We start from the raw sequence: 144,179 nt of genomic DNA, 5'->3' as shown, positions 1-144,179 counted from the left end.
TTAATGTTTTGAGGTTGGATGATCCTTTGTCAGAGGAAAGAACACTTCCACGTGAGTGAGTCCAGAGCTAGGGGACACTTTTCCGAACTGAGTTGAGGAATTTTCTTTCTCTGAGGGCGATGTGACTTTGGGTCTCTGCCTCCGAAGGTCATAGAAATGGGGCCACTGAATATTTTTAAGGCAGAGGGAGAAAGATTCTTGTTAAGCAAGGGAAAGAAAGGCTATCAGGAGTAGATGGGAATGTAGAATTCGAAACACAGTTTAACCATGATCATACTGAGTAGTGGAGCAGGCTTGAGCGGCTTAAAAATCTAATTCTGCTCCTGTTTTGAATGTCAAACTCTTCTTCCATCCTCCCTGTGTAGCTGAGCTACCTGACTCCATAAGACTTGACTCCATAAGACCACAAGATATAGGAGCAGAATTAGGCGATTTGGCCCATCAAGTCTGCTCTGTCATTTAATCATGGCTGATATGATTCTCATTCTCATTCTCCTGCCTTCTCCCTGTAACCCTTACTCCGGCTGCACTCCTCTGAAGAACCATCCATCCTCACCAGTATTCAAAATGGAAAACCAGTCAGATGGACTCCTGCACGACCTACCTGGTCCTCTTAGACTGTCTGGCAGTCACCCATTCGCTCTCTGCCTGTACTTCCTTAATCTGCGATGTGATCACCTCCCTAAACATGTTACCCACAGAATTCTCAGTAGCCATCGCTTGAGTTCTGACACCTGAAGCTCAAGTTTCTGCAGTTCATAATACTTCCTGCACATATGGTTGTCTAGGCCACAGGAAGCATCCACAACATCCCACATGTTACAGGATCAGCATTCCACAAGGCCAAGCTGCCCTGCTATGCCTTAACTTTACAGACTATTTATTATAAAGCTTGTTTATGCACTAATTTATTTATTTATTTTTCAGTTAAATTTGTGAAAAAAATCGGAGGTTTTTTTTCAAAACAGGAAGTAGGCCCAGCAGCAGCCTGGGAAGGTTTTGGAGGGTTTAAAAGTAGGCCGCACCTTTGAGCAGGCAGCGTCGTTAGCGGGCAGCAGAGTGAGCAGGGGGCAGAGTGTGAGCTGAAGGGCTTTGGCTCAAAATGGGCTTCGGCGAGAACAGGCAGAGGCGAGAGTAGGTTTTTTTTTCTTTTTCAGAAAGTTTATTCCTATATTTCCCCAGAGTAAAAAAAAAATATGCCAGGCAAGATGTTGGAATGCTCCTCTTGCAGGATGTGGGAGATCAGGGAGACCTCCGGTATCCCTATCGACAGCACCTGCAAAAGATGCATTCAGCTGCAGCTGCTAGCAAAGCGTGTTAGGGAACTGGAGAAGGAGCTTGATGACCTCCATCTAATTTGGGAGAATGAGAAGTATATAGACAGTAGCTTTAGGGAGATAGTTACACCTAAGCAGCAGAGCACAGGAAATTGGGTTACTGTAAGGAGAGGAAATGGCAGTGTGAAAGGACAGGCAGAGCAGTGTTCCCCTGTGGCCATACTCCTCCACAACAGGCATACTGAATTGGATACTGTTGTGGGAGATGCTTTACCTGGGACAAGCTGCAACAGCCAGAACTCTGATACGGAGTCTGGTTCTACAGCGCAAAAGGGTGGGATGAAGAAGAGGAGAGCAGTAGTGATAGGGGACTCGATGGTCAGAGGTACAGACTGGAGGTTCTGTGGTCGGGACAGAGACTCCCGCATGGTTTGTTGCCTCCCAGGTGCCAAGGTCAGCGATGTCTCTGATCGCATGCACAGCGTTCTAAAGTGGGAAGGTGATCAGCCAGATGTCGTGGTACACGTCGGTACCAATGACGTGGGAAGGAAGAGTGAGGAGGTCCTAAAGAGTGAGTACAAAGAGCTTGGAAGGAAGTTAAAAAGCAGGACCCCGAGGGTAGTAATCTCAGGATTGCTACCTGAGCCACATGCCAGTGAGGGCAGGAATAGGATGCTTGGGCGGACGAACACGTGGCTGAGGAACTGGTGCAGGGGGCAGGGTTTCCAATTCTTGGATCATTGGGACCTCTTCTGGGGCAGGTGGGACCTGTACAAGAGAGACGGGTTACACCTAAACTACAAGGGGACCAATATACTTGCAGGGAGATTTGCTAGTGTTTTTGGGGAGCGTTTAAACTAGATTTGCAGGGGGATGGGAACCAGAGTGCCAGAGCAGATAGTGGAGCAGGGGTAAAAAGACAGGTTAGTTCAAGCAAAATCACAAATGGAAGGGTAGAGTGTGGTGGAAATAATTTTTTGAGGTGTGTCTATTTCAATGCCAGGAGTATTGTGGGGGAGGCAGATGAGCTGAAGGCGTGGATAGACACATGGAAATATGACATTATAGCCATTAGTGAAACTTGGCTACAGGAGGGGCAGGACTGGCAGCTCAATGTTCCAGGGTTCCAATGTTTCAGGCGGGATAAAGGCAGAGGGATAAAAGGTGGGGGGGTGGCATTGTTGGTCAGGGAAAATGTTACAGCGGTACTCAGGCAGGATAGATTAGGGAGCTTGTCTACAGAGGCCCTATGGATGGAGCTGAGAAACAGGAAAGGTATGACCACATTAATGGGCTTGTATTATAGACCACCCAATAGTCAGCGAGAATTGGAGGAGCAAATCAGCGGAGAGATAGCTGACAACTGCAAGAAACACAAAGTTGTGATAGTAGGGGATTTTAATTTTCCACATATAGATTGGGACTCGCATACTGTTAAAGGTTTAGACGGGGTAGAGTTTGTAAAATGTGTTCAGGAGAATTTTCTACATCAGTATATAGAGGTGCCAACTAGAGGAAGAGAGAGTTGTATGAAATGTACAGGCAGCAAGGAACACATCAGATGCTCGAGGAGTATAAAAAGTGCAAGAAACTACTTAAGAGGGAAATCAGGAGGGCTAAAAGAAGACACGAGGTTGCTTTGGCAGACAGAGTGAAGGAAAATCCAAAGAGCTTCTATAGGTATGTTAGGAGCAAAAGGATAGTGAGGGATAAAATTGGTCCTCTTGAAGACCAGAGTGGTAGACTGTGTATGGAACCAAAAGAGATGGGGGAGATACTAAATGGTTTTTTTGCATCCGTATTTACTGAGGAAACGGGCATGGAGTCTACGGAAATAGGGCAAATGGTAGGGAGGCCATGGAAACTTTACAGATTAAAGGGGAGGAGGTGCTCGCTGTCTTGAAGCAAATCAGAGTGGATAAATCCCCAGGACCGGACAGGGTATTCCCACGGACCTTGAGGGAAGCTAGTGTTGAACTTGCAGGGGCCCTGGCAGACATATTTAAAATGTCAGTATTCACGGGGGAGGTGCCGGATGATTGGAGGGTGGCTCATGTTGTTCCGTTGTTTAATAAAGGTTCCAAAAGAAATCCGGGAAATTATCGGCCAGTAAGTTTGACGTCGGTGGTGGGCAAGTTATTGGAAGGTGTGATAAGGGATAGGATCTACAAATATTTGGATAGACAGGGACCTATTAGGGAGAGTCAACATGGCTTTGTGCGTGGTAGGTCATGTTTGACCAATCTATTAGAGTTTTTCGAGGAGGTTACCAGGAAAGTGGATGAAGGGAAGGCGGTGGATGTTGTCTACCTGGATTTCAGCAAGGCCTTTGACAAGGTCCCTCATGGGAGGTTAGTTAGGAAGGTTCAGTCGCTAGGTATACATGGGGAGGTAGTAAATTGGATAAGACACTGGCTCAATGGAAGAAGCCAGAGAGTGGTTGTGGAGGATTGCTTCTCTGAGTGGAGGCCTGTGACTAGTGGTGTGCCGCAGGGATCGGTGTTGGGTCCATTGTTGTTTGTCATCTATATCAATGGATGATAATGTGGTAAATTGGATCAGCAAGTTTGCTGATGATACAAAGATTGGAGGTGTAGTGGACAGTGAGGAAGGTTTTCAAAGCTTGCAGAGGGATTTGGACCAACTAGAAAAATGGGCTGAAAAATGGCAAATGGAATTTAACGCAGACAAGTGTGAGATATTGCACTTTGGAAGGACAAACCAAAGAAGAACGTACAGGGTAAATGGTAGGACTCTGAAGAGTGCAGTTGAACAGAGGGATCTGGGAATACAGGTACAGAATTCCCTAAAAGTGACGTCACAGGTGGATAGGGTCGTAAAGAGTGCCTTTGGTACATTGGCCTTTATAAATCGGAGTATCGAGTATAAAAGTTGGAGTGTTATGGTAAGGTTATATAAGGCATTGGTGAGGCCGAATTTGGAGTATTGTGTACAGTTTTGGTCACCTAGTTACAGGAAGGATGTAAATAAGATTGAAAGAGTGCAGAGAAGGTCCACAAGGATGTTGCCGGGACTTGAGAAGCTGAGTTACAGAGAGAGATTGAATAGGTTGGGACTTTATTCCCTGGAGCGTAGAAGATTGAGGGGAGATTTGATAGAGGTGTATAAGATTTTGATGGGTATAGATAGAGTGAATGCAAGCAGGCTTTTTCCGCTGAGGCTAGGGGAGAAAAAAACCAGAGGGCATGGGTTAAGGGTGAAAGGAGAAAAGTTTAAAGGGAATATTAGGGGGGGCTTCTTCACGCAGAGAGTGGTGGGAGTGTGGAATGAGCTGCCGGATAAAGTGGTAAATGCGGGGTCACTTTTAACATTTAAGAAAAACTTGGACGGGTTCATGGATGAGAGAGGTGTGGAGGGATATGGTCCAAGTGCAGGTCAGTGGGACTAGGCATAAAATGGTTCGGCACAGACAAGAAGGGCCAAAAGGCCTGTTTCTGAGCTGTAATTTTCTATGGTTCTATGGTTCTAAACCTGGAAACTAGAAACCTAGACCCTATTACTTTACCACAGCTATAAACCTTACTAGTACTAATAAAACCTTACAATTACTGCTAAATTACCCAAGTTTTGAAAAGTAAATGAGTAAAATACTTACCAAGCAATCAATTACCTGTTTCCCTGTAACATCACTTTGAATATTTTTCAGAACATGGCAGGTCCACAGACTGAGCCTACCACCTCTTTTGAACTGGTCTGCCCCACTCTTTGAAATTCAATGTTAAGGTAGCTATTAAAGTGAACAGCACCTCTTTCCTCACTTCACTCAATTTCCTCACTTGCCAAATTCACAAGTTCACATTCCGACAAGCTGCACTCAGACTTCAGCTGCTTTCTTCATGATTGCTAACTTCAAGTACTTAGCAAGACCACCTTTATTTATATTCGCCCAAACTCCACAGACATGACACAGTACTACTGGCTAAAGAACCTAGTTCAAAATAGCTACCTAATTAACTAACTGCATCTGCCTCCCCTGTAGGGAGCTTGTTTATCCTTGCCTAATTTACAAAGTAAATTCTAGTTAACTTGTAAATGCAGACTAGACTATATTCCCTCACTCACCAAATTCCCAAGTTCACTCTCTGTGAATAGCTGCACTCAGTGACCATAGAATCTCATATAATTCCTACAGTGCAGAAGGAGGCCATTCAGCCCATCGAGTCTGTACCGATCACAATCCCACCCAGGCCCTATTCCCGTAACCCCCTGATATTTACCCCGCTAATCCCCCGACACTAGGGCATGGCCACTAGACCACATAGGACACTAGAGCATGGCCAATCAACCTAACCCGCACATCTTTGGACTGTGGGAGGAAACCAGAGCACCCAAAGGAAATCCACACAGACACGGGGAGAATGTGTAAACACCACACAGACCCGAGGCCAGAATTGAACCCGGGTCCCTGGCGCTGTGTGGCAGCAGTGCTAGCCATTGTGCCACCATACCGACCAGCTGCTGTCTTTGTGCTTTCTCAAAGGACCTGGCATCATGAAGGGGGTAGGGTTACTGACAGCCAAACCCCTGGCCTTGCTGCTGATCTCCATACCCCATAACCCCGCTTCGTGAACATTGTCCCGCCATTGCTCCTGTGCCTATGTTCATCGGCAATCCTAGGCCTCAGGTCGATTATTACTGGCAGCAGCCATCACCTCTCCAGTGACACTACTGAGCAATGAAGAGCTACCAGACTGATCGGCCCACAGCTCTTGGCAGGCAGTACTTCCGCTCCCCCCAGGTTCCTTCAACTCAGGGAAGGCCCACATTGCTGCCTAGTTAAGTGCTTGGTAGCAATTGTTTCAGTGGACCTTCATGAAAAGGGGCAATGTGGGGCTCCTGATGGCAGATGTTGCCAGAGACCCATCACCTCCATTAAATACCACTCAGAGGAACTATGACCTGGAAATCCAGAACAAGAGGATATTAGAACTGGGCCATTGAAGAGTGAATTGAGAAAGAACGTTTATCACAAAAAGGTAATGAAAATCTTGAACTTGTTCCATCAAAAGGCTATGGATGCTGAGGTTGACTGAATTTTTTAAGAACAAAGAACAGTACAGGAACAGGCCCTTTGGCTCTCCAAGCCGGCGCCGATCATGATGCCTGCCTAAACTAAAACCGTATGCACTTACAGAGTCCATATCCTTCCATTCCCATCTTATTCATGTATTTGTCTAGATGCACCTTAAATGTCGCTATCGTACCTGCTCCCACCACCTCCCCGAGCAGCGCGTTCCAGATATTCACCAACCTTTGTGCACCTTAAACCTATGTTCTCTAGTACTTGATTTTTCTACCCTAGGAAAGAGCATCTGACTATCCACTCTGTCTATGCCACGCAAGAGATTAATAGTTTTCCAGGTAAAAGTATCAAGAAACATGGATCAAGGAATTTTTAAAAAAATTCATTCGTGGGATATTGCTAGCTGGCCAGCATTTATTGCCCATTCCTAGTTACTCTTGTTCAAAGGACAGTTGAGAGTCAACCACATTGCTGTAGCTCTGGAGTTACATGTAGGCCCAATTAGGTAAGAATGGCAGATTTCCTTCCCTAAAGGACATTAATGAACCAGGTGTGTTTTTCCCAACAATCGACAATGGTTTCATGGTCATCTTTTCTTAATTCTTAATTGATTCTTAATTCCAGACATTTTTTAATGCATTCAAATCCGGGTTCCCAGAACATTAGCTGAGTTTCTGCATTAATAATCTAGAGATAATGTCACTAGGCCTCCCCCGGTCACAGGTGGACTAATGAAGTCAAGGTACAGATCAACCTTACTCCAATACAACAGCAAAACAAGCTCAAGGGACCAAATGGAACACTCCCATTCCTAATTGTGGTCTGCACTTGTCCGTGAAGTTTGTTGTACGGTCAACATGCTATGGCTCCTGTTGCAGTTGATTGATTTTATTTTATTTTTTTGTGAAATAGGAAACAGTGTCCACCAAAAGCTAATGCATTTATTAACTAAAATACATTTGCAAGGATGGTTTGGGGATGTGTTGTGTGGGAAGAAATGTCTTGTTTATTCTTAATCCGAATTTGAAGAGAATGCAAATCAAGCCTTGCATGATTTCTTCTTTGAGCAGGTTCCAGAGTGCAAAAGCAAACCCTTTTTAAATATCTGCTTCTCCATAGTATATAAGCTGACTGTATTTTCATGATTTTGATTATTGCTCAATGTACTTGGGTTAGAATTGTTGAGTGTGCCTGACTGCATTGGTGACCCCAAATGTCATCTATCATCAGCCACCATTATGGATATTGGCAGGAAAAATACACACACTCCAAAATAGAATCATCTCTCAAAACTCCTGAGTGGATTTTATAGCCCTTGAGATTGTGTTCCAGCAAAATGTTTCACCAAATGAGAGTGCTGATTGGTGAATTAAGTGTAACACCCATTGCCACATTTTTCCTATCGTTGATTAGAAAAAGCACCAAGAATGTTGTTGTGAGATATAACCATCTGGAACATACTGCCTGGAAGAGTGGTGGAGGCAATGCAATAGTAATTTTCAAAAAGGATACATACTTGAAAAGGTATTTATTTAGGCCAAAGGGAAAGAGGAGGAGAGTGGGAGTAACCCGATAGCTCTTTTGAAGTACCAGCACCTGCATGATGGGCCTAATGATTTCTTTCTGTGCTGTATGATGCTATGGTTGTTAACATTCGTGGTTATTTCCATAACTTCTAATGAGAAGCTGTTAGTGCAACATGCATCATGCAAGAGATATTTATCATGTCAGATTGGTAAAAGCTGCAAATACCATGCTGACTGGGAGAAAACAGATTGTTTTGACCCTTGTGCATGAGAAGAATTTATACTACCAGATTGATTCAAAGATTGATGAACTCCTTCAAAAACAGGACGTGGCCAGTATGTGTTAGTCTAGTGATAACTGCGGCCAGCGCCTGACTACATTATTTTTATACTTTGGTTTTTTTGATTCAATGAAGAATTAGCAACAAATATAGATTAAAAGATGCATCATAAACAAGGATGGAGGTGACAATTTAACTTACACGGTTCTTGCCTGAATGAAAAGGCATGTGATAAGTCCTTTATTTCTTTACAACAACTGCTTCCATTTATATGTAGCCATTAAATGGTAAAACTTACCAAGAGGTCTAATCAGAAAAATATTCACACAAGCCAAATAACGAGACATCAGAGCTGGTTGTCAAAACTCAATCAAAAAGGTAGCTTTTAAAGACTGTCTTAAAGGAGGAGACACAGTAAGAAGTTTAACAACACCAGGTTAAAGTCCAACCTGTTGGACTTTAACCTGGTGTTGTTAAACTTCTTACTGTGTTTACCCCAGTCCAACGCCGGCATCTCCACATCATTAAAGGAGGAGAGCCTGAGAGATTGAGGGAGGGAATTCCAGAGTTCAGGGAGCTGAAGGCAGGGTTGCCATTGGTATAATAAAATAAATCGCGGGTGTATAAAAGGCCAGAGTTGGAGGGGCAAAACCAGAGAGGGATTTGAACATGAGGACAATTTTTTTCTGATTAGGCCTCTGTGACACACTTGGGAAGTTTAATGGCTGCATATAAATACAAGTAGTTGTTGTAAAGAAATAAAGGACTTATCAAATGCTTTTTCATTCAGGCAAGAACCCTGTAAGTTAAAATCTTGAATATCGCTGAAAAGAGACACATGTTGCCAAATGACGAACAAAAGGATGCCAAATTTCAAACAATCACAACAAATTATACAACAGAAGAATCTCAATACTTTTAATGATAGCAGTGCCTCTTTAAAACCAGAGGAATGGCGGGATATTTCCAAGTCAGATTCGTGTGTGGCGTGGAGGGGAACTTTCAGGTGGTGGTTTTCCTGTGCAGCTGCTACCCCTGTCCTTTGAAGTAATAGAGGTCACAGGTTTGGAAGGTGTTGTCAAAAATAAATAGTGGGATGCAGGCCTCTATAAAGCTCAGGATCCCATTATTTTTTAAATAGCCGAATCAACTGAGTTACTGCAGTACATCCCGTAGGTGCATGCTGCTGCTGCTGTGTGTCAGTGGTGGAGGTTGTGAATGTTTAAGGTGATGAATGGATTGCTTTGTCTTGGATGGAGTCCAGCTTCTTGAGTGTTGATGGAGCTGGATAAATACTTGTAAAGGAAACATTTGAGGTCCACAGAGAAAGAGTGGAGAAGTGGAACTAATTGGAGAACTCTTACAACGCGTTGGCACAGACACAATCGCTGAAATTCTACTGCCCCGCCCGCCACAGAATTGGAGCGGGTGATGGGTGGGCAATGGAAATGTCCATTGACCGTGGGCAGGAATTTCCGTTCTCGCTCAATGAGCAGAATTTTCCCATCCCGCCCATCATGGGAATCGTAGCGGGCGGGACAGGACCATGTAGAGGTCTCTTGACCTCGGGAGGGATTTTCCGGTCCTGGAGCGAATGCGGCCAGAAAATCCCACCCAGGGGGTTAAATGACTTCCTTCTGTGGGTATCATTCCATGAATCTGTTATGTAGTTCTTTGTTTGAAAAATGCCTACCTTCAGAGGGTCATGTCATCAAAAAACCAGAAACAGTAAAGGTCCCAAATGCTGTCAGGATCCCCGTAAAAAACACGTGGTACCCCAAGGTGTCACATTCTTTGCCTTCATTTGACTCCATTTTTCTGATCCTGCTCTCCTGTTTTTAAAAACTTGCTCCCTACCCTACAACAACTTGTAATCCTGGTGCTTCACATTCCCACTCAAAGGGAGCATACATCAGAGACTTGGCATCTGTAGTTCAATTCCAGTCTGCATGATACCATAACAAACTGGTGCACAGGAATTACTGAAGTTACGCTATGGTGCCTAGGAACTGGACATGTGCAGGAATTGGAGACCAGTTAGGAAATGCAATGGAATGTGAAACTGAAGTGTCTCAGGAAATAGAGGTAGTTTTAAGTAATTTACATTTGTAATTGTGGATATTAGAAATAAGGTACAGCTTTAAGTAAGCTTTAAGTTTCTGTTTTGTATTTGAAAGGGTCAATAACTTCAGTTTGATTTAGATGCCTGCATTATATTGAGGGTTTACGACATTAAAGCGAACAAAGTTTAACGAAAAAAACTAGGCTGTTGTTTAGCAACCAGTGTTCATACTGAGACAACCAGAGCTTTTGAGTTAGTTGTTGTAATGTCCTAATTCTGTTAAGATTATGGGTTTTATACAAAAAGAAAAAAGATGGCTTGCACATGCAGATTCAAACTAACAACAACAGGGTTTATGCTAAGAGCTCTACCCTTTCCAGAGTACAAACTGAAATTAAAACAGCAACCTGTGCAGCGCCTTAATGACATCACTATCAAATCATGTGATCAGCTCTTAAAACAATCTTGCAACCAGTTAAATATATAATATCCCTCCCCCTTTACTTCTGTGGTAATGACAACAAATTATCTCATACATAGGATCAATAATACTCTAGACACAGTACTATGAGCCTTAATCATTATATACAGTCAATAAGAAAGTCGATCAGGAGGACATTTATTCCTCGTTGGTTGTATACGACGTTCTGGAGTTTGGTTGTCCTTGACCCTAGAAGCTTGATTTGGAACTTCAGTAGATGCTTTTTCTCTTGGAACCAATTCTGTTTCATACTCACGTGGTATAGTAGCAAAGGCACAATCATCAGGCGACACAGGTTCAGCTAAGACCTCTGCAGTAGTATTCACAACACTAGGGATTAAAGAAGTTAGTACTTCTGGAGATGATTCGGAGAAATCATTTTGAGATGACAACAGTTGGTCAGTATGACCAGCAAACCAGTTCATTTTTAGTTTGAACCGTGTATGAAATTGACCCTGTTTTGGCTAAAACTATGGCTGGTACCCATTTCTCACTAATACTTGACCTCTTTGTTGAAATAAGTGTTGTTTTGCCCTCATGTCTCTTCTAGAAACTTGCAATAGTTGTTAATGCTCTACTATCTCTGAAGTTTCTGGAGGTAATAACAAATCAAACGTAGTTCTCAGCTTTCTCTTTAAGAGTAGTACTGCAGGTGAACTTTGGGTAGTTGCATGAGTAGTGTTTCTATGTCAAAAAGCTATTCACACAAAGTGATGATGAATCTCGCTCATTTGAAGCTTTGAAAGAATGTTTCAAGGATTGTACAAATGTTTCAGCTAATCCATTGGTTGATGGATGATAAGATATTGATTTTAAATGCTGAATGCAATTTATGTTGAGATAATCCTCAAACTCTTGTGAAGTAATTTGTGAACCATTATTGCTAACAATCTGTTCCGGTTTACCAAATCTTGCAAAAATTTCATCAAGGCTTTTCAATGGTAGCAGATCTCATGATAACAACTTCTGGCCATTTTGAGTGTGCAGCAATTATAACAAAGAACATGTAAACCTCAAATGGAGCAAAATCTGCATGCAATCATTGCCAAGGCATTTTAGATCATTCCCAAGGGTGCAAGGGAGACACCCTGTGCATTTCTTATTTGTGCACAGGATTGACACTGTCCCATTTTTTCTTCAATCTGAGCATCCAGACTTCATCCAGACTATACCTGGATGTCCTTCATGTAGTTGTTCAAGAACTCTTTCATGCAGACTAAGAGGAATGATCACTTGGATTCTCCACCATATACATTCACCTTAGACAGTCAACTCAAGCTTTCTTGATATGTATAGTTTCAAATCAGGATACGGACAATGTATTCCAGCTTTCGTTCCTTTCAATACCATATTCATCACTTTCCCCAACACGGGATCATTTCTGGTATGTTTCTGAACCCAAGAACCTGTTACAGGCAAATGATCTACTAGGTGCTTTATGTAGGCCTTTACTATCAATAACATGAGCCAAATACTGGACTGACGTCTGGGAAAAGTCACACTTTTCTTTCTTAAAATGCAGACCATGTGCTTGAAGACCTTCCAGTGTTGCTTCTAAATTATTCAAGTGTTCTGGTTCACTGGACCCTGTAAATAGAATACCATCAAGGTAACATTGTACTCCAGAGGGATCATTTAAAATCTGATCCATCGATCTTTGGAATATGGCTGGTGTGGATGTTATTCCAAAAGGTGATCTTTTATAACAAAAAGACCTTTATGAATAACGATAGTAAGCAATGGTTCAGATTCAGCAGCTACATTCATCTGCAAATAATGCCTGTGAAAGATCAATCTTGCTGAATTTCTGTCCACCTGATAACCCAGCAAACAAATCTTCAATTAAAGGAAGAGGATATTGATCAGCACACAGCACTGATTTATAGTTGTTTTAAAATCACCCCAAATATGAACAAAATCACCTGGTTTCATGACAGGTACAGTGGGGTTAGCCCAATCACTCATTCTAACCAGCTCTATCACACAATTTTAATAAGTCATACTAATTCTTCTTCGACCTTGGGACGAATTGCATATGGCACCGCTCTTGCTTTGAAACTTTTTGGTTGACTATTAGGCTTTATCTTGAGTTTCACTTGAACTCCCTTCATTGAGCCAAGTGCCTCTTCAAATACACTCTTGTATTTATCCAGAAGATGCTGGAGGTCTGCTTTGGCAACGACCAACCTATTGACAGTGCTCCAGTTAAGCTTTATCTCCTCCAACCATGATCTCCCAAATAGGGTTGGAAAATTACCACGGACCACATATAGAGAGCTAACTCCACTGTTTGTCCACTAAACTCTACGTTGACCATGACATAACCTTTTAATGATCTATTCCATATATGTCCTTAAAATCGCATCAGTTAGTTGCAAAGAAAAATGCTTCAGCTTTTATTTGTATGTAGTTTTAGGAATTAAAGACACAGCAGCACCAGTATCAGCCTCCATCCGAACAGACTGTTCATTTAACTTTGGAATCACCTAGAATATATGATACACCCTGTACAGATAAGATGCTCAGCTGGAACTCTTCATATTTTTGGACATTCTCTTCTTCAGTTGTAACTCTTTTCTTCGATGTTGTAAATTGTTTTTGTAGAATGCAACTTGTTCTTCTTCTTGAAGGGATTCAGATTCTTCTTCTGAATATTATTTTCAGGGGAAGCTGGTCTAGCCCAACAAACTTTTGCAATGTGACCCATTTTGCCATAATTTTTGCAATCACTATTCTTGCTCCAGTATTCACTCGTTGAATGGCCCATTTTGGCACATGTGACATGCTTGTTGCTATTTTGACTTCTTATGGGCAGTTCCCAACTTGTGCATCTTCATTCCTGCACCAAATTGTGAAGCCTCTTTAGCAGCCAGTTCCATCAACGCTGCGATTTTGACTGCTGTCTTTAAAGTCAAAGCATGTTCAGTAAGCAATCTTCTTTGGATAGATTCATTTTGGAGACCACAAACTAGACGATCTTGAAGAGTGTCTTCTAATGACTCACCAAATTCACAATATTGCGCCAGCCTTTCTAAAGTTGCCACAAACTGAGCAATGCTTTCACCTTCCACTTGATTCCTTCAATGGAACCTGAACAATTCTGTGGAACCGTTACATGGAGAGTAATGCTCTTCAAGGATCTTTGTCAAGTCATCATAAGTTTCCATTCCTGGCTTTGCGGGATCAACCAAGTTCCAGAGCAAATTGAAGGTCTTATTTCCTATGGTACTGAGAAAAGCTGGTATAAGTAACACGTCTGCAATTTTATTTGCTTGTACAAAGTACTGAAAATGCTCAGTGTAGGAATTCCATGATTCATTTTCTTCATTGAAAAGTTAGTGATTGTGGGGAGAGAAACACAGATGGATCCTAATTGACCCTCCATTTCTCTTGCCAGCACTAGTGACTCAAGATTGCTTGGTATATCTTTTAACTATCTTCCCAGTATTCTCCTTTTTATTCTGGAGATCGTTGACTTGATTATTCTTTTTTTCAAATGACCCCAGCCATATAGCAAAGCATCCCTTCTTTTCAAATATACCAGATACTGCCTGGAATCTCACCCTTCTCTGATTGGAAAAAAAACCATATTTTAAAACCACACAGAGAACTCTTTTTCTTACTTGGTCTTCCTTCTTTAATCCTGTTGTTGATTTTCCGCAGCATTCTGATATTTGAAGTGCAAGGACCCACAATGTGTTCTTTACTTCTAAAGATCTTTTCTCAATATCCTCCATGAAACAAAATCCCGATTCATCGCCAATATTCCTTTTGTAATTAACTATTTTAGGGGCTGTGGTTTGCACATGTAGATTCAAACTAACAACAAGGAGATCTAATTTCAAACTGAAACTAAAACAGCAGTCTGTGCAATACCCAAATGACATCAATATCAGATCATGTGATCAGCTCTTACCCAATCGTGCAACCAGTTAAGTATGTAACAGTTGTGAGCTGGTAACAGGAGAAGCTGGACGCAAGACAGGGGGGCTGCAGAGAGCAGATTTCCAAAAAGAACAAAAGGAAGTCTCAGGAACCAGGGAATGGGACAAAAGAGAGTTTGGGGAAGACTGTGACGTTAAAAGGAAAAAGAAATAGGAATTTGAACAAAAGATCCTGTCCAGGAATTCAAGTAGAAAGCAGAGAAAGGGCTCTGAATTAAACAGACAGCTGCAGGAACCAGATTTAAAGTCAGCTACGTGAGAAGCCAAATAGCCAAGGTGATCAAAAAGTTGTGATGTGGAAATGCCAGCTGGGACTGGGGTAAACGCAGTAAGAAGTCTCATAACACCAGGTTAAAGTCCAACAGGTTTATTTGGTAGCAAGAGCTTTCGGAGCGTTGCTCCTTCTTCAGGTGAGTGAAAGCTCATGCTACCAAATAAACCTGTTGGACTTTAACCTGGTGTTGTGAGACTTCTTATCAAAAAGTTGGTGACACTTTAATACAGCCTGTGATGCAGTGATGTTCCGTTAACATGACTGGGTATCTGAGAGATCGTGCAGAAACTTGAATGCACATGGCAATCAAGGGCAGAGGAAGACCGAAAGGAGTGATGGAGACTTGGTGAAGGCATCCATGAGAAAATATTATATGGGAGAAGATTTCAACGTGTGTTCATCGAGAGCAGAGACTGGAAGCCCTTCTGTGGAAGACAGAGTTCCAGTGAGATCAATTGCTCACAGTATGAAAAGCATCTGCGGGGAACTGATTAGAAATCCACAGAAGTTGTATTAGGTGGCATCTATCACTTGGTTCCAAAGTGTAGGGTGACTGACTATGATATACATAGATTGTGTACTTACTGAGAACATTAGAGTATAAGGTACATTTTGTAACTTGTGTGATCTTTATACATCTGAATATATACCTGTAATGATATAGTTGGGGTGAAGGAGTAAAGCATTATAATTAATCTTTTCTTGTTTAACAAATGTTTTATTCTGTGTTTCTCTCCCCACAATCACTAACTTTTAGCCCATTTTCAACCCATCTCCTTAACTTCAGGAGTTATAAAACCTCATTTAAAACATGTATATATAAACAACCCCAAAGACCTGACCAGGCACCAAGACTCACAAACAACCTAAATAAAATTGAGACCATTTTACCTTTATAAACTCAAATATATATTTATTCAGCTGCAAAACTGTGCATTGTTCATAACACCTCCTAATACCATGATGGACAGATACATCTTTGACACTTGGTGAGGGTGAAGTCAAGTTGGATGTTCCCCCTTGTTGGTTCTCTCACTGCCTACCACAGGCCCAGCCAGTCAGATATGGCCTTCAGGACTCAACCAGTTTGGAGGAAGTTCCCATTCCTACAGCTGCTCATTCAGCTCTAATCTTTTAACATTTCATTTTTTCAAGTCTGAGGGGCGATCTTACCAAAACAAATCTAAGTGCCGAATGAGTGTGAAAATGGGAGTGAATGGTACCCATGTTTTGGGCGCATTCCCAAACGCGATCTTATGGTCTGTAGAAAACAAAAGTCCCAAATGTGATTCTCGCTAGTAGGGGGAGCGGACTGAGTCTATTCACGCAGGAAGCCGGCTGCAGACTGCTGGAGCGTGTTATTGCACATATACCCCCCCCTCCCGATTGCAACCCTCTCCCCAATTGGGAACTCCCCCTATCACCGCCTCCAATTCCTCCTGGCTGATTGTCGCCCCTGTTCGCTTCCCCCTAGCCGTTTGCCACCAAGACAATCCCTGATTAAGAGTAAGCAGCTCCCCCTGCCCTGCCTCCCCTTGAGGTCCCACCCCTCCCCTTAGGTCCCATCCCTTGGCACTGCCTGGTGTCTGGTGGGCAGCGCCAAGATCCCTGTTGAGAACTGCCAGTGTCCTAGGCTGGCAGTGCCACCAAGAGGCACTGTCCATCCCTGCCCCCGACCACCTGGGGGGCTGCAATGGCCTCCAGTCCCACGGTTGAGGCCTTCACATCAGGTCCCGTTGGTGGGGACCATATGTGATCCTTGCCGGTGAAGACCTCCATCGGCATGGACATTAAGGCAAGTGAGCCTGGACGACTGTGTTCAGATTATTTATAAATAAACTTATAAATATACAAATCATGCCCTTCCCAGGTGTGAGGCTGATTATGCAGGCAGAACAAGGCTAGTAATATCGTGAGAGGGGAGAAACCGGGCGCGAACTTGGTTCTTATTGGCGATCTTACCGGCTCGCCACACTGATCGACTGGCTTGACGAATCAGTTGAGATTGCCCCCTCAGTCTTCCTAGAAAGCTGAAATCCAACCTTTGAAAACCTTAGTTTTCATTCAATTTCACAGTCCATTACCTTTAACTAGCTTTTGATTGACAGCTTAATGGTTTTTACACAACATGCTCGAGGTTTATCCATCTTTCCCTTCATGGTTGAAAGTACTCCCCATTGTTCCTACCGCAATGTGTATAAACATCCTTGTTTTGCTTGACAGCTGCAGGCAACCTTAAAGCAGCTAAATACTTTTAGTATCTCTTTTCTAACAATAGGGAGGGGGGCCTGAGGGGACCCTCTATCAGAGTCGTTGTCTGGTGGGGGCGGTCGGGTCACCTTCTGTCTGTGTGATGTGGGAAAGGTGAGGGCGGGGGAACCCATTCTCTCAGTGGTGGGAGGGGGGGGGGAGGGTCTCCCTCTGTGCTACAGGGTTGGGGGTGTGCCCTGATCAGTGGGCGGGGAAGTCAAGGGGGCCTGTGTCCGAATGCTGAGATTGAGGCGCCCTTCTGATCTCATAAATGCCAGGCTGGCCACCATGTTTCCCGTGATGCATAAATTTGCATCAGTCAGGCGGATGAATCCCACCTGGCAGGCACAGCTAATGCCAGCGGGAATCACTCTGGTTTTCCCACTGGTGTGGGCACTTTGAGCTGATACAGGTGAATCGCTCCCTAAACTTTCATTCCAGATTTATTAATTCATTGAATTTAATTCCATCTGCTGTTATGGTGGAATTTGAACTCGTGTCTCTCACATACAAGTCCAGGCCTCTGCATTGCTAGTCCAGTAATATTACCAATGTACTATTATTCCTATCAGGAGGGGCTGAGGGGAGGGGAGGGGCAATTCAACTGCTCATAAATCTAGACATGTTGTTAGACCATTAATATGCTTGTTCATATAATAATATGGCACCACCAACAACGCAAAAACTAGCAATAGTGTATTCTGGTGTTCATCAGTAGGTTGTGTCAGGTAGCATTTTGCCTGCTTAGATTTAGGTGTCATTGGATGTGTAATACTCTAGTATGTAATGAGGACACGCAATAGAGATGCTATAAGAAATGTAATTTATGTTCTTCCTTTTTTATACAGAAATAACTTTAAAATTTGCACGTGCTGACCAGAAATATCTCCACACATGTTCTTTTCCTTTTAGTGAGTAGCCTTCAAGATGAAGGCCTCACAGGATCATATAGCACAAAAGGGAGCCATTCAGCCCATCATGCCAGTGTCAGCTCTTGAAAAAGCTATTCAATTAATTACACTCCCCTTCAATTTTTTTCAACTATTTATCCTATTTTCTTTTTGAAAGCAATTATTAAATCTGCTTCCACCATCCTGTTAGGCCTTGCAACTTAAAATCTCATTTCCCCAGTCACCATGGAACACAAATCAATAGCAGTGTCAAATCATTGAGTTATCGCATATTATAACATAGAAACAGACCCATCAAGTCACTGCTGATGTGTCATCCTATAATCCATGGAGAATAATCCCAATCCCTGACTACTTCTTCACATCCTTTAATGTTCCTTTTTTCAGACTCCATAATTTATTTATTTTAAAATAAATGAGTGCACATTCTTGAATGCTAGTTTGTGGCAGAAAATTCCATATTACTGTCCTCTGTGTAAACAGATATTTTTTGCTAGCTTTCATTCAGGCACATAATAAATTAGGTGCAGAGTAAAGCTCTTTTTGTTTTGTCCGCAACAGTTGTCAGCTTTCTGATCAATAGATGGAAATTCAGCAAACCCGATCGGAAAACCGAGGGGACATCCATAATGCTGAATGTTCATCCACCTCAGGCCATGCACTGATTTCTGACACATGGGAGCAAGAAGCATGCATCACAAAAAAGGCAGGCACTTCATCTCAATTTTAAAATGTGGTTGGAGCAACTTAACTGCCTTTTTCTGACATTCATTTTTGAAAATTTTACCCCATTGGTAAAGTTGCAAACGCCAATGCACAGAATAGACAGGGCAAGCCCTTAATCCATCTCCTCGCTTGCTCCAAAAACCAATTCAAATTGAATCCAATTTATGGTCCACACAAGAGTGACATACGAGATCCAAGCTGACAAGGAAAGGATGTAACCTGATCTTGGGCTTGATCTGATGCTTGATCTTAGCCAAAAGGCCGAGAAAAATGCCATTCATAACTACTGTAAGAAGTTTAACAACACCAGGTTAAAGTCCAACAGGTTTATTTGGTAGCAAAAGCCACACAAGCTTTCGGAGCCTTAAGCCCCTTCTTCAGGTGAGTGGGAATTCTGTTCACAAACAGGGCATATGAAGACACAAACTCAATTTACATGAATAATGGTTGGTATGCGAATACTTACAACTAATCAAGTCTTTAAGATACAAACAATGTGAGTGGAGAGAGCATCAAGACAGGCTAAAGAGATGCCCTGTCTGGAGACAATACACATCTCTTTAGCCTGTCTTGATGCTCTCTCCACTCACATTGTTTGTATCTTAAAGACTTGATTAGCTGTAAGTATTCGCATTCCAACCATTATTCATGTAAATTGAGTTTGTGTCTTTATATGCCCTGTTTGTGAACAGAATTCCCACTCACCTGAGGAAGGGGCTTAAGGCTCCGAAAGCTTGTGTGGCTTTTGCTACCAAATAAACCTGTTGGACTTTAACCTGGTGTTGTTAAACTTCTTACTGTGTTTACCCCAGTCCAATGCTGGCATCTCCACATCATTCATAACTACTGCCAGAAATGGGCACGCACAAGAACGCAACTGAAGTGCACTGAGGAAACAATGTTAAGGTGGCTATTTCAATTATTTCTTGGCAGTTTTTTCTATATTATTATTATTTTTTGTTCGTTTTCCTTGCTGGCACCTATGTTCTCGTGTACCTTTCTGACAATTGTTGTGCTGCATCTTATTTTTCCACCAGCACCATTAATCTCACCACTGGGAAACTCTTTTCTAATCAATTTGGACGAAGAAGGGAGCTAATAGAAAGATTCCAGGTATGCAAGTCTGCCCGAGAGTTGTTCTGTGCCAATCTGTGACCCTAAAACATCTACATACCTCACTGTGACAGAAGTATTCATTCTTACAATGTGAGCATCTCTGGCACCCATCCCTAGTCGCCCTGATAAATGGCAGGCTTTTTTCTTGAACCTCTGGGTAGTGGATTTAATGATGTGGAGATGCCGGCGTTGGACTGGGGTAAACACAGTAAGAAGTCTCACAACACCAGGTTAAAGTCCAACAGGTTTATTTGGCCTTTTGCTACCAAATAAACCTAGTGGATTTAATACCATTGACTTGTTTGTTAGGTCATTTTAGAGCCATTTAAGATTCATCCAAGTAAAGGCGAGTAAAGACTACAGTCTTGCTTTCTTAAAAGAACATTAGTGAGCTCAGTGGATTTTCTGCCAGTTTACCTTAAAGAAACTAGTGATTTAGTTATTTGTTCTGATGGTGACATAGAAAAGCAAGCAAAGGGAAGTACTGTATAATGCCATAATGTTTAAATTTGGAAATGAAGAGCAATTCTGTACAATAGAGTTAAATATACTCTGATTCTGATGCAGTTATCAGTGTCAGCCTATAAAAACTATGCTATATCCTAGCTCAATTCTACTGCCATAAGATTAATCCTTGCTCTGCTTCATTTTAAAATGCTTGAACTTCACCACTGGCAAATTGTATACATGAAAAGGAAAAAAAATTGCTGGGTTGTGGGGAAAGGGCAGGGAGTGAATCTAATTAGAGAGCTCTTTCAAAATGTTGGTACAGGCACGATGGGCTGAATGACCTCTTTTTTGTGCTCTTTTGCCTGCCAGCCATGGAGCAATTGGTAGTATTGCTGCCTTGGAGTTAGAAGGTTGTGGGTTCCAGTCCCATTCTAGGACTCATTCGAGTGCAATACTGAGGGAGTGTTGCAGTGTTGGAGATGTCATCTTTTGGGTGAAACTGAGGCCCCATTTTCCCTCTTGGGTGTACATGAAAGATCCCATAGTACCATTTCAAAGAAGAACAGGGAAGTTATCCTTGGTGTGTGTGCTGGCCATATTTATCTCTCAATCAACATCATAAAAAAAGACTAAATGGTAATGATTATATTGCAATTTCTAGGAGTTTGCTGTGTGAAAATTGGCTACCATGTTTTTTACATTACAATCGTGATTACACTTTAAAAATACCTCATTGGTTATAAAGCCTCTGAGTTCATGAAGGGCACTACAGAAATGCAAATGTTTCTCTGGGTGGGATTTTACGGCCTGGCTCAAACAAGACTGGAAATTCCCGCCCGAGGTCAACAGACATTTCCGTTGTCAACCCCTCGCCCACTCCGATTCAGTAGCGGGAGAGGCAGTAGAGTTCTGGTGTTAGATAGAATAGATAGATAGAACAGTACAGCACAGAACAGGCCCTTCGGCCCACGATGTTGTGCCGAGCTTTATCTGAAACCAAGATCAAGCTATCCCACTCCCTATCATCCTGGTGTGCTCCATGTGCCTATCCAATAACCGCTTAAATGTTCCTAAAGTGTCTGACTCCACTATCACTGCAGGCAGTCCATTCCACACCCCAACCACTCTCTGCGTAAAGAACCTACCTCTGATATCCTTCCTGTATCTCCCACCACAAACCCTATAGTTATGCCCCCTTGTAATAGCTCCATCCACCCGAGGAAATAGTCTTTGAACGTTCACTCTATCTATCCCCTTCATCATTTTATAAACCTCTATTAAGACTCCCCTCAGCCTCCTCCGCTCCAGAGAGAACAGCCCTAGCTCCCTCAACCTTTCCTCATAAGACCTACCCTCCAAACCAGGCAGCATCCTGATTAAATCTCCTCTGCACTCTTTCCAGCGCTTCCACATCCTTCTTATAGTGAGGTGACCAGAACTGCACACAATATTCCAAATGTGGTCTCATCAATGCCCTGTACAGTTGCAGCATAACCCCACGGCTCTTAAACTCCAACCCCCTGTTAATAAAAGCTAACACACTATAGGCCTTCTTCACAGCTCTATCCACTTGAGTGGCAACCTTTAGAGATCTGTGGATATGAACCCCATGGTGTTTGTTTGTATTATTCTATCATCAAATAGAAGGAACTTGTATAGCCATAAAAACATAACCATAACCTGCAGGATATTCACTATATATTGTATTGCCTAAAACTATCTCCAAAATGAACACTGATTGTATAGGGACACACATAATTTACTTAAACTATCTGGCCATCATTCAGAAGCATCTATCTTCAGTCAGGTAGCAGATCACATATTTGCTCGTTATGTCCTTTGTCACAGGAAAAATTCTATCTACAGTAACCACAGTTATCTGTCTCTGTGGGCTATGTATAGAATAAAGTGACTGTCAGTCTTCAGTGTAATAAGTTAATGAGAAAAAAGACACCTAATCTTCCACAATTCCTATACTTTATTTAGCAGAGGAAATTATATTTTTCATTGACAAAAAGGTCCTTGACCTGAAACGGTAACTCTTTTTCTCTCAGCAGATGCTGTCTGACCTGCTGAGCCACCCTAGCATTTTCTGTTTTTTTTTCACCTACCTCAGGTATATTTATAGGAATTCTGTTATAAGCAATCAGGTGACTCCCAAACAATCAAGATTTTCACCTGAAAGAAAGACTTGAAAAATAATCAAATTTAATGGCCTGATCTTTTATGCACAAATGATCTCCACTGCCTGGGAAGGCTGGCCATTCTGATTGCAGTCTTTGCTGCAGTTATCAGATTTAGTTATTGGGCCGCTGAATGTAGGTCAGCACAACACTGTTATATCCCCTTGACTTAAGCAGTTATGCTTGCAAGCTGTACTAAATATATACTTGAACTACTTTTAGTTTCTTCTCTTATATAAACCGTGATTTCGTCAACTTTTTCACTTGTACCACTTGTTATGATCAAGCCATTTGTATTATTTTTAGAAATCATTCCTATTAAAAACTGTTGTTCATAATTTTTAATGTTTTAATCACAATTCAGGTGATAACATTAACATCCTAAGTGGTAGCACTTACATCACTGAGTCATTTGTCCTTTCCTCTTCTGTACATCTCTCCATCTTCAGGGAAAAGACTGTTATAAATTATTAGAGCAGGTAAGCAGCTGACAATCTAATACAAAGACATTCAATATTCAATACATTAGCCACAATCCCACATATGCTGTGAGTCTGTGACCCTTGCAAACATGCGTTCAGTGGCTAGCACACTCAATCCGGTTTAAGTCCCATTGGAGAGATTTGAGCGCAATAATCTAGGTTGACAATGCAATGCAGTATTGAAGGAATGCTGTACTGTCAGTGCTGCTATATTTTGGCTGAGAAGTTAAACAGGGCCCCATCTGCTTTTCAGGTGCGCATCCGAAATCCCATGGCACTATTCAAAGAACAGCAGGGGAGTTTTCCCTTAGTCCTGGCCTATATTTATCTCTCAATCAGTATCACTGAAATGGATTATCTAGTCATTATCTCATTGCTGTTTGTGGGAGCTTGCTGTGCGCAATTTGGCTGTTACATCTCCAACACTATTATAGTGATTACATTTCAAAGGTCCTTTCGGAAACAAGATGGAGGCTGATTAGTTCTCATCTTTAAAAGAGTATAGCAGGTGGACACTTTGGATAGGCCCTTTGGTTTGATATCAGTAAAGGAGAAATGCTTGAGGGAATTATTAAGGATGCAACATACAATTACTTGATAGAGAGAGACATATTAGAGACACGCAACATCGGCTGGAATTCTATAGCCCCGTGGATGCAGTATGGCAGGCAGGGAGAAGCCATAATATTAGGCACCACATCATGGGCAACCCTGCTGCCTCTCTGTCTGCCTTGGCTGCAATTTTATCAGCGATGGGGGGAATTGCTCACCCATGGGCCAATTGAGGCCGTTAAGTGGTCAATTAGTAGTAGTCGACTGGAGGTCGGTAAAGGGTATTTCTTGGGCCCCTGTGTCTATTGAAGGCCCACCCGACCAAGATCATCCCTTCCCCCTCTGTCTGTCCACTTCAGCCCCCACCCATCTCACCGGAGTCTGCCAGACTGGTCCCAGCAAAACCCCAGACTTAACTTTAAGTCTGGTTCCATTGCAGTTCATGTCCCTCTGAGATGCACTGCAATCTTATCAGTGGTCAATGACCCTGTTGGTGCTGCTGGGAACAGAGAGCTGCCAAACATTTGATTGGCAGGCAGCCCCTGGAGGCAGGACTTTCTCCCTGAATGAGGGAGGAAGTCTTGGTTCAAGACCAAGTGTTGGAGATGTAACAGCCAAATTGCGCACAGCAAGCTCCCACAAACAGCAATGAGATAATGACTAGGTAATCCATTTCAGTGATACTGATTGAGAGATAAATATAGGCCAGGACTAAGGGAAAACTCCCCTGCTGTTCTTTGAATAGTGCCATGGGATTTCGGATGTGCACCTGAAAAGCAGATGGGGCCTTGTTTAACTTCTCAGCCAAAATATAGCAGCACTGACAGTACAGCAATCCTTCAATACTGCATTGCATTGTCAACCTAGATTATTGCACTCAAATCTCTCCAATGGGACTTAAACTGGATTGAGTGTGCTAGCCACTGAACGCATGTTTGCAAGGGTCACAGACTCACAGCATATGTGGGATTGTGGCTAATGTATTGAATATTGAATGTCTTTGTATTAGATTGACTTGCAGGATGAGTCAGCCAAGCAAAGGCAGGCTCACATCTGATTTTTACAAAAGTTGCTGCAAAAAATGCTCATTAGTAAAGGTAGATACTGCAAGGAATTTTGGACTAGGATCACGTTCTGCATTAGTTTTGGTTGCCTAGGGAGCTTAGGAATTTCCTAGATTTGTTTCCCAATTTGGCCTGAGATTTTATGCCTTGTCTGTGAGATCACACGATTTTGGATGGGGTTGGCAAGACATCATAATTGGGTGGGATAAACAAGGATTACAATTTGTAATCTCAGGATGTACCAAATCACTTTACAGCCAATAATGTGGAAGCATACAAGCAATGATGGGCAGGAGATTGTTTAATCCATCCAGCTTGCTCTATAAAATTGCTACAATTATGAGGTTTGTAAGATTGTTGATTTTTGAACTATGTATGAAGGGGGTCATGTGACCTGTTCTGAGCTTAGCCTGACAGCATGCCTGAATGGTTTGATTGAAAGAGATTAAAGAGGGCAAGATTGTTTTACCGGAAAGAAGATGCAAGATGTTTACACTTGAAGAGAAAGCTGTGAGCCTCGAGTCTCAGAAAAGTGTTAAGAATGTTGGATTATAAACTGTATTGCTTTAAACTGTTCATTTTCATCAAAGATAAAAGAGAGTTGGGGTCTCAAAGATAGATCAGCACTTCCATCTGGATACAAGGCCCATGTGATTCACACTGCCATAGAGATTGGCTTTGAGAGAAAGGGTTTCTAAGATATCCATGAAAACCCACAGATAAGGTGAATTGGCTAGGATCCAGGAGAAGGAGAGCAACCAGAGGCAGCACGATGCAGGAATGTGGATGGGAGTTCATACTTGAATTGAAAAAACATGAGGGGGTGAATTTTCCCGTCCTGCACACCACGGGAATCATAGCAGGTGGGTGGATGGACCATTCAAAGGTCCGTTGACTTCAGGTGGAATTTTCTGGTTTTGGGGTGAGCGCAGCTGGAAAATCCCGCCTGAGATGTTAAAACATAGAACATAGAACAGTACAGCACAGAACAGGCCCTTCGGCTCACGGTGTTGTGCCGAGCTTTATCTGAAACCAAGATCAAGCTATCCCACTCCCTATCACCCTGGTGTGCTGCGTAAAGAACCTACCTCTGATATCCTTCCTGTATCTCCCACCACGAACCCTATAGTTATGCCCCCTTGTAATAGCTCCATCCACCCGAGGAAATAGTCTTTGAACATTCACTCTATCTATCCCCTTCATCATTTTATAAACCTCTATTAAGTCTCCCCTCAGCCTCCTCTGCTCCAGAGAGAACAGCCCTAGCTCCCTCAACCTTTCCTCATAAGACCTACCCTCCAAACCAGGCAGCATCCTGGTAAATCTCCTCTGCACTCTTTCCAGCGCTTCCACATCCTTCTTATAGTGAGGTGACCAGAACTGCACACAATATTCCAAATGTGGTCTCACCAAGGTCCTGTACAGTTGCAGCATAACCCCACGGCTCTTAAACTCCAACCCCCTGTTAATAAAAGCTAACACACTATAGGCCTTCTTCACAGCTCTATCCACTTGACTGGCAACCTTTCGAGATCTGTGGATATGGACCCCAAGATCTCTCTGTTCCTCCACAGTCTTCAGAACCCTACCTTTGACCCTGTAATCCACATTTAAATTAGTCCTACCAAAATGAATCACCTCACATTTATCAGGGTTAAGCTCCATTTGTCATTTTTCAGCCCAGCTTTGCATCCTATCTATGTCTCTTTGCAGCCTACAACAGCCCTCCACCTCATCCACTACTCCACCAATCTTGGTGTCATCAGCAAATTTACTGATCCACCCTTCAGCCCCCTCCTCTAAGTCATTAATAAAAATCACAAAGAGCAGAGGACCAAGCACTGATCCCTGTGGCACTCCACTAGCAACCTGCCTCCAATCCGAAAATTTTCCATCCACCACCACCCTCTGTCCTCGATCAGACAGCCAGTTACCTATCCAATCGGCCAACTTTCCCTCTATCCCACACCTCCTCACTTTCATCATAAGCCGACCTTGGGGGACCTTATCACATGCCTTACTAAAATCCATGTATATGACATCAACTGCCCTACCTTCATCAACACACTTAGTTACCTCCTCAAAAAATTCAATCAAATTTGTGAGGCACGACTTGCCCTTCACGAATCCGTGCTGACTATTCCGGATTAATCCGCATCTTTCTAAATGGTCGTAAATCCCATCCCTAAGGACCTTTTCCATCAATTTACCAACCACCGAAGTAAGACTAACCGGTCTATAATTACCAGGGTCATTTCTATTCCCTTTCTTAAACAGAGAACAACATTCGCCATTCTCCAGTCCTCTGGCACTATCCTCGTGGACAGCGAGGACCCAAAGATCAAAGCCAAAGGCTCTGCAATCTCATCCCTTGCCTCCCAAAGAATCATAGGATACATTTCATCAGGCCCAGGGGACTTATCGACCTTCAGTTTATTCAAAACTGCCAGGACATCCTCCCTCCGAACATCTATTTCCTCCAGCCTATTAGCCTGTAACACCTTCTCTTCCTCAAAAACATGGCCCCTCTCCTTGGTGAACACTGAAGAAAAGTATTCATTCATCACCTCGCCTATCTCTACTGACTCCATACACAAGTTCCCACTACTGTCCTTGACCGGCCCTAACCTCACCCTGGTCATTCTTTTATTCCTCACATAAGAGTAAAAAGCCTTGGGGTTTTCCTTGATCCGACCCGCCAAGGACTTCTCATGTCCCCTCCTAGCTCTCCTAAGCCCCTTTTTCAGCTCATTCCTTGCTAACTTGTATACCTCAATCGAGCCATCTGAATCTTGTTTCCTCATCCCTACATAAGCTTCCCTCTTCCTTTTCACAAGACATTCCACCTTTTTCGTGAACCATGGTTCCCTCACATGAATGAGATTTACCTAGATTGCACTAGAGGAAGAATCTCTAGGGGCAAAAAATCTCACTGTGAAAGAACAGAGAGCTGCCAAACATTTGATTAAAAATAAATTCCCTGGCTGAGAAAGAAAAATAACAAGTAAACCCTTGGGAACTAAGAGTCACCTTGGACAGGTTCTGGGAGAATTGAATGTCTACTCAAAAGAGAGTATAAAATATATCTGCGAAGTGTGTTTTTGGTTGTATTAAAATAAAAATGGTTTTGTAGTTTAAAGTATAAGTTGCCTCAAAAGGGAGTGATTACTCAATGGTGTCTTTAGTTTTTTTTATGGTAAAAGTCTTAAATTGTGAACAAAGAACAAAGAACAAAGAACAGTACAGCACAGGAAACAGGCCCTTCGGCCCTCCAAGCCTGTGCCGCTCCTTGGTCCAACTAGACCAATCGTTTGTATCCCTCCATTCCCAGGCTGCTCATGTGACTATCCAGGTAAGTCTTAAATGATGTCAGCGTGCCTGCCTCCACCACCCTACTTGGCAGCGCATTCCAGGCCCCCACCACCCTCTGTGTAAAAAACGTCCCTCTGATGTCTGAGTTATACTTCGCCCCTCTCAGCTTGAGCCCGTGACCCCTCATGATCGTCACCTCCGACCTGGGAAAAAGCTTCCCACTGTTCACCCTATCTATACCCTTCATAATCTTGTATACCTCTATTAGATCTCCCCTCATTCTCCGTCTTTCCAAGGAGAACAACCCCAGTCTACCCAATCTCTCCTCATAGCTAAGACCCTCCATACCAGGCAACATCCTGGTAAACCTTCTCTGCACTCTCTCCAATGCCTCCACGTCCTTCCGGTAGTGCGGCGACCAGAACTGGACGCAGTACTCCAAATGTGGCCTAACCAGCGTTCTATACAGCTGCATCATCAGACTCCAGCTTTTATACTCTATACCCCGTCCTATAAAGGCAAGCATACCATATGCCTTCTTCACCACCTTCTCCACCTGTGTTGCCACCTTCAAGGATTTGTGGACTTGCACACCTAGGTCCCTCTGTGTTTCTATACTCCTGATGACTCTGCCATTTATTGCATAACTCCTCCCTACATTATTTCTTCCAAAATGCATCACTTCGCATTTATCCGGATTAAATTCCATCTGCCACCTCTCCGCCCAATTTTCCAGCCTATCTATATCCTGCTGTATTGCCCGACAATGCTCTTCGCTATCCGCAATTCCAGCCATCTTTGTGTCATCCGCAAACTTGCTGATTACACCAGTTACACCTTCTTCCAAATCATTTATATATATCACAAATAGCAGAGGTCCCAGTACAGAGCCCTGCGGAACACCACTGGTCACAGACCTCCAGCCGGAAAAAGACCCTTCGACCACTACCCTCTGTCTCCTATGGCCAAGCCAGTTCTCCACCCATCGAGCCACTTCTCCTTGTATCCCATGAGCCTTAACCTTCTTAACCAACCTGCCATGTGGGACTTTGTCAAATGCCTTACTGAAATCCATATAGACGACATCCACGGCCCTTCCTTCATCAACCGTTTTTGTCACTTCCTCAAAAAACTCCACCAAATTTGTAAGGCACGACCTCCCTCTTACAAAACCATGCTGTCTGTCACTAATGAGATTGTTCCGTTCTAAATGCACATACATCCTGTCTCTAAGAATCCTCTCCAACAACTTCCCTACCACGGACGTCAAGCTCACCGGCCTATAATTTCCTGGGTTATCCCTGCTACCCTTCTTAAACAACGGGACCACATTCGCTATCCTCCAAATTTTGTTGTGTTATCCTTTTAGCTATTAACTCGAAGTTCAATTCTCTTTTTAAAAGTTATTGATTTCTATGAAGATCATAGTACCTTCCCCACCCAAAATCAGAACATCTGGGTGAGGCAGCCCCTCTCTCTAATGTGTTGAGCTGCCACAGGATCACATTTCAATTGATTTCAAATGGCAATTCTTACTAGTTAGTTAATATAAGTGAATAGGGTAAGATAGGCTTACATCGTGTAAGAAATTTAATTGTTCCATCATTGGTGGCTGTGCTTTCATCTGCCTGGGCTTTAAGATCTGGCAGTCCTTTCCTACACCTCACTGCCATGCTACCTTACTTTCCTCTTTCAAGACATTTTTAAAAACCTACTTGTCTGACCAAGCTGTTGTTCATCTCCACATATATCTGCTGATGTGGTTTCATGTCATATTTTCCTTTATAATTCCTCTGTGAAGTCCCTTGATATATCTTATTAGATTAAAGGTGTTATATAAATACAAGTTGGTGTTGTTGTTTATTTTAAATAATGGGGTTAATCTCAAAGGTAACAGCATTATCAAAGCAGATGTGCAGCCTAACACAGTAAACAGATCAGATTAATGTAATAAATTCCTTGATAATATTGTTTATGTACTGCCTCACCTAACTATCCAGAATGGAAGTTGTAGCTAGGTTTCAGTCCGAGAGAGACTAATGCTTCTGCATTGTGCTGACAGGTCACTTACAATGCAATTGGTTCTCTTTTTTTGGCTCTATCATCATGGAAATTACCAAAAATTGTTGGGCAACATAGGAACCTCTGTCATGGACTGCAGCTGGCTTGGTTAGACATGCATATGCCTCACTTGTCCAAAAGGACCCCAGTGTCCCTTCTTTCCTCACCCATATCATTCTCCTGCAGCATTCATCGTCTGAGAGATTTGGCACGAAGCCAAAGGGAATTGAGAAAGTCTTTCCCAGACTACTCCTCTTGACACCAGCAGATTTTTTGGGACCTTCTGGATGCTTTTATTGAGACTAATCCTGAAGAGCAAAAGAACTGGGAGTAGGAGCCGACCCTTCAAGCCTTTACTGCCATTCAATATGATCATGGCTGACCTTATGCCTTAAGACCAGTTTCCTGCCCACTAACCATATCCCTTGGTTCCCAGAGAGACCAAAAAAGCTGTCTATCCCAATGTTGAGTATACTATCGATGGAGCATCTACAACTCTCTCGAGTAGAGTATTGCAAAGATTCACAACACTCTGAATGAAGAAATGTTTTCTTATCTCCGTCCTAAATGATCAATTTCTTTTCACGACACTGGATTCCTGTGTTGTAGATTCCCCAGCAAAAGGAAACAACTGCTCAGTGCCCAACCTGTCAAACACATCCCGCAAAGATTTGCAGGTTAGGTTGATTGGCCATGCTAAATTGCTCAGTGTCAGGGGGATTAGTTGGGTAATACGTGGGGTTACAGAGATAGGTCCTGGATAGGATTGTTGCTAGTGCAGGCTCGATGGGCCAAATGGCTTCCTTCTACACTGTAGCGATTCTGTGATTACTATGATATTCTGATTTTCTGTACTGTAAGGTTTCTATGATTTCTATGATTTCTATGATATGATTCTAAAGCAGAGCCACAGACTTCTACACTTTTCATTGCCGAGGGCGTATAAGCATATATTAGAAGCATAACCTGGCGATCTTAATAGTCCAGGACATCAAATTTGATGGCAGCAAAGCCTGAAAGGCCCCGAGGTGGATCAGACCAGAAGAATCGCCCTCATTCTCCCCGACTGAAATTTGGCAGTGTTGTATCATTTAAACTTTGACTTCTCTAGAATGAAGCAAGATTGCCAGAATTACAAATTGTTTGCTTTAAGTTGTTGGAGATGGTGTGGGGGTGTGAGAACCATAGAAGGGGGCCATTTGGCCCATCTTGTCTATGCTGACCCAAAGACACTCAAGTGCCCTTTCTAATCCCATCTTCCTGCACATGGCCCAAAGCCCTGCAAGTTACACCACTTAAGGTGCAGATCCAGATACTTTTTAAATGGTTTAGGATCTCTGTCTCCACCACTAACTCAGGCAGCAAATTCCATCACCCTCTACGTAAAAAAGGTTTTTCTCATTTCCCCTCTAATCCTGCTGCCACTTAAATTGAATCTATGACCCCTGTTATTTGAACTCTCTGCCAAGGGAAACAGTTTTTTCCTGTCTACTCTATCTCAATCCCTCACAATTTTGTATACCTCAATCATGTCACCACTCAATCTTCTCTGTTCCAAGGAAAACAACTTCAACCTCTCCAATATCTCCTCGTAGCCACAATTCTCCAGCCCTGGCAATATTCCAGTAAATCTTCTCTGCACTCTCTCCAGGGCAATTATGTTCTTCCTGTAATGTGTTGACCAGAACTCCACACAATACTCTAGTTGTTGCCTCACCAGTTTCATCATTATATCCCTACTTTTGTATTTTTTACCTGTGCCAATGAAGGACGGCATTCCTTCTTTACAACCTTATCTACTGTACTGTGAGGGAGCTAGACTCTTGATGCCACTGTGTGATTAGCAGAAACGTGTGTGTCTGGGTACAGCTAATCTTACACTGAGGTGGAGCTGTCTAGGAGCACAAAATTCTCCATTTCATAATCTGAGTTTGAGCTGGTGAATGAAGTCTGAGTTAATGATAAGAATGAGAATCGTAATCATTCCTTTCTAATTGGAAATCTGGCCGACTCCACGTCACCCTTTCCCCAGCAAGGTTTTTGAAACTGATGATATGCTTGGAACTAGAATTTCAAATGTATGTATGTACACACAACACAGAGGACTTAGTCATATAACAGATGTCAGGAACCTATTTTGGTTTAGTCATCCATCGCCTGATCCAGATGGAGCATGCCAAGCAGTATTGGATTCAGTTCATCTCTACCAAAACGGCTCAATATCATGGATCATTCTGGAAAAAAAAGTTAACTCTAGCACCCATATTATTTTCTCCTTTACTAATCTCCTCCTTAAAACCTCTCTCTCCTGCCTCCTCACCCCATAGTGTGTCATTATCTTTCCCAGAACTCCATATTTCATTCTCCCTAATGAGCTTTCTGCTCTTGCCACAGCATTGAAATTGTCCCAGATTAAAATCACCAATGACATTCACTGTGACTCTAGACATGTTGCATTTTCCCTCCTCATTCTCCTTAACCTTACCTGCAGTCTTTGACATGGTTAACTTCATCCTTCTCCAATATTTCTCCTCCTTTGTCTAACTTAGTGAGACTGTCCTTACTTATTTACACACTTATCCAGGTACATTAAGTTACAGCACAGCAACAAGCCATTCAACCTTCCTGGTCTATGTTCCATGTAGGCCCCTTCTCGCCATCCATTCATACAAGGTTCAAAATACATGGGGGTGATTGGTGAATTTGCCCCAGAAACACCACCAGTAGCCCTCAATAAAGTAAAGACATGGGTGACAAATTCAGAAAAGGTTGCACATTATGACTCTTTTGTTCCTGGGCAGAACAACCGAGGGCGGAGGAATTGGCAAACAACATGCAGCTTGACTGGAGCAGCAAGCGAACATGGGAGACAGAATTATGAGCAGCTGATCCTCCAATTACAGATCCTGTGCCTCCCATGCTCCTGCAATGGCTGGTACTCTCCTTCCCACTCTTGCTGCTCCTCCAGGGACAAAAGCTATGATTGGAGGAGCAGCAGGGCAGGTGGAGGAGCTGGAGAATTTTTTTCATTAATTTGAGGGACATGGCTGGCCCACATTCATTTATTGCCCATCCCTAGTTGCCCTTGAACTGAGAGGCTTGCGAGGCCATTTCAGAGGGCAGTTGAGAGTCAACCACATTGCTGTCACATGTAGGCCAGACCAGGGAAGGATGGCAGATTTTCTTCCTTAAAGGATATTAGTGAACCAGATGGGTTTTTTCGACAATTGACAATGGTTTCACGGTCATCTGTAGATTCTTAATTCCAGATATTTTTATTGAATTTAAATTCCACTATCTGCTGTGGCGGGATTCGAACCTGGGTCCCCAGAACATTAGCTGAGTTTCTGGATTAAAAGTCCAGTGATAATACCACAGAACAGAATATTCAACAGAATATACAAGATAATATTACTATGTGATTGTGTCATCTAATAAATGATTTAATGAGAATGAAAGAGTAACCCTGAAAATCAAAACGTAACCCTCAATCTCAATAAAGAACCCCCCAAAAGTATTTTGACCTCAGCAATCATACCTGGAGTACCTCCAGCAATGTATCTCTTCATGTCCATTATCTCTGGAATTCTCATGGATTTATTCTTGGTGCTCTTTCCTTCCTCATCCGCATACTGCCCCTCAGTGACATCATCTGAAGACACAGCATCAGGTTCCATAGGTATGTTGTAAATAGCCAGTTCTACTTCACAACCACCTCTCTTGACCCATCTTCTGTCTCTTTGTTGTTAGTTTGCCTCTCCAGGATCCGCTCCTCAATGTGCTATATCTTCCTCCAATAAAACACTGGAAAGACTAAAGCAATTATCTGTGGAACAAAGTCTGTATATTAGCCACTGATTCCATTACCCTCCTCAGTCTCAGGTTGAAGCTAGACTGTTTGAATCTTGGCATCCAATTTTATCCAGAACTGAGCTTCCAATCCCTTATCCTACTTATCACAAAACTACCTAATTCCACCTCAGTAACACTGTCTAACTCTGTCATTGCCTCAGCCAATCTGCTGCCAAAATCTTCATTCATGCTTGTCACTTCCAGACTCGATTGTTTCCATGCTCTTTTGGCTGACCTTCTATCCGCAACACTCCTTAAACTTCAACTCATCTAAAACTGATGGTGTGTTAAAAGGTGAGTAGGAAAACTGTAGATTACAAGACAATATAGATGGGCTGGTCAGATGGGCAGAACAGTGGCATATGGAATTTAACCTTGAAAAGTGTGAGGTGCTGCATTTTAGAGGGGGAGTAACAAGGCAAGGGAATGCACAATGAATGACAGAACACTAGGAAGTACAGAGGATCAGACGTGCATGTCCAAAGATCTCTGAAGGCAGCAGGGCAGGCAGATAATGTGGTTAAGAAGGCATATGGGATACTTGCCTTTATTAGCTGAGGCACAGACTATAAGAGCAGGGTGATTATGATAGAGCTGTATGATATGTTCGCTAGGCCACAGCTAGAATACTGTGTGCAGTTCTGGTTGCCACACTGTAGGAAGTATGTGATTGCACTAGAAAGGGTATGGAGGAGATTCACCAGGTTGTTGCCTGGGCTGGAACGCTTCAGTTATAAAGAGAGACAGGATAGGCTGGGCTAGTTTTCCTTAGAGCAGAGAAGACGGGGCCGGGGGGTTGGGGGGGTGGGGGGGGGGGGGGGGGGGGGAGTGGGAAACCTGATCGTGGTGTACAAAATTATGAGGGACATAGATAGGGTAGATAGGAAGGAACCTTGTCCCTTAGTAGAGGGCATACATTTAAGATAAGGGGCATGAGATTTAGAGGGGATTTGAGAAAGATATTTTTCACCCAGAAGCTGGTGGAAATCTGGGACTCACTGCTTGAAAGGTCCAGGCAGGAACTCTCACAACATTTAAGAAGCATTTAGATGAGTACTTGAAATGCTGTAGCATACAAGGCTATGGACCAAGTGCTGGAAAATAGGATTAGGATAGGTGATTGATGGCCAGCGCAGACACAATGGGCCAAAGGCTGTAAAACTCTATGACTATCTCTTCTGCCTATATCCTAATCTGCACTGGGTACCAGATAGTCATCTCCCTGATGTGCTCACTGACCTTCACTAGTTTCCAGTGATCTGACGTCTTTGAAAATCCCTCCCTCCTTGCCTCACTACCTCTCCCTCCTCCTTTGACGCTCCTCGTATGATGTCAGTTTTTGTTTGATTATGCTTCTATGAGGCACTCTGGGCATATTTTTCACCTTAAGGGTGCTTTATAAATGCAAGCTGTTGTTGTGAATCAGGTTTCACAGGTCAATCAGTAAATAAGGTTACTGATTAAAGGAGCTGGACCATTGTCCGAAGGTCAGATTAGAAGGGCAATGAAGAGGGCTCAGTTGACCTTTTAAAGTTGCACAACTGCATTCATGATGTTAATTATAAACAGATCTTCTGCTGACTTATTCCTGAATAGTGAAGATATTGAGCCTCTCGTTGCTAAAGTTTTTGCAAGAACGAAACAAAATAACACTATTTGAGTGTTGCATTATTTAACTGTGGTCAGTTTGACTCCTGGCTCATGTTGACTCTATTACGTCCTTAACTCTGCTGCATTTATTTTCAAAGTGCAGCATATGTCTAAAAAAAGTTGAAATGAAACAATTAATCTGCAGCCACAATGACACCTGTCATTAAACTGCCACTTGGCTTTCCAACCGCTTAGTCCAACCAAAGAAATTGCAGGATCTCTTATGTGAAGTTTTGTATTTGTAATTAAATATTGCTTTCATCTCTCATGTCGTTATTATAAGCTGATAATTGTTTGAATGATTTTCTTTGTCACTGTAAGTCTGGAAATCACTTCCAACAAAAATTTAAGCAGTCTGCATCGTTGTTGCTGATGGTCAGAAATTGAGCTGCTGGATAATTGCACCCAGATCAAGGACAGTAAATGTGAGACCAGTTGTGCAGCAACGCCGATACAAAACGGCCGATCACCCAATCTTTACTTTTATGAGAATGAGAAGCAGGAGTACAGCGATTTTAAGTATAAAGTCTGACGTGTGGGTTTTTGCAAAAAAGCTGAATGATGTGGTTACCCGCAGGGTCGCCAACTTTTCAGAAGGGCGGCGCAATAGTGTAACCTCAGCTTTAAATAAAAACTGACAGCATCGAACTGTTCTAGATAGAGAGCAAAAAGATTCAACGGGCCGCTTGGTTTCACAGTCAGCAGAGACTAGCTATTGACGTCAGTGGAGGAACTGATGTTGACCAAGACCACATGTGGAGCTTATGTCCTCAGCTTCAAACAGAGGAGAAATGACAGGATGGAACAGACTGCACATAACACAAGATGCTTATCGGGAAGCAAAAAAAGCCTTCTAACATATTTCAGGTCTGTTTTGGGGATGTAAGTGTTTCCTTTGGAAATAGGATGGAATTGACATAAATTGTCCTAACGTGCAGAGCACTTGCATATCGATCCCGCAGTATATTTATAGTTCCGCGTATTTATGTTTCCAGTATATTTATCTCTCGGTGTGTGCTACTGTATTGTTCATGAAGTGTACAGTACAAAGATAATTGAAAAGTAAATTTACAATTGTATGGAAAAGTAAACATGCCGTGTGTTAGTGGCATGAATTATAAACGTATTGAAACGATTATAGGAAGATTTGTCTATATGGACACACGGTCAGAAACCGACAGCATAATCACTAAGACAATCTGGGGCTATGCTAATTTGCCCTTTCCCGACGCAGTTTATTGCACAGTACTATTTCCAGCACCATTCACAATTAACTCATTACGGCTGGATCGCGCGTGGAACTTGTAAAGGTCCAAAGAACGATATTATTCTCCCAGGATCACAAAGTGGACTTGTTCAAGTGAGACAAATTATGATTTAAAAGAAATAAATTTTTGCACGATATCTCCTCTTCTGGAGCCCTGCCGCACACGCTAGGAGCCATCCATCACGTGTGAGGTTAGAGTGAAAGCTATTCAAACCTTCCAAGAGGATGAGCGAGTCTTCTACAAACAGGGAGACTGGGGTCGGGGGGGAGGGGAGACTGGGTTTCGCTTTCCTGAATGCTCTTTATCGAGATTTGAAGTCCTGTTGTCACATCTCCAGCTGGAATCTAACCTGTGAATTAGTATCACTGCCAGCGGTGCACCTACTCCAAGCAGCATTCTCCCAAACACGTGCCTATTTTTTGATACACGAATAATGGTGTCACTAGGTTGCCCGATGTAATTAACAGCTAAAAAAAACTTCAAAGGCCTCACTCAATCGAGTTAGTACAATTAACGCAGCGAATTAATTTAGACATTGTCTAAATTGCCTAAAATAAATTGATAGTTCTAAACCGTAATATTATTATCCATGTCAATTAAACATTCTACACCCTGTTCACTGGTCGCTGGCTGCCAATTTCTTGCATATGCTTGCTTGTACCTGTTCTCTCTCCAAGTCCACCCAGGCAGATAAGAGATAGGCAGCCAGAATGACCCTTCCCACTGGTTGCCCTCATCCTGAATCTTTGAACAGTTATTCTATACCCACACAAAGGTCATTCAACTCGCTTACCTATTCCACCCTAGTGGCCAGAGATAAGAAGTGTAGAGGCTGAAATTCGGCCAATGGAGGAGCAGCCCTACTGGTCCCACCATCTGATTTCTTATTAAAAGGATGACCCTACTTAAGTAATTGGAACAGAATGTTTCAGTACATTGGGACTTCCAATAGTCCAGAATTTCATAGAATGAGATCATACTTTATATATTATTTGTTTGTACTTTCATTTTGAAAATTCTAACTTTTCATTTGGTGCTAAAAAAGACAAAAACATGCAAACTCATGAATGAGCCTAAGCTTTTGGCGCTGAAAAATGCCCAGTCTACCTCAGATTACCCTGGAACAGCAAAGTATCTGAAACATTAGAGCACCAGGTGAAACCAGCTGTTTCACGCTGCTACTATGCAGTAGCAATGTGAGTGGTATTCCCCACTAACACAATGCTGCCATCGAGCCAAAAAGACATTCTGCTTGTCATACAAATGAATAATGTGGTATTTGAATTTCAGTGCCAGTGTGATGCTGGGGGGGGGGGAGGCCATGCATCCCAAAGATTGGCGGATGGTATCAAACAGCATGTCCCTGCTGCTGTTTACAATGGGCCAAGTACAGAGCGTACTCAACCAGTTCATGCTTGCAGAATGCAAAACCATGAGCAACACTAGATCTGCTTCTGTAGTTGGACAACATTTGCTAAATAATCCTCAGTGTGCTAAAAAATTACACCGGCAATCAGTTTAAGATTGTTAGTCGGGCTTGCAGTATGGTACATTTGCATGTATTGGAGGCTACATAGATTAATATACAGGGCCCTGTTCTTTGCAGACAGAAAGAACATAGACAACATTGTGCCTATTTCAGGTAAACAAAATAAGTGATAGTCATTTGCTGGTTCATTCCTTGGGGAATTGCCTTGACCAATCAGAGTCAAGCTGCCTGGTTTAAATTTCAAATAATGCTTAGCAGTTAACTGTCAGTCACTATCAACTGTTGCATTCTCCATGGCAACGCCTTTACTAATCAGAGGCTGTTTGCCAACCAATCAGCACTCTCTTCTCATGCAGTATAAAGTTATTGTTTCCCCTGACATTGATATTCCTGTAATTGTTCCGATGAGTGCAAGCTGAAAGGTTTTAACAATATGTCTTTTTTCAGCAATATTCTATTTTTTGTGAATGCTTTGGGTATTTTTTTCTGTGGTTTACACTGGTACTTGCATTGACGGAGGAAGCAACTTGGAGTTTCACTGTTCTGTGCCATATTTCTCTGGTCAGGAGAAAGTAGAGCGCTTGTGCTTTCTGATTTATAATTGCGTGCAGAATTTTCCCTTCTATGTCTGACATGTCTTAACAGTGGAAGAGAGCTGAGAGAGGCAGTCAAATATTCCTGTCTCACCAATAGAGTTCTAACAATTCATGTTAGAATTAGTTGATCTGACAGATTTGCATGGTTTATAAATACTGAATTGGTGCAATGGGAAACTTGCATTGACTTGCAAAATGCATAGAATAACTGACCCATAAATATACAGCAAGGTTAATAGTATTCCACTGACTCCACCATTATGTGCATTTATAATTTAATCTCCCTTCCTTCAAATTTGGCAATTATCAAAATACTTCAAAGAAGAACAGGAAATTTGGGGAGAAATGACAAGTAACTGAAGACGCTACTGAAAAGCTTTGAGGGAGCTTCTGCAGATTGGGAAAAAAATGTCAAGGAAGGTTGAGGAAGAGAATTCCAGTGTGCTGGGGCATAGTGGCTCAAGGATTTATGAATAGACTAGAAGTTGGGGTACAGAGGGTGCAGAATAGATTAGAGACGGAATTGTGGGTGTATGCTAGGTCTAGATCTGGAAAAGTTAAAAGTATGTTAAAGTAAGTTAAAGTATGTAGGTCAAAGCTATGGAGGGATCTAAAATCTGTTTAGGTTTTCAAAGTTGATGCAATGGAGAGTGGTGAGACAATGGACATCAGTGAGTGCAGGGGTAATTAATGTTTGGCTGTAGTATATGTGTAGCAGAGTTCTGGATGAATTATTTCTCTACTTTGGAATTTCCTGCCCATCTTCTCTTCCCCTCCAATCTTCTCTTATACCCACTTTGGATCACTCATCTTAACCTGTATTTTCATGGCTCAGCATTAAGGGCATTATATAAATATAAGTTATTGTGAATATAGGATGGATATTGGGAGGAAAACATGTGAGAAATCAGGAGAACCCACTTCCCATAAGTTCTCTCCTGATCTTTTGCTTGGTGTCCTTCAATCTGCTTTAAAGTGAATTGGGAAATTTGCTATGTAAGAGATGCAATGACGTGCGGATGAAGCTTTCAGTAGCAGTGAAGTTGAATAGAGAAACATGCAGGTAAAATAACATGGGTGGAAGCAGATAAAGTTTTTTAAAAAAGTTTATTTATTAGTGTTGCAAGTGGGCTTACATTAACGCTGCAATAAAGTTACTGTGAAAGTCCCTGTTCGGGTACACTGAGGGAGAATTTAGCATGGCAAATGCACCAAACCAGCACGTCTTTCAGACTGTGGGAGGAAACCGCAGCACCCGGAGGAAACCCACGCATATACTGGGAGAATGTCCAGACTCCGCACAGACAGTCACCCAGGCCAGGAATGAAACCCGGGTCCCTGGCACTGTGAGGCAGCAGTGCTAACCACTGTGATGGTCTTGATGATGGACTCAAGATGAAGCTCAATTCAGGGTTGAATCAGATTCCAAGGTAGCTTCTGGCCACTTGTACACCCCTGAATCTCTTTATTCTACTACTAGTGATTATGCTTTCAGCCATCAAGGTCCTAAATCTGGAATTCCCACCCTAAACCTATCTTTTTACTTCTCTCTCCTTTGAGTGGCTCCCTAAAACATCTTTCAACAAGCTTTTGGACATTTGTTCAAATATCGGGTGAAATTTTCCCATCCTGCCCACCACTGGAATCATAGAGGGCAGGACAGAAAACTTGGCAGACCATTTAAAGGCAGATTGACCTCGGGCGGGAATTTCTGGTCTTGGGGCATGTGTGGATGGAAAATCCTGCCCAATGCTTTGCATTGCTAAGTGTCAATTTTTAAAAAACTCATTTATGTGATGTGGGCATTGCTGACTAGGCCAGCATTTATTGCCCACCCCTAGCTTATCTTGAAAAGGTGGTGGTGAGCTGCCTTCTTGAACCGTGGAAGACCTGACACCCACAGTGCTGTAAGGGAGGGAAATCCAGGATTTTAACGATAGTGAAGGAACATCAATATACTTCCAAGTCAAGATACTGAGTGATTGGAGGAGTACCTCCAGGTGTCTGCTGTCCTTGTCCTTCTAGATGGTAGTACTTGTGGGTTTTAAAAATGCTTCCTAAGGAGCCTTGGTGAGTTCCTGTATTGCATCTGGTTGATGGTACACACTGCTGCCACTCTTTGTTGGTGGTGGAGGGATTGAATGTTTGTGGAAGGGATAGCAGTGAAGTGGGCTGCTTTGTCCTGGATGGTCTTGAGCTTCTTGAATGTTGTTGGAACTGCACCCATCCAGGCAAATGAAAAGTATTCAATCGCTCTCCTGACTTGCGCTGTGTGGATGGTGGACAGGCTTTGTGGAGTCAGGAGGTGAATTACTTGCCACAGGATTTCTAGCCTTTGACCTGCTCTTGTAGCCACGGTATTTATATGGCTGGTCCAGTTCAGTTTCTGGTCAATGGTAATTCCCAGGATATTGATAGTGGGGGATTCAGTGATAGTAATGCCATTGAATGTTAAGGGACAATAGTTAGGTTCTCTCTTGCTGGAGATGGTCATTGCCTGGCACTATGGCTTAAATCTTACATGCTACCTTCAGCCCAAGCCTATATATTGTCCAGGACTTGCTGCATTTAGACACGAACTACTTCAGAATCTGAGGAATTGTAAATGGTGCTGAACATTGTGCAGTCCTCAGCAAACATCCCCACTTCTGACTTAATGATGGAAGGGAAGTCATTGATGAAGCAGCTGAAGATGGTTGGGCTAGGGTGTTGATCCAGAAAGAACTCTTCCAATGTAGAGAATAAAAATATAACAAAACTTACTCCAACTTATAAATTAAAGGTTTAATAAAGAAACTTCATTACTCCAAACTTGAGGCCTCACCCTGGGCCATTCCAAGTTCCCCACAATTCCCAACATGTTCTAATTTGTACTGAGTCAGCTGATCATCACATCATTCTGTCATTGGTTACATGGCTTTCTGGGTCAGCTGACCCTTACAGCTTGTTACCATTAGTCACATTACAACAGATCCAATGTTATCACCAGTTACATTCTAACAGAGGGTACTACATTGAGGAACTCCTGCAGTGATGTCCTGGAGCTGAGATAATTGTTTTCCAATGACTACAACCATCTTCCTTTATGCAAGGTATAGTTCCAATCATCGGAGGTTTTCCCCTGATTCCCATTGACACAAGTTTTGCTAGGGCTCCTTGATGCTACACTTGGTGAAATGCTGCCTTGATATCAGGGCTGTCACTCTCACCTCGTCTTTGGAGGTCAGCTCTTTTGTCCATGTTTGAACCAAAACTGTAATGAGGTCAGGCGCTGAGTGAACCTGGCGGAACCCAAACTGAGCATCCGTGAGCAGATTATTGCTGAGTAAGTGTTGCTTGATGGTACTGTTGACCACCCCTTCCATCACTTTATTGATGAACAAGAGTAGACATATGACGGTAATTGGCTGGGTTGGATTTGTCATGTTTCTTGCGTGCAGCACATGCTTAGCCAATTTTCCACATTGTCGAGTAGATGCCAGTGTTGTAGCTGAACGGAAACAGCTTGGTTAGGGGCACAGCAAGTTTTAGAGTACAAGTCTTCAGTACTATTGCCAGAATATTGTCAGAATCCATAGTCTTTGCAGTATCCAGTGCCATCAGCTGTTTGTAGATATCAAGTGGAGTGAATTGAATTGGCTGAAGACTGGCGTCTGTGATGCCTAGGTCCTCAGGATGAGGCCAAGATGGATCATCCATTCGGCACTTCTGGCTGAAAATCGTTGCAAAAGCTTTATCTTTTGCACTGATGTGCTGGGCTCCTCCACCATTTGAGGATGAGGATATTTGTGGAGCCTCCTCCTCCAGTGAGTTGTTGAATTGTCTACCACATTCACGGCCGTATGTGGCAGACCTGCAGTTCTTAGATCTGATCCAATGATTGTGGAATTGCATAGCTCTGTCTATTACTTGCTGTGTATGCTGTACGGCATGCAAGTCGTCCTGTGTTGTCGTCCTATGTGTTTGATAAAGCTCCTACAAAGTGTTTTGTGAGCTGCTTACCATTTTAAAGGCACTAAATAAAAGCTGTTGTTGCTGACCATTGTCAGGTTAACTCCGAACAAGCAATCAGCAGTCAGGCTTGGAAGCACACGTGTCTCCTAGGCTCTGAACAGGGCATTTGCCTATTGTCAAAAATGCTAAATATTTGTCTATACTGCATGAGTAATTTGAGTTTGTTGTGTTGATTCCACCAGCGATTTTTACTAGGATATCTGCCTTGGGCGTAGTTCCATAAAATCTTTCAGACGAGTGGTGGCCATCAATCATGACATTTTCAAAGAATCGTGACATGGCAATATATTGGTTTTATTAGGTCTGGATGTGTTTAGTTTCAAACAATGTAACCTCAGTACATTATTTTAACTGGCATTAAAATGCAAAATCAGTTCCATCTGTTTATATTTGATACGTCTCCGTTCAATTCATTGATAGAAAGGATTGCCATTCCCCAGAATAGGCACAGATTGCTGGGTCTTTTCACTGGAAAATAGTAGTCTTTGGAAAGATTTGATTAAGGTCTTTAAAATAATAGATAAAATAGAGCCTTTCACAACCTCAGGACATTCCAAAGCTTTTTACAACTAATGACATGCTTTTGTTGAAGTGTTGCCATTGTTGTAATGTTGGAAAGGCAGGATAGGATTTGCACACAGCAAAGTTCCACTGAGACATATGACCAAATACATGTCTTTTAGAAATGTTGGTTGATGGATAAATGTTGACCAAGGCACCAAGAACATAAGGATTCAAGAAATAGAAGGAGGCCTTTTTGCCCCTTGAGCCTGCTCAGTCATTCTATAAAATCATGGCTGACCTTGATTGAGGCTTTAACTCCATTTTCCTTCCTAACACCAATACTTTTTGATTCCCTTGTCAATCAAGAATCTATCTAACTCTAAGCCTTTAAAATATTCAATGTTCACTTGACCATTCTCTGGGGGCAGAGTTTCACAGACTCACTGCCCTCTGAGAACAAAGTTCTCCTAATCTCCGTCTTTAATAGGAGACCCCTTATTTTTAAACTGAGTCTCCTTGTTCTGGTTTCTTCCACAAGGGGAAACATCATTTCAGCATCCACCCTGTCAAGTCTCCTCAGGATCTTACATGTTTCATCATATCTAATATGCTCCTCCATGGATACCATAAGGGTTGTTCTGACACAAGGCCTCAGTTTAATGTCTCATTCAAATTAGGCACCACAACAGTGCAGTGCTCCCTTCCTATTGCACCAGAGTGTCAGCCCTGGAACATGTGCTCAAATCTCTGGAGTGTGACTTGAACCAATAATCTTCCAGACTATTAATGCTTGAATGATTAACAAGAAATGACTTGATCTGGGAATATTTTTCTTTTTTCAGAATGAACCAAAAGGAGAGATGAGATATTGAATAAATTAGTAATGACAATGAATCAGAATTATTCCACACAGCAAACATTATAGCTGTTTAACAGAAGAGCAGGTATAAGTATTTGCAGGGAAACAGATTGGTCAGCTGTAGGGACATGTGGGAACAGTGTTCATCCCACATGTTTTTTGTGAACACAAGAGAATTAAGAGGAGGGGTGAATCAGGTCACTACTCAAATATTTAAGTAGTTTATAAATAAAATATATATATGCAGCCTGGAGAATAGTTGATTAGACTGTGTCACTTAATCTTTGTGAACCTGTACAGTTTGATAAAATATGTTTGCATCCTCTGGCCCATTTTAATGACACTGCCATTTGATAATTGCATTAAGATTTAATTTTTGCCCTGGGATGCTAATAGTTTTTTTTTGGTCTGGAATTATTTCCTGTAACTAGAGGCAGATGCCGTGTCTTTTGCGAAGTAAATTTAAAACGGGAAGAAATCCCTTTAGCAAAAAACAACTGTTCTTTAAAGGTGGTGGTAACAAAATGAAAGGAGTAACAATTAGTGGGCGGGCTGTGATACATGAAACCTTTACTCGTCTTTCATTCCAGTCGAGCAAACTGTAAGACTTAACTGAGGAAGCACTAATCTTTTAATGCCTGTGGGTGACAGACGTGCTTCAAAGAGTCCAGTCTATGGCTGCAGACAGAACTTTGCGTCTTAATGAAACTTGACAGTTACAGCGTTTAGTGATAAGAGTGTCTGCTATATTGGCATCACAAGTGAAAAAGTGGGTCAGCGACAGCACAGAAGGGACAATAGCTTTGCCACTGTTTACTGGAATGTAGCTGTATGCTTCTTGCATTCGCATTGTTCCCCACTTGACATTTGTTTTCTCCTGTGCTCTGGATGTTGCTCAATTGCCCTTGGGAGCGCTGATCAGCCAAGGAGCGCCCAATTTTCAAATTCCTTTCCAAATTAGCACAGACTGATGATAAATGTCATAAATGATAAACACCGAGTAAAACGACAAACCACACGCAACATCTCTATGAATGATCTATGTGGAGCAAGTCACTACTTTATCCAAAAATAACTGGACCCAAACAAAAGTGGGAAGTATCTATGGAATTTGACTTTTAAAAGTTCTAAGTGCACCATTTAAAAATAAAGTTTTAGTGCGCCAGACAAGGTTCCTTCTGCATTTCAGGACAAGCAATAGAAGCACAAATTTCTCCTGATTTATACACTTGCATTTGTGCATGTTTATTTGAGTTCATAGAATAATAGAATCATACAGAGGAGAAGGAGGCCATTTGGCCCATCGAGTCAGTACCAATCACAATTCCACCCAGACCCTATTCCCATAACCCCATATATTTACCCTAGCTAGTCCCCCAACACTAAGGATAGTTTAGCTTGGCCAATCAACCTAACTCACACATCGTTGGATTTGATTTATTATTGTCAGATGCATTAGTACACAGTATTGTTTCTTGTGCGCTATACAGCCAAAACATAGCGTTCATAGAGCACATATGGGTAGCACAGTGGTTAGCACTGCTGCCTCACAACGCCAGGGACCCAGGTTTGATTCTCGGCTTGGGTCACTGTCTGTGTGGCGTTTGTAAGTTCTCCCCGTGTCTGCGCGGGTTTCATCCGGCTGCTCTGGTTTCCTCCCACAGTCCAAAAGACGTGCTGGTTAGGTGCATTGGCCATGCTAAATTCTCCCTCACTGTACCCGAACAGGCACCCAGTGAGGCGGCTAGGGGATTTTCACAGGAACTTCATTGCAGTGTTAATATGAACCTACTTGTGACACTGATAAATACACTTTAACTTTAAAAGCATAGGGGAGAAGGAAATTGTTAGACCCTCATGGATGGTTAATGATGCTGCACAGGGATGTCCAGATACTATTCAGAGAAGCAGCATATTTTGCCTGCCATGACATCGTACAAGTCCTACCGATTAAAATGCATTTTACAGTAGGCAGTGCGATAGGGAGGGGGAGGGGTGCACTGTTCAGCACCAGTTGTTGTGAACCCAAAAGAAAGGACGGGTTCCCTTGCCTGTCGCCAGTGAGGCAGTCACATTCACCGCCACTCAACAAGCCATTGAGCAGAGCCGCGGCGCGCACGCTTTTCATGAATGGAGCTGGGTGGCGGGCGGGCGCTCACGTCACAGAGAGTCGCGCGCCAGCTCGCGCTTGGGGCGGGGTGACGGCACAGGCCGCGTGCGCCGCCTCGCGCGGGAACGGGCTGTCCCACCAGCCCCGCGCCCCTCCCCCTCCCCAACCGTCACAGAGCCGGCCCACGGCGGCTGCTGCTGCTGTCAACCTCGTCCACCTCTCACTCTGGCAGCGGCTGAGGGGTGGGTGGGTGGGAGGGAGGAGAGCAACGAGCCGAGCGGGCGGAATGAACCGAGAACACTGAGCGGGACAGCACCTCCACCCACCCCTCCCTCATTACCTTTGTTGTGGGTCAGAAGGGTGTGTGAAGAGAAGGAGGCGTCGCGGACTCTTTTGTGAAGAGACGACGGTAAGAGGGGGGGAAAACCGCCGGGAGTAGTTTACTCAGCTTCGTTTGGGGAGGGGGGTGGTTGGGGGGGGGGGGGGGGTTTATTGTTGAAAAGAACCGAAAAAAAAACAATGGTGGAAAGTTTGCGCTGTCGCTCGGAAGTAAGTGAGCGAGCCTCCTCCGCCCGGGTAAACTTGTTGCTCTACGGGGTTCCAGGGTCTGTGCTTCAGGGGTCCCCCACCCTGGGAAGGGGGGCAACGCCAGCCGCGCGCGCTCTGTTGTGCGTTACTGTGGTAACCAGCGCCGGGCAGCGGTCCTTGCAAACAGGGCTGCTTACAACGCTGGACCACAGCTGGAGCTGGATGCAGGGAGAGATGGAGGGATGCAGAGATGGGACATTCAGGGAGAGATGGAGGGATGCAGAGATGGCACATTGGAAACACTGCTCCATCCTCACCCCCGCCGAAACCTGGCTATGCCTTCCCCGGGTTGTGACTGAAAGATCGCGATCGGCCACTTTTGAGTTGACGAGATGCCCAAGGCAGTTTCGATAAGACGCAAATAGCTCATTATGTTTGAAAATCTGAAATTTAAAAAAAAAAGTCTTTAAAACCTCGGGTTTGTTCACAGACACGGGAAAATTTAAGTCCGTTCAGATCCGCCACTTGTTAAACTTTTCAACTGACTTTTAAAAAAATATTTTTTTCCAGGAATAACATTTTCTCAACTCTGTAATAACTTGTTAATGCTGTGAAACTAGAGTTATTTAAAACACTTTTTATCTTTTAATGTAACTTCTCTCTGCTAAATAATCAGCTCAAAATATCTGGATAACATTTGATGGTATCCCCTTGAGGAAGTTTTTATTCATTTACAGGATGTGGCTGTCACTGGCTAGGCCTGCATTTATTTTTGTTTTGCAAAAATATACTTTATTTATAAAATATCTGAGAACATTTCAAAATGGTCACCCCACACACTGCAATAATATTCAGGTTCTCTACATACATCGAGTTACACTCTTGAAGTGTTTCAATACAGTCAAAGAAACATTACAGACATTTCATGGGGGTCGATTTATCTCAGTTGGCTAAACAGCTGGTTAGTAATGCAAAGCAACGCCAACAGCATGGGTTCAATTCCCATACTGGCTGAGGTTATCCAACCTTGCCCTTCACCTGTAGTGTGGTGACCCTTTGGTTAAATTACCACCAGTCAGCGCTCTCCCTCAAAGGGGAGAGCAACCTGTGGTGATCTGGGACAATGGCAACTTTACCTTCATAGATATTTCAAAATGGTCCTTGCAAATGGTGCAACAGCATTTAAAAATTGTCTATGTAGAAAAAAGTTGCACTGCGAAGTGTGATACATGTAATGTTCACGATATACATTCAATGAGTTGTACAGCCCAAGGGGGTTCTGCCCCCCTCATTTCACTGTGGCTGAAAGGTCTTAGACAGTCCCCTTTGCGCCTCTGCAGCAGCTGCTCTAAGCTTCGGTGTGTGTCTCTCAGTCTTGGGCTTTGGAATGTGCACTTGGTTGGGGAGAACTCCTTGTACTGGAAGACCAACAAATTTTGGGCAGACCAAAGAGTGTCTTTCACCAAGTTGTTGACCCTCCAGCAACAGTTAATGTTTGCCTTGGAGTGCGTCTCTGGGAACAGCCCGTAGAGCACAGAGTCATGGAGCTGCTCGGGATGAACCTTGACAAAAACTGCCTCGTCTCTCCAGACTTTTGCAAAGGCACATTCCACATGGAGATGGACAACAGTCTCTTCCCCGCCACAGTCACCTCAAGGGCAATGTGGGGTGAGACTATAGTCTTGTAGGGAGAGTCTGACTGGGAGGTCCTTTCTTACCACCAGCTAAGCTAGGTCTTGGTGCTTGTTTGAAAGTTTAGATGTAGAGGCATTCTGCCAGTTTACTTTGACAGTCTGCTCAGGGAACCATCCGAGAGTCTGTCTGCCATCTCCTTTTTGCTTAGGGCCTCCAGGACATTCCATGCAGACTATTGTCTGATGGACTTGTTGTCAAAGAGTTTTTTTTGCATAAATCGTTCCACGAAAGACAGGTACAACATGGTCCAACTACTTAGAGCGTCCTGCAGCAGCATAGACAGCCTCATCCTTCACAAGACTGGGGAAAGGTAGAACCTCACCACGTAGTGACACTAGGCTAGCATTTATTGTCCATCCCTAGTTGGCCTTGAGAAATGGTGGTGAGCTGCTGCCTTGAACCTCTACAGTGCCTGTTAGTACTAATGCAGAATAAAGCCAAAGTCGATGGACGCAAGCCTACAAGGCAGTGTTTACAAAGAAAACATGTTGCAAAACAAATCAAATACTTAAGATGGCAAACTTATTGTTGAAACAGGAAGGCTGAGTAGATGCTTTAGGTCAGTCAGTGAGTACCTAAAGTTGAATCTGTTGAGAGAGTTTAGATTTTAATCTCTCTGACTATTTGTAGAAATGTAAAGTTCAAATCAACTTTGCTGTAATAGACATGCAAGTATGATGGTGATAGTCAAAGCATAGTTTTATTTTAGAAGTGTTGAGATTAAATATTAGAATTGTTGAGATTAAATATTTAATCTTGACATTACTGTGGGATGATTGGTGTGAATGTTCAGCATATCTGAAATTGCTCCTATTTTAGCATGGCACTGAGCCATTTGTTTTAAATGGGTTAATAATGGCCTCAATGGCTGAGAATGGGGTTTCGGGAGAACATTTTGCACCCAATGCCTTGCAGCATAATTTAAAGGTTACTGCTTTTGTATAGAATCATAAAACATTTACAGCATAAAAGGAAGCCATTCTGCCTATTATGTCTATGCTGGCTCTCTGCAAGAGCGACTTGCCTAATTCCACTCCCAGACCTGTAACCCTGCAAGTATTTTTCTTCTTTGGGTGCTTATCATGTTTTTTCTTGGTGTGGAATCTATACAGCAAATGCCAGAAGTTGAAACACAAGATCCAAACTTTGGTTCCTTTTAAAGTTTTTGCAGTTTATGGTTTGATATAGGCTAGCACTTGGAAAGTAAGAGGCTGATGGAAAATCACAAAGTCAAACAATCACTAATGTTCATGAGAAGCAAAACAAGGGATTACCGTTGGCACCGAGTGTGACACCTGTGCTGTTGGTGGGTTATTGAGCAAGAAACTAGGGACTGCTGTTTACCTTTGCTTTTTTGTCAGCTCACTCTTCAAGGGAAATGTTTTCTGTGCAATTCAATAGGAAAGGTTTCCATTAGGGTAATTAGTTGTTACGGCCAACGGTAATGGTTACAGTTGAAAGCAATCAAGTACTAATCCATTGTCAGTCTTCATAATTGGTATTTCTGCTGAGGCTGTGGTCATCTTATTTGACTGATTACAGAAAGGTGAGCTCAAATCTATCTACACTTTTATTGAATATAATGGGATTTGGATTCAGTGCTCCACTAACACCGCAACTACTGAAGCAATACGAGTAGGGAATGGCTATTTGTTGTCAGCTGTAACAGAGTGCATGGAACCAGGTGTAATTACTTGAGAATGAAAGCCTTGATCAATCAAGGCTGTGGCTAAACAAGAAGTTGTCATCTCGGGAGGAATTCGAGAAAGATGTAATATCAAATAGGGCTGCTAATTACTGTTAACGTTATTATGGCTGTCATTGCTTGTGTCTGTCAGCACAAAAGATATCTGCAGCATGACCAGTTTGATGTCCACAGAACGTTCGGCGCATAATATATGCATTATTCAGCATGGCCACCAACTTCACTATCATCGCTATCCAATAGCAGCAGGCTAATGGGACAAATGTTTTTCTTACAAATCTTTCTCTAGCTTATGATAGTAAGCTGCAGCCATATTGTCATTGAACTAAATCATTTTATTCTGTGATTGGAGCTAGTGTAAAATTGCTAACATGTCATGCAGCAGGTCCTCAAAACCTTTCTTATTTAAAAGGAAGCGAAGGGTGGAAGCCTGGTTTTTGGGAGACTAAGACTAGTTTCTGCAGCTATGGCCTATAAGACTTTAATATCTACCATGGACAGAAACAGTGTGTAGGTAAAATAAGGGTCATGTTACAAGAGAATGACTATTGAGTATGCTGATGGAACTTTTGCTGGTGTTTTGACCGAGCAGGAATACCTCAGTACAATCTCCCAGGGTCCTGAATCATTTATCTGTTTTTCCACAACAGGGGAGGCAATGGTGAGGTGATATCATCACTGGACTAGTGATCCAGAGACTTGGGATTATCCTCCGGGGACCCCGGTTCAAGTCCTACCACGGCAGATGATGAAATTTGAATTCAGCAAAGATCTGGAATTAAGATTGTAAAAGCTCATTAAAACTAATATTGTTAAGGGAAAGCATCAAATGGTCTCGCAAGCCACAGTTCAAGGGAAATTCAGGATCAAGAACCAGCAACAGTTCAAGTCATTAATAAATATTTCTTTAAAGCCTGAATCCATAATCACCATATAAATTTCCCACCTACAGTATCCTGTGCAAGTCTTCAAACACCATTAAATTCTATCTTTTGTTGGGCACCTACATTATTTTAACCAATGATGCACAAATATTCAGCATGATGTTCAAGTCTATTGTTGCTGTTTTCATTATGTGCTAATAGAGTTAGCAAGATTTCCAATCATGCTTCCCTGTTCTGCTAGTGCTTGTTTTAGATAGATCACTTAACCTTCTTGTAGAAATTCCTGACTTTTGCAGGCAATATTGTGATGAGGATCTACTTTGCTCTACTCACCATCTTGAGTAAGGTGCAGATTAGTGGGATAATATCTTGGTTACTGGAGGGTGCTGTGTTATAGAACTTAATGGATTACAAGATTTAAGGGATACTAATTCTAATTGAGGATTTGTTTTGATGTCCAGTGGTTGCCTGTGCCAGCTGGAATTGGTCTTCTGGGACTTGTGTAGTGAAGAAGTGACAGTTGCTTTGACATTTCCTTCAGTGATGGGGAAGTTTCAGTGCAGGTGAAGTGTCAGTGCAGGTGAAGTGTCCCAACTATAAGAATGCAACAGAAGGCCCTTGAATGGGATCCAGCACCTATAATTTTTGGGGGTGGGGTGCTGGATGTTGGAGCAAGCAAATAAATCAGTTGCTGGGTGGAACTTCTGTGGCCTAAGACAATCTGCCACCAAAAATGCTTGACATGAAGAATGGCCAAAACATCTCTTAATGGCCAGTGTCAAGCAGTTTGTGATAAGTAAGACTGATATGCAGCAGTTACAGGTCCACAACATGTGCCTGACACAACACAAGCTGTTTGAAGGTAGATGCGCATCATTTAGCCAGTGAAGAAGTTGGGAGACTTCGGATAACAGCTGCTAAAAAAAGGCCATGTTTTTGAGAATCCCTGCATTGGATTGGGCTCCTGACATCATGATGCCAGGATACAATTTTATAAATGACATATGGCAAGCTGTATGGCAACACTGCTTATGTTTTGAATATGAGCAATTAACAGGCAATTGAAATGATTAGGAAGCCAATGGAACCCTCTTGTACGGGCACTTCTGAATTTTTAGTTAGGCATACCGGGGACATGGAGGATTAGAGCATCAGCATCTTTTAAAGGGCAGCAAAGAGGCAGCAGTTGGTGTTGCTACACTTTGACAGCCTGCAGTGAAGCTTTTCCCTTTGTTTCTCAGAAAGGAACAGGGCACCCACTTGAGTTACTCCTCCTGGCAGGCGGCTCACTGGGAAGTGTCTGTGAAGAGGCTGGTCAGTGTTTCAGCACCTACTGGAAGGGTGTCTCCATCTGACGAGCAGTACTCATTTGAGAGGAAGTTCTTCCAGCAGAGAGGAAAACCTGAGAGCGGTGGAGGTGTGTGCGTATTGGTCGGGACAGCAGAAACCTCCTGGCCATCTACAATGACAGTCTCGAGATGGGGAAATGGCAGAGACTGCATGGAGACGAGACTACCTAGTGACCAGGATCTACAGACAATGGATCAGTTGCCTCCAAATATGAGAGTAGTAGGGTCAATAAAGATTATCTGCTCCAAGAGGCTGTGGCAAATTTGTGCAACATGGTGGAGGCGATGAACTCCATTTGCATTGGTCGTCTTCCAATTCCATTGGCTGTCAAGGTCACTACATTTCTATGTCTCAGTTTCATTCCAGGTGCCCACTGAAGACGCGAGGCACACACCACTGCATCATGATAGTTACATATAGCCAACCAATGATTCCCCTACGTGCAAGGACTCTGACTGCACGCATATGCAGGCTCCCACAGGCCAGCCAGCAATCTTTCTTAATCTGAAGGGAATTTTGTTCCCTCAAGGTCAAAAAAGGGCTACTTTTTCATTTTCACTAAATCATTTATTAGATGATGAAGTCACATAATAGTAATATCTTCTGTGTTGTATTGGTTTTTTGGGGGGGATTTCCTTCTTTAGATAGACAAGATAGCACAAATAGAAACACAAATATTCCACTATATATATAGCAGCTCATCCAATCTCAAGCCAAGGAGTAATTAGATCAAGTAGTATGTTAACCATGTAGATTAAAAATCTATTTTGCAAAGTAATGCCTTTATTTGGCAACGGATGGCTTGTGCAAAAGTGGTTCAAAATCAGAACAGTCTCTTGTTCTTCACCTAAATACCAATTTACTTTATTAGATCAAATTAATCTCAAATTCCAACTAATTGATGCAATAAAACAGAAATCAGACAGCTGTAAGCAGTTTAGGAAGTTAGTTAAAGACCAAACAAATCTGCAAAGTTGATCATTTCTCATTGCCTTCACAGTCCTACCCACCACCAACGCACAAATTCAGAATGACAGACTTTCTCTTTGCTGGTTTCTGCCCTTATTCTCGGTACAGGTGTGCTTTCCTGTTGTCTTGGTTTCTGGCAACCTCCATCCTTTTTATCTTTTGTGTTTTCTCCTAGGTGTTGGCTTGGTCCCAGGGGATGTCAAAAGTTCCAGTCGAGCAGAATGTCTCCCAGGATAATTGTTCCAGCTCCTCCAATCATGTCTTCTGTCCCTGGAGGAGCAGCAAGAGTGTGACTGAGAGCCAGTAATTGGAGGAGCTGAAACAGTAGCATGGGAAAGATAGAATCTGATTGGAGGAGCAGCTACTCACAGATTCTATCTACCACATTTGCTTGCTATTTCAATCAAACTGCATGTCGTTTTCCCACTTCCTCTGTTTGCACTTTCAATTGTTCAGCAGAGGATCCATAATGTACAGTATCATTTAATGCAGGCAACCTTACTTGAATTTATCTCCCCTGTCTTTACTTTTTTGTGGGCTACTGTTGGTATTTTGGGGATGAATTCATCTGTTGCCTCCATGTATTTTGAGCCATGCTTTGTGTGTCTACTGCCAGTGGATACTGGAGATATGTACATCATTGCATTCTCCAGCATTTCCAGGTGCCAGCACTTCTTGCCTCTCCTTGCTCAGCTGCAAAAATAGGGACCAATGGGGTGGTGCACTTTAGTATACCCCAGTAAGGGTCTTGTGGATTATGATGATTTGCTGTTCTTAATACAAACTGACGCTGATGACTGAGGAGGCCCTGGCTGCTGAAGATATTGTGGGGTGTGAGGCATACTCATCTGAGGAAGAGGATGAGGAAGCCAAAGAGGAGGCACAGTGTCCTGATGGGCATGAAGGCCTGCTTCAAGGTCACCAAGATCTAGGCGCAAGGAAGGCTCAGGAGATGCTTATATTTATGTGTTTCCCCTGACCTTTATCACTTTAGTCATCCAGAATAAAGATCAAAAGTCCAGGCACCCAAAAGCCACTCTTTGCTGGAATCACAAACCCACTCTCTCATCCTCTAGCACCTGTTACCTTTGCAATGTGCAAATGATGAGTGCACATACGATGGTCACTCCCAGATAGCCCTTAGGTCATGCACAAACCACTGTTGCAGTGCTGGAGGGTCAACCAATATGGAATGGAAAATTTCAAACCAAATCAGACATTACATTATTCTTAACACACGTGCGGATAATTAATTGTCCAATCCTCCCTGCCCCACTTAAAGCCATGCATCTAGTATGTTTTCACTTCATTCCTTTATGTAAACTCTGTGTAGTGCTCCCCCTTTGCTGCCAGCTGTGGTGGAGGCTGGCTGTGGATCTTGCTGCCATCCATGGCTGCCTGGGGCCTTGTGGATCCTCGCATGCTGAGGGACTCTGGCCCCTCCCCTTTTTTGAAGACTTGAGGCACTGACGTCATTGGTGGAGTGTCTGAGGTGCTGCTAAGTGCTGTGAGAGCTTCCAGAAACAGAAGGCAGCCACTCCTCCCTTGTAAAGCACATTTTCCTGCTGAACTGAGAGGCTTGAAGACTTAAGGCAGCTTATCCCCCCCCCTCTCGCCTTGCCACTGCTCCCTTAAGCTTGGGGGAAAGGCAATGGCATTCAAGTCTGTGTGTAGCTCTGGCAGCCACTGACTGGTCTCCTGAATCTGGCTGTCCAAGACTCTCCTTGGTGGAGACCATTTGCACAGTTGAAGGGGAGTTTGCGACACTCGTGGCCTGGATGGACTCCTCTACTGTCTGAGCCAGGATGCAGATACTCCCTGGGATCTCCACGCTAGATCTTTACCATTTCACATTAGACTTCTAGCATCTGCCCCCTCAGGGATGACTTCCAATGGCATCAGCCTGAGATTCAGTAAGGGCCACAGTTCTCTGATTGTCAGCAGCCCCAGCTGTAACAGCCTCTAATAGCTGGTCAGGCACTTGTGATTCTTGCATTAGGTTGTAAGCCAGAATCTGAAAGTATCTGCGCTTTTGGAGGTTGTGAATAATGTGATGCTGCACGCTCCAAGAGTCTTGGAGGTGGATGAGTGTTCCCTGTAGATGGCAGCTCTGTGTCTGTGGTTGACGCAGTAAGAAGTCTCTCAACACCAGGTTAAAGTCCAACATGCTTATTTGGTAGCACAAGCCACAAGTTTTCAGAGCGCTGCTCCTTCATCAGGTGAGTGGGAGTTGTGTTCACAAACAGGGCGTATAAAGACACAAGCTCAATTTACAAGATAATGGTTGGAATGCGAGTCTTTACAGGTAATCAAGTCTTAAAGGTACAGACAATGTGAGTGGAGAGAGGGTTAAGCACAGGTTAAAGAGATGTGTATTGTCTCCAGCCAGGACAGTTAGTGAGATTTTGCAAGCCCAGGCAAGTCGTGGGGGTTACAGATAGTGTGACATGAACCCAAGATCCCGGTTGAGGCCATCCTTGTGTGCGGAACTTGACTATCAGTTTCTGCTCAGCGATTCTGCGTTGTTGTGTGTCATGAAGGCTGCCTTGAAGAACGCTTACCTGAAGATCAGAGGCCGAATGACCAGTGAAGTGTTCCCCAACAGGAAGAGAACACTCCTGCCTGGTGATTGTCAAGCGGTGTTCATTCATCCGTTGTCGTAGCGTCTGCATGGTCTCCCCAATGTACCATGCCTCGGGACAACTCCACATCTGTGGTTGACCTCAGAGAGAACTTAATGATCAACTCTTCTCTCCAGAAAGTAACGCACAGAATATGCTGCAGCTCACAGATGTGTGTACATTGGAGGATCCTGCTGCAGAGTCTGTGTCCAATGGCAAGCATGTTGCACTAGACCAGTGGTTCCCAAACGTTTTTCACTGGGCCGCACTTTCGGAATAAAAATTTGCTCGTGCCAACCAAATTTTGTATTGATAAGAAATACATTCAAAAACAAAAAAAAACAACTCCTGGCAGTGCTTGATTCATAACATAGAACACAACTACTTTATAATATGATCATGGGACATCCAGAAAGTATAAAACAATGCTTGTTTAAACCATGTTTAAATGTTTCTTTGATTGTCCTTGAATCTTCCCGCCACATTTGCCATCCTATCTCGCCGCATCAGTGTGGTGCGCCACACCCTTTGGGAACCACTGCATTAGACCACTCTGAAGCAAGGGTGAGCAGTACCAGGCCCACATACATTCACCTCAGCACATTCCACCCCCCCCCCCCCCCCCCCCCAATATACTTTGTCACTGTAATGTAATGGGTGTGTTTTGGCCAAAGAGGGGTGGGGGGTGGTGGTGGTGATGGGGTGAGCGTTTGCTGGTTGCAGGGGAAGGTGTTTATTGCTGTAGGTTATTGGAGAGGAGTGGTTAGTGTTTTATTAGCTGTAGGTTATTGGGGGGAGGGGTGGTTAGTGTTTATTGCTGTAGGTTGTTGGGAGAGGAGTGGTTACTGTTTATTGGCCGTAGGTGGTTGGGGGCAGAGGGGTGGTTAGTGTTTATTGGCTGTAGGTTGTCAGGGGGGTGTTTGCTGCCTACAAGCTGTCAGGGCAATGTTTACAGGCTGACGGGATGCTCACTAGCTGCTGGATTCTTGACGCCCCAATTTGAATCTTTTCTTGGATGCTGTTGGCCCTATAAACATGCTTCCAGCCTTTCCTTCCACATTGGGTGCCAATACAGTAAAAAGTCTGCCTCCCGACATAGGTCAGTGACCCTGTTTGCTGGATGTTTATTGGCCAGCCAGCATGAGATTGCTCTACAATTGGAGGTCAGAGCCTTTGACACCCATACCAAGTTTGAAGATGAGTTTGTAGCATACTTTTCAGGCAGCTTCCTAGAACAGTGCATTGTGGATTCAACATTTATGATTGAAAACATTCCACAAAAATATGTTCCATTTTTTAAAAAAAATCAAAATGTCAGGAACAAAAGTCCGTCTTTGGCTTAATGGGAAGTAAATGGAGGGGTCCAGAAACCAGCAAAAGGTGATCAAAAAGTTGAATTGGGTGGGGGAAATACAATTTGAGAACAAACTGGCCAGGAATATAAAAATGATTGCAAGACCTTTCATAAGTACTATATATAAAATGAGAATAGCTGAAGTAAACATTGATCTCATGGAGGTAGAGACAGGTGAATGAAGAAATGACAGAGACATTGAACAAATACTTTGTGCCTTCACAGTAGAAAATGCAACAAGACTGACAGAAATTATGTACCTTAAATAGAGTAACCAATGGGGCTAAATGGAGTGAGAAAGGTAACTATCAGCAGAGAAAAAATTATTGGAGAAACTTAAGGGAGCATTAGCCAAAACAACAACAGGATTTGATGACCTACTACTTCAGATTCTAAAAAGGTAGCTGCAGAGACATTGGGATGCACCGATTATTATTTTCCATAATTCCCTAGATTTTAGAACTGTCCTAGCAGATTAGACATTGGCAAATGTGATGCTGCTTTTAAGGGAAGGAGGGAGAGAGAAAGCGGGGAGCTATAGGTCACTTCACCTGACATCAGTTATTGGGGAAAGTGGTGGAACTTATTATTCAGGAAGTCGTCTTAATGCACTTAGAAAATTATAGCAGGATCTGACCGAGTCAGCTTGATTTTATGAAAAGGGAATATTGTTTGATAAATTCTATTAAAAAGTTTTGAGGATAAAGCTACTAGGATGGATAAAGTTTCTGACTTGGCAATATGTCAGCCGTTACTTTGCAGTCATTGGGTCAAAATTCTGAAATTACCTCCCTAACAGCATTGTGGGTCAACCCACAGCACGTGGACTGCAACGATTCAAGAAGGTGGGTCACCACTACCTTCTCAAGGGCAACTACGGACGGGCAATAAATGCTGGCCAGCCAGCAACGCCCATGTCCCATGAATGAATAAAAAAAAGTGAGCCAATGTAACACATCTTCGGAGGCAGAGGTCCCTTCACCAAAATCCCTATATTTACAATTCCAACAGCAGTACACAGAATGCTATCAGCCAGTGGTCTACCTTTAGGAATCCAGGTTAAATACAAGTAAAAGACAAAGAACAATACAGCACAGGAACAGGCCCTTCGGCCCTCCAAGCCCGTGCCGCTCCCTGGTCCAAACTAGACCATTCTTTTGTATCCCCCCATTCCCACTCCGTTCATATGGCTAACTAGACGTTCCCAGTGTGTCCGCTTCCACCACCTTGCCTGGCAGCGCATTCCAGGCCCCCACCACCCTGTGTAAAATATGTCCTTCTACTATCGGTGTTAAACCTCCCCCCCACTTCACCTTGAACCTATGACCCCTCGTGAACGTCACCACCGACCTGGGGAAAAGCTTCCCACCGTTCACCCTATCTATGCCTTTCATAATTTTATACACCTCTATTAAGTCTCCCCTCATCCTCCATCTTTCCAGGGAGAACAACTCCAGTTTACCCAATCTCTCCTCATAACTAAGCCCCTCCATACCAGGCAACATCCTGGTAAACCTCCTCTGTACTCTCTCCAAAGCCTCCACGTCCTTCTGGTAGTGTGGCGACCAGAACTGGATGCAGTATTCCAAATGCAAGACTCCTTGATTGGCCCATCAATTGACTCCTTAATCAGGAAGTTCATATTCCAATAGGCCAACCTCAATGGCCTGATTGAAGTCATTACAGCCAGTAAATGTAATATGTGGATATCCAAAAGACATTTGATAAGGTGCCACACAAAAATGTTAATACATAAAATAAAGGCTCATGGAGTTGAGAATAAAAAAAATACTGTTGTCAGACCATTGGACAAGAAGCAAAGAGTAGGGAAAAATGAATTAAAATGAAGGATGTACATAGTGAAGTGCTGGGACTCAGATTATTAGTGCTTTTGATGAAGAGACTGAAAGTAATGTACCTAAGTTTGCAACTGGTAAAACTAAAACGAACTGGGAATGTAAGGATGAAATAGGCTTTTAAAATATAGTCAGATTAAGTAAGTGGGCCACAAGATGACAGATGGAGAATAACATGGGAAAATGTGAGGTTATTCATTTTGGTACCAAGAATAGAAATGCAGTATATTTTTAAAGGTGAAACTTGTAAATGTTGCAGTTCAGAGAGGCTTTGGTGTACTTGTAGAAGGAAATCTCTATGCAGGTTCAGCAATCAACTAGAAAGGCAAATGGCCATTGGCTTTTATTGCAAGGAGATTAGAGTACAAGAACAAGTGTGGCAATAGATGTATAGAGTTTTAGTGAGACCTGGAGTAGTGTGCGCAGTTTTAGTTTCTGTATCTCAGGAGGATTTATTTGCAGTGGAATTGGTACAGTGCATGGTTGCTAGGTAGATTCCTGGGATGCGAAGGTTGTTCTACGATGAGAAGTTGGGTAAATTGGGCCTATATTCTCGGGTTTAGAAGAATGAAAAGTTATGCAGTGTGTGCAGCGGGTCCCCCCACCACACACCCCCCCCCCCCCCTTCTGGGCCCACCCCCTTGGCACTGCCTGGAGTCTGGTGGGCGGTGCCACACTGGCCTCCTGTGGGGGCCTCAATGGCCTCCATCCCCACCAGTGGGGTGATCACACCTGGTCCCTGTTGATGGGGACCAGCTTTAATCCATATGGAGATAACAGGTCAATCTATTAATGACATAGATGAAGGGACCAAGTGCTCTATTGCCAAAGCTAAGTGAGAAAATAAGCTGTGAGGAAGACACAGTCTGCAAAGGAATATAAGTAAGTTAAGCGAATAAGAAGGTGGATGATGGAGTATGATGTGGAAAATGTGACATCATGCACTTTGGTACAGTGAATTTTAATATGGTAATCGCCTCACGCAGATTTCTGGCATGAGGCTGATTATGTCGAAAACAAAAAGGGCCTGGGCGACTCACGATTGGCCAGGCACCAGTTGCGAATCCCGTTACAGGCAATAGAATAGAATAGGGTTGGCCCAGAAGGGTGGGGGTGGTGGTGGTGGGGGGGACCCGCTGCACACATTGCATAACTTTTCATTCTTCTAAACCCGAGAATATAGGCCCAATTTACCCAACTTCTCATCGTAGAACAACCTTCGCATCCCAGGAATCTACCTAGTAACCATGCACTGTACCAATTCCACTGGCTGATGTCTCCTGGCCCACTGTGCTACTCGAGCAGTGCAGCGGGCTGGGAGAATCGCTCCTGTGATGCATGTTTAAGGCTGGAATAGACAGATTTTTCATCTCTGGGAACTTCATGTTGGTTTTTTTCTTTGAGGAGTGAGCAGGAGAATGGAGTTGTGGCAAAAGATCATGTTGAATGATGGATCAGGCTCAAGAGGGCCAAATGATCTACTCCTATTAACCAAAAGAGAAAACGCTGGAAAATCCCAGCAGGTCTGGCAGCATCTGTAAGGAGAGAAAAGAGCTGACGTTTCAAGTCTAGATGATCCTTTGTCAAAACTGAGGTCCACTCCTATTCCTATGTTATTATGGTCCTACTGCATGTTCTGCCTGCATGTTAACTCTCCAACATTTAATAGTTTCTCACAATTTTTAAAATTTGCTTTTCCGTTCTCTGTACCAAAGTGCATGATGTCGCATTTTCCACATTATACTCATCATCCACCTTCTTACTCTTTTAACCTATTTTTATTCCTTTGCAGACTTTTTGTGCCTTCCTCACCTAGCTTTGGAAATAGTGCACTTGGTCCCTTAATCTAAGTCATTAATAGATTAACCTTTCTGTTAGCTCCTTCTATGTATAATGCATCAGGCGCTTGGTGTATTGTCAGAGCGGTGGTGGGGGGGATGGGAGAGAGGTAAGAGGAGCTAGATATTAGTCCCATGATAAATTTCTTCCTTCCTTGATTCCTTCCAGTTGGGTTACCAGAATATTTTTAGTATGTGTGACCTTACTGTAAGCTGCTCCATCTTAGAGTAGTATTGCACAATAAATCACCAGCCATAGCATTATTACAACAGCTAAATAGCTCATAATTGCAGCCCACAGCTGATTGTCACAAGGATTGTTTTAGCCACTTCATTGGATTGCTTGCTATTAAAGTACACATTTTAATTTTGCTTTAAAATGCTTTTACATTACAATTGTAATCCCTTCTGAAATGCTTTACTTTGCACTCGCAAAGCAGCTTTTGTGCAAGTGTAACCTGAATCTGGAGTCTGGTCCCAATCAGACAAGGCTATGAGGCAGAATGAAACTCTGGGCAAGAGGCTTGCTCTGTTTTTGCTCCATATTCAGTTTGGGCTTTAATAACATATTATAAAAGCATAGAATCATAGAGGTTTACAGCATGGAAACAGGTCCTTCGGCCCAACTTGTCCATGCTGCCCTTATTTTTTTAAAACCCCTAAGCTAATCCTAATTGCCTGCATTTGGCCCATATCCTTCTATACCCATCGTACCCATGTAACTATCTAAATGCTTTTTAAAGATAAAATTGTACCTGCCTCTACTACAATCTCTGGCAGCTTGTTCCAGACACTCACCACCCTCTGTGAAAAAATTGCCCCTCTGGACACTTTTGTATCTCTCCCCTCTCACCTTAAACCTATGCCCTCTAGTTTTAGACTCCCCTACCTTTGGGAAAAGATATTGACTATCTACCTTGTCTATGCCCCTCATTATTTTATAGACCTCTACAAGGTCACCCCTCAGCATCCTTCGCTCCAGAGAAAAAAGTCCCAGTCTATTCAGCCTCTCCTTATAACTCAATCCATCAAGTCCCGGTAGCATCCTAGTAAATCTTTTCTGCACTCGTTCTAGTTTAATAATATCCTTTCTATAATAGGGTGACCAGAATTGCACACAGTATTCCAAGTGTGGCCTTACCAATGTCTTGCACAGCTTCAACAAGACGTCCCAACTCCTGTATTCAATGTTCTGACCGATGAAACCAAGCATGCCAAATGCCTTCTTCACCACTCTGTCCACTTGTGACTCCACTTTCAAGGAGCTATGAACATGTACCCCGAGATCTCTTTGTTCTGTAACTCTCCCCAACGTCCTACCATTATTTGAGTAAGTCCTGCCGTGGTTCAATCTACCAAAATGCATTACCTCGTATTTGTCTAAATTTAACTCCATCTGCCATTCGTTAGCCCACTGGCCCAATTGGTCAAGATTCTACTGCAATTGGAGATAACTTTCTTCACTGTCCACTATGCCACCAATCTTGGTGTCACCTGCAAACTTACTAACCATACCATATCCTCACCCAAATCATTAATATAAATGACAAATAACAGTGGGCCCAGCACTGATCCCTGAGGCACACCGCTGGTCACAAGCCTCCAGTTTGAAAAACAACTCACTACAACCACCCTCTGGCTTCTGTCAAGAAGCCAATTTTGTATCCATTTCGATACCTCACCCTGGATCCCATGAGATTTAACTTTATGCAACAACCTACCATGCGGTACCTTGTCAAAGGCCTTGCTAAAGTCCATGTATACAACATCAACTGCACTTCCCTCATCTACCTTCTTGGTTACCCCTTCAAAAAACTCAATCAAATTTGTGAGACATGATTTTCCACTCACAAAGCCATGCTGACTGTCCCTAATCAGTCCTTGCATCTCTAAATGCCTGTAGATCCTGTCTCTCAAAATAGCTTCCAACAATTTACCCACCACAGATGTGAGGCTCACTGGCCTGTAGTTCCCAGGCTTTTCCCTGCAGCCCTTTTTAAACAAAGGCACAACATTTGCCACTCTCCAATCTTCAGGCATCTCACCCGTGACTATCGATGATTCAAATATCTCGGCTAGGGGACCTGCAATTTCCTCCCTAGCCTCCCATAACGTCCTGGGATATACTTCATCAGGTCCCGGGGATTTATCTACTTTGATGTGCTTTAAGACTACCAGCACCACCTTCTCTGTTATATGTACACTCCTCAAGACATCACTATTTATTTCCCCAAGTTCCCTAACATCCATGCTTTTCTCAACAGTAAATACTGATGAGAAATATTCACTTAGGATCTCACCCATCTCTTGTGGATCTGAACATAGATGACCTTGTTGATCCTTAAGAGGCCCTACTCCCTCAGTTGTTACTCTTTTGCCCTCTATGTATTTGTAGAAGCTCTTTGGATTCTCCTTTGCCTTATCTGCCAAAACAATTTCGTGTCCCCCTTTTGCCCTCCTGATTTCTCTCTCAACTCTACTCCTACATCCCCTATACTCTTCAAGAGATTCACTTGATCCCAGCTGCCTATGCATGTCATGTGCCTCTTTCTTCTTGACCAGGGCCTCAATATCCCGAGTCATCCAGGGTTCCCGACTTCTGCCAGCCTTGCCCTTCACTCTAAGAGGAATGTGTTTACCCTGAACCCTGGTTAACACACTTTTGAAAGCATGCCACTTACCGGACGTCCCTTTGCCTTCCCACACACTCCCCCAATTAACTTTTGAAAGCCTGATACCATCAAAATTAGCCTTGTCCCACTTTAGAATTTTTACTTTTGGGACAGACCTATCATTCTCCAAAGCTTTCTTAAAACTAATAGAATTATGGTCACTGGTCCCAAAGTGATCCCTCACTAACACTTCTGTCACCTGCCCTTCCTTATTTCCCAAGAGGAGGTCAAGTTTTGCCCCGTCTCTAGTTGGGCCATCCACATACTGAATGAGAAATTCCTCCTGAATACACACAACAAATTACTCTCCATCCAACCCTCTAATACTATGGCTGTCCCAGTCAATGTTGGGAAAATTAAAATCTCCGACTATTACCACCCTATTTTTCTTGGAGCTATCTGTAATCTCCTTATATATTTGCTCCTCAATTTCCCACTGACTATTTGGGGGCCTATAGTAAAACCCTATCAAAGTGATTTCCCCCTTCTTATTTCTCATTTCTACCCACATAGACTCAGTGGCCGAACCCTTGGATATATCCCCTCTCAGTACAGCCGTGATGCTTTCCCTAATCAAAAGTGCAACTCCCTCTTCTCTCTTACCTCCTGTTCTATCTTTCCTATAGCATCTGTACCCTGGAACATTAAGGTGCCAGTCCTGTCCCTCCCTTAGCCATGTTTCAGTAATTGCTATAATATCCCAGTCCCACGTACCCCCCATCAATGCCCTGAGTTCACCTGCCTTGCCCGTCAGTGTTGGTGTGAAGCCATTAAACTTGTAATGTTAATGTATCTGAAAATACCTCTTAACAAGTCATTTCTATTCATAGGAAATGTGGAAATTAGTAAGTGACATTGCACTTATGAGATTCATTTACTGGCACTTAAATGGAGGTACTAACTGATTTCCTTCAAATGCATCAATACCACTTAAAATAGAGGAAATTTATTTAACAACATCTCTCCTAACATTAACATTTGCATGTTACTTAAATTGAAAATAGGCGTTTTATAAAGCCAATGGAATTTTGGAGTTTTAATAACTGAGCCATGTCTCAATCATGCAGTTTATGACCTCGGAGTACATCTATACTGTAAATCTGTAACAATATCTCCACGTGTAGCTTATTCTGCATGTAACATGATCATATTAAACTCGGAACGGTTTTCAAAGATGACCTGTCAATTATTAACAATGCAGATTATGCTGATGTAGATGTGCTGCATGACCTAGTCAGAAATAGCTTTCATCAGTGAATTTTCCAGAAGCCACTTGGTGAGTACAAATGCACAGATGAGCATAATATGATGAGAAATGTTTAAATTGTCCAACTACCTTGCTTTAGGCAGTAAATGGTTGTCCTATGATAACTGATTCTAACAATTATACATTTGAGTACGGCACATAATACTAAGCTGATATCTCTATTTCAGATGTAGAAGCTACTACTTTATGCAGCAATATTCTGAGAAAAAGATTATTTGTGGCAGTGGGCACATATTGGGACTTTCGGTGTGTGAAATAAAGTCTACTTGTGTCATATTTAAGACTGTGGCTGGGATTTTACCGACTCTCTCTGCCCATCAATGGACAGAATGAGCCAGTAAAATAGGGGGGAGGGCACTGCGCACTCTGCATCGCGATTGGATCAATATGGGTGGGAGGGGGGCCAATGCCGCTCTGCAGGCAATCGGAAGGGGGGTGGCTGCGATTGGTCTGGGAGGGTGGGGGCGGTGTGGGGCTCACGACTGACCATGATTATGAGGCGGGGGGGGGGGGGGGGGAGGGGGTGGGAGATGGTGGGGTGTGTGTTTGTTCAGACTTCCTGCAGCAGCAGGGACCTGACAGCTCCCTCTCTGTCTGTCAGGCCCCTGCTATTGGAATTGTGCATATGCAGAATCAGAGATCAGCCCGTGCGTAGTAGTTCCCTCTGAAGGCTGGCTGGCAAATTAAACCCAGCTCAGCTAGAAACAGTCTAGACCATTTTTTCAATGTCTAAGTCTGTAAGATTGGGCGTGAAAACTCACCCAAAAATGGATCAGGAACTGTTCCATTTTCTTGCTAGCTGAATGCTTAGAATCATTCTTGTAAAATTCCGCCCTGTATGTGAATTAATCCTTTGTTTTCATGATGAATTCCATGGTGCAGGTAATATGCTTGCAGCTATTATTGAAACATTATAACATTATTTTGTCAAACTCGTATTCGGGAGGGGCTAGAATAGTGGCAAAACATGTTGGTGCCCTGACGCACTTCTAAAGTCTTTTGCACCATTGGATATTACATTATAGAGCAAATCTGCAGACCCCATTGAGCAGGTTACTGGCTTATTTATAGCATTAAATAATTCCATTCATTCATATATTCCTGCCTGAAGGCAGGTCCTTGACTCATTTTCTGCTAATGTTTAGCCTGAGCCATTTCCTTGGCAGTTCTGTCAGCAATGGTTTGCCATTGCCTTCTACTCTTGGGGACAGGGCAAGAGGGCAGAACCCAAGTCTACCTCAGCCGGAATGGGAATGGAACTCGTGCTATTGGAACTTTTCTGAACCACACGCTAGCCATCTAGCTAACCTGAGCTATCCAGACCCCCAGATTAAATAATTACCCTGAAAAACATTTCTATAATAATATTATAGTGTGACTTTTCATCAAGTATTGTGTTTTCTTTCAAGCATGGCTAAGGTTGTAAATGAAATCAAATTAATGTGAAGTTTTTAAAAGTTATTTCTCTTTGAGATTTGTGGTAACATCAAGGGACCAAAAGTTTGCATTGTCCTTGAAGCAAATGGTGTATGTTATAAGAATCCTTAGAGTTAATACACGCAATAGCAGTTCCCAAGAAAACACCCTGACCCTACTCTCAGTTAATTTATAAACATTGAATTCTGGCAATGAAACAGTCAGAACTATTTTTTCACTGCTAACATTGGCAATAATAGTAACTCAAGTTTCATACTCTCACAGATGTTAAAAAGTAAACATTTTTGGTGATGTGTGTGCCACATGCAAATAATTCCTGAAATTTGTTAGCCTTTAATGTTTTTGCAATATTTTCTTCCCTCCTGTATTAAAGGTAATATAATGTACAGGGAAGCAGTTTTACAGGAGGTACAGCCCCTGTAGTACCATGTCTAAGTAGCTAAGCCAGTATATGTCTGCACATTATTCTGTGGCACAGTAGCCAAGCTTTGATCCTGTCCTTTCACCTGCAGTTTCCAGCAGAAGTCACTGGAATATAATAAGTGAAAAATCTGTATCTTTTTACCCCTTCCCTAGCCAAGTGGTCCAAACTAATCATAGCACCCCCCACCCCACTGTTTTATAACTGAGTTTGGCTAAACCAGTGGAGATTGAACCTGGCAAAGTGCCACACTATGGAATGCATTCACCCACTGAACTGTTGGTTTCTATTTATACAATCACTGCCAACTTCTTTCTGCTGGAACTATAGATTGCCTGCCCTCAACTAAACAGGGCTTTTTGAAAATGAAATGAAGGTATATCATGGTTGGACAATGGGATATCTTGGTACACACTTCAAGGAAAAAGTTCTGGGTAGCCAAAAAGGGCAATATAGTGTAACTTTCTCCTCTTGTCACTGTTAAAGTATAATAGAAACATGGAAAATAGGAGTAGGAATAGGCTATTTGGTCCCTCGAGCATGCTCTACCATTCAGTACGATCATGGCTGATGCTCTATCTCAACGCCATACTATTGCTCTCTGCCCATACCCTTGATGCTTTTAGTGTCCAGAAATCTACCTATTTCCTTCTTAAACATATTCAGTGACTTGGCTCCCAAGCCTTCTGCAGTGGTCCACAAGTTCACCATCCTCCTTGTGAAGAAATTCCTCCTCACTTCACTCCTAAATGGTCTACCCTATAGCATGAGACTGTAACCCCTTGTTCTCGACCTCCTCTCTTCTCCCCCCCCCCCCCCCACCCCTTGTTCTCGACCTCCTCTCTTCCCCCCCCACCCACCCCCCCTCCCTCCAGCTAGAAGAAACAACATCCCTGAATTCAGTCTGTCCAGCCCTGTTAGAATTTTGTATGTTTGTATGAGATCCCCTCTCATTCTTCTAAACTCTAGTGAACACAGGCCTAGTCAACTCAATCTCTCTTCATATGCCAATCCTGCCACCCCAGGAATCAGTCTGGTGAACCTTTGTTGCACTCTCTCTCTGGCAAGTATATACTTTCACCAAAATTGCACACAATACTCCAGGTGTCGTCTCACCAAGGCCCTGTAAAACTACAGTAAGACATCCTTGCTCCTGTACTTAAATCACCCTGCAATGAAGGACAACATACTATTTACCTTCCTAACTGCTTGCTATACACAATACCTGCTTTCTTTCAGTGACTGGTGTACAAGGACACCCAGGCCCCTTATACATTAATGTTTCCCAACCTATCACCATTTAAATAATACTCTGTCATTCTGCTTTACCTATCAAAGTGGATAACTTCACATCTGCTATGTGTTGCCCATTCACTCAACTTGTCTAAATCACCTTAAAGCCTCTTCAACACTCACGTTCCCACCTAGCTTTGTGTCATCAGCAAACTTGGAAGTATTACATTTGATTCCCTTATCCAAATCATTGAGGCATTGTGAATAGCTGGGACTCGAGCACTGACTCCTAAAGTACCCCACTAGTCACTGTCTGCCACTCCGAAAAAGACCCATTTATTGCTACATACTTTTTCCTGTCTGCTAACTAATTCTCAATCCATGCCAATATATTGCTCCCAATCCCATATGCTTTAGTCTTGTACACTAGCCTCTTACGTGGGACTTGTATCAAAAGCTTTCTGAAATTTGTCAGTGCTGTTGGACCTTGCCTGCGCAATAGTAGGATGGAGAAAGATCAGAGAATTTTCATTGCTTCTACATTACAAGAATAGGATCTAGCCTGCTGCTACTTGGTGTAGGAAAGAAGAATCACAAAATAGGATCGTAGAATGTCTACAGTGCAGGAGGCGGCCATTCGGCTCATTGAGTTTGCACTAACTCTCTGACATAGGCCATATCCCATAACCCCATGTATTTACCCTACTAATTCCCCCAATCTACACATTTTGGGGCACTAAGGGACAATTTAGCATGGCCAATCCACCTAACCTGCTCAGCTTTAGACTGTGGGAGGAAACCGGAGTACCCAGAGGAAACTCTCACAGACCCAGGGAGAGCATGCAAATTCCATACAATCAGTTGCCCAAGGCTGAAATTGAGCCCGGGTCCCTGGTGTTGAGACAGCAGTGCTAACCACTTTGCCACCCTGCCGGTGAATTATGATTGGGCAGTTGAAACTGTTACAATTGGAACACAGTCCTGCTCATCTATCTTCTGCACGCACTTTCAGAAAATTTGCAATAACCAGGAAATGGGGGTACAATTGGCAGCAAACTTGCTAGTTGTTAAGAATTGTGTGTCGGATTCGGTTTCTTGGATGTACACGCGTCCCTGAGTCTGAAGATTATGGATTTAAGTCCCACTCCAGAGACTTGAGCACATATCTAGATTGACACTCCAATGCTGCAATCAGGGGAACTGTCTTTAGATGATACATTCTTGGGTGAATGTAAAAGATCCCATATTGCTGTTTGAAGGAGAGCAGAGATCCTTCTGATGCTCTGATCATTGTCTTACTGTAGCTTGTGGAACCTTGTGCATATAGTGGTTGTTGCCTACAATGACTGCTTCAATAATACTTGACTGGCTGTGAAACAATTTCATACATCCGAAGGATGCATGTGTAGAATTTTTTTCTTTACACTGTGTGTAACAGGCCAGTTCTACTAAATCATGGGCCTGCAGAAGACTGTTTCTTATGGGAAAGGAGTCTGAAAGCATTTGACAAAGTTCCACGTAAAGACTGTAAGATAAAGTTTTGGCCATGGAATTGAAGGTTGTTGACCTGGTTAGGAGATTGGTTAGGTGGTAGAAGATAGTAGGGATAATAGAAATGTGCAGGAATTTGAAGTAAGGGACAAACGTATCCCACAAGGATCTATGATGGAGCCTCATGATATTAATCGCTTGTATAACGTGGCACAGAACTATATACCCAAGTATGCCAATGAGACAAAGATTGGCGGCATAGTGAATACAGTAGATGGGAGATAAAATTGCAAAAATATATTGACACATTAGGTAAGTGGGTAGAACCATAGAAAAATTACCGCACAGAAGGAGTCCATTTGGCCCATCTTGTTCATGCCAGCCTGAGGACACCCAGGTGCTCTTTCTAATCCCACCTTCCTGCACCTAGCCCATAGCCTTGTGGCTTACACCACTTAAGGTGCAGATCCAGGTACTTTTTAAGAGTTCAGGGTCTCTTCCTCCATCACCAACTCGGGCAGCGAATTCCAGATACCCACTATCCTCTCTGAAATAAAAGTTCTTCCTCATGTCCCCTCTACATTTTGTGCCACTTATCATCATAGAATCCCGACAGTGCAGAAGGAGGCCATTCAGCCCATCGAGTCTGCACCGACCACAATCCAACCTAGGCCTCACACATTTACCCCACTAATCCCTTTGACACTAGGGTCAATTCAGCATGGCCAATCAACCTAACCTGCATATCTTTGGACTGTGGGAGGAAACTGGAGCACCTGGAGGAAACCCACACAGACACAGGAAGAATGTGCAAACTCCACACACTGACCCAAAGCTGGAATTGAACCCAGGTCCCTGGCGCTGTGAGGCAGCAGTACTAACCACTGTGCCACCGTGCCTCCCCCCCCAAAAAATCCAATCTCTCCTCGTAGCTACACTTTTCTAGACCTTGCAACACTCTCGTAAACTTCTCTTTAAATCTTCACTATCTCCAGAGCAATTATGTCCTTCCTGCAGTGTGGTGACCAGAACTGCACACACTACTCCAGTTGTGGCCTCACCAGTGTTTTATACAATTCCAACATTATATCCTTACTTTTATATTCTATACCTCTGCCAATGAAGGGCAGCATTCCAAACGCCTTCTTTACAAACTTGTCTGCTTGAATTGCTGTCTTTAGGGACCTGTGTACTTGTACACCAAGAGGTGTACATCCAACTCTCTCAATATATTCCCATTTATTGTCTGCTCCCAATAACTCCCTAAATGCATGACAGCACACTTCTCTGTTAAAATCCATCTGCCACTTCGCTGTCTACTCCATCAACCCATCTATGTTGTTTTGGAGATTATAGCTGTCCTCTATACTATCCACTGCTTGGCAAATCTTTGTGTCGTCTGCATATTTCCCAATAATGTCCCCCATGTTCACGTCCAAATTGTTAATATATAACACAATCAGTAAGGGTCCCAACGTCATGTCCTGAGGAACACCACTTGAAACAACTTTCCATTCACAAGGATATTCATCGACCGTTACCCAATGTTTCTTCATACTAAGCCAACTTTTTATGTAGTTTGCCACATTATCCTGTATCCCATGGCTTCTACTTTTTGACCAATCTGCCATTTGGGACTTTGTCAAATGCCTTGCTAAAATCCATGTGCACAACATCTACTGCACTACCTTTATCAACTCTTCATAGAATCATAGAAACCCTACAGTGCAGAAAGAAGCCATTCGGCCCATCGAGTTTGCACCGACCACAATCTCACCCAGGCCCTACCCCCATATCCCTACATATTTTACCCGCTAATCCCTCTAACCTACACATTTCAGGACACTAAGGGGCAATTTTTTAGCATGGCCAATCAACCTAACCCGCACATCTTTGGACATCATCTTGTCACTTCCTCAAATAATTCAATTAAAGGCAAGACCTTCCTTTAACAATGCATGCTGTACAATCCCTGACTACTCCATGCCTTTCTATGTGACAGTTAATCCTATCTCTCCGTATTGATCCTACTAATTTGCCCACCACTGATATAAAACTAACTGGCCTATAATTGTTCAGCATTTCCTTTGATCCCTTTTTAAACAATGGAACTATATTTGCATTCCTCTAGTCCTCCAATACCTCCCCTGTATCTAGTGAGGATTGGAAAATCATTCTCATAGCATCTGCTACCTCCTCCCTGATTTCCATCAGTAGCTTCAGAAACAATCCACCTGGCTCTGGTGACTTATCAAGGATTCCAGCCCTTTGAGTACTTTCTCTCTGATTATCCTGTCCAATATCTGTGTTCCTCCTGGACTATTATTCCTGCATCATACCTTTCCTTTGTAAACATGGAGACAAAATATTCATTTTAAAACCCTTGCCATAGCTTCTGTATCTACACACACGTTCCCTCCTTCGTCTCTGATGGGTCCCACTTTTTCCTTAACTAACCTCTAGCATTAATGTATTATTAATAAAACATCTTTGGACTTTCTTTAACTTTACTTGCTAATGTCTTTTCGTGCCCCCTCTCTAATTTCCTTATTTCCTTTTTTACTTCTCTGCAATTCTTACATTTGTCTAGGCTATCTGCAGTGCTTAGTTCTTTGTGCCGATTGTACGTTTTCTTTTCCTGTTTGATCTTCCCCTGTATTCCTCTTGACATCATGTGGTGATGCCGGCGTTGGACTGGGGTAAACGCAGTAGGAGTTTTAACAACATTAAGTTAAAAGTCCAACAGGTTTATTTGGTAGCAAATGCCATTAGCTTTTGGAGCGCTGGTCCTTCGTCAGATGGAGTGGATATCTGCTCTCAAACAGGGCATACAGAGACACAAAATCAAGTTACAGAATACTGATTAGAATGTGAATCTCTACAGCCAACCAGGTCTTAAAGATACAGACAATGTGAGTGGAGGGAGCATTAGGCACAGGTTAAAGAAATGTGTATTGTCTCCAGACAGGACAGCCAGTGAGGTTCTGCAAGTCCAGAAAGCAAGCTGTGGGGGTTACTGATAGTGTGACATAAACCCAAGATCCCGGTTTAGGCCGTCCTTGTGTGCGGAACTTGGCTGTCAGTTTCTGCTCAGCGACTCTGCGCTGTCTTGTGCGGCGGCGGTGAGAGCACATTTCCACTCCATCTGATGAAGGAGCAGCGCTCCGAAAGGTAATGGTGTTTGCTACCAAATAAACCTGTTGGACTTTAACCTGGGTTGTTGTTAAAACTCTTACTGTGTCTTCCTCTTGACAGCCAGGGGAGTCTAGATTTGGCAGTATCACTCTAATATTTGGAGGGGATGTGTCCACCTTGTACATTTAGGATCTTGCTTTTTAATCCTTCCCACTGTGCTGTCCAGTCCACCTCAGTCAAGTCCCTTCTCGTCCCTGAAACATTTGCTTTTCCCCAGTTCAAAATCTTTTGCATGGTGGCACAGTGATTAGCACTGCTGCCTCACAGTGTCAGGAACCTGGGTTCGATTCTGGCCTCGAGTGACTGCGTGGAGTTTGCATGTTTTCTGCAATGGGTTTCCTCTGGGTGCTCCAGTTTCCTTCCACAGTCCAAAGATGTGCAGGGTAGGTAGATTGGCCATGCTAAATTGCCTCTTAGTGTCAGCGGAATTAGGAGGGCAAATATATGGGGTTATGGGGATAGGGCCTGGGTGGGATTGTTGTCGGTGCAGACTCTGGGCCGAATGGCCTCCTTCTGCACTGTAGGGTTTCTATGAAAACTTTTACCCCTGCTTTATCACTGTAGTGCTAAATCTAACTGATTTGTTTATCACTATCTGTGTTCTGGTCGCCAACTGTCACTTCACCCACTGCCTTTCTTTGTTCCCCAAGACTAAGTCTAGACTTAGAATCATAGAATCCTACAGTGCAGAAGGAGGCCATTTGGTCCATTGAGTCTGCACTGACCACAATCCCACCCAGGCCCCATCCCCATGCATTTACCCTAGCTAGTCCCCCTGACACTAAGGGGCAATTTAGCATGCCTAATCCACCTAACCCGCACATCTTTGGACTGTGGGAGGAAACCAGAGCACCCGGAGGAAACCTACACAGACACAGAGAGAACGTGCAAACTCCACACAGACAGTGACCTAAGTTGGGAATCGAATCCAGATCCCTGGTGCTATGAGGCAGCAGTGCTAACCACTGTGCCACCGTGCCGACTTGCTTCTCCTTTCATTGGCTTTGTCACGAATTGTTTGAAAAAAAAATTCCTGGACACTGCATGAGTTTTTCTCCCTTCGTGTCCCTTATATTGTTTGAATTCCAATTGATATTGGGATAGTTAATGTCTCCTATTATTGTCCTCTTGTTACAGCAGAAATTTGCCTACATGTTTGTTCTCCTATCTTCCTTTCATTATTTGGGGGTCTGTGGTATACTCCCAGTAGTGTGACTGCCCTTTTTTATTTCTAAGCTCAACCCATAGAGCCTCGTTTGATGACCCTTCTCACAACTGGAATTGATTCTTTAAACATTAGTGCTACTCCCCTTCCTTTCATCTCCCACTCTGTCGTGTCTGAAGATTCTAAAACCAGGGATATTGAACTGCCAATTTTGCCCCTCCTTTAGCCAGGTTTCTGTTATAGCAATGACATCCTGCTGCTATGTGTCTACCTGTGCCCTTAACTCATCTACCTTGTTTGTAATACTCCTTGCATTGAAGTATAAACAATTTAACCATGTCAATTTCCCTTGCTGGACACTTATTAAACTTTGCTCCTCCTGTAATTCCAAGACTATCACTACATCTTCTACATCACTAGCTGATATTCTACGTCCATTTTCCTGATCTGAATCTGACCTATCTGATCCTAATTCTGGGATGTCATTCCCCTGCCACACTAGAACTAGCAAAAGCCCCCAAAAGGACATTGGTCCCAACTCTGCCTAGGGGCAGTCTGTCCAGTTTGTAAGGTCCGTCCTTCCCCAGAACTGTTCCCAGTGCCTCAATAATCTGAACCCCTCCCAGTTACACCATCTTTCCAGCCAAGCTAAGTGGCCTCTTATTTTTGTTCTCACTAGTGAGTGGAACTATGAGTAATCCTGAGATTACTACATTTGAGGTCCTGCATTTAAATTTATCTCCTAACTTCCTGTACTCATCTTGCAACTCTGCATCCCTTAGTTACCTATGTCTTTGGAATCAATGTGGACCACGACCACTGGATGTTCACCTTCCCACCCTAGAATATCCTGCAGCCGCTCCGTGACATCCTGGGCCCTGACACCAGGGAAGCAACATACCACCCGGGAGCCATTGAATCCCCTATCACTTTAGCCCCCCCCCCCCCCCCCCCCCCCCCCCCCCCCCCGGCCTCTCTCCAACCTCTCCCAGTTGCATCCACTGAACCCAACAGCAGCTCATGCAAGGATAAGCCAGCCTGTGATTGGGTGAGCAGCTTTATAGCTTTTATCAACCATGAGTCAGTTGTACGTCCAATAAGTTTGGCAGGCCAAGTCCAGATGGCTCGGTCAGAATCTGGCCCATGGGCTGTCAGTCTGACAACTCTAGACTAGAATATGAAGAGTTAGAATTTTGTTCTAATTACTCAAAGCTCTGGTTTGACTGCATCTGGTGTACTGTGTGCAGCTCTATACACCAGGACTGGGATTTTCAGCTCTCGTTCGCCCTGCTACTATTGCCATCAAGAACGGAGAACTTAGCACAACCAAAACTCCACTCACTTCAGGGGGACTAGAGAATCCCAGCTGCGGGCGAGGTCAGAGGCTTCTTATCTGCATCTTGGGATATATTGGCCTTGGAAGGAGTAATTCAGATTCACCAGAATGCTACCGGGCTCCAAGGATTAGATTAAGTGGAAGAATTGCATAAAATTGGTTTATAGTCCCTGAACTATTGAAAGCTAATGACTGATTTGATTGTGGTTTTTAAGATTTTGAAAGAATTAGTAGAACCCCGCTGGGGGAGTCTTAGATGAGAGAACATTGTTAAAATCAGTGCTAGGCCTGGCGAGAGAAAACTTAGAAAACACCTTTCCTGCAAAGGGTATTGGAATATGTAACCCTCAGGTTGACCATTTTCTCGTACTAATAAAGTTATTTCATCATTACAAAATCATCAGTGTTTACTGATAGAATGTACTGAGTTCTGCACCAAATCTTAATCCGCTTTTTTTCTCTTCACCAATTTGGTTTCAGGTATGCGGCCTAGTAAAATCTGATTCCGTGATTATCGGGTATTAGCGCTAAAACTCTTTATAATATCAGGAGTTTTGTAATTTTCTTTGTCATGAGATGTGCTGGTAACCAGTTTGCAATAATGGTTTTGGGAATGAATTAAAAATTTAGCACAGGGTATGTGGTAAGAACCAATGGCTCGCTGGGAAATAAACCAGCCAAAAGATTATACAAAAAACTCTTCTGCTGTCCTGGTGAATTATCTGATGAGCTGTGTGTAGTTTTTATCCGAGTAAACCACTGCTTCCAGTCAAGTTTCTTATTTATACCCCACACACAACTGTTGTTTGTTTTTTTTTTGTAGGTGAATTTTTGTACCCTTCAAGGTGAGGGTGTTGGGCAACAGATCAGTTTTTCCATTTAATCTGTGTTAGTACAACTTTCTTTCACACCTGTGACCTGGGTTCATATTCAACCCAGACTGGTGAGAAGTATGGCAAATATTTTTATTTCTATGCCAATGTATCTCAACTACTCCTTGTTTGCTCTAGAGCTGCTAGGGTAGGTAGTTTTGTGTAGCATATCTCCCACTGTGGCACCATAAAGCTAACTTTGGTGACGCCATGGATGATGAATGCTGCCACAATCCACTATTCTTATTGATGTCACTGGAGCAGAACTTTAATACATACATTGCAGGAGAAATTATGCAAAAATGCCTGCTCTCACACTGCCTCAAACCAGCATCCCCCTTTACATAACACTTTGAAAATTATGGGAACATTTAGCAATATTAAATTGATTGATTCATAAAATGAACACAACTTAATGCTTTTCATAATTGGAGAAATAATTTTAATGGGCCATTTTTGGAATTTGTTTAAATTTCAGCACTTCTGTCTAGCCTGCCACCTTTTTGATCATATGTATTAAGGAAGTACTTTGCCTGCCACACTTGAGTGTTACGTTTTCTATGTGTAAATTTAGCATCACACTTGCGTCTGAAATGCACTCAGAAGTAGCAACAAATGCCAAATGTGGTAGGCTGTGTATACCAGTTGGATGAGAGAAAAACAGTTAAATAAATTTCCGGCAAAAAGCATATAAAAACAGCAAGCAATCAAATGAGACAACCTCCCTGTTCATTAAAAAAGCTGAAACCAAGAAATAGCTCGAATCTCTTTGAATATTTTGTCTGTTTTGTTCCTCCATTAAAGATTTACCATTTTAACATAATATAAAGATGTAAAAATTTTTGAGAACCTCGAACAAAATGATTTAAAATACCATTTTCTGTTTTTAACTGCCTCTTGCATTCTGTTTCAGAGGCAAATTCATAATTTCAATTTTTAATACATGTTGTTTCCCAAAGCCAATGCCTTCAGCTGAAGAGATAGCAACCTACAGCTCTCAGTTTGCATTTGTGTCTAAAATGTCTTGGGTTTTTTTTTAACAACAGTTTCTCACTAAGACTGGTATTTCCAAGTGCAACAACACCACTCCACGTCGTGCATACCACTCCCCACAAAACTTTCTGTTCCACATTCAAAAGTGTTGGAATATTATTGCTAATACAAAGGGAAATACAAATCATATTTTTGAAATTTTGATAGCATAAGTATGGAAACATCAGGATAGTGAGAAGCATGAACTTTATAAGAAGCAGTTTTTGACCGGAAACAATGAACGTTGTCCATTCATGTACTTCTCCTCTTTCCATGTTACAGTGAATTATTGACAGTACAGAAGTGGTCATTGTGAAACCTTTCCTCTTCCTGCAACAGCATCTGCAAGCATCGGTTTACCATGATGCTAATACCTTTAGATTATGCTTCTCCCCAACTCTTGATTATCCCACTGCTATTGCACTGTTTTGCAGTCTGATATGTAGTATTTTAATGTGGTTCAACTTCTGCAGCTAAATTTTGGAAAGACTGAAGCCATTGTTTTTGGCACTGTCACAGACTTCATCGACTGCCATGCTGCTCATCGTCTCAGGCTTAATCAGACTGAGCTAAGATTCCATTCCCTATCCTTTTCATTACAAAGATGATCTCTTTTTATTTTTGTAACACCCGATAAAACTAATTTGTCCGTCACCACCTCATCCTACCTGACTTGCATTAACTTTTAGTCCACTAATATCATGAGTATAACATTCTTGCCTTTGTCTTTAAATTGTTCAAATGTCATTCATGCCCCTCCCTACTTTTGTGACCACTTCCCTCAAGTTGTCTGTTTCCATGACTGTTGCCTCTTGTGCATTCTTTCATAGAACCATAGAAACCATAGAAAATTACAGCTCAGAAACAGGCCTTTTGGCCTTTCTTGTCTGTGCCGAACCATTTTATGCCTAGTCCCACTGACCTGCACTTGGACCATATCCCTCCACACCCCTCTCATCCATGAACCCGTCCAAGTTTTTCTTAAATGTTAAAAGTGACCCCGCATTTACCACTTTATCCGGCAGCTCGTTCCACACTCCCACCACTCTCTGCGTGAAGAAGCCCCCCCTAATATTCCCTTTAAACTTTTCTCCTTTCACCCTTAACCCATGCCCTCTGGTTTTTTTCTCCCCTAGCCTCAGCGGAAAAAGCCTGCTTGCATTCACTCTATACCCATCAAAATCTTATACACCTCTATCAAATCTCCCCTCAATCTTCTACGCTCATTGACTCTCAATTCGTGAAATGCATCCAGCTGCATAGATCAATTTTTTTTCCAGCATTCTCCCTCCAAATTCCTCTTGCTTCTTTAGGACCCTTCTTCAAACTCATCTCTTTGAACAAAGTTTTAATTATTTTGATAAGCTCTCTCTTTCTTGGCATCTAGTTTTCCACAAGGCCTCTGTGAAGTACCTCTGGGATGTTTTCTACATTAGAGGTGCTAAATTGTTGATGAGAATTGAAAGAGTGATGCAACAAACTATTTGGAAAGGAGCAAATGTTTAGCAGAGCAATATTTTTTGTCTAGATTAATGCTGAAAAAGATAGAACTTTGTGTTGTGTGATGTAACACTCCTATTTTTATAATTAATATTTCCCCAGATTCACCCAAGTAATGTCATGAGCGACCTCTTAGTACAAAAGAACATTAGGGTGTTTTTGTTTTCCATCTGAGATGGGTGCAATGTTGGCTGAACACCACAGGCAGTCAGTCTCGAGCCTGACTTGGGCAGCAACATGGTGCAGCATTTAGCAATGCTGGCTCACAGGGACCTGGGTTCGATTCTGGCCTTAGGTGACTGTGTGGAGTTTGCATGTAAAATGCTGTTTTGGGAGTTGGTGCAGACTCGATGGGCTGAATGGTCTCCTCTGCGTTCGGGATTCTATGGTTTGAATCCCAGGCTGCCATTAAGCTGCTGGAACCCAACATCAACTGATTGATTGCAAGAAGGCAGGGAAGTGGCTAGTCTCCATGCTGAGCTGACCAATATGCATGGGGTTGGGGGAAAATCCTGGGAGTGGTCTCAAGAATCAGCAATTAGCTTGATGTTCTTGGAGTTTCCCTTTAGGCCCTTCTTTAGGTCCTTCTGAGCCGAGCAGTATATGAAAAATTTGTTTGCTTTCTTTTTTCAAATGACCTCCATTAGTTCATTGGACCGCTGGTTCGAATGCTCAACAGCTGGTACAATTGTGCAGACTATGTATAGGACACACATTGTCAATTTGTACCCAAAAGTTGCTGATGGGGTTGTTCAACAGGTACAGCACTCCAAATTGCATACTTAAGCATTGGTAGACTGTTCTCTTCACAGGTTTTCCTTGGGCATGAGGTGTCCCACCCCTGCTGAATAGCAGCTTAGTCATTTTCCAGGTAAAGAATGCGTGACTCGTGGTTGTAATTTGTCCTCACCCACCCATGTGAAAATGATTCAAGTTGCAGTTATTTGCCATGAATGTGGTTGCAGGTTCTGATTATTGTGTGCCTTTTACATGAAAGTTACTGCTTCTGAGACGAGCTGGAAGAGGTTTCCACTTTTGTCCTGTGTTTTCACTCCCAACACAAAACCATCAAACCTGTAGACTGATATAAACAGAGATTACAAGTTTTGGTCAGCAAGATCTGGCCTTTTCCACTTCCAGGAAGACGAGTAATCCAGCCTAGTTAAACAATGGAGTTTTGTTTGTGTATGACTGACTTGTTTTTATAAAGACGAGATATACTGGCAGGATTTGGCTTGAATGCACTGAAAAATACCAGAGTAGTTGCAACATTTGCCTATGATTAATACAAGCCACAGTATAAATAGAGTGAGGTTTAATCGTCTCCAAATTAGATAGCATTTGCTGTGTTCTGGTCGTTTTACTCAATGAAGTAGCTCTTGTTGAAATGTAGTTATGTAAGTTCTCAACATTCCTTTGTTTGTTCCTATGCAGTTTACTGTAAATGGACACTGCTATGGATTATGAAAGGCCAAATGTTGAAACTATCAAGTGTGTTGTTGTCGGGGACAATGCTGTGGGAAAGACTCGACTCATCTGTGCAAGAGCATGCAATACCACCTTGACACAGTACCAGCTGCTGTCCACCCATGTACCCACTGTCTGGGCAATTGATCAGTATCGTGTCTGTCAAGAGGTAAGATTTTCTTTTTCAAAAAATGTAGCTGAAATCTTACAAATATTAAAGATATACAATATGTAAAGCCCCACAAGATTATGCTTTGAATATACTCCAGTGTAGTTATTCATTTTTGCTTGATTCTTGTTTGAGTTCTCAGGACTGAACAAGACTGTCATTCAGAAAACAAATATTTTCTTGAATAGGGCATTTATTTCATATTTTTCAAACATGGTTCTTGTGTATCTTAGTCTCAGTCATGGATTTCTGAATCTAATAAAAAACAGTTTTAAAATTATATAGTGTATAACTCACTTTGAATTGAAGATGTTAAGGTTTGGGTTTAAATTGAGAAACTGGAAATGAAAATCCACAGGTGATTAAAAACATACTTTTCAATGTTTTAAAGATTTGAACATTTTTAAATTTAATGAGATGAGCCCTGAAAATGTTAATTTAACTAAATGGACTATTTGAAAATAATGTGGCACTTCACTAATGTCTCTTAATCCTGCATTTGATAAACGTTTGGTTACACTGCTTTTAAAAGATACGCAAACTGGAGTAATCAAGCAGTACATTTTAACCTCAAACTAATGAATCCTGTTTTCTTTGCTCAGTTACAACTGTAGCATTGTAATTATGTCCCTTGTGATTTTGTGAAATGCGGGTGATATGTTTGAATAACTGCCTCTCGGTGACATTAATGTAATGCTCTAAAGTTTGTTAGGGAAAATTACATAAGTGAACTTATTGTTTCCATTGATTACATTAAATGTTGGTTATGTTTAGGTGCTCGAACGTTCCCGCGATGTTGTAGATGAAGTTAGCATATCACTCAGGCTATGGGATACGTTTGGTGACCACCATAAGGACAGGCGTTTTGCATATGGCAGGTAAACAAAATATAAGTGGGAGGGAAAAACCACATATGCACAGACAGTGTGTTTTTGTATGTGTTTTTCAATCTTGCATTAAACATCCATTAGAATCTTATAATGGAAAATGAGTTTGATAAATCCTCAAGTGCAAGATGAATATTGTATAAATTGTATAAATGGTCTATACCAATATTAAAAATTTTGAATTTTTATGTTAAGGTTTAGTAAATTTCACAATGGAATACAGAGCTGCATATTACAAAATGAGATTTTTAAGAACAACCGTTATACAAGCTGCTGCAGAAATTAATATAAAATGTTGGAATCAGCAGATAATTGTTAGATCTTCTAATTCTACAAACTATTAGCCTTTATCAAAATTTGTGAATTGCTTGGTGTTCTTTCTCCCAGTCAAGAAAAAATTGATTTTGACTTGTCTAGAAGGATGTATGATTTGCCATCATATGTTTGCTAATTGTTTATTGGGGTGGAAATACAACTTCATTTCCAACCCCTTTTTGCTTGCCAGTGCTATCCTAACATTTTAGTTGCTGATTATAAACATTTTTGTGGGATTGCAATGTAAGGCGTGGAAGTAAGGGGATTAATTCTGTAAAACATTTTCCTCTAGTTTACACAACTGCACTTTAAAAAACCCCAAGAAAGTATTTTTCAAAATTTAAGATAATTGACCATCATGAACTCATTGTTCCTCTTCAAAACAAAAGTATGTGATTTTGTTGCATGTTTCTAGACTTTCGTGCAGCAGAATATTTAACGCTGATCTTATCAGTTCTTTAAGCATAGTGAAATCTGTAATAATTATAAAAAAAATACATGATAAGTCAGTCAGCATCTGAAAATAGGAAAAGAGCATATTATTATGGGCAAACATTCTAGCAGAATTAAATGAGAAGGCATTTAAGGCCTTTGATGATACTCGAGTGGAGAACATTTGAGAAATACAAATACAAAAATAGCTGTGAGATGATTCCTTTTTTAAAAAAAGCAGCTTGTGAAAGATGAAAAAATGCTTCATATACAAAAGTTATCCAGTTGAGGTAGTGAAAAAAACAAAGGACAACAGTATGCGAACTGACAGGAAATGGAGAGATTGTAAGGATTTGAAGTTGCAACGGTTAATTTTTCAAATTAGCTGGCTGCAGTTAGGCAAAAGAGGAGAGATAAGAGTTCACACGATGGGCCCGATTTTACCGTTAGGAGTCTAAGGGCTGGATCCGGGTGTAATACAGATCCGAGCCCGGAATCCTCTTTCCAGCGTGCCCATACGCTTTTTGCCGGCTCTGGTTCGATCCGTGCAGTGGGCGGGGCTTAGCGCTGCCGGAACGATCGGAGCACTAAACTGCGCATCACAGTTCGAAAAAAAATCTGAAGCAGTGTGCCTGGGTGGGAAAGAAATAAAAGCAGAGAGAGCGGCTCTCTGACACATGGAAGAGTTGGCAATAATTATACCTGCTCTTGTTAGAGAAAATATTGTCCTAACAATCTGATCACGCTATTAAACTCAAAGCTTTTGTTGAAAGATTACACTTGCATCTATTTCAACTGTCTACTTTTGTCTCAGTAATGAATGTGAGCTGCTTGGGTTATTTTGGGCTGATTGTGTCGACTTGCAGGGCTTAAGTGAAAAATAAAATTTGCATTTCTGAGAATCTTCGACCACACAGAACAAAGTACATCCATATCATTTTGAGTGTCTGTTCATTCCTGTTGTCATGATGTGGAGATGCCGGCGTTGGACTGGGGTGAACACAGTAAGAAGTCTCACAACACCAGGTTAAAGTCCAACAGGTTTATTTGGTAGCAAATACCATAAGCTTTCGGAGCACTGCTCCTTCGTCAGATGGAGTGGAAATGTGGAGCACATTTCCACTCCATCTGACGAAGGAGCAGTGCTCCGAAAGCTTATGGTATTTGCTACCAAATAAACCTGTTGGACTTTAACCTGGTGTTGTGAGACTTCTTACTGCATTCCTGTTGTCACAGAGACGTCTCCCCATCAACATATTGTAAAACAAATATATAACAAACTCAGTACTTGTAGCATATATCCTGAAGCAACAGTTCTTTAGAAGGAATTTGAAAAGAGATGCTTTTTACTGTTAAAGGATAGGAATTAAAACATTCAAATGTTTCAATTCCTATCCTTTAACAGTAAAAATAATGAATGGTTTACGCCCCCCCCCCACACACACACTCACAGAGCCGCCACCAACCCGGGACGGCGGAATGGCTGCGACTACAAGACACCTGTAAGTACCGGAGAGCTTTCGGATGCCATGCACCTACCTCCTCGCCAACCCTCACTGAGGAAGCGCCGGCTTCCGACTTTTATTTAGCAGGTCGCTAAAAGCGTGGATCTGGATCGGGCCGCGCCGTGGTAAAGTGGGATTTGGCGTTAGAGTTGGGCGGGCAGTTCATTAAATCGATTTAAATGTATGATAATGCATTTAAATCGTCGGGCTGCCCAATTCGGGCGCGGACCGGATCTGCGCCCGAATCGAGTGTTGGTAAAGCCGCGATCTGCTCGGATTCGGGTGCAGATCGCGTTAAAGGCCCGACGCCCAAATTTACCGCGATTTCAGGCACGATGTCTACCGGCTGCACTAATTAGAATTTTAGGCAAGCACTGCCTGTGATCTCAGATCAGATGGCCAAAGAAAATCAGATGGCCACCTGTACAAATATTCAATTTTAAGTTGAATATGTGAAGCTTCTTGTCGTCACGCAGACTGGTAAAATTACTCTTTCGGCAGGCTTTGTTGCATTGAGCAGTGCAGCATGCGCGATTGGGGGGAAAAAAACAGTTTGGAGTGGAAATAAGGAATGGCTGAGATGGAACAAAGGAAAGTAACAAGTGTGTCGTCTAGTTATGGATACAGAAAGCTAGAAATACTCAACAGTCAAGCAGCATCTCTGAGAGAAGAGCAAAGTCAATACTCTTTCATCAGAAAGTTGTTTAGTTGTTCTGAAAGAACTGAAATAATTATATCCTCAGTTGCCAATAGTTAGTGCTAAATTGAAGCAAGATATATTGAATTTTTAATTCAGTCCAAATATTTATCAATAAGATAGCATGTCTATTTTATGGTTTTCAATAGAAGGACTGTGTACTATGTGCATCTTGTTTGCTACTTGTTTATATCCATCTTTGCTGTCAGCCTGCTTCCTGGAATCTCCCTTTGAAAAATGAGGGTGGAACCATTAGGACTGTGACTTCTCCAAACCTGTTGAGAATGTTACTTGCTGACTAGAACCGTGGTATATGATGGTTCCTGTTGATATTTCTTTTGTTCCTTCCATCGAACATCTCAATAGAATGTGGTAATTGTTTATAGTTGAGCTAGACCCACAATTACTTGTATTTGACTTGCTCTGTTTTTGAAGGGAGTCTGTATGTACATGTCTGCTGTAGCTAAAGTGAATTTGTGTATACGTATGTCTGAAGAACATTAAATTGGTTACTACAGGATGCCACTGTTAAAATTCCATGAATGCAGAAGACTGGATGATGAAGTAAGTCTGAGTGGTAGCTATGGACCATCGTGCACTTGTGACAATTTATGCCTTAAAGCTGTTGCCGGTGTAAAATAACTATGTCATGAGCTGGTTTGGGCAAGTGGCAATAAACCATAGGTGTGAGACCAAATTTTGTTTACTTTCCAACATGAAGCATCAAACACATTTCTCAATTTCATCTAATATGCTTCCCACCCCCACACCCTTTTTAGCTCATTAATTACTACGTTCACCAGACTACTAACCAAGATTATCATATTAGAAAAAATAACTTTTTTGTCAATCATTTTTTCTCTTCCTCAAGCCATTGATTCTTTTGCATAGGTAGCTTCATGGATGTCATGTACCCATACCCACTGGCAACTTGTACGAGTGCCGATCATTCTTTGGGTTGATCTTTGCAATGAAAGTTGACAAGCTATTTAGCCTTCAGGGATGGGAGTGGGAACATCACAACTAAGCCCGATTAGGTCCTCATCCTGCAATCATCAGGGTGATTAGGTAGCTGTTTAGACACGACCTGTTTTTCTGCACTCCCCCTCGGGCACTTTTTGCTGTTGCTCAGCTGAAGTTTGTTAAAATCAGCACAAAACAAGATTGAATCTGGAACTCTCCTGATCTGTATGGCACGTTGAATGTTTATGCATTTGTGTTTGAAATATTTTTAAAATTTTGGGCACGTTATGCCATGATCTCACGTAATGAAAACAGATTCACTTTTTTCACAGATTCCACAGATTTAAGTACAACCACATAATTTTCCCACTGCTAGCTACCACCAAATGAGTTCAGTTGTAACTCTTGCTTCAGGATAAGAATATGGTACATCAAATCTTACTGCTAAGACTTGACTTCATTAATTTAGATTGACACTTGAATGCAGAACTGAGAAAACTGTGCATGGGTAGAAGTGCTGTTTTTTGGATGTGATAAATGAAAGCCCTACCTGCCTGTTCAGGTGGAGTAGAGTTTCTCCTGGTGTCCTGGTCAATAGATATTCCTCAAGTAACACCTCCGAAAAAAGGAGAGAAAGAACTCCATACTGCTTTACGTGATCTAATGACATCCAAAGTTCTATAAAGCTAATGGAGTGTTTGTTGTGCACAGCAAGGTCTCCCAAACAGTACTGAGGTAAATAAGTGGATCTATTGGTTGAGAGGTAAATATTGGCCAAGGCAGTCAGAAAATGCCCTTGCTTTTCTTGTAATAGTGCTATGTAATCTTTTACACTCACTTGTGAAGACAGACTTGGTTTACTTGGTTTAACATTTAATCCGAAAAACAGATTAAGCAGTCTTGTGTTTTATTGGTGTGCTGCTTAACTGTTACATTCTGCTCCGTAACAGTAAAGAAATTCCTGGGTTCACTTTAGTACAAAATCTAGGCTAACACTCCAGTGCACTACTGAAAGAACGATGCACCGTCGATGTTCTCAACTTCAGGTGATACCTGTCTGCTTTCTTAGGTGATACTATTAGAAGAAGTGGAGGGGAATTCTGCAGGTGTCATGGCCGATATTTATCTTTTAACCAACATCACTGAAACAGATCAAAAATTATATATTGTAGGTGCTGAAAATCAAACAAAAATAGAAAATGCTGCAAGTGCTGAGCAGGTCAGTCAGCATATGTGAAGAAAGAAACCTTTCAGGTCCATTACCTTTTTATCAGGATTCAATCGAACAGGCCCTCTGTGTGGAACCTTGCTGTGTTCACATTGGTTGCTCCATTTCTTAACAGTGACTTTGGCTTAACCATGGCTTCAAAAGTACTTTATTGACTGTAAAGTGCCTTGGGATGTCCTGAGGGTGTGAAAAGTTGTATAAAATATTTTTTAAAAAATTTTTCTTTAGGAGTCATCCATTGAGAGGGCAACACTATCGAAATTTGAGAATGTAAATGGCGCTGTATAAGTGTAGGCTCTTCCTCCTGACTGCAGGAGTGAAATTTGGTAAACTGATATTCAATATTTAATGTTGTCGTGTATTGCTTCTGATTAAAAAAAATTGTGCAGCTTAATGTGAAAATGTGCTACATCAAATTGCTTTAGATGCTAATCATGGGGAAAAACTGAAGTGCGCCCAGAATGTATGTGGACAATATGCATACAATTTATATTTTTTTAAACGAACAATGTCTTGGATATTGCAACAGCACATAAAGTTCCATACTGTACTTGTACTACTTCAGTACTATTTTTTCTTCTTCTCATGAAGTAATGTTTTCTTTGTAGAAAAGTTAAAGTATAATATATTACCTCAAATGAGTATTGAAAATAACCCTTCAGAGATCGAATTCTACTGGGAAAATACATAAATAAAAGCAGAAAATTCTTGAATACTCAGGTCAGGCAGCATCTGTAGAGAGTGAAACAGTTGATGGTTTCAGGTTGACCTTTCATTTATTGACCCAAATTGTTTGCCTGACTTTTAACTCTGTAAATGGGTTTTGAATGAGTTAAAATCTTGTCCCTTAACTCTGCTTCTCTCTTTCTACAGATGTTGCCTGACCTGTTGAATATTTCCAGCATTTTCTGTTTTATTTCAAATTCCAGCATCTGCAATATTGCTTTTGTATTAGAAAAGTATGCCACTTTAAAAAAAAAAGCTTGATTCAAAATCTCCTGCAGATTTTTCTAAGTCAGCTGTAATTATATATCATATGTATTCATATAGGCAAAATTGTACAAAAACATCCTCGCAAGTTATTGCTTCATTTGCAACAAGTTGCTCTGAAGCCTTTTATACAACTTTCTTGACACTCATTTGACTTTTACTGACCTGAAAGGTTTTAATTGAATTGCTTACTATAAATAAGCTGGGACCCAATCTGCAGTCTGTAGAGGACAACAGAAAATAAGAGGATTCAGTCATATGCCTCTGGTATAAGGAGTTTGGATGCTTGCCCAAAATGGTAGATAAAAATATCATTGGTGAATTTGTGCCCAAGCTGCAGCTAACCAAATGTGTGACCAAAGTCTGCAGGAAATGACAAGTCCTGAAGCAGAAAACTGCTGGTAACTGTAGATGTTGATTTGATTATTAAAATAACTGACATTAATAGTTGCCAGTGGTTGCAGTTGACTTTGAATACAATTGCTTGTATCAATCCTAAAATCCCCCATAACCATTTCCTTGCTATAACAATTTCCTGAATGATGGCAGGCACCTCTTTTTTTTGGCATGTAAACAGCTGAACTAGATACAATAGTCAACAATACTTCATGTTGTTTTCATGTCTATATACCGTACTGTTCAGTATTCCTCAAGCACCTGCACTGAATATTGTATATTACATCAACAATAATAATGTACAATTTGCACAGTAACATATATAGGCCTGGATTTTCATCCTCAAGGCAGGTAGTGGAAGTGGGGAAATTCCTGGCTCGCCCATCCTGTCTTGGGAGAAGGAGCCTGAAAGGACAAATTTTATTATGGGGGGAGCAGGGGTGGATGAGTTCAGGAAAAGTTCGGAGATAGCCATGGGCTTCCAGATGCTGAGACAGGCTGTTTAAAAGGCCTATCTCTCCTTTGTGGGACTTTGTCACAATTAAATTTTTAAAACATTCTCTAGGGTTTGGGACATTACAGGCTAGACTAGCATTTCTTGCCCTTTCCTAATTTTCTTTGAGAAGTTGGTGAGCTGGTGGTGAACTACTGCTGTCCATGTCATGTAAGTACCAACCAAAGTGATGTTAGGGTGGGAGTTTCAAGATTTTTGACCCAGCGGCAGTGAGGGAATGATATATTTCTAAGTCAACATGACTTGGGGGGGAAACTTCAGGTGTTGGTGTTTCTGTAAGTCTGCTACCCCTGTCCTTCTAGATGGTAGTGATCGTGTGTTTGGAAGGTGCTGTCTGAGGAGGCTTAGTGATATCCTGCAGTGCATCCAGGCAAATAGAGTTTCTGATCAATGGTAACCCCAAGATGTTGATTGGCGGGGGAATTTGGTGATGGTAATGCTGCTGAATGTCAAGAGGTGATGGTTAGATTTTCTCTTGTTGGGGATGTCATTGCCCGCCACTTTTATGTGGCATGAATGTTACTTGCTAATTATCAGTCCAAGCTGATAAAACAGCTGAAAACTGGTCTTCCATCCCTCACTCCTCCCAAACTCTCCATGCTGCATCAATGCAAAACTATGGTCCCCAAATGATCCTGATGGCCCCTCATGCCACCCTGCGAGGTATGTCTGTCCATCCATCCTCCATGTTTCCTCATGCCCCATGCCAAGCTATGCCCCTCCACCCATCCATGCATGGCCCCTCATGCCCCATGTTACTGTAGACTTCACAAAACTAATGGACCCTAAATTTTTAAAAAATCAATAAATTCCTTTATTCATAACTTTCCACTTTGTTATCAAAAAGTCATTCTACTATGGGACAGTAAAAGTCTAATAGATTTTTGAGCTCTTAGCCAAGCCTTATTTTGCATTCTCGGCGGAGAGCTCAGACATTCATTAGAGTACTGAAACACCTGAGCCCTGGATTAAATATTGCTTGATTGACTGCTCTTACTCTCTCCTATCAATTACACGATACTTATTTACACATGGTTAAAAAGTTTCAACTGCTTGGGTCTCAGCTGTTGAAACTTTAAAGGGTCTGCATGATTGACACATTTATTGCCCCGTGTTAAGAAGACTTTTTTCCTAAGGAACAAAAAGCTGTAAATTATATAGACCATGGAATGAATGTAAAGGAACAGATTTGTAAGGTAATTACATTGGTGCAAGAATTCTAGAGTAGTTATTATGTGAGTATAGACTGGAATAATAGTAGTATACAGGGCAGAGAGGGGCAAGAGTTCTTAGATTATGTGCAGGAAAAACATTTACAGTATGTTTCCAGTCTGACAGGAGGGGGAGGCATTTCTTGATCTGGTTCATGGGAATGAGGTAGCCCAAGTTTGTCAAATATCAGTAGGAGAACATTTAGGGGGAGAGGGATCATTGTATCATAAGGTTTCGGTTCGCTATGGAAAAAGATACAGAACAATCCACATTAAGAATATTTAACTGGGGAAAAGGCCAACTTCAATCAGGTAAGAATGGATCTTGGGCAAATAAATTGCATTCAAAGGTTGGCCAGAAAAATGGTAGCTGAACAATGGGCTACCTTGTAAGCAGGGAGAGTCATGGTATATTCCCCCAAAGGGGAACGGTAGGGCAAACTAATTCAGAGCTCCCAGCGGGACAAAAAAATATAGAGGTTAGGATGGAAAGAAAAAGTGTGCTTATGGCAGATGTCAGGTGAATAATACATTGGAGAGGAATGTGAATAAGCAAATAAGAGAAGCAAAGAGAGGAAATATGAGTAGAGACTGGCAGCTAATATAGGGAATCCCAAAGTATTCTATAGGTAGTTAAATAGTAAAAAGAGGAGTAGGGTCAATTAGGGACTAAAAAGGGATTTATGCATGAAAGCAAGGAGAATAGCTGAGGCATTAAATTAATATTTTTCTTCCTTGATAAAGACATTTACAAATGCTACCCAGGCCATGGCAAAAGAGGAGGTAATTAATACACTGAAAACATTTAAAATTGATATGGAGAAGGTATTAGATAGACTATCTATACTTAAAAGTTGATGAAGCACCAGGACTGGATGGAATGCGTGAGGGAAGTGAGAGTGGAAATTGCAGAGGCACTGGCAATAATTTTTCAGTCTTGGGGTCAGAGGTGGTGCCAGAGGAGTGGAAAATTGCAAATATTTGCACCTTTGTTCAGAAAGGGTATAAAGATAAACCGGCAACAATAGGCTGGTCAGTTTAATTTTTGATGGTGGGAAAACCTAGAAACAATTTTGGGACAAAATGAATAATCACATGGACAAGTGTGGGTTAATTAAGGAGAGGCGGCATGGACTTGAGGGAAAATCTTATTTAGTAACTTGCTGAGGGTTATTGAAGAGGTAACATGGATATGATGGACATGGACTTCCAAAAGGCATTTGATACATTGCTGCACACACACTATAAAGGTTATAGCTCATGGAATAAAAAGGAACAGTAGCAACATGAATACAAAATTGACAGGAAACAGTCGTGGTTAATGGATTTTTTTTGTTGGGGAAAGATTTGTAGTGGAAGACCCTTGCTCTTTTTAATGTAAATGACTTAGATGAAATAAAAACATAAAATGCTGGAAAAATACAGCAGGTCTGGTAGCATCTGTGGCGAGAGAATCAGAGTTCACGTCTTGAGCATGTTTCAAGCATCCACGGTATTTTGCTTTTGTATAAATGACTTAGACCTTGGTGTATGATTTCAAAATTTGCAGATGATACAAAACTTCAATGCATTGTAAACTGTGAGGAGGATAGTGTAGAACTTCAAAAGGAGATGGATAAGTTGATGGAATGAGTGGACTAGCAGCAGATGCAAAGAAATGTGCATTGATTAATTTTGATTGGAATGGAGAGACAATATAAAATAGAGTGCCATGCTGAAGCAGCTGCAGGAGCAGATGGACCTGGGCCTATATGTGTTTCCTCAATGAAGATGCAGGATGATTGAGCAAACGGTTAATAAAGCATACTTTGTAAGGGCATAGAGTCCAAGGACAAGGAGGTTATGTTGAATTTGTATAAGATGCTACTGGGCCTTAGCTGGAGTATTGCAGACAGTTCTGGCCGGCACACTTTTTAGGAAGGACGTGAAAGCATTGGTCAGAGTCCACAAAAGAATCATGAGAATGGTTCTATCAATGAAGAACTTCAGTTATGAAGATTGATTAGAGGAGTTGGGACATTTTCCTTTGAATACTTCTATTAAGTCTCCTCTCAAAGTCATGAGGGATCTGCATAGAATAGATGGGGAGAAACTTCCCAATTATGAAAGGATCGAGAGGACCGAGATTTAAAGTAATTGGCAAAAGAAGCAATGGCGATGAGAGTAAGAACTGTTCACAGTGAGTGGTTAAGATTTAGAATGCATTGCCTGACAGTGAGGCAGATTGAATCGAGGCATTCAAAAGGAAATTAGACTGTTCTCTGGAAAGGAAGAATTTGTAAGGTTATACGAGGAAGGTGGAGGAATGGCACTAAGTTAATTGTTCAATCGGAGAGCCAGTGTAGACATGATGGGCTGAATAACGACCACCCTCTGCGATCCTGTGGAGCATCAAATGCAGTAGTCAAATGAATGCTTGCTGGATTTGCCAATGGACTATACATTATGAATGCCACTAACAGGATTGATGAAAAACCTAGCCTTTATCTTCAGCACCAACAGATCTACTAGCAAAAGTGTGGATGAACCGTGAGAGGAATAATGTTGCAAAGGCAGTGGGGAAGGGGTGGTATAGTGGTATTGTCACTGCACCAATAATCCAGAGACCCAGGGTTGCGCATGCTCTGGGGACCTGGATTCGAATTCAATTCCATTTTTAAAAAATGGAATTAAAAGTCAAATGATGGGCATGAAACCACTGTCAATTGTAAAAACCCGTCTGGTTCACTAATATCCTTTCGGAAAGGAAATATGCCATCCTTACCTGGTCTGGCCTACATGTTACCCCAGACACACAGCAACGAGGTTGACTCTTAAATGCCCTCTGAAATATAGATCACTGACTGTGACATCCTGAGTACCCGAGAAGGCACCAGAGGTTTTAAAAAAAAGAGTCTAGTGGTGACTGACAGCCATTGGTACAACATGGCCAACAGATCTGCTTGGCAGCAGATCTTCCAGCAGGCAGTGTTTGCCATCACCTGACACAAGACCCTGACCTTCGGGGACAATGGCACCCTGATTTATCCTGGAAGATTATCCTTTGCCTGTAAATGTTGTGTTGTAGGTATTATCTCCTGGGAGTTGCACCTCTTCTCTGCAGATCCTTTGTCTTTTATTGAGTCATTCTTTCTGTTCCCACTGCAGATGTTGTTCTGTTGGCCATTATCTGACACCCAAAATAAAAGAGCATAAGCAAAATCCTTGCCTGTCTAGGTAGATTGCAAGTGTAAGATGGAGATCAGGCATACTAACTTGCCAAGCAGTGAAGATAACCTGTGAAAGTAATATAAAAGCATCCTTACGTTTCAAATTACGGTCAGCAAGTTCAGTCCACCAAATTATCTCATTAAATACAACATGTACTTTTTTGCAGCTCAATGCATAATGAGCAGCCACTCACGGAATGATTTTTTTCAAAACGTTGTCTACAATCAAGTCACAAAACCCTGGGAATCATTGAGAGCATTAATTGCACCTTGGGGTTTGAGTAACATTTTCAAGTCTCAGAAGTCTCTCTGTTTTACAATTTTAGAGGAGTCTCGATGCAATTTCTACCTTCTAAGTTTAGCTCCATTTTTGCATATAATTAAATCATTCTCAGTGGGTTCGACGTAACGGAAATGTGTGCATATGACTTTACATGCTTGGCCAGAATATTCCCTGATGTTGGGTGGAATGTTCCATTCTAGGAAACAGAGGCCAGATGCACAATGCCAATTGCCACCAGCATACATTATTTAACTCTCTCCTGTCGCATTCAATCAGAATTCTGTGGTGATATTCCAGAAATGTAGTTCATTACTCAGAATAGCCCATGAGAATAAAAGGGGCCTTCATTTATACCCACTCCTTTCCAGTTATTTTGTATCAATTGTAGCACATCTGTTTTGACACAGATTTAGCATTTAATGGAGATTTACTTCAGATTTTCTATTCTACTTTTAGTTAGTCCTGAAAATTAATTTCAAGGGAAAATGCTGCCCAAACAAAGCCTTTTACCAAGGTTATTAAACAAACATTCACCGTTGCAGATTAAAACAAATCCTTCACTATCCAGCAGAATGGATTTTCTGAACAAGTTTGCGCAATTGGTATTGAATTATGGTTGGTTACGTTTGTGTGAACTCGTAGTCACTGGAAATTAGATTGACAGCCTGGAAGAGTATCAGGTAGTGGGGATATTCATCACCTCTGTCCAAGCAAGTGATGAACACCGATCAGAGGTGAGACACGAGCCAACCTATTAAGTTGTGCTATGTCACTTTTAGCACATTCTTTCATATGTTTTGTTCAAGTTAATTGATGTTCAAAGTGAAACTTTGAAAAGGCATTTCAAAAAATAAAGAAAACTTCAAAAATTTGATTGCACCCAAAAACAGGTACAAGGGTTATAATAAATAACTGATTAACCTGAGCTCTTTGGTTGCAATGCAGTCAGTTTGCTAATTCATGCTGTCCATTCATTTCAATGATTTCAGAAGCCAGCTAGATTGGGCCACACTGTTGATTGGCTAGACACATTAGCAGAGGGTCAATATTGTGAATGGCTGGCAAGTTACACTTAAAGCTAGCCTCTCATCAAGTATAAATGCATTGTGACAGTCATTCAGGAAGTGATTCTTACCTGGGAAATAATGTCACAACATGGGAGAGAGAGAGATGTTAAGACCATTAGATACTGCACTTAAGGCCTTGTAGAGATTGTGGAAAGGAAAAAAAAGGTACTCTTGCTTAGACACCTGCTCAGAAGGCGGTGGGATTAGTCAGAACAAGAAATTAAGCCCCAAGGTCCTGGGACCAGTAGCATAAAAAAACTCAGTGATCTCACATAAGTAGTCAAGGTCAGTGAATGCATCTTGAAATACTGTGTTGTACCAACTATATCACTAGCCTCAGACACTGCTCAGTTCATCCCATCACCCACCTACCAAAAATCTTTGCTAGTCAGTACTCATACCTGACACTTGTGCTTTGCCTCACACTCGCACATATAGCATTGCTGCAAACTTCACAAGATGTAGACACAATCCAACCTCCATAGATGTATTGACAGAATTGTACAACACTGACAGAAATATTTCCTTCTCTCTTGCAGGACAAGGTAGAGCACAACAGGAGCTAATAGGAGGAAGCCAGGTACACCTGCATGTCTAACCTCATGGAGGAGATAGTGCCCATTGTAGAAGTGGCGGCAAGCCACAACTGAGTCAAAGATGACAGCATCCTCATAACTAATCTTCCCTCATACTTTCCATTACCCTTTCATCTCACACATCCACAACTGAATTACCAGCTGCAGGTTGTATAAGGATGCACCTTTTTCTCTCTTTCCCTGCAGAACAACCACCTCCACATGTCTTTCTCCTTTCAATTACACAAGACATGCAACACAGGCAGTGGAGAAACAACAAGAAGAGAGCAATGATAATCATGAACCATCTCAATTTCCCTATCTGGCTCTCGGCTCAGATTGTGACTGACCATAATTTTGAGGATATGGTAGACTGTAAAGGCAGGATTTGCTGTGGTGAGCAGCTGCTCAGTGCTTCAGTTGGAGAATTATTGAATGATGCAACACAGGAAGAGGCCATTTGATCTCTGGAATCGCAACTCAACTTGTTGCGCTCTTTCTGTTTCTTCCCCTTCCCCATAGCTCTGTATTTTTTTTCTTTTTAAATCATCATCCTTTTTGAAATTTTGAATCCCTTCAAATTGACTGTAATTGTGATGCTTCCAATTTATGGCAGGCCATATTCTAGGTTCTCATCTCCACTACACACTCAGGCAGTGTATTTGGATCCTAACCACTCACTGTGCAAGCAAAAAAAATCCTCTTGTTGCTGTTGCTTCTTTTTCCAAAAACCCTAAATCAATGTTCTCTGGTTCTCCATTAGCTTTCACTAATTGGAACAGTTTTTTTCTTTATACAGACTGCTTATGAATTTGACTTGGTCTATCAAATCTCCCCTAAACTTCAAACTCAGACTCGTGTCCCACAAGGTCAGCTTGCTGCTGTGCAAGCTCATACTTCGTCTATCAAGAATGTGGGTTAGCCTGCAAAGGTATTTCCAGGATGTTGCAGCAGTCTAGCAATCTATCCTCCCAATTACTAGGAATGGTGAGGCTTCAACCCTAGGGGTCGCAGTGAATCAATAGAGCTCAGATCTGCTGCCTTCTCTTGAGAAACCTGCATGAATCCTCCCACTTCTATTTTTGCCAATTCCCTTGGTGTTGCCTATCAAACAGCCAGACCAGACTCCTACAGCTGAGATGGTGCAGTCGTTGTCTGGTTTTTTTTAGCCCAGATCTTCTCAAGGTTGTCCTTCAAAACCATCTGTTGCCTCCTTTGCTACGTAATTCAGCAGCTTTCCGCCAACTACAGGGGTGCATTAGGACACCCCTAACATGGGAATGCACAAGGGTGACTACGGCGTGATTGCATTTACAAATTTGGTTTGGAATTGCTATACTGGTGGCTTTTATTTTTGTATTGTGACCAAGCAAATGCTGTGATGGTCAGTGTCAGGAAAGTTGGGATGTGGAACTGTTGGTGAATGGGAGTTAGGAATGTGGTTACCAGCATATTGCGCTCGGATGAGCTTTTTCATGAAATCTGGCCAATAAATGTTCATGTTGTCTCTTCCCTTCCTTATCCTCCTGCACCACCACCACCTGCTCCTGTTCCTCAACTTGTTTGCTGTATAGCTGAAAGCAAGGCTCCTCATGATGGTGAAATTGTGCAGATTGTAGCAGAGCACTTGATACATACTGCTGAGTACTGCAGGGCTCCTCTAAAGTGGTCAAGACTGAAATGTAATTTCAGTGCTCGCTCTATCACACTTGCATTGTGTGCCTGTTTCCCACGTGTTTGGGTTGTGCACTGGAGTCATAAGCTATGTGGTCAGCAGATTGTCCTCATTTACTCTTTGACAAACCCTTTGATTTGCTGTGGTGGCTACATTGAAGCTGGACTACTCTGAATACTGTGTATTAACCTACAATGATCCTGCATATGGTTAGTTATTGGTTGATTTCTTCTCACTTGTTTCAATCCTACAATTGTTTGACAACTTGATACAGCTATAAAAAGTCAACAGAGCAGGCATTGAAGGATTTTTTGCTGACTTCAAGGCTTTTGCGCAAACCAGTTGTTTCCTAGATATTGGCCCACTAGGTATTCCTTGTGAGATACAAAATAACTTAAAGAATAAAGAACAGCATAGGAACAGGCCCTTCGGCACACCAAATCTGTGCCGACATAGATGCCTGTCTAATATTTTCTTGCATCTAAATGGTCCATATCCCTCTCTTCCCTGCCTATTCATGTATTTATCTATCTAGATGCCTCTTGAACGTTGTTGTAGAATCTGTTTCCACCACCCTTTCCGGCAGCACGTTCCAGGTATTTACCACCCTCTCTGTGAAAAACTTGCCCCTTACATCTCTTTTAAACTTTCCCCCCTCTCGCTCTCAACCTATGCCCCCGGGTAATTGACCCTGGGAAAAAGACTCTGACTATCCACTCTATCCCAAGCCTGTCATAATCTTGTAAACCTCTATCAGGTCACCCCTCATCCTCTGACGCTTCAATGAAAACAAACCAAGTTTGTTCAACCTTCCTTCATAGTGCATATCCTCCAAACCAGGCAACATCCCAATAAATCTCTTCTGCACCCTTTCCAATGTATCATCATCTTTCCGATAGTGTGGCGACCAGAACTGTACACAATACTCCAAATGCGGCCTAACCAAAGTCTTATACAGTTGCAACATGATTTTCCAATTGCTATACTCAACGTTCTGACCGATGAAGGCCAGTATGCCATATGCCTTCTTGACCACATTGTCCACTGGAGTTGCCACCTTCAGGGAACTGGATCTGCACGCCAAGAACCCTCTATGTTAATATTTATAAGGGCTGTACCATTTACTGTACACTTTCCTTCTGCGGTAGACCTTCCAAATTGCGTCACCTCACATTTGGCTGGCTTAAATTCCGGCTGCCATCTTTTGGCCCAGGTCTCCAGCTGATTTTATATCCTGCTGTATCCTCTGACAATCCTCCTCACTATCCGCTACTCCCCCAATTTTTGTATCATCTGCAAATTTACTAATCAGACTACCTGCATTTTCCTCCAAATCATTTATATACACATTACAAATAACAGAGACCCCAGCACTGATCCTTGTGGAACACCGCTTGTCACAGACCTCCAGTTAGAAAAGTACCCGTCCACTGCTATTCTCTATGCCCAAGCCAGTTTTGTATCCATTTTTCCAGCTCACCTCTGATCCCATATGACTTCACCTTCTGTATCAGCCTGCCATGAGGAGCCTTATCGAAGCCTTTACTAAAGTCCACGTATACAAAATCCACTGCCCTGCCCTGTTCAATTTTTCTTGTCACTTCCTCAAAGAACTCAATCAAGCTTGTGAGAGACAACCTCCCCTTCACAAAACCACACCGCCTATTGCTAATAAGCCTGTTCTCTTCCAGATGGGAGTACATCCTGTCCCTAAGAATCTTCTCCAATAATTTCCCCACCACTGATGTAAGGTTCACAGGCTTGTAATTTCCCTGATTGTCTCTTCTGTCCTTAAACAGAGGAACAATGTTAGCTACTCTCCAATCCTTTGGTACCTCGCCCGTAGCTAAAGAGGATACAAAGATTTTGGGCAAGGCCTCAGCAATTTAATCCCACACCCCGCTGTATTCTGGGATAGACCCTATCTGGCCTTGGGGACTTGTCCACCTTAATGTTTTCAAAACCTCCAATACTTCCTCCTTTTTTATCAACATGTCCTAGAATGTCAATGTCCTCCTTTCTACACTCTCCACCCACCATATCCTTCTCCTTTGTGAATACTGATGCAAAGTACTCGTTAAGGACCTCACCCACCTCATCTGGCTCCTCACACACATTCCCTCCACTGTCTTTGAGTGGACCTACCTTTTCCTTATCTACCCTCTTCCTCCTTATATACACACAAAAAGCCTTGGGATTCTTATTCCTGCTTGCCACTGACATTTCATGGCCCTTTTTGCCCTCCTAAGTTTCTGTTTAAGTTCTTTCTTGCTGTCTTTATATCCCTCAAGACCTTTATCCGTTTTCAATTTCCGAAATTGATATATATGCCTCCTTTTTCAGTATGCTCACACCCTCTCTTGTCATCCAAAGTTCCTGAATCTTGCCATTTTTATCCTTCATTTTTTACAGGGACATACTTGCCCTGAATTGTTAACAACTGCCTTTTAAAAGACTCCTACTTATCGGATTTACCCTCAAACAGCCGCCCCCAGTCTACATTCCCTAGCTCCTGCTCAATACTGTAACATAGTTTAGCCTTCCCCCGGTTTAGTACTTTCACTCTGGGACTACTTCTAACCTTTTCTACAAGTATCTTGAAACTTAAAGAATTGTGATTACTGTTCCCAAAACGGTCCCCCACTGAAACATCAATCCCTGTCCCAGAACCAGGTCTGAGATAACCCCTTCCCGAGTTGGACTATCGACATATTGCCTCAAGAAGCACTCTTGGGCACACTGAACAAACTCGGTCCCATCCAAGCCCCTGGCACTAAAGGAATTGCAGTTTATGTTGGTGAAGTTAAAATCACCCATTAGAACAACCCTGTTTTTAACATCCTCCCATAATCTGCTGACATATCAGTTCCTCCACTTCATGCTGGCTATTGGGAGGTCTGTAGTACAACCCCAATAGTGTGATTACACCACTCCTATTCCTGAGTTCTACCCATATGACCTCACTGCATGATCCACCAAGGTTCCTCCCTCTGTATAGCTGTGACATTCTCCCTAATGAGCAAAGCAACACCCCATCTCTTTTGTCACCCTCTCTATCTCACTTGAAGCATCCAAATCCTGGAATGCTAACCTGGCAGTCCTGCCCTTCTTTCATTCAAGTCTCCGTAGTTGCCACAACACCATAATTCCATGTAGTAATCCAAGCTTTAAGTTCATTTACCTTAACTGTCATGCTCCTTGCGTTAAAGCAAACACAACCTAGACTATCTGTCCTGTCACGTTTTGTGCACTCTCCCTGTGTTTTATTTCTCTTGGCCTTACAGGACCCATTCACTGAGTTCTCCACAGACGCTGTACAGTGGCCCTTTTTGATTTTTGTCTTCGGTTTCTCTGCCTTCCACTTTTCCCCTTACTGTCTTTTGCTTCTGTCCCCACATTGCTTCCCTCTAACTTCCTGCATCGGTTCCCATCCCCCGCCACATTAGTTTAAATGCTCCCCAACAGCACGAGCAAACACTCCCCCATTTGTACTGGTCCCACTAGATTTGTACTGTCCCATCTCCCCAGAACTGGTTCCAATATCCCAGGAATTTGAATCCCTCCGTCTTGCACCATCCCTCAAGCCACGTATTCATCTTCGCTATCCTGACATTCCTACTCTGACTAGCACATGGCACTGGTAACAATTCTGAGATTACTATCTTTGGGGTCCTACTTTTTACTTTAATTCTTAACTCCCTGAATTCAGCTTGTAGGACCTCATCCTGTTTTTTTGCCAATATTGGTGCCTATATGCACCACAACAGCTGGCTGTTCACCTTCCCCCTCCAGAATGCCCTGCAGCCGCTCCGACATCCTTGACCCTTGCACCAGGAAGGCAACATACCATCCTGGAGTCACATTTGCGTCCGCAGAAAAGCCTGTCTATTCCCCTTACAGTTGAATAAAAAGAGGGCATGCCGAGCAGGAGCAAGCTGCTAGAAAGGCCAATAGTGAGGTGGATGAAGAAGGTCTCTCAATAGGAAATCATGTCCATCTGGGAGATTAGGGAGCAATTCCCTTACCAGAACATTTGTAGTCGTTGGAGACCAATCATCTCAACCTCTAGACATTGTTGCTAGAGTTGCTTGGAGCAGTGTGTTGGGCTCAGTCATCTTCAGTTGCTTCATCAATGATCTTCCCTCCATCATAAGCTCAGAAATGGAGGTGTTCACTGCTGATTGCACAGTTCCTCAGAAACTGAAACAGTTTGTTCTTACACACGGCAAGACCTGGACAATATTCAGGCTTGGATTGATAAGTGACAAATGCCATTCAAGCCATACAAGTTCCAGGCAATGCCCATCATTGACGAGAAAGAACCTAACCATCTCAATGTTAAATGTTATTATAATCACTGAATCCCTGCTGAGGTTCTGGTAGGAAATTGTGGATGGAATCCCCTACTGAGAGACCTACTTCATCCCCGACCGCTTGGAACAATCCATGTTGCTCTGCATGTCCTCACTCCATTCTCCAAATCATGTTATATTCCAATATAATATCCAATATCTGGGAGCTACTGGCTTGAGCCAGTGCATTGAAGTCAGCAAAAACTCTTTCAATATTTGCCCTGTAGACCTTTGTGCCATTAAATAACTATATGAAGCTCCAAACACGTGTAGATCCAAAATAACAGCCAGAAGAAATCAACAAGCAATTAACCTGCAAATAGCTAATAGTCCCATAGTGGGGATTCCCTTCTGCTGCTGAAATGTATTCAACTGTGTTAGATAGAGAGGGCATTAGGTGGAGTATTCAGCTCCAAAATGGCAACACTGTCAAATCAGCATTGCATGTTAATTGACTTTATGATCCGCCAGCTCAGCATACATCCCATGACTGTTCACTATAATCAATGATCTTCCCTCCATCATAAGCTCAGAAATGGAGGTTTCTGCTGCTGATTGCACAATTCCTCAGAAACTGAAACAGTTTATGTCTGCATACAGCAAGACCCGGACAACATTCAGGCTTGGGTTGATAAGTGGCAAATATCATTCAAGTCACACAAGTTCCAGGTAATGCCATTTTGGAGCTGAATACTCCACCTAATGCCCTCTCTTCATCTAACACAGTTGAATACATTTCAGCGGCAGAAGGGAATCCCCACCACAGCAACGGGACTTTCACATGCGATTGTCCCAAAAAGTATGCATTTCAGTTTACGAATGCTATTTTAGAACTCTATGGATACTTATACCATCCAAAAATCAGATGCAAACCTTCCTAATTTCTTGCCCTTTGTTTCTGCATGCTTTTATAGACAATCAAAAATGAGGTTGATCTTTTAAAAGCTAAAAGTTTTTGAACAGGATTTTCCATCCCTTCCTGCCAGTGAGATCTTGCAGTCTTGTCAAAGGCATTCCCTGCAGTGGGTTCCACGGCGGTGGGGTGGCTGAACCATGCAAAAAAAACCCAAAGACCTCAGTGGGACCAAAAGATCCTGCCAGTGGCAAATGGCAAGCTGCCTCTGTTGCTGGAAGCCAGGCTGCGGGAGGAGGTGGAAAATCCCGGCCTTTGTGTTCAAACTTTGTTTCAAATCCATTATGGCGTATTTTATCGTGGGTATGTAATATATGATTAGCTTAAGAGGCTGAATATTATTATGCTTTTTATTTTACTTAAGTAAGACAGGTATTTAACTAAAACATGCTCCCCAGAATAATAAACAATGAGGCAGCTACGAGGCCCAGATGATAGCATAAAATAACTTTAACATGTGGAAAAAACGCACTTTCTTCAAACTAAAATGAATGGAACATTAAATAATTATTTTTAAACCAAAAATATAATCCAAACATTTGTTTTTATTAACATTTGTACAGAGAATGAAACCCAAAGTAAATACTGCCTCCGGGAAACTAACTCATATCAGCATTGTGGACATACCACATGAGGTAATGTAGCAAAATTAGTTGTGGTACTACCAGGAGGGAAGTGCATGACTAGATATTTATGTTTCAATATTATTCTCTGCTCATGTGAAGTATGCCATCAATTTTGCATGGAAGAAAATGTTATGCACTACTGAAAGAAAAATGTGAACAATAATAACGTGAAGAACTGTATATAATTATTCAAAATAACCTTTTGCAATCTTTTTTCATTTTTCAGGTCTGATGTGGTGGTCCTGTGCTTCTCAATTGCTAACCCCAATTCCCTTAACCATGTGAGATCAATGTGGTTTCCTGAAATCAAACATTTTTGCCCACGAACACCTGTTGTCTTAGTCGGCTGTCAGTTGGACTTGCGTTATGCTGATCTTGAGGCTGTAAATCGTGCACGGCGCCCCTTAGCAAGGTACTATATGAAATACATGCTGTAGATAGCTTTATAAAAGGCACATGCATCTCAGTATAAATGCACATGGTGTAATTCTAATCCCACGAAATGTTCTGGTACAAGTTGTACATGCAGGTGAATTTCTGAAGCGTAAGGTGCAGATTTGGAACTTAACTGTAATTGGTGGCACAGTTGACATAATAAATGCCCCTTGGCCTGTGCATGATGGTTGTAAGTTGGCAAAGAACAATAATGGCATTCAATACAGACACACAAGGGAAACCAGTTTTCCAATGTCTCACTGATTTGTTAATTGCCAATAATTATTCTTGGCTCCCCAAATGATCAACTTTCAAAAAGATGGGTGCACTGCTACAAAGAAAGTTAGTAGAACACTTGAAGATTATAGGAAATAAAACAACTTATAACAAATGGCCAGGCCAAAAAAAAATGAGTTTAGTAACAACAGACTTATTTTAAAAAACTCAGCCTGGGCAAAGAGGGAAAAATGGTGTGTGCAAGAAGGAAGGTGCCCCAACAATTGCATCTCTTAGAACGAGGAGCTATCTACCTGCCACCTTTGATTCTGGTAAGTTTTTCGTTTTATTTTTGATGGTTCTGCCTCTATCACGTCATGTTGCCATTACCAATACATTTTGTATAACATGAATGCTAATAATTTATTATGCTAATTAGTAAATGTCTGTTAATCACTTAACTAGTTATTGAGTGTTTTGTTCCTTTCATTTTCCATACAGTTCGCCAAGAACAAAACAAAACAGGGTTTTTAACATTTCTGCATATGAATCGTCCATGTCTTCATCTTTGAGCTGAAGAAACACCAATCCATTGATCTCTGCCCAACATGAGATTACTGGTATAACTAAGAGAAACTTCAAAGCAGAGTATGGGCAACACAGTCCTTGGAAGAGGCATCTTCCACAGGGCCATGACAGATGAAAGGGATTTGTCCACGATAAGCCACAGATGAAGTCCGTGTGTGTAATTTTCCCTTCACCTACGCAAACTCATTTTTAAGGGGATTTATGAGTTTCATTTGTCACAGGGGTGTTATGTTTTTGGAATAATTGTGCACCATGTCTTCAACCAAGTAAATAATGAGACAACAATGTACCGAACTGGGAAAGACTATTGTGGTTCATCAAACCAGTCCCAGCGTATAGCATGATTTTTATTTTTAACTGTATCTCTCTTCAATTTGGGACATCTTATTGAAGTTGTACAAGACTTTGGTAAGGCCACACTTGGAATACTGTGTACAGTTCTGGTCACCCTATTATAGAAAGGAGGATATTAAACTAGAAAGAGTGCAGAAGAGATTTACTAGGATGCTACTGGGACTTGATGGATTGAGTTATAAGGGGCTGGATAGACTGGGACTTTTTTCTCTGGAGCGTAGGAGGCTGTTGGGTGATCTTGTAGAGGTCTATAAAATAATGAGGGGCATAGATCAGCTAGATAGTCAATATCTTTTCCCAAAGGTAGGGGAGTCTAAAACTAGAGGGCATAGGTTTAAGGTGAGAGGGGAGAGATACAAAAGGATCTAGAGGGGCAATTTTTTCACACACAGGGTGGTGAGTGTCTGGAACAAGCTCCCAGAGGTGGTAGTAGAGGCGGGTACAATTTTGTCTTTTAAAAAGCATTTAGACAGTTACATGGGTAAGATGGGTATAGAGGGATATGGGCCAAACGCGGGCAATTGGGACTAGCTTAGGGATTTGAAAAAAAAGGGGCCTGGATAAGTTGGGCTGAAGTTTCCATGCTGTAAACCTCTGTGACTCTATGTCTCTAATTACTTTCATCTTCAAACTTTACCAGCATCCTCCTCACTTTATTAATACTGTCTCTTATATTTGCTATTTAGGCTGTTACACAAAGGTTAATATAAGCCATGAGACTCTTCTCCCGTAGAAATCAAGTTTTCTACCACTATCAAGAGTGTTCAAATGCCCCTTTAAAGATTGCATATTTTATTTCCATGACCCCACTGGACACCCAACTAATAACCACATTTTGAATTGAAATATTTCCTTACCTCCGTGCTGGGCTTGCCCTTCACCTGTTAGTTCATAGATTCCTTGTTCTGCATTTGGGTTTAACTAAAGTCATACTTCATATTTTGTTTATCTATTCTAGTTAATATATTACACCTCCCTACATTTCCCCCTCCTCTGACTCTTAATGCTATAAAGTCCAAACTTTCCTAGACTATTCTTCTAACTCAGTTAGGGCGTGATATTGTGGCCAATGTCTCCATCTCCCCCAGAGCTTGGGTGATTCCCTTGTGTTTTCGTGATCAAAACTGAATTCCATAGGGCAATGTATGTTTTCAGCATGGCCTCAAACTTGTATTCTATTGATCTAATACTTTCACCTGACCTATTAGTTACAATAATTCCTGCTTTGCAGTGCCTGGTCCTGTTGGGACAATTTTATGTTGTAGTGCCAGTGGGGAATTTGGCTTGCATTTTGGAAATTAGACTATGTAATAAGCAACATGTACTCCTGTCAGGCAAGGCTCCCAGTGGAGTGTGAAATTGGAAGCTTATTTGTTAAGTGTTGAGTCTACAGCCATTCCAAAATTTCTTTCAAGTTCTCCCTAGTTAGGTCAACACCAATAACTGAATAGCTTGCCTCCTGTTATTTGTTGTGATGTGTAATATCTTGAAGATATGCTACTGATATACAGTCGATTGCAGGACATTGCAGAAAAAAGACTCAGTAATGTTTCATGTGTATATTCTTCAGCAGAATTGGACACTGGAAAACAAGCAAGCCTTTATCATACTGAACAAAATGAAGAGGTGGGCAGAGCACAGCAGAGTAGAAGTTAATGGGTTTAATGAGCTACAAAGAGAGGTTATAATGAGCTTAAAAAAAGGAAAAATTGTTGGATAATATGTAACAGTTATCTCAGGCAGTAAAAATGGGATAAAAATACCGAGATTGAATGGGAATAGCAAAAGTAAAATAGGCATGGGAAAGTTATGCATAAAGAAAAATACTAAAATGGGAATTAATTAAATTGAAAGAGGGAGGAGAAATTGGCAAGAAAAAGGAAGCTGCTGAATGAAGAGAGGAGATGATGTATTCCAAGAACTGTCGTTCACCTGATTGGACTGATAAGTCAACGTTGGACAAGGTTTTTAGGAGCAGATGTGTTGAGGAAGGGTGGACATGGCCAATGTTACGGAGATGGAAGTAGGCAGCCTTGGTGATGGAGAGGATGTGGGGTTGAAGGCTCAGTTCCATCAGCTTTGGAAATGATCAGGGAGAGGGATGTAATCCATAGCGAGGGAATAGAACTTGTGGGGATGGAAGAGAAAGCTTCTATCATCCTAACATAAAATAAATTCTGCTCACCCATTACTGGATAAGCAGCACGCCAAATAGGAATCAGTGGAGGGATTGAAGGAGATTTATGGATGATGGTGAGAGGTCATATGTGGATGAGAAATGTAAGTTATTTGTCGATAATTTCTTTTGCACTCTTGCTCCATCCCTTTTGCCCTTCCTAAACACTCCATTTCCCCGAACTCAGTTCTTTGTTCATTCCCCTTTATTCTCCCCATCAATGGCAGCAAAGCCTTCAGCCACATCTGTTTTACTCCCTGAAATTCCTTCCCTAGACATTTTCACCTCCCCATTTTTAAAAGATATCTCAAACTATTTATCAAGCTTTTCATCAGGGTCCCTAATTTCTTTCCTCCCAGTTTGATGCTCATTTTTCACATTTCCTGCAATAAAGTATCTTGGGTGATTTAACTGGACAGAGCTTGACAAGGCAGGATTGAATACATGGTGGTTGGAAAGGAGAAGTTGGGCGTAGAGAAACCTGACATTCAGTGGTTTGAGCTGTGATTTTCTAGTGCTGCTCTTGCCTATAAGTCAGAGATTGTTAGGTTTAAATTCCACTCCAGAGATTGGAACACATGATCTTGTGTGCAGTACTGAAGGAGTCCAACGCCGGCATCTCCACATCAGGAGTGCTATATTGTCAGAGCTGCTGTCTTTTGGATGAAATGTTAGACTGACAACAATGTTGCTCTCTTGAGCAAAGTCTAAGTATTGGAAAATTGGGTGCCCTTGAAGCTACATGTTTTCTATCATTGAAGTGAAAGTATGCTGGTCCTAAAATAGGCAGCAGAGTGAGATTTAGAAGATCCCCTTTAATGTACATCTTTTTCTTTGACAATGAATCAAGCACACTTGAAGATCAATTTAAATCCTTCAATAATCAGGCAGTGTAGATGTTTAACTACTTCTATTAATAGAATAGGATCAAGCAGTCCCTTGACCTTCTGGTGACTTGAGTGCTTTTGCCAACTGACCATAATAGAAGTTATTCTTAGTGTTACTTAGAATCTCTGAATAAAATATCTCTGCATCCTTCCAGAGATTAAGCCAATTATCGATTGCTAAATCCTGACTGCCTCACAACCTGCTTGCTCTTAAGTAAACAACTGGCTTCCACAAACCTGGAATTTATCTGCATTATTCCATGTGTATGTGACTCTTGGGTCACAAAATCAAAATAATTCCCTTAAAGTCACAACTAACCAAAACCATTTTTTCATTTGAATTTCTTATGTAAAAATATAAAGGAACTGAATTAGAACATAGAACATAGAACATAGAACATTACAGCGCAGAACAGGCCCTTCGGCCCACGATGTTGCACCGACCAGTTAAAAAAAAAAACTGTGACCCTCCAACCTAAACCAATTTCTTTTCGTCCATGAACCTATCTACGGATCTCTTAAACGCCCCCAAACTAGGCGCATTTACTACTGATGCTGGCAGGGCATTCCAATCCCTCACCACCCTCTGGGTAAAGAACCTACCCCTGACATCGGTTCTATAACTACCCCCCCTCAATTTAAAGCCATGCCCCCTCGTGCTGGATTTCTCCATCAGAGGAAAAAGGCTATCACTATCCACCCTATCTAAACCTCTAATCATCTTATATGTTTCAATAAGATCCCCTCTTAGCCGCCGCCTTTCCAGCGAAAACAATCCCAAATCCCTCAGCCTCTCCTCATAGGATCTCCCCTCCATACCAGGCAACATCCTGGTAAACCTCCTCTGCACCCTCTCCAAAGCCTCCACATCCTTCCTGTAATGTGGGGACCAGAACTGCACACAGTACTCCAAGTGCGGCCGCACCAGAGTTGTGTACAGTTGCAACATAACGCTACGACTCCTAAATTCAATCCCCCTACCAATAAACGCCAAGACACCATATGCCTTCTTAACAACCTTATCTACTTGATTCCCAACTTTCAGGGATCTATGCACACATACACCTAGATCCCTCTGCTCCTCCACACTATTCAAAGTCCTCCCGTTAGCCCTATACTCAACACATCTGTTATTCCTACCAAAGTGAATTACCTCACACTTCTCCGCATTAAACTCCATCCGCCACCTCTCGGCCCAACTTTGCAACCTGTCTAAGTCTTCCTGCAAACTACGACACCCTTCCTCACTGTCTACCACACCACCGACTTTGGTGTCATCAGCAAATTTGCTAATCCACCCAACTATACCCTCATCCAGATCATTAATAAATATTACAAACAGCAGTGGCCCCAAAACAGATCCCTGAGGTACACCACTTGTAACCGCACTCCATGATGAATATTTACTATCAACCACCACCCTCTGTTTCCTATCCGCTAGCCAATTCCTGATCCAATTTCCTAGATCACCCCCAATCCCATACATCTGCATTTTCTGCAGAAGCCTACCATGGTGAACCTTATCAAACGCCTTACTAAAATCCATATATACCACGTCCACTGCCTTGCCCCCATCCACCTCCTTGGTCACTTTCTCAAAAAACTCAATAAGGTTAGTAAGGCACGACCTACCTGCCACAAAACCATGCTGACTATCACCTATCAATTCATTACTCTCCAAATAACTATAAATCCTATCCCTTATAATTTTTTCCAACATCTTGCCGACAACAGAAGTGAGACTCACCGGTCTATAATTCCCGGGGAAGTCTCTGTTCCCCTTCTTAAACAATGGGACAACATTCGCTAACCTCCAATCTTCTGGTACTATACCAGAGGCCAACGACGACCTGAAGATCAGAGCCAGAGGCTCTGCAATCACTTCTCTTGCCTCCCAGAATTGTATCTTTCTAAAGCATTGCTTTGGATACAACAGGACTATATTGAGATTACTATTTCATGTTAAAACTTCCCTTACTGTCCCACAATTTTTGGTTTTGCTGAAATTTGGAGGGAGCCTTGAAATAGGTGTTCAGTGCTCCAGACAGAAATAGATATGAATGCTTAAATCAAGGACCTTTGATGTACCAATTTTGATGCATTTTGATAAACACATGGCTCCCACACAGTACAAGCTCACCAATATTCACTGAATGGAACAGACCAAAGCAGTGTCCCTTAAAGGCATTGCTGCAGGCTGCTCAACTAAGGCCAAATTGTTTGTTCATGGTGGATTTTGTAGGGATGCAGGGAAAACGTGAGCGTATCCTTATGTTTTCGGTGTGGGTTGAACATATGTCTCAACTTGGCTGAGTCAGCTTTTATAATCACTGGAGAGTGATTATGAGAAATTTCCTAATGTCATTACCTAACAATCAATTATTTGCTGTTCAGAAGTATGATTTTTTGATAGCTGCATCCTTCCTTGAGAGAAACTACTTGCTAGATCATATATTTTTATACTAGTTTATCTCACTGCCTGATGTGAGGCCTACTCTAGTGAGACTGCATTGGGAGTATTTTTGTGTTATATCTGCAAATAAATAAAATATACATTTGTGGCAGTCTAATTTACACTGAATTATTGTTTATCTAATTCTCAGTTATTATGATATATGCTACTTTATACTTAAAGGTACATTTTCCAACTTTGATTAGTAGAGCATTCAACAGTGGAGATCAGATTTACTGTTTTACCACTAATGTAGTGTTTTATTTCATGGAACATATATGCACCCCATTCCTTTGGGAAGAAGGAATTTTTTCTTGAGAGTTGAGGTTGCGATATTCACAACAAGAGTAGTATGTTTTTAACCTAAAACTTTGTGTGTATGTTTTAAGATTTTTAATAATGCAGTGAATACAGTTTCATTGTGTATGATGGCTTTTTCTTCTTTTACTCATAGATTATGCTTTAGTCTCCAGCGTTGCAATACAATCTTTTCAGAAGAGATTCTAGAATAATTTGTCCCACATTTTTTAAATCTTGTGATTCTCCTTCACCTAAATATTCATGGAGAATCCATAGTGTAGATGATGTCTGCACTGACTCTCAAAGTGCATCTTACCCACCCTGCCCTATCCTCATAAACCCACGTATTTATCATGGTTAATCCACCTGACCCAAACATCTTTGAACACTAAGGGGCAATTTAGCATGGCTGATCCACCTAATCTGTGCATCTTTGGACTGTGGGATTAAATCTGAGCACCTGGAGGAAACCCACGCAGACACTGTGCAAACTTCACAATCACCCAACGCTGGAATTGAACCTGGCACTGTGAGGCAGCAGTGCTAACCACTGTGCGACCATGTAGCATGTGCTGTAGATCATATACTTAATACACTTCACATAAGCATATATTTCCACAATTCTAGTTTGCGAAATATACTTTTTATTATCCAGCAGTACAGCATTGTTTGTTATAATATTGTATTATTCAACGAGAGAAGACATTGTACATTATTCAGTGGTGAAACAATGCACAATAGCTAATGTATTTCAGAGAGCATAAAATACTGTACTTTCCTATTCATACAGGGCTATGAAACTAATCTGTGCAGGATAAACACCAACACTATTAGGGCTGAATGAACTGTTTCTGTGTTGTCATTGTTATGGTAATTGGGCTTTACAGGCAATATCATTTTTACATATGTTCTGAATTGGACTAAATGCTAACCATGATACCCAATTGCACTGATTCTGGATGACATTGAATCTAATTAGCTAAATTAGTAAATTGTCTGACTGAAAGAAATAACTTTTTCATCCAATTTAACTGCCAGCCAAAACCCAATTATCTGCCCAATTTCATTCCTGGTACAAAAGTATTTTTCTATTTTAAAAAAAACCTGATTCCTTTTTCCATTTTGCTCCCATGCAAGTAAAAAAAAAAATTCTCAACCCTTGTGTCAGTCTTCTGCTGGCCTAATATGTATCCAGCACAAGACGAGACCAGATGAAACCTTTTCTTAGGGGTGACAGAACAGTGTGGACACAGCACTGGGACTATTGCTCTTCACATTGGAGAACAGATTTTAGCTGGCCCAGGCATAGTTCTGACTGCATAGGTATTCTTTGCATCCAATCTATGGCGTTTGTCATCAGTGCTAGATCGTGACACCATTATGGCGCAGTAAGTGATCATCAATGCAGAATTACTTCCAAACACAGCCATATGCCAACTTTTACAAATGCACCATAAAAAGCATTCTTTCTGGTTGCATCAAGCTTGGTATGGCTCCTGCTCTGCCCAAGACTGCAAGAAACTACAAAAGGTTGTGAATTTACCCCAATCCATCACGCAAACCAGCCTCCCATCCATTGACTCTGTCTACACTCCCTGCTGTTTCGGCAAAGCAGCCAGTATAATTAAGGACCCCACGTACCCTGGGCGTTCTCTCTTCCATCTTCTGTCGGGAAAAAGATACAGAAGTCTGAAGTCACGTACCAACCAACTCAAGAACAGCTTCTTCCCTGCTGCCGTCAGACTTTTGAATGGACCGACCTTTCTCTACACCCTAGCTCTGACTGTAACTCTACATTCCGCACTCTCTCCTCTATGTTTTGTCTGTATAGCGCGCAAGAAACAATACTTTTCACTGTGCCAACACGTGACGATAAATCAAATCATATACTTTTAACTCGGATACCTTAACTCTGCCACTTATGAACCTGTTTTTCAATAGATTTTGGATGCATTTAGTTTCTATTGACAAAGTAGGTATCCACTATTATCAGTAAGTGTGGGTCATTGTGAAGGAAAATAAATCTTGCAATTTACATGGCCCCCTTATCAGAAACATCTCAAGTATTTGAATTACAATGAAGTGCACTCTGTCGTGTTGGCAAATGTGCTCTACTTGAAATAATTTATTTTTGTTGTGTTTGTACCCTAGACCAATAAGACCCAATGATATTTTACCTCCCGAAAAGGGCAGAGAAGTAGCCAAAGAACTCGGGATTCCATATTATGAAACAAGCGTGTTTGATCAATTTGGCATCAAGGATGTATTTGATAATGCTGTCAGAGGTGCACTGATTTCCAGACGACACCTTCAGTTCTGGAAATCTCATTTAAAGAAGGTGCAGAAACCTTTACTCCAGGCACCATTCCTACCACCTAAGCCACCACCTCCTGTAATGAAAGTTCCAGATACTCCTGTGAGTGCTTTTAAACCTAGCCATCTGCTCGACAATCCACTGTGTACTGATGTTATGTTTGTACTTCAGAACCAAGTTAAAATCTATGCTCACAAGGTATACCTGGCTACCTCATCATCAAAATTTTATGACCTGTTTTTGTTGGATCTAATTGCTGAATCTCAGACACATGGTGGAAAAACTGAAAAACCAATGAAACTAGGCCAGGAGCATTTGATGAGAACTTTGAGCCTCGACACAGATGACGACAATGGTGAGATCAACGTCAGTTCAACACAGTGCACTCTGAGAACATCCAAGAGTGATGGCATTTTGAAAATGAATATGAGTGAGGATGAATCTGCAGAAGCGAAGGGTACCCGGGTAGGAAGATCACTGTCTTCATGGAGCAAGGCCTTTAATCATATTCATGAAGAAAACTTGGAGAACCCTGCAACAAAGAGGATAGGTCTTATGACAGTGGTTAGGATGGACCATTCAATCCAGCCAGGGCCTTTTGAAGCTGTATTACGATTTCTCTACACAGGAGAATTGGATGAAAATGAGAAAGATCTGATGAGAATTGCACAAATAGCAGAGATTTTGGAAGTTTTTGACTTGCGTATGATGGTTGAAAATATCCAAAATAAAGAAGCCTTTATGAATCAGGAGATCACAAAAGCATTTCATGTCAGGAAAGCAAACCGAATAAAGGAATGCTTAGCAAAGGGAACATTTTCTGGTAAGTTTTTCCAACTCCTAATTTCACTTCACATTCTCTTGCAACAATTCATTTTCAATTCATAGTCTATTCCTGCTAATTTAAAATTAGTTCATTCAGATCAGTATTTTTAATTACAAATTGCATTTTTGAACATAGCTACATTCACATTTCATTCAAATGTACAAGATTCCTACAAGGATAGAGGCAGCAAGGTAGATGCAGGAAAGATGCTAGCCCTGGGTAGGGGGGTCCAGAACCAGAGGACACAGTCTCAAATAAGGGGCAAGCCATTTTGAACTGAGATGAGGAGGACCTCCTTAGAGAGTGGGGCATCTTTGGAACTCATAGCCCCAGAAGAGTGTGGAAGCTCAGTTGTTGCTTATGTTCAAGATTGAGAACACATTAAAACTATCGTATCTACGGATGTGGGGAAAGTGCACGAAAATGGTGTTGAAATAGGAGATCAGCCATTATCTCATTGAATGGCAGAACAGGGTCAAAGGGCTGAATGTTCTAACTATTAATTTAAAAAACTTAACAGTTAAACGGGTAGCAAGAAACCATACAATTTAGTGTGGAAGAGACACTATAAAAATATAAGATTTTAGTATTCTTGTATTGTTTCTCCTTGACAAACGAGTCAAGAGTATTGAGGGGAGGCAGCAAAGTGGAGGTACGGTCACAATCAAAGCAGCCACGAACTTACTGAATGGCTCTAAGGGCCGAATGGTCTTTTCTGCTCCCATATCTTTTGATCTTGTATTACACAAGGAACAGTAAGAACGAAAATCTCCCATGTTTTCCATTTGATTTTGCAAAAGAGTTCTGCAATTGGACAGCTTAGTGCACAGTAGTTTTGAATTGACTCTAAAATGAAGTGGTGCAAGGGTTCCTCCTCCAATATCGTTCTGCTTTGTTCTGGTGAAAGATCAGGCTTCAAGTCTGAGGGGAGAAATTCATTCACTTCATGGTGCAAGACCACAGATTAGTATTTATTCTCCAGGGACAGACAGCACCATGAACCACTACCTGTATGCTCTGCACTTCACTAATATTATTGAAGAATGCCATGCAGGTAGCAGAGCATGGTGCCATTGCTCCAACAAATCGAAACAAGTTGCACAAAAATATTTTCTCCCCTGCAACTCCATTATGGGGAAAACTGCTATAACTAAAGTGTAAATGCCTCCAGAGATTTGTAGAATTGGCTTGCCATTTTTGCCTCTTGGGCACAGCACAGCCTCTTCCTTTTGATAAGAGGATGTGAACAATGTGTGACTGTATTTGGATCCAACAAAACATTAGAAGAAACTGAACAAACAAGATCAAACCATACCCACACTGTTGACTTTTCATATCAGTTTTCGGGGAACATTTGTGTGTGTGCAAAGTGCTATTTCTTGCATATTAAACATAGCATCAGATAACAGTCATGATAAGGGATGGAATATTGAGAAGGTAATTTGTTTAAATAATTTTATTCTTGGTGCCACCTTGTCTGAAAACTAACAATCTGAAGTATTTATAGCATGTACCAGATGCAGAATTCAATTATCTCCTGTCATTACCTCTTAGAAGAAAGCAATTAGTATGTGGTTACAGTGCTGTTTTACAATTAGATTTTTACAGTTACAATATTAGCAACATGTTTTTTCTTTTCAATGGCAGATGTAACACTAAAATTAGAAGATGGGAGTATTAATGGCCACAAGTCATTGTTGATTTCTAGCTGTGAGTGGATGGCAGCAATGTTTGGAGGGTCTTTTCTGGAGAGCTCAAACAAAGAGGTTGGTGCAACAAGCTTTATATTTATAGAGAAAAAGTACTAATTGTGTATTATATTGTAATTTTAGTAAAAGATTGAAATGTAATGTCTGTGACTTGTTTCATGGCTCCCTTGGCTAATACAATGAGCACCTGAGCATTGTAGATCAGGGAAGGTTTTAGCCTGCTGTAGGTTAGCATATCTCTGGTATAATAGTGAGAATGCCAAAAGTTAGTTTTGTGCCTCTGTGGTGGGGAGCTCCAAAAATCCCTTACCTGATTGTGGACCCATCTCGGTGTAGACATCAGGTGAAGAAGGAACCTGCTTGGCTGTGGTGCTGTTGCAGTTAAGCATCTTCCCAGTTGGATTTTTCCTTTTCAGTAGTATCGAGGTGTTAAAACCAATGAAATATGCCACTATGGTCTTACTGCTGCAGTAGTGTCCCCAAAAACTTGCACTAGAATTCTCATTAAAACCTGGTAGTCTGGTATACCATCCTGTCAGATTCCATTCCCTCTCTACTCTCTCTCTCTCTCTCTCTCTCTCTCTCCCCCACCCCCCCCCCCCCCAGACCCCTACATGACATGTAAACGAAGAGAGGTGGTGCTGTTCTGTCTCTATGCAGTTTTTACTAAGTACTACCACTAACCTGACGTCACCACAGTATAAGCAGCACAATCCCTCCTCAATTAAATCACACCCTTAGCCTCCCTGTTCCAAGAAAAATAATACCTGCCTTCCAAACTTTCCTCATAGTTAAAGTATTCCAGTTCCAACAGCATCCTCCTAAATCTCCAGTGCATCCTATCCAGTGTGGTGACCAGAACTACATGCAGTACTCAAGCTGTGGTCTAACTAGCGTTGCATACAGTTCTAGCATAACCTCTACTGCTCTTAAATTTTATAACACTACTAATAAAGGAAAACATGCCATTTACTATCTTAACCAGCTTCTTGACCTGTCATGTTAGCCTTAAGGAGCTGTGATTATACACTTGCAGGTCCCTCTGTTCTTCCACATAATTAATTATCCTCCCATTTATTGTGTATTCACCTGGGTTGTTGCACCTCGCTAAGTACATCATCTCACTGTGGGACTAAGACTACGTACTGCAAATATATATTATGTATATACATACATATCCTCATAGCTATTTCTAAAATTTTAAGAACTGGACAAAAGCTTTGTAAAATGGCTGAATCTGTGTCAGTCTGTGACCCCCTGAACAAAAGAAGCAAACTGGCAGTACCAGAGAAACTTGCATCTTTTATCTTTGAAGAGATACGAATGACCCCCCACTGTGAGCCACCCAGATCAAATTCAGATGTTCATAACCCAGGCTGGCCAACTAGAGTCTACTTGTCTGCCAGGACAAAGGACCCTTTAACCTTACTTGAATTCGTCTAAATCATTGATATAAACAACAGAGTAAAGGACTGAGCCCTGTGGACAGGTGTTTTTGCAACTTTACAGTTGCAAAAACACCTGTCAACGGGCGGCACGGTGCACAGTGTTTAGCACTGCTGCCTTACAGCACCAGGGACTGGGTTCAATTCCCGGCTTGGGTCACTGTCTGTGTGGAGTTCGCACGTTCTCCCTGTGCGTGGGTTTCCTCCGGGTGCTCCGGTTTCCTCCCACTGTCCAAAGTACGGGATGGGTGGATTGGCCATATTAAGTTGCTCCTTAGTGTCAGGAGGACTAGCTAGGGTAAATGCATGGGGTAATGGGGATAGGACTTGGGTGGGATTGTGGTCAGTGCAGACTCAATGGGCTGAATGGCCTCCTTCTGCACTGTATGATTCTATGAACTGTTACCCTTTGCTTCCTGCCACTAGATAATTTTGAATCTAATTTACCATTCTCCCTTTGATCCCTAGGCCTTTACTTTTTGACCAGCCTTTCATGTGAGATCTTGTCAAAAGCTTTGCTAAAAACCATGCAGAGCACATCTGCTGCGCTACCTATATCGGTCCCACTTGTCACCTCTTCAACAATTTCAGTCAAATTTCAATTACTGTACATACTTGAGTAATCATCAATGTCGTGTAAAGGTTGACACCTCCTCCCAGACGTTTGACCAGAAATTATTCATTTTTCATATTCCTCGTATATAAACCCACACCCAATCTTGATCCAAAAAATCCAACTCTGTACTTAACCACCTGTTGTTGATGCAGTTAATCCTGGCCTGGTGCAAGCCTGCTTATTAGAATCATAGAATAAAACACCATTGAAGACGGCTGTTCAGCTCCCCATGTCTGTGCACTTGATGCCAAAACTGTCACATTATTGGTGTACGCTGCATTCCCGCTGATTCCACCCGTAACATGGCAACATAGTGTCAAAGAGTAATGGTAAATACACAGCCCAGTTCAAACTTAGTCACTGAGACTTCAGAGCAGAGAAGTAATTGTGCAACAGCTGGAGAATTCAAGGTGCTGGAGGAGATTGGAGGAAGTTCTGTACACAGCGTAGGCAGAGGCCTGAGAATAAATACACAGAGAGGAGAACCTAGCAGTTGCTGCAGTTGGAAAATGAAGTTGCAAAGTATGTAAATGAAAAGCATCAGAATGGACTCAATTTCTCAAGGATCTATCTGAAACTTCACCTTAAAACAAGAAAGAAAATTGGGCATTGCAGATTCCAAAGCTAGCTGGATGGTTTACCAGTTTTATGAAGGGAAACAGTTTTGTACTCTGACAGAAGACCAACATTTCACAGCATCTCCCAGCAGAACACTATGACGAGTTGCTTGCATTTCAGTGGTTTAGGATTAGGCATCAACAAAAAACTGAGTGCAGATGGACCTGTATTGGGAACGTTGATGAGACTCTCATGAAGTTTGACAGGCCTGCTAGTCAAGTAGTGAGCAATGTTAGAAGACAAAAGGAGTAGATTTGCAGCTGTGCTGTTATGTATGTCTGCCGGGACAAAGCTTAAGCCAATGCTGATATACGAGATGATATGCTCCCAAAACAGCAATTCCTCAAAGTAGTTCTCATCCCATTCTCATGAAGGAAGGGGGGTTGAAAATATGGGGAAGTTTGGAGTTTCCAAGTAGATGTATTACATAAAGAATAAAATATCATCTGAGATATGTTCAGATCAGACTTTGTCGATCTTGTTGCTGATAGATTGCAAAGCAGTGATTTTGCAGTGATTCTCAGTGGTCTAACTGTTCAACCATTGGATGACTCCCTAAGCAAGCTCCTCTAGGATAGCATGGGAAAATGTGGATGACTGGTTGATTGGAGGAGAGAAGACATTCACCAAAAGGAATTAATAGGCTCTAACATTAGCAATCATGTGTGAATGGGTCGTAGAGGCATGGGATAAAATTGGATCAGAGATTGTCATCAAATTATTCAAAAAATGGGTTATCCCATGCACTAGATAGCACAGAAGATGATTATTTTGGAATGATGTAGCCGATGATTTGATTTTGTTTTTATTCATTAATAAAATGTGGATGTCACTGGATAGGCCAGCATTTATTACTCATGCTCAATTGCCCCTTGGAAGCTGCTGCCTTGAACCACTGCAATCTATGTGGTACATCCACAGTGCTGTTAGGGAAAGAGTCCCAGGATTTTGACCCAGCGATATAGTTCCAAGTCAGGATGGTGGTTGTTGTTAGCATATCTTCACACCCAAACTGTTCCTTGCCCTTTGGGGAATAGTGGGGAAGTAGTGGAGGGATTTCTGAGCTGATTATCAGCCTGTTGAACTGTGTTGAATGCTCCTTCTATGGCTAACAAGTCTTGGTGGACTTGAACCCAAAACTTCTGGTCATGGTAGGGCTGTTACCACTGTGCCACAAGCCTCCCCTTAGAATGGTGTGTAGTTTGGATGGGTGCTTACAGGTGGTGCTGTTCCAATGCATCTGCTGACCTTGTCCTCAAAGATGATGTTGACGAACCACGTGATGATACCATTCAAGAAGCAGATTGTTATTTGGTCTGATGATGAGAAGGAAGGTGATTTTAATACACATTCAGTGAAAGCTCGGCTGCTAAGTAATATCTGTACTGAAAAAACGGAAATATAAATTTCTATACATGGCTTTTGTTTTTGGTGGATTTGATAAATTTGATTAATTTAGTTTACAGAAATGAATGTCTATCTCCTTGGAGGTTATTAATCATAATTTTAAAATAGCTTGTTCTCCTTTTCCATCACATTTGAGGATGGGGTTGGCAGGAACGGTCTCTGATCTGCCAACTCTGTAAACTCACTTACCACCTGCTTGCCGAGTATATATGGTAATAAAACATCTGGAATATAACCCTTGTCTTGGTAGTTTCATGGTCACTATTACTATCAATTGTCATAAAAACCCATCTGGTTCACTAATGCCCTTTAGGGAAGGAAATCTGTTGTTGTTACCTTGTCTGGCCTGTGTGAGATTCCAGACCAAAAGTGACTTGGTTGACTCCTAGCTGCCTTCTGGGATGGTTGAGCAAGCCACTCAGTTGTAGCAATTGGGGTTGGGCAACAGATGCTGATCTTGCCAGTGATACTCACGTCCCATAAAATAAAAGTCAGTCATAGCTTTGGTCGACAGGTGTTTTTCTAACTGGAAGGATGTTTCTAATGGAGTTCTGCAGGGCTCAGTATGAAATTCCTTGCTTTTAAAACTATGCATCAAGGATTTAGAGTTAAATGTAGGGGCCATGGTTAAGAAATTTGCAGATGATATAAACATTGGCCATATTGCAGATAGTGAAGAAAACTGTAGACTAGGAAGATTTCACTGGTCAGGTGGGCAGAAAAGGGGCAAATGGAATTCAGTCTGAAGAAATGTGTTTTAATACATTTGGGGAAGTACAAGGTAAAGGTGCCACGGCACCAAGTGACCATAGGCTGCTCTCCCCTTTCAGGGGAAGAGCTGACTGGTGGTGATTTAACTTGAAGATCACTGCATCTCAGGCAAGGGACAAGGTTGAGAAGGTGAGGCCTTCATGAATAACCTTAACCGGTACAGGAATTGAACTTGCACTGTTGGCATTGCTCCGCATGTGAACCAGCCATCCAGCCAACTGAGCAAAACCAACTCCTATGGGGAGGACAAACAAGGCAAAGAAATGCACAATAAATGATATGGAGAAACAAAGTGACCTTGGAGTGCCTGTTCACAGATCCCTGAAGGTCTTAAGACAGGCAGATAAGATTATCAAGAAGACATACGGGATACTTGCCTTTATTGGTTAAGGTACAGAGCATAAGAGCAGAGAGGTTATGCTAGAATTGCATAGACTACTGGTTAGCCTACAACTAGAGGACACTGTACAATTCTGGTCACCATATTACAGGAAGGGTGTGATCACGTTAGAGGGGATACAAAGGAGATTTACGAAGCTATTACCTGGAATGGAGAATTTCAGTTATAAAGAAAGATTAGATGAGCTGAAGTTGTTTTCTGTGGAAGAGAAGAGACTGAGGGAAGATTTAATTGAAATATATAATATTGAGGGACCTCCGTAGAGTGGATAGGAAGGGCTTATTTCCCTATATAACCGGGGCATAGATTTAAAGTACATTATAGAAGGATTAGAGGGAAGTTGATTAATTTTTTCACTTAGAGGGTGGATGGGATCTGAAACTCTTCCTGAAAAGAGGCAGAAACCCTGATCACATGAAAAAAAAATGCTTCGATATGTAGCTGAGGTTTCATAACTTATAGGGCAATGGATCAAGTGCTGTAAAGTGGTATTAGGTTGCAGAACTCACTTTTGACCAAGACAGGCAAATAGCCATCTTCTGTACAGTTTTTTCTATGTTCCTAAAGCAGTTAGTCAAAGAGTGGTAGCTGCTGTAGTAGCAACCAACATCTTTGGGATCCTCTTCAGTTTTTACCGCAGAACATTCCTGTGCTATCACTCTGTGATAGTGTGTGTCATGAGGAACTCGCTGCAAAGTGTTGCTGATTTCTCCATCATCACCATCGCATACAGGAAACTGTCCCTGCTTCCTGTATACCAGCTCTATGCTCCCGAATGACAAATAGCAGTTCCTAACTTACATTTTCTTGTTTGCAAACAGTGGGAATTCCTACTTATTGTATCAAATGAACCCAATATGATGAATGTAATAATTGTTATGACCATCCAAATTTATATTAATATGATTATAATTCACTCTTTAGACACAGAATTACATGCATGCAATTTTATATTAATACTTTTCATTCACCATGAATATATTGTATTGCGTGTACTTTGCCTTTACTTATAGGTTTACTTCCCCACCACAAGCAAGGCTTGTATGCAAGCAGTTCTGGAGTATCTGTACACCAGCCAATTCTCATTCAATTCAAAACTTGACCCAATTGAGCTGATTGTCCTGGCAAACAGGCTGTGCCTTCCACGTTTTGTGGCTCTGACAGGTCAGTGCTAAAAAAAGGGATGTGAGGCCATGTAACGCATCAGACAAGAAATAATCCTGGCTAGAAAGACAAATATTTTACTACTAGCCTTCCAAATGGAAATTAAGCATTCCCTGTGTTTAGTAAAATATTGCAAACAAAATCTCAAATTTGAAGTAATTGTATTGCTTTCTTTGATACCATTTGTCAATGCACAACAGGAGTCTAACATCAGCTTGTTCTATCTGAAAAATATGAGAGGAGTGGTTCTCTGGTGAATAGAATGCCTTGGGTGGAATTTAATCTTGGCAGTGGGGGTCTCGTTCACCAAATTGGAGAAACAACAGGAGTCCTGCATCACTTCCAGCGGGCATTTAAATGACCAATTAAGGGAACCCTCTCATGAATTAGGGACACCACCTTCAGGGAGGCAACGCGTGAACCTGGGGGGTTAAATTCCACCCCTTACTTCCTTTCCAGTTTTTTTGATAGCCTGGAATACCCCACCCCCACTTGCAGTAGTGTAACCTCTAAAACAGCCAACTTTAAGTGCCAGTGTTATTTGCATCAGTGACTCCCTGTGCTAGTGTATTCCACATTCTCAACACTGAGTACTGAGCTTTCTTAATTCTTTATTGGGTTTATTGGTGTCTGTCTTATTTATGAGCCCGTTTTGGACTCTACAAACATCATCTCCACATTGAACCCCTTCATAACTTCCAGGTCACCTTGCATTCTTCTCTTTCCTAGAGAAAAGAGCGTTGCCTGGTTCAGCCTTTCTTGGTACCATCCATGTAAATATTGTTTTCAAGATTTATGCACTTTCTACAGTGCCTCTATCCTTTTTATAATGTGGAGACTAGGCTGTATACAGTACTTTATGAATGATCTAGTCAAAATCCCACAAAAATATAACATAACCTCTCTGCTTTTGAATTCTACTCTAGAAATGAACCCCAATGCTTTGTTTGCATTTTTAATGGTTTTGTTAATCTGTTTTGTTGTTTTTACTGATTTCTGAATTTTTAATCCTACATTCCTTTGCAACTCCGTTCAGACTCTCGTTTCCAAAGCAACACGTGGCTTTCTTATTCCTCCCACCAATTTCTTCATGAACTTTTTACTAATGCTTTTGTGATTTATGGGCATTTGGAACACAATTTTACCATGATAGATGGAAGCAGATTTTGCTCCCATGTTGAATTTATATGATATAATGTCCACCTCCTTTCTCTGAGTCATTAGGACATTGAAACTTAGTGGGAGTAATTTTGACATTGAATTTTGAAGTCAATGAAAATAATCCAGTAGTGCCCATTTTACACAATCACCCAAAGCAAAAATTACCCCAGCAAATGTTAATTCCAACCCATAGTATAATATTTCATTTTAGAAAATTACAAGATCACAATCTTTTCACCAAGTATGATTTGAATCTCATGGCCATAATCTTTGTGATTTGGAAAGCTGAATGCTTTGTGAGTAGAGCAAATAAAGCCAGCTTCCAGTAAGTCTTTCTTCCACATTGTTAGTCCTAAAACATTTGGGAACATTTCTGAACCAAATAACTTCTCTAATATCATGTGCCAGATTAGAGCATTCCAGATTATTTTAATGAAAATAGTTCAGGTATTTTATATCTAATCACAATTTATGAGTACTTTTGGTTTGTTTTCCATTTTCTTTTTATGTGATTGTATGTATTGCTCCTTTACAGAACAATATGCTGTGCAGGAGTTGTTGAAAGCGGTAAAAGAAGGTGATGATATTGATGGGGAAGTGTTGACGTACCTGGAACTTGCCCAAGTAGGTCATTTCCTTAATGATGACATACATTAATAAACTTCAGACAGATAGCTAGCATAAGTGCTTCATAAATTGGTATGAACATAAGAACTAGGAGCAGGAGGAGGCAATTCATCCCTTTGAGTCTGCTCTGCCATTCAACACGATCATGGCTGATCTCATCTTGGCCTCAGCTCCACTTTCTTGCCCGTTCTCCATAACCCTTCAACCCATTACCAATTAATAATCTGTCTATCTCCTCCAAATTACTCAATGTCCCAGCATCCACCGCACTCTGGGGTAGTGAATTCCACAGATTCACGGCCCTTTGGGAGAAGTAGTTTCTCCTGATCTCTGTTTTAAATCTGCTACCCCTTATCCTAAAACTATGACCTCTCATTCTAGATTGCCCCCACAAGAGGTAGCATCCATTCTATGTCTACTTTGTGAATATCTTTTATCATCCTATATACCTCCGTTAGATCGCCCCTCATTCTTCTAATTTTTAGAGAGTATTGGCCTAAACTGCTCAATCTCTCTTCGTAAGACAACCCCTCATCTCTGGAATCAATCTAGGGAATCTCTTCTGAACTGCCTCTAAAGCCATTACATCCTTCTTCAAATAAGGGGACCAAAACTGTACACAATACTCCAGGTGCAATATCACTAATGCCTTGTATAGTTGCAACAACACTTAGTTTTATACTCTATTCCTTTTGCTATAAATGCAAAATTCCATCTGCTTTCCTTATTACCTGCTGTACCTGCATACCAGTTTTCCACAACTCGTGCAAGAGGACACCCAGATCACTCTGCACTGAAGCACCCCAAAGTTTCTCTCCATTTAGATAATAAGTCGCCTTTGCATTTTTCTGACCAAAATGGATAACCTCACGCTTATCCACATTAAAATCCATCTGCCATATTTTGGCCCACTCAGCTAATCTATCTACATATTTGTAAATTTCTTATTTCCTCATTGCAACTTACTACCCGCCAATTTCAGTTGACATCTGCAAATTTGGATATGGTACCTTTTATCCTTGTATCCAAGTCATTAATATAGATTGTAAATAGTTGGGGCCCGAGGACCGAACTCTGTGGCACCTTACTAATTACATCTTGTCAACTAGAAAAAGACCTGTTTATCCCAACTCTGCTTTGTCAGTTAGCCGGTCTTCTGTCTAAGCTAATAAATTTACCCCTCGCCCCATGTAATCTTACCTTGTGTATGAATCTTCTGTGCGTCACCTTATCAAACTCCTTCCTGCAGTTATGCTCTAATGTAATTAGACATGTTGTCTCTGCACTATTTTTTTTCTTAGTAACAGGTATGACCTGGAAATTATTGCTCTAACTACAGCCCACCCTGACGTTAGCTGAGTGAACTAGGGCTTTTTCCTCGTGGCCTGCCAGCTCGGTTGTTATTGTGTTAGTTTTAAACTTCTACCTGGTTCATTGACAAAGGCAGATTGTGGTCTTAATGTTGCTGCTCAACACTCTAGTTCCAAATATGCAGCAACTGAGCGATGACCATCATTTGTGAAAGCTCCTGTAATTCACCTGTGATAGTTGCAGTCCATTCACAGTTCTGATATAAGTACAATAGGAACTTTATATAGGTATCCTATATATTACACGTAGCTAATCTTAAAAAAAAAACTACTTTTCTCCATCCTCTATACTTGCAGTTTCATAATGCACATCAGCTGGCAGCTTGGTGTTTGCATCACATCTGTACAAGCTACAACAATGTTTGCTGCAAGTTCAGGAAAGAGATAAAGGCAATATCTCCTGGTAAGAAATTAAATATTTACTCTGGTTTACTCATACCATTAATTGAATTTTAGAGACATGATAAAGCAGTGGATTAGTAATCCTTTCTTCAGCCTCTGGGGGTTGTCTGTGAATCCAAGCCAGACTGACAGAATAAAAGAAAATTTGGTCTTGTGATAAGATGTTATAAATAACTCAATAGCCAAAGTTACAGCACATACTTTTCATTGAGAACCAAGATGATGACTCATGTCAGATTGTTACATCCTGGATAGTCATTTCAGCTTGTTGCAGCACTTCTGAGATTGAGACGACACAATGCTGGACTAGGCTCACAGGGCTCAGCATCTCGTGGGAGGAGTTTAAACTAATTCGGCAGAGGGAGGGGACGTAGACTGTGAGCAGAATAAGGGCTCAGAATCACACAGTAAAACCATCAAGTCGGAGGGAGTGCAGCTGTATTACGTTTCAAGGAAGTAATGCAAGGTTGGATGGCCTCTCTAATGCAAGGAATATTGCAGGTAAAGTGGATGAGTTAAGGGTGACATTTACACACACAATTGTGATATAGTAGCCATCACAAATGAGGTTGACGGAGGGGCAGGATTGGCAACTCAACATTCCGGGATATAGAATCTTCAGGCGAGACAGAGGAGGGGGCAAAAGAGGAGGAGGCATGGCATTATTAGTTAAGGAGTCATTTACTGCAGTTAGGAGAGAAGATATATTGGAGGAGGCATTGAATGAAGCTTTCTGGATAGGGCTTAGGAATAAAAAAGGGTCAGCCACATTATTAGGTGATTATTGTAGACCCCCAGATAGTCAGCAGGAAATTGAGGACCAAATATGTGCACAATTCACGGAGGTGTGTAAAAATAATTATTGTAGGTGATTTTAACTTTCCCAACGTTAGTCATGTAGGGCATGATTTTACGACGTTAAGATTGGGTGAGGTGAAAAATCGGTTTCACGCCCGGTTTCTTGCCTCCCCCGATCTTGCTGGTCTTGTTTTGCCAGTGAAATCAGCTTCATGCCCAGGACACAGAGATTGGTGCGCCTGCACAAAAGCATTTTGCAGCTGGCTTCCCTGGCGAGCTTATGCTCCACGCTCCCTCATCCCCTCCCCCCACTGGCAAGAATCACATCCAGCTCTTTTTTTAGCACTAAATGCCATAAGATTGCGATTATTAGTTCGCCAAAAAAAAAATTCTCACTTGTTTAGCACTTCGAATTGTTTTTGTAATATCACACCCATAGTGTTAAGGGCTTGGATGGAGTGGATTTCTTGAAATGTGTCCAGGAGAACTTTTCAGACCAGTATGGAAGAGGGTCCAACAAGGGAAAGAGCTGGACCTAATTCTCAAAGAACAATACAGCACAGGAACAGGCCCTTCGGCCCTCCAAGCCTGCGCCGCTCATGTGCCCAACTAGACCATTCTTTTGTATCCCTCCATTCCCAGTCTGTTCATGTGGCTATCTAGATAAGTCAAAGATTCTGGGGAATGAAGCCAGACAGGTGGTTGAGATGGTGTTGGGGAGCATTTTAATGATAGCGATCCCAACATGGTACACTTTAAGCTTGTTATGGACAAAGAAATAGACAAGTTACCAAAAACTTGGGGGAAGAACAGATTTTAGTAAAATAAGGCAGGATCTGGCCACGGTAGACTGGGAACAGCTGCTAGTTGAAAAATCTACTGAAGAACAGTGGGGGTGGGGCGTGGGGCTTCAAAAAGGAAATGGGGAGGGTATAAGCCCAGCATGTTCACTCTCCGGTGACAGAAATGAGTGACAAGCCCAGAGAAACATGGATGACTAGAGATTTTTAGGATATGATGAGAAGGAAAAGAAAGGCTTTTAGCAGTACAATGGGAGCAAATCAGCGGAAGCATTAGTGAAGTATGGAAGAAAGCAATTAGGAGAGCAAAGAGGGGATATGAGAAAGCGCTGGCTGGTAAAATTCTGGAAAATCCCAAGATATTCTATAAGTATATCAATGGGAATAGGATAACTAGGGAAAAAAGTAGGGCTCATTAGGTACATGGAGACGATCTGTGGGTGGCGCCAGATGGCATTGGTTGAATGAATACTTCACATCTGTCTTCACCCAAGAGAAAGAGGATAAATTCAGGGATAGAGATTGAGAGGCTCTTGAGCAAATTGACATAGAGAAGGACGAGGTATCGGAGGTGTTGGCTTAAAAGCGGACTAATCTCCAGGTCCAGATGAACTGTATCCAAGCCTGCTGTGGGAGGCAAGGGAAGAGATTGCAGGGGCTCTGACCCAAACTTTTAATTCCTCTCTGGCTACGGGGTGGTGCCAGGGGATTGGAGAACAGCTGATGTTGTTCCACTATTTAAGAAGGGTTGTAGAGATGACCCAAGGAACTAATGACTAGTGAGTCTCGCGTTAGGGGTAGTGGGATTGGAGAAAATTCTGAAGGAGTGCATCTTTCTCCACTTGGAGAGGCAAAGCTTAATCAGGTATAGTCAACATGGCTGCGTCGGGGGGAGATCATGCCTAACAAATTTGATTGAATTTTTTGAGGAGGTGACCAGGTGTGTAGACGAGGGCAGTGCAGTTGATGTAGTTTATATAGATTTCAGCAAAGCCTTTGACAAGGTCCCACATGGGAGACTTATAAAGAAGGAAAATGCACATGGGATACAGGGTAATTCGGTAAAATGGATTCAGAACTGGCTCAGTTTTAGGAGACAGAAGATGATGACAGAAGGCTGCTTTATTGACAGGAAGCCTGTGTCCAGTGGTGCGCCACGGGGACCTGCGTCCAGTGGCGCGCCCCCTATTATTCATCATTTGTATAAATGACATAGATGATTATGTGGGGGTTAGGATTAGTAACTTTGCAGATGACACAAAGATTGGCCGGGTGGTTAACAGTGAGGCTGTGTCTTGGGCTACAAGAAGATATAGATGGGATGGTCAAATGGGCAGATAAGTGGCAAATGGAAATTAATCCTGAAAAGTGTGAGGTGATACACTTTGGAAGGAATAATTTGACGAGGAAGTATTCAATGAACGGCATGCCACCAGGAAGTTCTGTGGAACAAAGGGACCTTGACATGTTTGTCCACAGAACTCTGAAGGCAGAAGGGCATGTTAGTGGGGTGGTGAAAAAGGGACACTTGCTTTTCTCAATCGAGGCACAGATTACAAAAGCAGGGAAGTCATGTTGGAGTTGTATAGAACTTTGTTGAGGCCACAGCTGGAATACAGTGTGCAGTTCTGGTTGCCACATTATAGGAAGGATGTGATTGCACTGGAGGGGGTGCAGAGAAGATTCACCAGGATGCTGCCTTGGATGAAACATTTAAGTTATGAAGTTATGGATAGGCTTGGATTGTTTTCTTTGGAGCTGAGGGGCGACCTGATTTAGATGTACAAGATTATAAGGGGCATGGACAGAGCGGATAGAGAACAGCTGAGCCCCTTAGTTAAAGGGTCAGTCATGAGGTCCAAGGTGAGGGACAGGAGGTTTAGGGGAGGATATGAGGAAGAACTTTTTTGTCCAGCATGACAGTCTGGAAAGCGCTGCCTGGGTGGGTGGTTGGGGCGGATTGCCTCACATCCTTTAAAAAGCATCTGGATGAGCAGTTAGCACATCATAACATTCAGTGCTATGGGCCAAGTGCTGGTAAATGTGATTAGGTGGGAGGTCAGGTGTTTCTCATGTCTCAGTGCAAACTTGATGGACTGAAGGGCCTCTTCTGCACTGTATGATTCTATGTGCTGTACCTTGCGTGTGTTTGGCGCTAATAAGGAATGATTGAAATTGGATAAATGTTTCACTTCCCAGTATCATGATGCACACGAAGCATTCACAGGGAAAGGTGCGCATCGGATCTTCAAGAATTAACCTAGCAGCACACTATATCACAGTATTACAGCACGGTAGACATAGTATAGCAGGATACCCCAGAATATCCCACAACTATTCATTTCCATGTGCCTCCAACTGACACTTCATGATATCCAGCCACCTGCCTTTTAACCCCCCTGGAGCCAGTTTCCTCTGTCCTCATTCGCGTATGCTGTGATGTTATTCTGGGCCTATCTCTTGCACTTTGCAGAACTGGGTTCAAGAACTCAGGCAGATGGTTTAAAGTTGCTTTCTAAACAATGGTTCACAGAATGAGGGGAGAACTTGTTAAGTAGGGTAACAATATCTTTCTGGTGAAGTCATACCCAGCATGATTAATAAGTGTTTCAAAGTTGCTGCACGAAGCTACAACTTTGCTGTAAAATCCAGTGGACAAGTATTGTCCTATTGTGTAACATTTGTTTTAGTGAGCATGTTGGCCTTTTGGCTAAGATCAAGTGTAGTATCGACATGCTGCACTTCGTTGAAGTCATTAGGTTACATTTTAGCTTCATTTGAAGCAATTTTTAAAAGCGGCATCTCGGCCTTTTGGCTAAGATGCAAATGTGATCAAGCCTTGGAGGAGGTGCAATGCCTACTCCAATCAGCTTGGATCATGTAGATCAAGCCCAAGACAGTTGAGAGCCCTGTCTTGTCAGCTTGGATCGGGAATGTCTCGCTTGTTGAGACTCTGAATTGGACTTGATTGGATTGAATTGGATAAATAAATAAATTTTAAAAATTGTTTTAGTGAGCTTGAAACCAGGCAATGCACAGTGACCTTTTACTTTATCTTTTATCCATGCTCTGACTGCTGATCAGTAAATAGGATTCTCTTGATTAAGCTGGCAGCTGTATCTTTCTACACTGGCTTCATGTTTATTTGACTGAATGTTTTAATTACATGGAAGCTGAAGGTGCCCTAGGCCTCTGCAAAAGATCATTTTATGGATCTTTGAATGGTTACCTTGGAGATGATCTCTATTTTGCTGGTCAGTGTGTGTTGTATCAACAATCTAATGTACACTGTAGACTTGTTGCATTGTTTAACACCATTTAATTGTTTTCTGTAAATTCAACTGCTGAGGCCTCCTTTGCCAATAGACCAACAACAGATATGGTCTATGGTCTAATCCTTGCCATTCAGAATTGCTTCATAAGAATTTCCTCTTGTGTTTATTCATTAAACCTGCTTCGTTTCAGCCACTGGATCATTCAGGAATTAACTGAATTAAAAGTAGTCTGTAGTTACTAAAGAAATAAATTTAAATGTCTTGAATTTTCATCTGTTTTTATGCAGCAAACGTTTTAGATCTGAAATGCACTGCCTGAGAGTGTGGTGAAGTTGGATTTAATTGTAGCTTTCGAAAGGAATTTTAAAATTGCTGAAAAGGGGAAAAAAGGGCAGGGATGTGGGACTAGGTGAGTTGCTCTTGCAGAGAACACGGCAGGCTTCCTGTGCCGCAACTAAACTTTGCAGAATTTTTACAACATTGTTGTTCAACCTAGAGTATGAAGACCAACAGTAATGTTCTAATGTCCAATAATTCTTGTGTGCAAAATTTGTGAAGGGTTACACTAATTAAAGTTGCTCTTGTGATTTGCATCCTCATCAGCTTTACTAAAAACATGTTTTTAAATCCTTTGGGTGGGATTTTCTGGCCACGCTGGCCCTGAAACTGGAAAATCCCGCCCGAGGTCAACAGACCTTTCCATGGTCCACCCCTTGCCCGCTCCGATTCCCATGGCAGGCGGGATAGTAAAATTTGCTCCTTTGAGTTGATTTGCATATTATAGAATATCAGAATCTCAGTTGCAGAGATTTATAACTCATTGTTTTAATTACTAGAAAACCAAGAGTATTTTGAAAAGCACCGTTGGCCACCTGTGTGGTACCTTAAAGAAGAGGACCATTACCAGCGAGTGAAAAAGGAACGTGAGAAGGATGAAGTTGCTCTTCACAAGCATCATTCAAAACGCAGGTGGTGCTTCTGGCACCATTCTGCTGTTGCCTAAAACTTCCAGGAGAAACCAACTCTAGCAATCAGCCAGAACATCCTGTGCATTATTAGGTAGATTAAAAACATACTTGTCTTAATTCTGTTTACTGTAAAAAAAATAAATAAATGGCTGAATGTCTTGGGATGATCTGCCATGTATATTTAAACAATCATTGTTGCTTTTAAAGCACAACCCTCTTGTCCAAAAAAAATGCTTGCTGTAACAAACTGGTCCCATGTGGTGCCTATAGATTGGTTTAAAATACTTTTAATATAGATTACCTGTCAACAGTGACATTTCTTTTGTTGGCAAAAAGAATTGCCACTGTTGCATTTTAATTCAAAATAAAATATTTAATTATTTTTGTACCGGTGTTGGCTATATACCTTTGTTGTAACCAAAGTAGAATCAAAGAAGTATTTTAGATTTTAGATAACTTGTATAAATAGAAGGGCTTAGTAACTAATCCATGAAAGGAGGTGACTTACTTCTATGTGGACCTAAACACACACAAGTAACTAGGAGCAGTTCGCTGCTCTCTCTATGTATCTTTCCAGTCACGCTGTTTTATCTCACTATAGTTGTCATTATTAATGCACAGTTACTGTATACCCCGAATGTTATCTTACAAAAATAAAACTGAAGCTAGGCGTTATTCAACAGAAAAATTTTGAAATGTTAGAGATTGAATTGGATTAGTTTGACCAGTGCGAAAGTAATGTACTAAAACAAAAGCAAAATACAGTGGATGCTGGAAATCTGAAATAAAAACAAAAAGTGCTGGAAATATTTAGCAGGTCATTTGTGAAGAGAGAAACAGAGTTCACGTTTCAGGTCAGTAACATTTCATCGATTTGAAAGATAATCTTCCTAAAATGTTAACTCTGTTTCTCACTCCACAGATGCTGCCTGATTATCTTGAGTTCTTGCAGAATTTTCTGTTTATATTTAATTCATGTACTAAAGTTGTGTTCAATCCTATTTTGCCAAAAGTTTTCTGCGTTGAATTATATTTCGGTACATAATGTAGTATCAATGTACTGCGACTGTCAGCTCCTGACACCAAGTGGCTGGTTCACTTGGCTGCAATTTCTTTAGCCTTCTATCTTTGTGCTCATTACCTTTCATTTTTGCATCAATAAAGTTAAATAAATGTTATGACTGCAACATGGTAGAATTGTAATGTGAAATAACACTTTTTTCAAAAGATTAGTTTTTTTTCTATTATAGTTTCCTTATTATATACAAGGTATATTGCACGAAAGTAGCACTTGTTCTGTCAGTTATCAGTTGTATAAATAAAATTTTCACTGGAGTCTATATGTAAACAGGCTTCTGAAGTAAAATACTTAGCACAATCTGATGGAAATAATGTAAAATATGTCACAATTAAAAAGAAAATGTGCCTCTTGTCACCTGGAACATGCCAAAGTGCTTTAGTCAATGAAGTACTTTTGAAGTGTAGTTACTATTGTATGGAGTATATTCACATCAAGGTCTCACAATCAACAATGAGGTAAATGGTGTAATCTCGTTCTGGTGGTGTTGCTTGAAAGAAAAATATTGGCAGGAATACACTGCTCTACATATAGTGTCATGTATTTTGCATCCACCTGAGAAGATCAAAAGGGCTACTGTTGGATTCTTTGTCATTTTAATCATTTACCTCATTATATATTCACACATTTGTTCTTGTCCATAAGAGTTTTAACAACACCAGGTTAAAGTCCAACAGGTTTATTTGGTAGCAAATACCATAAGCTTTCGGAGCGCTGCTCCTTCGTCAGATGGAGTGGAAATGTGCTCTCAAACAGTGCACAGAGACACAAAATCAAGTTACAGAATACTGATTAGAATGTGAATCCCTACAACCAGCCAGGTCTTAATGATACAGACAATGTGGGTGGAGGGACCATTAAACACAGGTTAAAGAGATGTGTATTGGCTCCAGACAGGACAGCCTGCAAGTCCAGGAGGCAAGCTGTGGGGGTTACTGATAGTGTGACATAACTCCGCCATCCTCGTGTGCAGAACTTGGCTATCAGTTTCTGCTCAGCGACTCTGCGCTGTCGTGTGTCGTGAAGGCCGCCTTGGAGAACGCTTAATATATAATGCCAGACTTTAAAACTGCCCTCCCTCAGGCTCTTTAAAAAAGAGACCAGACTCTCAGGGTTCTTAGCAACATTCCTTTATTATCCATTCTAGCACAGTGGGTTTCCAGACCTCTGGTCTCCCTGCAACAACCGGGAAAGACAACAAAATAGGCAACATCAAGCAATGGAAACTGCCCCAGAAACTGTGGAACTGCATCATGCAGTGCCAGATTTTCTCTTTGGGCTTTGCTGTGTGCCATGTTTATAGCCAAGGGGTACTATGTTTGGTTTAAAAGGAGAGAACAGTTAGAATTTGGAATCAGTACCCCTAACACACTCTGCCTGGCTTATAGAAACAACTGAGGGAACGTTCACAGCAAGCAAAACTTGATAAACAGTGAACTGATAATATCCTTCAGACTTTAAAAAAAACTACAGTTCAAAAACAAATATTCACATGGGTCACAAAGCAATGGTTGAATTATGCAATCTTAAAAGATGGACATTCTGAACAGTTGCTTGATAAATCGCAAAGTCTGAGATTGAATGCCAGCCCAGAAATTTCAGAATAATATTGGTACAAAACACAAACTTAGAACAGTTTGCAATGCCACTATTGTCATAAAACAACAAATCACATTTATATAGCACCTTTAATAAAACAACTCAAGTTGTCTCATGGCAACATTGTGAAACAAAATTTGACAGGCAAATAAGGTGATAATAGAAAGTGATCAAAAATTGAGGTAGTTTTACTGAGTATCATTAAGGTGGCGAGAGTTGCAAAGATTGAGAGATTTAATGAGAGAGCGCCAGAAAGTCTGGCTGAGATTGATGGTAATGAAAGGATTAAAATTGGGTTGTGCAAGAAGCCAGATTTAGAAGAACTCACATCTTGAAGGCTGGAGTTAGAGATTTGTCTCGTTCAGTCTCAGTCTCCAGGAAGAGAGATGGAGATAATGGTTAGACAATAGCTCTGGAAGACATTCTGCTCAGTGCCAGATGTCAGACAAGTACTATAATAAATTGGACAAAATGAAGGAATTGAGAGATGGCAGTGAGATAGAACTGGGTGGTGTTAATTTACCACTGTCACAGTCACACAATATAAATTGTGACTTTAAGAGCTGTTTCTGTGCTGTAGTAGGGGGCAGAATTCTAAGCGGAGGGGTTCAAACAAGGGGTAGCTGGAAAAATGAACCCATTTGGGAGGTGAAACCACATTCAAGGACTTTGGAGATGAATCTTTCCAGTTAGTTTCTGTCTGATCTCCCCTTACGCCTTCTCACCTCATCTGCAAGACTGAGCACTTGACTGCCTTTCGGCTAAATCATTGAGCACCCATTTTCCCTTTCTGGGTACTTGACCACTTCATCCTTTCAAACTATTGTCCGACTACTAATATCTCTTTCCTTGCCAAAGTCCTCAAACATATTACCTCCCAACCCAAATTAATAATCATCTTTCCTAGAACTCCCATGTTTGAAGAGGAGTTATATAGACTCAAAACTTTAAATGTTTCTCTCCCCACAGATGCTGCCAGACAAAGGTTTTTCCAGCACTTTGTTTTTATTCCATGTTTGAATCCTTTGAAATAGGTTTCCAAAGTCCCAAAACAGCTCTTATCAAAGTCCCAAATGTTATCCTACATGACTATGACAAAGGTAAGCTATTATTTAGCTACATAATTACCTGTAATGGCTCCTCTTCCTGATGTTCCCCCGGCTCCTTTCAATTTCTCATTTATATACTGTCTCTCGGCAACATCATCTGAAAGCGCAATGCCAGCCAGATTCCCATGTACACTGATCCTATCAAGTTCTATCTCACTATCTCCTCCATTGTCTAGGTTGACAGACTGTACAGTGCAGAAGAGGCGCTTTGGCCCATTGAGCCTGCACTGACACGTGAAACATCCAACCACCCACCCACCTAATCTATATTACCTATAGTATAGAAAAATATGGCAGCCACTTTGCACTCACCAATGAAGAAGTTTATCAATGTTGGGGTTGTCTGGAAAAGTCCTCCAAATAAATATTGTGAAGATTGAAACCGTTCTCTTCAGTCAACAGCACAAATACTTATCACCCTGTAAAAATACTTGTTCACCAGTTCAGGGAAAACACAACTTGTTTATTTACAGATTTAGAGTACAGAGGGCTGTACTTACCAGGGTGACCCCCCACCCTGTTCCCAAATTGGTTTCCTGGATTCTGTGACCTGGTCTCTGCAGATTGATCCTTAAAGGGGCAATCACCACACAGCTTCATGCCACTCCTGGGCAACTGAATGAGCCTGAACCAGATTAGTGACAAATTTGACTCTAAAATGAACTTTCAATCATATGTCTGTCCCAATAACTCAAAATCCCTTATTTACACCTCAAACATTGCCAGACTCTACCATGACCTGAAATCGTTGCTGCTGAAATCTTCCATCCTTGCTTTTGTTAGCTCCAGGCTTGATTATTCCAATGCATTCAATAGCCTTCCATTTTTCACCCTCTGCAAACTTGTCATCTAAACCTCTTCCTTCTTGTATCATAGAATCCCTACAGTACGGAAAGAGGCCATTCGGCCCATTGAGTCTGCACCGACCACAATCCCACCCAGGCCCTACCCCCATATTCCTACATATTTACCCGCTAATCCCTCTCACCTACGCATTTCAGGACATGAAGGGCAATTTTTAGCATAGCCAATCAACCTAACCTGCACATCTTTGGGACTGGGAGGAAACCGGAATGCCCAGAGGAAACCCACGCAGACACAAGGAGAATGTGCAAACTCCACACACTGACCCAAGCCGGGAATCGAACCCAGGTCCTTGGAGCTGTGAAGCAGCAGTGCTAACCACTGTGCTGCCCTCCACTACCGTATCCTACTTGTATCAATTTCTGGCACTCCTCTACCTTGGCTCCCAGATAAATACACCTTGATTTTAAAATTCTCATCCTTGTTTTCAACTCCCTCCACCCCACACCACCACCCCCTTTCAAACTCCTCCTGCCACACAACCCTGAGATAGAATCATAGAATGGTTAAAGCAGAGCAGGCCCTTCAGCCTGTCATGTCTCTGCTGGCCATCTCCAACACATACCAGACACCTGTGCTCTTCCAATTCTATATGCAGTATTCCAATTTTAGTTGCTCCAACTTTGGCAATTTAAGAGACGGTGCTCAAAGTCCAAAGTGCTGGAATTCCATCCCTAAAACACTTTGCTCCCCCCTAACATTTAACTTCAAAACATTCCTTAAAACACCCGACCAAGTCATTTGCCCTAAACCCTACTCATGAGGCTGTGTTAAATTTTGCCGATAAAGTGCGAGAAGTGGGATATTTTATTGCATGAAAGGGACTTTATAAATGATTGTTGCAAGCAGACTTTAGTCTGCAAAGACGAAAGAGACATGGATGGGTTTTTGACCTAGAGGGCAATATCAGATTTGAAGGGGAGAATGATAGCACCCAAGGAGAGGGAGCCATTAATATCAGCTCACATGGGAACCAGGAGGGGAAGTTGTGAGATCAGCATTTTAGTGGGAATAGCCTGGAGGAGCTGGACAAGCTGAGCTCAAAGAAGGCAAGATGACGATCAGAGAGCAGCTACAGAAAGATGTAAGTTTAGGGATAGGGCACTGGAACAAATGTGGGGATTAAAAACAAGTGGCTTCATGCTCTGCAATGATTAGGCCTCCACATCATGATTAGGCCAAACAGCTAGTGAACAGAGCTAACTGGGATATGCACAAGTCAATATTAAATTTATAAAATGTAAAATTTACAGAAATAAAAACCCACGAACACTCCTTTTCAATACTAATATCTGCAAACCTCTAATGTCAGAGGTTTTGAGCTCTTGGACCCCACAGTGTCCATTTTGTCAGTTGAACATCCACTAAATCGGGTATCTAGCTGTGATTAGTGTATTACATGCAGCCCTGAGCTCTGACAACTCAGTTCTATTTTACCCTTTATATTTCTTTTTGTTGGTTCGAATTCATGAATAGAGGTTTGGACAGGACTGTCCTCGATACCGACAGATAAATCCTAAATCAGAAGCTCAAAGAGCAGTATCGGTTGCTTGAGATGGATGCAAATTAATGGAAACATTAGCCCCAAGGTGCGCATCTATATTTTTATGCAATATATTTTGTAAAAGATATTCTAGGCTTTGAACTACAATTTCCAGCAGCCAGCATGGTGATGGTCAACATTATAATGGTGTACAGGCTTGCTGCACAATGTTACACAGGTCTGTCTGAACTCCAGGTCCTTCCCAACATCTCAGCACCACTGCCTCCTAGTGGAGTAAGGCATAAACTACACCCATGGTTGGTAAATCCTGGAATCACCTGTACCCCAATCCCCAACCACCAGGACCAACATTTTCCAGAGTGTTGTCAGACCTCAAAGTCTCCATCTGCGCAGGACTTTCCTGCTTAGGCTATCTTTCAGCACTTCATTCATCTTGTTAAAATGCCTTATCCTTTATAGGAAATTATTCTTACTGTAAATCAACAGCAAGATTTAATTCGTATGAAAAAATATCTAGTTTTATTAATATCACAAGCAGGCTTACATTAACACTGCAATGAAGTTACTGTGACAATCCCCTAGGCGCCACACTCCAAAGAACAATACAGCACAGGAACAGGCCCTTCGGCCCTCCAGCACCTATTCAGGTACACGGAGGGAGAATTTAGCATAGCCAATGCACCTAGCCAGCACGTCATACAGACTGCGGGAGGAAACCCACACTGACATGGGGAGAGCGTGCAGACTCCACACAGACAGTGACCCAAGCTGGGAATCAAACCCAGGTCCCTGGCGCTATGAGGCAGCAGTGCTAACCACTGTGCCACCGATTTAATGCAAGAACATTTATAATTCAGGTTTGAATAAGTCTGGTACCACTACATACATGGAATTATTTGGGTCAATTCCTTCAAATTTGTTACAGGAGATTTGACACATCAGCTTAAAATGAAAGTATACAAATGCATTTGTGCAATAACAGCACTCCCATGACATCTAGTGGTCTATCGCTCTTGGTTCAAGCACACCATGAAATAGGAACTCTACATTCAAAGCTCCAATTGAAGTACAAACAACTTGCAAGAGGAAATTTACTGCCAAAACCAAACCATTCCCCTTGGAATGAGATTGTTTCCTCGAGCAGCAAAACATATTGGGCTCACGGGGCAGTGAAACACAGATTCAATCCTGACTTAGCTGTATTTTAATACTTCTCTCCTTCCTGTCACCCAATTAAACCAGCTGTAAACCCTTCCCTCCGAGGTTCCCTCCAATTCCACCCTCAACATATTACTCCTGATTTCTGACTCTCCTGCCCCCCCCTCCCAGTTAAATCTTCCTGGTTAGGATAATAGATAACCCTCTATGCCCCACAGCATTCATTCTCTGCAAGGATCTTGGAGATTGCTGTTGTGAGTCCTTATGGGGAGACTTCAACTGCCCTGTCCCCCTCTTTCACCAACCTTAACACCCAGAGTGCTGTTAAGCTGGAGGCTAAACTCACCAAGCTCCTTCCTGCTCCCCCTCAATCCCCTCCCATCATTGCTCCTCAGGGTCAATAATCACCTTTGCTCATTGCATTTTGCATCAGAATGTTTACTCACATGCAGATGTTTGCCTTGATGTTGCAGCATTGAAAATGTGCAGTAACCTTTCCATCTTCTGGAAAGAGAATTGGGGTTGGTTGGCCACTTGAGTCATGTGGGTTACAAAGAAATAGATTGCCATCAAGGATGAGGAATGAGTCTTAAAGGAAAGGCACCTCTAACTGTGAAACTGTAGTTCTAAGTGCCTCTCCTTTAAGACTCATTCCTCATCCTTTGATGGCAATCTATTTCTTTGTAACCCACACCAGTCATGGCCAACCAACCCCAATTCTCTTTCCCTCCACATTCGCCCCTTACGGGGTGGGAAACAAGGTTTGAATTTGCAATTTCGAGCTGCCCACTGTCTAAACCATTTGGCCCTCCATTTGCCATTGTGCTGCCAATTCACTCTGACAGCATGTTTAAACTCGGATACCATCATCCCAGACAAAACCTTTACTTTCTCCCCATGTCATTTGTCCTGGCATAGCTACCAACTTTGCCATTAAAAGTCCAACTAATTTCACCATTTATCACCCAAATCTGACTGGACCACATCAGTCACTATTGGGCCTCACTATCAAAACAAAGCCAAGAGGCAAGGAAAGTGAATAGAGTTGAGTTAGGGTACAAGTTTGCATTGGTGGGAGGCAGAAGGTGAAAGAGATCCCAGTGAAACAACAGCTGCCAGTCTGGCCCACAGGGATACAAAAGTACCAGACATCTGTCATTGGACACAGCCAGACAGGACTAGGCGTCATCTTTGGCTAAGAGTCTCACGATTAAGACCAAGTGAGGGATCAGTATTAAGTGGAGAAACTCAAGGTGACAGGAAGGGGAGGGGGAGGCAGCCAGTAAGGAAAATGAGCTGGTATCATGTTATTTTTTCTCAGCGAATTCAATCTTAATCTTAATCTCAGACACATAAACAAAGAACAATACAGCACAGGAACAGGCCCTTCGGCCCTCTAAGCCTGCGCCGCTCATGTGCCCAACAAGACCAATCGTTTGTATCCCTCTATTCCCAGTCTGTTCATGTGGCTATCTAGATAAGTCTTAAATGATCCCAGCGTGTCCGCCTCAATCACCTTGCTTGGCAGTGCATTCCTGGCCCCCACCACCCTCTGTGTAAAATACGTCCAACAGGTTTATTTGGTAGCAAATACCATAAGCTTTCGGAGCACTGCTCCTTCGTCAGATAGAGTGGAAATGTGCTCTCAAACAGTGCAAACAGACAAAATCAAGTTACAGAATACTGATTAGAATGCGAATCCTACAGCCAGCCAGGTCTTAAAGGTACAGACAATGTGGGTGGAGGGAACATTAAACACAGGTTAAAGAAATGTGTATTGTCTCCAGACAGAACAGCTAGTGAGATTCTACAAGCCCAGGAGGCAAGCTGTGGGGGTTACTGATAATGTGACATAAATCCAACATCCCGGTTTAGGCCGTCCTCATGTGTGCGGAACTTGGCTATCAGTTTCTGCTCAGCGACTCTGCACTGTCGTGTGTCGTGAAGGCCGCCTTGGATCAGTTACCCGCAGATCCAACCAAAGAACACACCCGTCAACTCAACACTCTGATCAAAACCTTTGATCCGGACCTTCAAAACACCCTCCGTGCTCTCATCCCACGTACTCCACGCGTTGGAGATCTCTACTGCCTCCCAAAGATACACAAGGCAAACACACCCGGCCGTCCATCGTTTCAGGCAATGGAACCCTGTGCGAGAACCTCTCCGGCTATGTCGAGGGCATCTTGAAACCCATTGTACAAAGAACACCCAGCTTTTGTCGCGACACTACAGACTTCCTACAGAAACTCAGCACACATGGAGCAGTTGAACCAGGAGCACTCCTCGTCACAATGGATGTCTCGGCACTCTACACCAGCATCCCCCACGATGATGGCATTGCTGCAACGGCCTCAGTACTCAATGCCGTCAACTGCCAGTTTCCAGATGCAATTTTACAACTCATCCGCTTCATCCTGGACCACAATGTCTTCACCTTCAACAACCAGTTCTTCATCCAGACACACGGAACAGCCATGGGGACCAAATTCGCACCTCAATATGCCAACATCTTCATGCACAGGTTCGAACAAGACTTCTTCACCGCACAGGACCTTCAACCGATGCTATACACTAGATACATCGATGATATTTTCTTCCTTTGGAGTCATGGTGAACAATCACTGAAACAACTGTATGATGACATGAACAAGTTCCATCCCACCATCAGACTCACCATAGACTACTCTCCGGAATCGGTTGCATTCTTGGACACACGCATCTCCATTAAGGACGGTCACCTCAGCACCTCACTGTACCGCAAGCCCACGGATAACCTCATGATGCTCCACTTCTCCAGCTTCCACCCTAAACACGTTAAAGAAGCCATCCCCTACGGACAAGCCCTCCGAATACACAGGATCTGCACAGTTGAGGAGGATCGCAACAGACACCTCCAGATGCTGAAAGATGCCCTCATAACAGGATATGGCGCTCGACTCATCGATCGACAGTTCCGATGCGCCACAGCGAAAAACCGCACCGACCTCCTCAGAAGACAAACACGGGACAGGGTGGACAGAGTACCCTTCGTCGTCCAGTACTTCCCCGCAGCGGAGAAGCTACGGCATCTCCTCCAGAGCCTTCAACATGTCATTGATGAAGACGAACATCTCGCCAAGGCCAACCCCACACCCCCACTTCTTGCCTTCAAACAACCACGCAACCTCAAACAGACCATTGTCCGCAGCAAACTACCCAGCCTTCAGGAGAACAGTGACCACGACACCACACAACCCTGCCACAGCAACCTCTGCAAGACGTGCCGGATCATCGACACGGATGCCATCATCTCACGTGAGAACACCATCTACCAGGTACATGGTACCTACTCTTGCAACTCGGCCAACATTGTCTATGCTGCAGGAAAGGATGTCCCGAGGCATGGTACATTGGAGAAACCATGCAGACGCTGCGACAACGGATGAATGAATACCGCTCGACAATCACCAGGCAAGACTGTTCTCTTCCTGTGGGGGAGCACTTCAGCAGTCACGGGCATTCAGCCTTGGATCTTCAGGTAAGCGTTCCCCAAGGCGGCCTTCACGACACACGACAGCGCAGAGTCACTGAGCAGAAACTGATAGCCAAGTTCCACACACATGAGGACGGCCTAAACCGGGATGTTGGATTTATGTCACATTATCAGTAACCCCCACAGCTTGCCTCCTGGGCTTGTAGAATCTCACTAGCTGTTCTGTCTGGAGACAATACACATTTCTTTAACCTGTGTTTAATGTTCCCTCCACCCACATTGTCTGTACCTTTAAGACCTGGCTGGCTGTAGGATTCGCATTCTAATCAGTATTCTGCAACTTGATTTTGTCTGTTTGCACTGTTTGAGAGCACATTTCCACTCCATCTGACGAAGGAGTAGTGCTCCGAAAGCTTATGGTATTTGCTACCAAATAAACCTGTTGGACTTTAACCTGGTGTTGTGAGACTTCTTACCGTGTTCACCCCAGTCCAACGCCGGCATCTCCACATCATAAAATACGTCCCCCTGATATCTGTGTTGAACCTTGCCCCCCTCACCTTGAACCCCTCGTGTTCGTGACCTCCGACCCAGGAAAAAGCTTCCCACTGTTCACCCTATCAATGCTCTTCATAATTTTATACACCTCTATTAGGCCACCCCTCATCCTCCGTCTTTCCGGGGAGAACAACCCCAGTTTACCCAATCTCTCCTCATAGCTAAGATCCTCCATACCAGGCAACATCCTAGTAAACCTTTTCTGTACTCTTTCCAAAGCCTCCACGTCCTTCTGGTAGTGTGGCGACCAGAACTGGACGCAGTATTCCAAATGTGGCCTAACCATCGTTCTATACAGCTGCAACATCATATGCCAATTTTTATATTCTATGCCCTGTCCAATAAAGGCAAGCATGCCATATGCCTTCTTCACCACCCTCTCCACCTGTGCTGCCACCTTTAAGGATCTGTGGACTTGTACACCCAGGTCCCTCTGTGTCTATACTCCTGATGGTTCTGCCATTTATTGTATAGCTCCCCCTTACATTAGATCTACTGAAATGCATCACTTTGCATTTATCTGAATTAAATTCCATCTGCCATTTCTCCGCCCAATGTTCCAGCCTATCTACATCCTGCTGTATTCTCTGACAATGTTCATCACTATCCACAACTCCAACAATCTTCGTGTTGTCCGCAAACTTACTGATCAAACCAGCTATATCTTCCTCCAAATCATTTATATATATCACAAACAGCAGAGATCCCAGTACAGAGCCCTGCGGAACACCACTAGTCACAGACCTCCAACCGGAAACAGACCCCTCCACTGTTACCCTCTGTCTTCTATGGCTAAAAGCCAGTTCTCCACCCATCTAGCTTGCTCACCGGTTATCCTGTGAGATTTAACCTTTTGCACCAGCCTGCCATGAGGGACCTTGTCAAACTGCAGCCTCTCTCATTTTAATTAAGGCACAACTTGACTCTGGATTTAATTGGAATAGGAAAATCCACACCAGTTCAAACTTTTCCATCCGTTAGTTTTAAACCACTTCTATGAATGAAAAATCACAATTAAAAGTCAATAACTTCAATTCCTAGTCCACAAGCCTTCAGGAGGAATGACAATATCCCTTTGTTGCTGTGGCTGTTACTAGCTGCACACCCTAGACTGCAATACCTCATTCTGTATATGAATGCTTCAGTTTAATTCATAGAAACAGCAGAGAGCTAGTTGCTAATGGAAAACAGAGCAAAAAGGTTCTCTTCCAAGGTTAGATCATTGGGAACTTTGTATATTTGAAGACAACATCAAAAGGTGGGCAACCTAGCATTCTTTTTGCTATGTTCCTCCACCATCCACAAATAGAACAAGACAATGCAATGGATGAGATGTTGTTTCAATTTTTCCAAATCTGGCATATCATTGTAAAGGGTTAAGCAAGTGGAGGCCAGGGTGTTTCGACACTGAACAACAGTAACAAATTGCAGCAAAAATCAAATTTGAGCTTCGAATGAAGGAACCATGGTTCTAATTCAGGTTGATTTAATAATTTGATTGGAAAATAAACTTTGCATGTTCACAAAGCAGGAATCTGGTAATGAATGGCCCTATTTATATTGTACAATATAAATAATTTTGTAATTTATAATACTTAAGGATGACCAATTTCAAAAACAGCTGCCAATGTAGGAGATTCCCACTGCATACCAGTTTACAAACTCATCTTAAACAGCACTTAGTCAGCAATGAGCAGTTCACCAGTGCCTCTCAACTCCAGATCTCTGCAGCTTTGGTCCAAACATGGACAGGAGAGCTAAATTGCAAAGAGAGAGTGAGCAATCCAGGCATTATTTGACTAAATGTCAGCATCAAGGAGCTCTAGCAACATTTAAATCAAGGAAAATTCCCCACTTGTTAGGAGTCATAACAAAATACAAATGAAGGTGGCCGTTAGAAGCCAGTCATCCCAGCCCCTGGACATCGATACTGGAGTTCTTCAGCCTCTGCTGCTTCAATTACTTTCCCTCTATAATAAAGGGATATTCACTGATGATTGCAAAGCTGCAGTGTTCAGTTCAATTCCCAACATTTCAAATAATGAAGCAGTCCTTGCAAAAATGCAACAAAACCAGGTCATGATCTGACAGGTAACATTGCCTGACACTTGTGTGGCGCAAATGAACATCAACAAGAGGATCTCATTATCTCCCCATGATATGCAATAGCATTACCATTGCTTAATCCCCACCAACAACATGCTGGGGGTTACTCCACATAGTGGTTAGCACTGCTGCCTCTCAGCACCAGGGACCCGGGTTCGATTCCCAGCTTGGGTGACTGCCTGTGCGGAGTCTGCACGTCCTCATGTCTGCATGGGTTTCCTCCGTAAGAGTTTTAACACCAGGTTAAAGTCAAAGACAAAGAACAATACAGCACAGGAACAGGCCCTTCGGCCCTCCAATCCCGCGCCGCTCCCCGGTCCAGGATTGAATCCTGAATCCAGGATCCCCGCCCAATTTTCCAGCCTATCTACATACCCATATCCTATCCACCGAGCTGTCCCCCACAGCTACGATGT

At 42.2% G+C, this 144,179-nt stretch overlaps 1 protein-coding gene across 4 annotated transcripts; it reads left to right on the top strand.

Annotated features, from left to right (window-relative positions):
* Positions 1–36,171: 36,171 nt before the first annotated feature.
* On the top strand, positions 36,172–131,490 carry rhobtb1 (Rho related BTB domain containing 1). Of its 4 annotated transcripts, none has more exons than XM_078223622.1 (10): positions 36,172–36,365; positions 80,194–80,395; positions 81,170–81,273; positions 102,460–102,645; positions 111,793–112,778; positions 114,429–114,547; positions 120,761–120,911; positions 122,608–122,696; positions 124,367–124,472; positions 130,181–131,490. In XM_078223622.1, the coding sequence occupies exons 2-10, from the start codon at positions 80,204–80,206 to the stop codon at positions 130,345–130,347; spliced, it is 2,100 nt and encodes a 699-aa protein (XP_078079748.1). In that variant the 5' UTR covers positions 36,172–36,365; positions 80,194–80,203; the 3' UTR covers positions 130,348–131,490. The 4 variants fall into 4 exon arrangements, with proteins under 4 accessions (XP_078079748.1, XP_078079750.1, XP_078079749.1 ...); XM_078223623.1 differs by lacking the exon at positions 36,172–36,365 and adding an exon at positions 46,415–46,747; XM_078223624.1 differs by lacking the exon at positions 102,460–102,645.
* The last annotated feature ends 12,689 nt before the right edge of the window (positions 131,491–144,179 follow it).

This window comes from Mustelus asterias, chromosome 11, assembly GCF_964213995.1.
Source record: "Mustelus asterias chromosome 11, sMusAst1.hap1.1, whole genome shotgun sequence".
Lineage (NCBI taxonomy): Eukaryota > Metazoa > Chordata > Chondrichthyes > Carcharhiniformes > Triakidae > Mustelus > Mustelus asterias.
Note: the sequence above shows the minus strand (reverse complement) of the source record. Positions and strands in the feature narration are given on the sequence as shown.

Bases quoted from the DNA above. Each gene is read 5' to 3' on its own strand.
- rhobtb1 (XM_078223622.1), top strand. From the start codon at position 80,204: ATGGACACTGCTATGGATTATGAAAGGCCAAATGTTGAAACTATCAAG. The intron at 80,396-81,169 runs GTAAGATTTTCT...GGTTATGTTTAG, and splicing joins AGTATCGTGTCTGTCAAGAG to GTGCTCGAACGTTCCCGCGA. The intron at 114,548-120,760 runs GTTGGTGCAACA...CTTTACTTATAG, and splicing joins TGGAGAGCTCAAACAAAGAG to GTTTACTTCCCCACCACAAG.